This window comes from Micromys minutus (assembly GCF_963924665.1).
Source record: "Micromys minutus genome assembly, chromosome: 8".
Classification (NCBI taxonomy): Eukaryota; Metazoa; Chordata; class Mammalia; order Rodentia; family Muridae; genus Micromys; species Micromys minutus.
The window spans coordinates 64,437,572-64,581,750 of NC_137977.1; the positions used below are offsets into that span (position 1 = coordinate 64,437,572).

A 144,179-nucleotide genomic window follows, 5' to 3' on the forward strand; every position below is an offset into this window, starting at 1 on the left:
TTCAAAATATAGTTAACCTGTGTGCTGAGGGTCCATTCCTCCACACAGGAAAGGTATGGTGGCCAGAGCGGCTCTAGCTGCATTAGGAGGAGTGGGGCATACCGGTCACAGTGCATTAGCAGTGAAGGGCCTGATGCTTTTGGTCAGTTTGCTTTCTCTTTTGTTAAGTCTAAGACCCCAGCCCACATTCAGAGTGGGTTTTCTCTATGTGGTTAAACCTTTCTTAGGAAAAATCCCCCCACAGACACCACCAAAGGAGCATCTCTTAGGTGACTGCAATCAGTATGAGAATGAAGATTCACCGTTATAGCGGCATTCCCTGAAGATGAGCAATTTGGCTTGTCTCAGGAGAAAATGAGGCTCAAACCCTTCGGTTGTGATTCTGAATGCTCCTTAGGGTGTAAAGGTATGATTGGGAATTGGGAATTGTGCGTGTAAGGGGTGGGGTGAGGAGTTCAGTGGCAGAACATCTGCCAATCATGTACAAAGTTCTGGGTTTGGTGCCAGGTTTTCACTGCCATTTGGCCACCACAGGCACCACCAGGACAGAAAGAAACAGAGGAAGCTGATGCTCATCAGCACTGCGCAAAGCCAGGAGAGATGGTTTGGCATGTACCAAGACGATCTTAACGGCCTGTTTTCACCTCCTGCCCCATTACTGTCTCCTAGGAGACACTGACTGGAAGGCTCAAGAGATTTTGGGAGTAAACAAGGGCACCCGGTGGGCACAGCAGGAGGCTCTGAGGCAGGTAGGGCTTGGATTTTGGGTGCCTGCTCAGCGCTCATTCCTGGGCCCGCAGTAGTCTTCCCATCAATTCCTTGTCCACATTTTTCAGGGTAGAGTATGACCATCTTAGCTGGGAAATGGGGAAAGTCTAGCAGAGTGGAAACCTAAACCAAAGCAAGTTCCAGTTTTTGATGCTGCCTGGAGCGTGTGGCTTGCATCATGCTCCACAAGACGTCAAGTCTCTCGCTGCTGCAGTCTGGTTGCCCTGTGAAGTGGGCACTGTCTCGTTGTCCTGCCGATCCCGGGAGCAGCTGCTCACCCTTTGCGGTCTGCTCACCTGTGTCTTGGAGCTAAACGGTCTGATGTCACGGGCACGTGCATCCAGACTTCTTCCACGACCATCGCTCAGCAGAACAAGCTGTGAGGAGAACCACCATGGCTTCTTTTCAGACAGAACACTGTACTCTACAAACTCTGGCGAGCTCAGGCTTGGTCACCGCAACCAACATGGCATTTGGCTGCTGAGCTAGAGCCAGCTGAGAGGGAATCTGAAGAGAGGGGCCGCACACTGCAGTCACACCAGAGAACACAACTTACAAAAAGGATTTTATTAAATGGAAGAAGAATCTGGTGGGTGGAATATGAAATATACAAAACTTTACATCACATCTCTCGGGGCAGCACAGGCCACCTCTCTTTACACTGCCCGCACTGGCAGGCCATGACCCAGGCTGCAGACAGAGACCTGAATCAGGACCCCAGGCCATCTGCAGAGCCGCAGAGAGACTGTATGTATGGTGGCTGAGGATCTCAGGCCTGCCTGTGAGTCTTGGTGTCCTGTACACACATATATACACTGCTATTTTATTTAAAAATCCTTCAAAACTCAAATAGTATCAGCTGTGAAAAGGCCCAGGTGCCAGGTTTTGCTATATTGCTCTCTAAGTCTTACTGGGTCCCCAGTCTTTACACTAAATATGCTATCGCATTCAAAGGGAAGCCGCCGAGGCCCTCACTACATGACAGACATCACATATCCACACTCGCCATGAGAGGCCCTGTTGAGCTCTTTGGCATCGCACACCAACTCCTCAGAACACTGTATCACTTAAAAAAGTAGATTTTCCTATAGTAAAACTTCTTACAAACACTTATTTCTGCAAAATAATGTGTTTCTGTATGTGGAGCTCTGTAAAATATACATTTTTTGGGAAAGAAAGGACCCAAGCCAAGGGCTGGTATGGGGCGGGTCCAAGTCATATGAGGTCATTAAGCTCCGCCTCCAGAGCAGCAGCCATCTCATCTGCCTCCGAACTGCTGCCCTCCTCGTCATCGTTGCTGGACTCCCCGCTGGACTCACTGGCAGCGTCTTCCTCATTGAGTTTTCTCTTGTGGCCTCTGAAGAGGAGAGAAGCAGGAGCACTGTGAGACACTGGCAAGCATGCAGCCCCTTAGTCACCTCAGCACAAAACCACTGGTCACTGCCTCAGGCAGGGCATGTTATGAGGACACACTGTGCACCTGGCTACATCTGGAGGGGTGGGAGTGGACTGTGAAAAAATCTCCATCCTCAGGTATATGCCAGGGAAGCGGGAAGCTATGACAGGGAACTCTGCAGGTGCAGGCGACGGATCTGTAACAGCAGAGACCACATGAGAACAGACCAGACCTACAGACCTCGGTGGAGCTGGTTCTAACCCAACAAGGCAGAAAGGGATGGCACCCATGTTATAAGTGCCAAGAGCATGATGTTTATGAGCGTGGACAACAGGAATGAATGCCACACAGTGACAAGAAATGCCACTGTGGTGCCATGTTCTACAAGGACTCAGTCACAGGAACAGTCAGAGCTGTCAGTCAGGGGCCTTGTGACATGTGTAAGATCCACAGAGGAACAACCAAAGACTCAAAAGTGGGATTCTTTTACAACAACCACTCAAGGCTAAGCTACTGAAAGAAATCTAAAGTCACTTCAGGCAGCCTAGGTTCTTGTTTTAAAACTCACTTCCTCAGGCCAGTCACTCAAGCCAGTGACTTCACTACAGAAACTGAAAAACATCCCTGCACTTTGTAGAACCATCAAATAGCAGCACAGGTTCTAAGCCCCTGCTCCCAGGGAGTCTGCAGACCAGAACTAGTGTTCATCCATGCTGCTCAGCACGTTCCTGGCCTTCGCCCCGAGACTAGAGTGGCCCTGGTCTCTGAAGTGATTCTACATATAACCTATACATAGATCATGTGTGTGTGTGTGTGTGTGTGTGTGTGTGTGTGTGTGTGTAAATATGACCCTAACTGATCTGACCCTGACAAAGGGTAACTGAGCAATATCAGTCCACAGTTCCAACCCTGAGACAAAATGAGGAGAAAATAAATACATTGTAATTGTGGCCATAGAACAAAAGTTTCATTGCCAAACATCCACACACGTCTGTAACATATCTATAATATGTACAGCGTGACAGGGTGATCAGAAGGAAGCAGTAGACAATAGAATCTGACACAAACTCTTGTGTCACAGTGACTTCAACACTAACCACAGCACTTCAGTCAACTGTTAAAGTCTCCATGAGATCCTTGGCTTGTTCACGGTCATCTTCCGGTTCAGCCATACTCTGCACCTCTGGTCTCACACTACAGATGGTTCATGCACATGGAGTCCATGCTGACTGAGTGACAGAGAAGCCTACTACTGTGTGGGCAGGGGTGGGGTGGGGTCTGTGGCGACAAGGGAACACTTGGCCCTGAAGACGCCTACCTGTGTTCCACACATGGGCCCCAGCCCAGGAACACAGTGCACTCAGTCCCAGATAAGCCTTCAGAGTCACACAGCACGCTCTCAGGTGGTTCCATGCAGCAGACACAAGAATACAGACACAGAGTTGCCTGGTTACACCTCCAACTCTGGACACCTATGGAAGCTACCTGATGCTCCCTACAAAATCCACCAAACCATTTCCATTGAGGATGGAGCCCTTTCTGCTGACAGACAGCTCTTCTTACCTTATGGGGCTTTGTCGTACCCAGTGACTACAGTGCACCCCTTCTGCTGTTACTGGGCTGTGTACGCGTTCTCCCTGCTCAGCTCCGGGGCCCATCTTGTTGGGAGACTGCACCCCTGCAACCACTTCATCTGGAGGAAGCTACCTTCTTTTCTTTCATTTTTTTTTTTTAAATAAACAAAAGTTACCCATTGACTTATGGCCAGTACTGTCTATATGGCTGCCAAAAACTCAGTGTGTAACACATGGTTACAAAGACTCTCCTGAAAGCGTCAGTTCTCTTGCGTCTGTGTCTATTCCAGTCACTTTGCGTGTGGGGCGTAAGAAACGAGCTGAGGTCTTTCCTCTGCCCTCACAGCTCACTGCTACAGCATGGCTTGTGGTACTCTGAGGGAACAGAAGGACCCACTACTCAAAAGAAATTGTTTAAATTTTGAAGCAAAAGAAGAAACCTCCCCAAAAGGCTGCAGGAAAGTATTTGTTTAGCCAAACAGATCACAAAGTTGCAAACACTGGATTTACAAGACAGATGGCGCACACTTGGCCATGTACGTAACTCAGTGTTATCAAACACAACAACTAACCCGGAGGAGAAACACTCTGTAAGGGAACAAAGCCACCAAAATTCAAAAGAGCAGCAAGCAAGGGCCTACAACATCCCACTCCTCGTGTGGGAGGCCCTCCTAAAGCTGGAACTCCATGCCAACAGGCCCGACGGCGTGCTGACACACAACATGCCAACAGGCCTGACGGCGTGCTGACACACAACATGCCAACAGGCCCGACGGCGTGCTGACACACAACATGCCAACAGGCCCGACGGCGTGCTGACACAGAACACGTAACTGCTTTCATCCACGTTTGCTCTGTCCCACCTGCAGGAAGGACACCTTGTCATGAGAATGTTGGTCTAGGATGGAAGCCAAGGAGGCTGCAGGAGGAGAGGACAGCTCAGCGAGTAAAGTGCAGGAAGGAGGACCTGAGTTTGGACCCCTAGCACTTGAGTAAAAGCTGGTCATGATGTCACAAATCTATAATCCCAGCTAGGGGTGGGCTGGAGAAGAGAAAAGGGGATCCTGGGGACATGCTTGCGTAGCTCAAAATGGCATGTTCTAGAGCCAGCGAGACTCTATCTGAAAACAATGTGAAGCGTTAGAGCGAGACACCAGTGTTAACTGCCACATGTGCAGACACATGCAAACAAACCAGGGAGGAGGTCACTCAGCCTTGTGCAATGGAAGAGAAGATACGAATCCCATGATACTGAGGGTCAGAGCTGGTACAAGTTGTGACAACTTTCACCAGATTCTGAAATGCATTTTAAACCAGCTCTTCCTATCATGCTCAAAGAGCTTTAAATAATTTTTATTTACCCTCAAAAGTCTCTTCCACTTTTCATGTGTCTTGTTCCAACAGCATCTTCAAATGCAGTGAGACCAAGGACAGCGGCAGCCCCAGCTGTGACTGAGCGGCCAATGGATGAATGGCACAGGATAGCCAGCCTCCCCACTTTGAGGGCCTGGCTGCACTTTTCTTTTAAATGAGTGCCCAGTGGTCAGACAGGAGAAGGAGATACTGAGCAGATGGACAGATGTGGAAGCCATGTAGTTCTGCTCTGGGAAAGGTGGCTGTGTTCTAGAGTACGTGAAAGAAAGCATGCAATTCCAATGTTAAAGATATATGTATCTTTACTGGCTTGCTTCCCCTGGCTTGCTCAGCCTGCTTTCTTATAGAACCCAGGTCTACCAGCCCAGGGATGGCTCCACCCACAATGGGCTGTGTTCTCCCCATTATGTATATAGGTACACACACACACACACACACACACACACACACACACACACACACACACACACACGGCAGTGTACTGGCTGGTTTTGTGTCAACTTGACACAAGCTGGAGTTATCACAGAGAAAGGAGCCTCATGAGATCCAACTTGTGATCAAGGGGGGAGGGCCCAGCCAATTGTGGGTGGTGGGACCTGGGCTGGTAGACCTGGGATCTATAAGAAAGTAGGCTAAGCAAGCCAGGGGAAGCAAGCCAGTAAGTAACATCCCTCCATGGCCTCTGCATCAGCTCCTGCCTCCAAGTTTCTGCCCTGTGGGAGTTCCAGTCCTGACTTCCTCTGGTGATGAACAGCAATGTGGAAGTGTAAGCTGAATAAACCCTTTCCTCCCCAACTTGCTTCTTGGTCATGGTGTTTGTGCAGGAATATAAACCCTGACAAGATAGGCAGTAAAACTCTGACAAGCTCAGCAGCATACTGTCTGCCCTGGACTAACAAAATGCTACAGTGAGGAGACTGCAGGAGGTGGGTACCACAGATGAGAGGAGGGTCTTCTCTCTAAGCGAGAAAGATCACATAGACAGAGCTGGCTACCATCAAATGCTGATGTCACCCGGTGACTTTCCATCCACAAACAGCAACACACACTTCATGACTCCTGGGCTGTGAATTTCAGTCTCCAAGTGTAGCTCTGATATGGGAACTGACTCCAAGTGGGTTCAAGGGTCAGAACTGCTGGGCCTCCCTCCTTTCTCCAGTGCCAAGCCATATTCCCCAGCCCCTACTCCAGAAGGCAGGGAAACTTGGTCTAGACATTGGAAAAAACTCTCACTTCCTCTGGGAGTTTGCCACAGAGCTCAGCCACAGAGCCTGGTTTTGCTGTGGAGAGTTAATTCCCTCAACACAGTTTTTCTACAAACTTCATGGGGAAAGGTCTTGAGATAGGACATCAAGTAGCCAAGGCTACCCTTGGACTCTCAATCCTTTGGCCTTTGCTCCCCTGGAATTACAGCATATGCCACCACACTAAGCTTTAACTCTTTGAAAACAGTAAGCAGAGCATAAATACCACTCTTTTCCGTCCTTCAAAACGTCCTATGAAGGTCAATCTGTTTTTTTTTTTTTTTTTTAATTTTTACTGTTTGAAGTGGTACTTAAAGTTATTATGCATTTCAGTAAAAGGAAAATAAAGGTGGAAAACTGTTTGGATTGAAAGTCAAATGATGAACCACTTTAAATTTCAAATGAGGAAGTACAGACATGGGAGCTGAATTTTAAAACAGGCTTCTCGTTTGCAGGGCACTTTGGCTTGACAGAATCTTTCCATATAGCCTCTGAGCCTCACAGGGCAGCCTAAGCTGTGCCACCCACACTCCACAAGGGTGCAGACAGGGCAGTCACCACGCAGCTCTAGTTGGATGCTATTTCCTTTACTGCTCACAGGAAGCGCATTGGTGGGTGCTGTTTTACTTGTTTGACTCTGAAGGAGTTGACTCTCACAGGCCTTAAGCGCAGCGGCAAGGTCTGACCTATGGGTAATAGATCAGAGGGACTGTATTACCTTTAGAAGTGACTCTTACTGAAACACAGGGATTAGGTGGCACACAAGGACATGTGTCTGACTGAGATGTGACTCTGTGGAAACTAAGAAGCAGAACATATGCCCTCCCCAAAGATGGCAAGACCACAAGAGGACAGATATACTGGAGCAGTAAGACTATGAGAAAAACAGACGGGACAGCAGGCCCATGGAACAAGGGGACAGATGGAGTGCATTCACAGTGAAGAGAACAGAGGCCAGGTCTTCAGTGAAGACTCCTACCATGGACAGCCAGACTAAGCCAGGCCTTTATGGCTACAGCCTGTGAGAGACCAAGGCAGAACTCCGTAGAAAATGATGCACAGACTCCACTCCATTAAAACAATGTTTGCAGCAGCACAGTTTAAAATAAACCACGAGTCAATTTAGGTAATTAAAAATTACCTCGGAAATTAGAACCAGACAGCTGTAGGCCATAGTAATGACTGCCTACGACTGACAGGTTCCATTTCCTCAGTGTAACTTGCAATATTTATATTCTGCTCTTACAACAGCTGCACAACTCCATAGAGAAATATTAGCAGATTTAATTTTGGAACATCTGAAAGCTTGAAAAAAGCATATCAAATCCAATGTGGTAGAAGGACATAAGTATGAATAACAGATGTGAATCTCCTCCCCAATTTCAGCTTTCTGAATCCACTGTTGTCGGCATACACGGAACCCTGCCAAGGTTTATTATCAAAAAGATGCAGAACTATTTTAATAAACACAGTGATGTTTTAAACCACACTCAATCCTCTAAGAGTCATCAGCATGTCGAGTGTGCACTGTTGACCCCGATGAGGCCTTGTGTGGTTCTTTTGGTAGACAGAAGAGCAAAGGGCAGCATTCTATGTGGGGGTAGATGTTGGCTGGCTTTATTCCTCTTCATGGAGTCTGGGTATGCTGCACAAGCACATGCAAGTGTTTCCAACTTCTAACACAAACCAAGACTGGTCTGTGTGGCTTTGCACACACTAAAGTATGTGACTTGACACACAGATAAAACTATGTAGAGAACAAATGTTGTGCCTTCTCTTACACGCACACATGCACACACACTTTGTGAGGTCCATCCTAGCATCTGGAGATCCAGTTCTGAACAGGTAGACTGCAGAAACTGCTGTCAGGAAGCACAGTATGATCACACAGCTCATGTGTTTATAAAACATTATCTTGACAGTTTGAAGACCCTGAGCGCCCACACACAGGCACAGGCCACACAGGGTTCCGGTAGAAGCATTTCTGAGCTGTTCTTGCTCTTCGCCCTGCTAGCCCCAGATCTCCCGATTCAGGCCAGACTTCTCCATATACCAGCAGTCACATCTGAGGCTGCAGCTATGAGCTCCTAACTGCTGGTTCCTGCCTGCCTCCTCTACAGCATGCAGCAAACACTGCTTGCACTTCAGTATGTTGCAGGCCCAGTAAGTAGTACAGCGGTAGGCATCACAGCATAGGCCAGGGAGAGGAAGAACTGCCGTTGGAGAACGATGCTCTCAGTCTAAAGTGCCAGGGCTCTGTGGAAGGAGTCGGCTGGTAGGAAGTCCACTCCTGAGGCACAGTTCTGCCAGACACAGGTGTCTTAGCAGGTAATGCTCTGCAAGTGCCCTCTGCCCTGCTTTGCCTCATAGGAGAGCTTTTGGACATCTTTTGCTGCCTTTTAAGTTTCCTTCTCATCTTCCATGTTCACAATTTTACTATGCTGTGTTTGTGTGGATCCATGGGGCACACTGAACTTTTGGGTCATATAATCAATGCCAGCAAGTTTGAGGAAGTTCTTAGCCATCTTTTTCAGAATATTTTCTTCTGTTTTTTCTCGCTTATGTTAATTTATCATGCCAAACCTAGTTTCTGTGTGAGCATCTCTACAGCAGTGCTTAGTGAAGTCCATCTAGATGTGAAAGTTGGGGAGGCTTGGTCAGAGCTGCCTTGGCCATCCCTGGCAACGACATGCTCTCCACGAGGAAGACAGACCAGGAGAGGGAACTTGCATATGGAATGATTCCTGTATAAGGTAGGGCTATATTCCTTGTTCACTCTGACAGTGTCAGACAAGCAGCAGGGCTGCCTTAGGGCTTTGTGTCCATCTAGCCTATCCCAGGCTGCTCGAGGTCCTCAACGCCAGCATGTGTGGAGAACCAACGGGGCAGAAGCAACATTGAGATAGCATGTTCTAGTGTCATCACAGCCAAGCCAGGACAGACACAACTCTGAGACTTTCTCGCACCCAAGAGTTACAGTGATCAGCAAAATTTGCTTTCACTGCCAGTAACTCTAGGAACAGACTATGATCATGCTGTATTTCAAATCTGATAGCTGTTGGCCATGGGCCCTCCCACACCCTCAAAAAAGCTCTTGCTGGAAGGGAAGATAGCGATGAAGGACCACACTGAGAGGCCATGCTGCACCTGTGTGGTCACCCCTACCTGGGTGGCAGACAACTAGAAAGCTCGTGCTAGATAGACCCTCACCTGAGGGATGTGTACAGAACATTCAAGTGCTCTGTGCTGCTGTGAGAATGAATGAAGCACTTCTTGGTAGGTAAGTACGGAATACAGCCTCCTTTCTGCCAGCTATTTTCAAGTTTAAATGGTGCTGATTCTGAACAGCTTGGCTGTGTGAGTCTGACAGGGTGTGCTGCCAAGCAGAGCACCACATACCAAACCTGCACCTCAGCTACAAGGCTTCATCACACATAGGAACAAAATTATTAAGAGATGTGAGACATCTAAGTGTGAGAGGCACTAAGCTGATGGGAGCTGGACCTGTCCAGAGTGTCACCTTCCTGTCCAGTTTCTAAGGGCTGAGCTGGCTCTGTCGGCCATTATAACTATCAGAGACAGCTCCTGCATGATGCTATCAGAAGCCATGGGAACTTGCAGCTCTCCCTGAGAGATGTGCTGTGGATGACATGGGTCTTGAGAGTGGGGAACAAGCAGGAGGAGGATGAGGAGTGTAATTTGTATTTGCTAACAGGCTCTCCTTCAGCCTGGGGGCTATTTGTTCTTCTGCCCCTAAGTTCCACAGCCTGGGTTCAAGACCAGCTTGATTTCTCATTAAATAATGTTAAAATGGGAATGTGGAGTAGATAAAATACAGGTTGGGATGTGCCCAAGAGCCCAGTGAGCAAGGAACAGAGCAGGGACTAGATCCCTGCCCACTCCACTTCCCCTGGACACATTCAGTGGCCCTCTTCACCTTAAGAGCAGAGTACCCCCTACACCCAAGACTAAGAGTTTAGAGTCTACCCAAATTCCAGTTCCACATATAATTAAGACTAGAGATGCCGCTTGGGTGTGAGCTCTTTAGCCAGAGGTGGCAACCATGGGCAAGACAAGTAGGGAGAGCAAGGCTCCAGCAGGCCTATAGAAACAGCTCCAGTGTCTTTCTGTTTTGACTGATAGTCCAATAGAAACTGTTAGCAGCATGTAACCCACTTACATTCAGGCTCTCAAGGGGGAAAGGGGTCTAATCCTCCGAGATTCCCTCCCCAAGGCTGGCCACAAGCTTGCCGAAAAACCCTACTCTTCCCAGACATGAAGACATCTACTAAAACACACAACCCATGTGCAAAGACTGTAATTCGTCTTCACCTAGTATAGAAGCTGCATGTCTCTCATAACGTTACGTGACTCTGCAGCATTTCACGGAGACTGGAAAGTACTCCTTCCTACCTCATAATGCAAAGCCTGATTCCTGCTCAACTGTGATCCCCTCTGTCTCGAGCCACTAACTATGGGGATAAGGACTATCCCTATAAGCCACACCGTCTCCATTTGCTGCTGGTGTAGACCTCAGTCACAGCATTCCTTGTGAGTGCTGCACTCACTACAGAATGGCCAAGGGTAGGCCAGATGAGAGTGCACCGACTTAAGCACCACCACCACAGAGCCACTGGAAAACAGCACCAGCAACTGAGTTCTGGATGAGACCCTTAGGATGTATCTTGTTTGCATTTCTTTGTAAACGGAGGCTCTGCCAGACTGCTGAGCTCGGTATTTCTCAGATGAGCTGTCTAAGGTTTATTAAGGACAAAGCATGCTTGTTAGGTGGAACAGTCAACAGCACACTCTGAGCTGTGAGGACCACACAAAGAACAACACTAAGGCTAAGACAAGACCCTGAGCCCTAGAAAGAGGGGATAGGGCAAGGCAGCTGGGAGAGGAATTGAAGCCCTACCGTAACGAAATTCTTGGACAAGGACACAGGACAGCACGGTATTCTCTGCCAGAAGCAGCTGTACTCACGTGGGCTTAGTGGATTCACATCCAACGGCTGAGCGCTGAGTGCAGTGGGCCTTAGTCCCTTTGTCCCCTAATATGGTAGCATACATTTTCACTGGGTATTTTATGGCCGTAGGGCTACGTCACTAAGGCTACATGGATGCAATAAGGTTACCATGACATTGAGGCCACAGAAATGCCATACGGCTGTGTAGGTACACACCAACACTGATGAAGCCATTGTTTTTGTTTTTATTTTGTTTGTTCTAAAAGGACCCTTAGCACATTACTACTGAGCTCTGCGTCCTGCCCAAAGCTGTGAGAGGAAAACAGACACATGTGACTTTGTACTCAGCTATTCTCTGCACAGGCAGGCACACACTGAGCAAATAAAAGTGAGAGAAACATCAGGTCGAAAAGAGACCAAAGATGATTATAGAGTGATTTAGGTCAACAATACGTACTGCACAGTCTAATAATTTAACCCTCAAGTGACCACCCTGGCAGAACTGAGCAAGAAAAAGGCTAAACCATAGTCTTCCCTTACCGGTGAGGATGCAACTCGGGAGGCAGAGGACGTAGACAGGGCAATGGCAGGGCTGGGGCGGCACTCTTGGCTTGGTTATCTTTTAGTCTATGCCTTGTAATGTTTTCTGAATAAATTCATGTCAATTTGCTAAAACAAATTTTAAAGGCAAACTAACTTGTTGAGGATGTTCTACCAGTATACAGTAACAGCACAGGGTGCAACAGAGCAAACCAGAAACCTTACCATATATCCAGAGACCAATTTCAAATTAGTGGAGAATCAGGGACCTCCTACTAGTATGTCCCTTATGTGTTTACTGAAGTAGATGAACTTGTACTAAGATGTATGTTAGGAAGACAGAACCTAAAGCGTCTGATAGAATGTCATTGAAGACTATAAGCCAGGAAATCTAGCTCCACAACTATGCATGGAAGCTATTTAGCAACTGTGCAACAGAATAGAGGCACCGACAGATGCCAGGCTAAAGAAACACATAGCAGAGATGAGACCACTTTGTCAGTTACAAAAGCACCAACCAGTCATTAGGAGGGCGAAAGACATGCATGGCTCTCAAACACTTGACAAAGCACCACATGCGACTCCGAGGGCAGCAGACGGAGCTGCATGAGTCTTGCTCCACCACTTGACTGCCCACTAGTGACAGGACACCCACAAGCCAAGCTGGGAACTCAGCATCACAGTGACCCCTCTGTTTAGGAAGAGCTCCCACAACAGGAGCCTCATCTGTGTTTACTCTTGCACAACGGAGAAGGGAGGACAAGGCAGCTTCCCCATTGGCTCAAGGGCAGACTCTTGGAACCTAGGGACCATGCTCCTACAAGCAAGGCCAAGGGTGCACCTCAGCCCACTCCTTCATCCTAAGGTAGGGCAAGCAAGATCTCTTAGAGAAGAACTGAGAACATATAGTCAGAACCTAGTTCCCATGAATGTCGCACAATTCGACAGTGCTGAGGACACCTAAGCAGGCTAAGGTTTCCTTTCTCCCTTCCTACTGTTGTGAAAATACAGTGATCTACACGATGTGATATGTGCAGGCCTGGCACTGCCTGCTGTCTGCCTTCTCTTGAACTCCCCCCCCCTTGTGTGGTTTCTCCACTTCCAGACCCTTGGACACCCTACTTTCCTGCCCACCCTCCTTACCTGGGCCCACGCATGCCAGTAGCGCTCCTCTCAGCAGATGAGGGCAAGCCTACAGGCTGCTCTCTTCGGATCCCTGGGGTCCTGGGCTTCCTGGGCTTTGGTGTTCTCTCTTGTTCATTGTCTTGGTCTTCTGGCTTCTTCTTCTCGCTATCGCTGTCATCACTGCCTTCTCCAAGGATATCATCGACCTGACAAAAGGCAGAGAGTCACTGAGTAAGTTGTCTTGCAAGTTGGCTCTCTGTAGAAGTCACATGACACACCTGCCCAGGAAGGACTGCAACAGGTTCAGACCATTTTCATACAAGAACAGACTCAGTGCCATTATGTAGGGGTCAGATACTCAGTTTTGTTTTCTACTTGAATGCTAGGGACTGATACTAAGTTTAAAAGACAGCAGAAGAGCAGAGGTGTACTGAGACTCATCCAGAACTGCCCACGGGGCATGAGTCCTGAGAAGATGGTAGCTTGCATTCACAGGCCTACGCTCTCACATATCATAGTGATAGAATTTCTGTACATTGCTGGCCATTTCTTAGATCAGTGAGACCCACAGCCCGAACATACGCTTCCCAAGAGGAAGTAGCTCTGAGATGCTGGTGTTCAGAGTGCACTTGTGTCGCAAGGCAACTGACTATTGTTCTGGCTTCTCTCTCTTTACTACCTACCTCAAGCTGGGGACATGACATGAGGGTGATGGAGAAGGAACAGGCCTGCCTGCCTGCGATTCTTGTTACTGATATTTGAGGGCAGGCAGAGGGAAGTGAGGTGTCATGGTCAGAGAATGTGTGTGTGTGTGTGTGTGTGTGTGTGTGTGTGTGTGTGTGTGTGTGTGTGTGTGTGTTGGGGGGGTACAGCAAATAAAAGCCAGATGACAAACAGGCATTTGGGTAACCTCAATTGGGTTCGACAGTACTGTAAACTAGCTTGTACCTCAGCACTGAGAGGAGGGACTGGTGGTACTCTGTTGTGCACACAGGAGCTGATGCTATGCAAAGAAGGCACAGAGCCACCACCTGATTTTGGCGTTCTGGCCCCAGCTCTTAGCTCTTCTGCACTGTAGAGATGGGGCTGCATCCAGCTACACCAATGAAATGTTTACTGAATTTCAGCAATGATAATGTATTAGAATTCTGCCCATCAGTCCTGGTAAGCAGCTCCCTTGGGGGCTTCTACCCACAGCATAGCTTTGCCAGGCCAAGGGGCAATCTGGATGAGAAACATGGCCACCAGTCTTTGTGTGGTTGACTGCATCTATATCCCAATCAGAAAGGCATAGTCAAACATCTATACCAGCATTCCTGTGTGGCAGACAGCCAACCTGGGCATTCATTAACTGCTGGCTGGCCAAAGACCTAGAAATACCCTAAAGCCACACCACGACTGTGGGCACACACCAAGTCTGGCATCACTTCAATCAAGCTTCTGTTTGGGAATGACATCAATTATCTAAAGGTATTCTTTTACAAACACTGCCCTTTGAAAACTATTTGTGATAAAATATGCAACAGGAACATTGTTTTAAATGTGAAAGCAAAACTTAAAAGCAAGCATGTGACATGGAAAAATCAACATACACCCAATGAAGTCCTCAAATCTTCAAAAAATGGCAGTACAGCACATGAAATGTGTTCTCTATCAGCAGACAGCAGCATGTGGCTCCAGCAGCCACTTTCAGAACATAGCTCTCTGTGAATCTGTCTTTTCACAGCTTTACAGCCCAAGGGTGTGGGGGGAGGGCAAGAGTGCAAGGTACACAGTGACTCCCGAGCACAAGGGACAGGAGACAGCAGCTAGCCCACAAGCACAGAGGTCGGTGTGGCCCTTCTTCCTCCTCCTGCAAGAGGTGGACAGAGATACCCTCTTCCTAGCACCATACAAAAACCAGAGGGTGACTATGCAGAGCATCCCAGAGCATGGCTCCACAACAGCTTTACCAGACAAGACCAGGACTACCTTAAAAGTGCCACCACTCACAGGTCTGTGCAGAGGAGGTGACCTCCAAGGAACATGTTTCTATTAACCTGAAACTATACCAATGGATTTGGAACCTACATAAATGTATTTATTTCTTTTCTCCAAAGAACCAACATTCTGATAGTAGAACCTTCTCACAGAAAGACTAGGAGTATTTATACATCCATTAAGTCACTCTTTTCTGGAAGTTTCCTGATGATGTTACAAAGGATAGAAGGGACCCCACACAGTACTTCCTGTTGTTGGACAAGGCCCTGTATTTACACACAGATTGTGCTGGAATTGCTTCAGTGGTGGGCACCTGAAGGTCAGCAGGGAGCCAAGCACTCCACTGAGACACAGGGAATCTGTAACTCACTCCTATCAAGGATATTACCACACAAGGTTGTTTTGGCCACCTAGAAGAGTCTCTCCCACTAGGGTCCAGTGGCCTACTGGTCATGCCAAGGAGAGTGTCAGCCCCTGCCCTCAGAACTGCACTCCTACAGTGAGAATTAACCTGCACTCAGCAGGAGTAGGGAAGACACTGAGCTTGCTGGCTGAAAAATGCTGAGGCCCTTCGGGGTACCCCACTCCCCTGCACTCGACTCCTGACCCTGTGAACACGCAGAGGAAAGATAGTGGCTCCTTTAAGCTTCTACATCTGCATTACTGTTATGCACTACAGAAAACTAATACAGTGGTAGAATGTATTTTAAGAGGAATGATGTCAACTGAGAAGCTATTTTTATGAACAGAAAATACTTTGGAGGCCAAAGAGAAACTTTAATGACATGTGAAAACCCCAAACTTGGAAAACAAACTCGAGGCATTCTGAAACTGCTCAAGAGGATTTAAAACTGTCACACAAATGCTGGCTGCAGACAGCATATATGTTCTGAAAGTGACTTATGCAAATTACACTCTAAACCCAGAAAGCTTTCTACCAGGGCAATGAAACAAATGATAGCCCTTCAGCCCCTCTCACAGGCAACAAACCATCTCACTAAAATCCTAGCGACCAACATCGTCAGAAATACAGTGCCAAAGACACAAAGACACAGGACCATTCTTCCAAACATTTTATCAACTAAGAAAAAAAAAAAACCAAGCACAAACAGCAGATGAAGACCTTTTAAACCACCATGCCATCAAAGAACACTGTGTGTAGGCCATGCTGTTAGCCAAGTGGCTCGATGACCTCTGCTGAATAAATAGCTAATTATCAGATGTGGACACAGTGCATGGTCACGGCTGAGGCTCTTTTCAGTGATCCAGAAAGAGTCTAATTCAGCATGGATTACTACTGTTGTGGATCTTAGCCAAAGGGTGATCGACTATATAAGTCAGATCTAAACACAGACAGTGGTGGGAGCAGACCTGAGCAGATGAGTGCTAAGTTCAGTGGGACACAGGCACTCCCGGTGTGGGTTTTAGATTAGGGTGCAGACACTGGTGATCAGGACGATGTTCTTACACTGTGGATAAGCGACTCACACTCATCCCTCACCTAGGAGGAGCAAATCTTGGGGGTGGGGGTGAGCTGAAGGTGGCCAGTTGGCCAAGGAGAACGGTGACCAATGGGAGAGACAAGCGTGGTGCTTGACTGCTGGTGAGCCTGCTCCTCTCTGCGGCCACCGAAGGCACATGCCCCGCTTCCTTTGGTCACTGGTCTTCCCCAGAAGCAGGCAGTCGCAGAGATGTGATGACGCTTCAGTGTCCTGCAGTATCCCCCTCCCTACCAAGGTCTTATCTCGCCTGCTGGCCTTGTTTCCCATTCATTTATTTACTTTATCATATTAAATAGAGGGAAAGAGGAAGATAGGGAGGAAGAGAGCTGGCTTTTTTTGAAAGTTATAATTTGTTAATAATCTGAAGATAAACAGATTGTCCACAATAGTAAAGCATAAAGATGAAATCACAGAACACACAGAATTCTCTAGATCTAAGTTTTTTCTTAAACAAACAAACAAACAAAAACCAACGACAACAGAAATTCTGGGAAGCCTATAAACTCACATGAGTCAGAGTCTTCTGGTTTCATGGCTGACCAAACACACTCTGTCCAAGAGAGTATACAGCACATGGGGCTATGATACAGAAGATGGGAACCATCCCTGCTCAAATCACAAGATAGAATCACAAACTGCAAAAAGAAAGTTGGGAATAATACAAAAAAGTTTTGGCCACTGTGAAAACAAGCATTTAAATTCCTACAAATAGCTGCACAAAATTGTCCTGGTATATAGGAGTCCATGAATCCTTGGATAATTCGCACCTTCCTCTCTCCGCATAGAGCCTATACAGCAGACTAAGAAGAGAGGTCTACACAAGTCTAGCTAATCTGCACAACAGAGGATCCCCCACTCATGCACACAAGCAAACACGCCTACCCATGGTCTCTCTGACCCCAACCAAAAATACTGGGACAGTCTGAACCTGAAGCAGACACAGGATGCATTTAACCCATCCACCTCCACACCTGGCCACACCAATTTGTACAGAGAGACTGCTGTCTGTCTTCTCCTCAGGTCAGATACTCTCGGCCATCATTTCTTCGAGAACTTTCCCGCTCCAGCCCACTTTCCTCAGTCAGATTCACTGTTAGCACTACTCTGAGGTTCCCATCTCATCTATTCCCTTCCACGGTTCTTAGGTGAGCTTCAGGACAAATCACTCCTGAGATTATTTCTTGGAGGATCTATGTCACTTCCCTGTCACCTGCCCACGATGGTTCTGCTGGGGATTTCAGTGGCTCTGCTACACTTCAAGTGTTATTTCTGAAACTGGTCTGGTCACCATAGGATGGTTTACCTTTCAATGCCACGTAAGCTGCACTGATGGCTCTGTCTGACCATTTCACTGTCACGGTCCTGCCTCACACTGTCTAGGACTGACTGCAGATGAATGTGTTGCCTTCTGCAGACAAGCTCCAAGTGAATTTTAGAGACCTGTAATATTATATACAGCCTCAAGCCCGGGTAGGCTTAGGTGACTCACCTGCCCTCTGATCAGTTCTAATGGCCACTGGTCCCTGTGTGTTTTCAGCTGACTCTGTGACGGGTCTGGGCTTATAACCTGTACAGATGATTCCTTCCCAGGTCTCCTCAGAAGCTTACCCTCCACCTACTCTGTACTGGGCAGTAATAGGGAAGTTTATTGGACCACAGTTATCCTTAACAAAGTGGCAAGAATCAAGAGTAATGGCATCCTACACCCCACGTTACCCCACCAATTTCTCAAACCACAGGGCTGGTTCTGATGAAAGTACTGACACTTCACTGGGGCTATCAGATACCTAATGGCAAATAAAAAGCTTGGCATCTCTGCCTTTACTGCAGCCATTCTCCCTGACTTAGAAGCTGGGTCAGCTCTGCACGTACTCATGTATAATTCCAGGAGTGTAAGGAACTGGTAAGCCCTCCTTGGAGGCTGACAGTCCTCAGATACACACAAAGAGGTATTTTCAAGATCTGTAAAGACATCAAAGCAAATGGACTGTCAATGGCGGTCTGTCTGTCCTACCCACTTTGCCCAGAAAGCTCCACTCTGCCTTTCCTTCAGCTCAGTGCTCCTGTTATGGGGAACGGCATGGCTCCACAGCCAGCACACCTGAGAACAGAGGAAGCTTTTAGCTGCTCCCCACCCTCGCGCACTAGCGACAGGCTCATATAAACTGCCAAGTCAGAGAGCACGACTTAAAAAGCGACAGCACAGTAGAGCAGCTCAGTCACGAGACGATGCCAAGGATGGCGAAGGCACCACTAGCAATGCTGGCTACACAGCATGTAGGTCTACATCTGTGCCCTGTCCCCAAGGTCTGTAACCGCTCCCCAAGCAAACATCTTAACACTTGCAGGGCAGTGGAAAGGCACGGGTCCTACTCAGAAAGCTCCAACTGCAGATAGTTTGCCTCCAGCAAAGAACATGTCCTATGAGCCTGCATGTGAATGGGGCACCCAGCAGGAACAGAAAAGCAGGTATATGCAGCAGCTGCAGCCCCACACTGACAACAGCTGTCAAACACCGAAGGGACAAAGTGCCATGTGACATGGCACCTGCCATGGCTAAGCTCCCGGGAACTGCAGGGTGTATTGGGATTCTGTAAAGCCCACCCCTCAGTTACCAGGCAGTAGCCAGGTATGCTCTACTCCAGTTACCTGACACTGTAAAAGGGGCTGCTTGCTCCCTCCTCTCTCTCTAGTTCTCTAGCTCCCCCCTTCCCCTCCTCTCCCCATTCCCTTCCCCCCTCTCTCCATGTGCTCATGGTCAGCCTCTACTTCTCTACTCTTCTCTCTCTCTGCCTCTACCACGTTCTTAACTCCCCCACCCATGGCCTGAATAAACTCTACTCTGTACTATACCGTCATGTGGCTGGTCCCTCAGGGGGAAGGGATTCCCAACATGGGTCCCCCAGAGGAATCCCTTACCCCCATGCCTCATTGCACCTCTATGGGCCATACCTCCCAACCCCCACTCTCTTCATTTTTCCTAACAGGGTGCCTACATGGAGACTGTACAGAACAGTACAGTTTGCAGGCTCAGGGGTCTCTGTAGAACCCAGTAGTCACTCCCTTAAATAAGCTCACACAAAACAGGCTTTAGACTACCTAGGTAGTAATGGAGATACCTCAGAATTTCCATTTTCTTCAATCACCTTTAATTCACAAGCATGAACCAAGCATACAACCATTAAGCTCACAGCTTGTACACACCCTAAACAAGTATGCAAATGTTCAATAGAAACAAAATCTCCAAGACCAGCACTGTGACTCAGCTGGTAAAGGTGTTTGCTGCCAAACCTGTCAACTTGAGTTCTATCCCCTGGTCCACCCAGTAGAGGAAAACCCACTCCTGCTAATTCTCTTCTGGTTTTCAATATGCATGCTGTGGCATGCTCTCTGCCCCAAATAAAAACCAATAACAAAACAATAGAAAACAAACTGACCTTCAAATTATAAACTTGGGCTTCGGTGGTCCAGTAGTGGAGCATATACCCAGCATGGGTATGGTTGAGTGTGATCCCTGCCGCCTGCCCCCCACTGCAACAAGAAACTCAATCTTTCTTACTTTGAGAGAAGATACTATACATTGGGACGGAGAGTGGCTAAGAGTGCCATCATAATGTCACAAGCTGTGACTCTTGAGGGCAGCCTGACTAAAGCTGCCGGCTCTGGAGAACTGACCTGTATTAACACCCACCTGCACTGATGCTCACCTTCCACCCAACCGCACCAGTGTGCACACACTAGTGCCTGCCTTCCATTTACAGAAGCTCAGCACACACAGGACAAAAGCCAACACATACAATCCTCACTAGATCTGCTTATACTTTATTTCTCTCAACAAAGACAAAGAGCTGAGAATGTTTTTTAGAACTTCTGACTCCGCTGAAGGCACTGGAGTATTCAGGTGCTGCCTATACGGCAGAGTACCAGTCAGGCCCAACAAAGGATCCAGCTAGATGGGCTTCTGAGCCATGTTAACAATGATTCCTCAGCAGTATTAAAGGGGCACTGGGAGGCAAGGGGTAGCAAGTTGATGAGAACCACCTTGAAGAGCATGCTCAGGGCCATAGCCTGCCTGCAGAATGTCCTGTGTGTGCCACAGCACACGCAAGTGACTGACTATCCTGAGTATTCTAGCCCCCAGATATTTCCAGGTAGAAGGCAGAGAGCTGCAGAGAGACAACAGGAGCGAAGTTAGCAGCAGAGCTTCACAGACCTTTAGTTCAAGAAACTACAAACCATGTTTAAAGTAGATGTTACTGGCAAAACAAAACAAAACAAAAAACCCACCTAAGAACTTATGGGGGGGGGGCCTTATCTTTTAATGGAACGAAGAAAACCCGCTGATAAATTAACACAGAATACACATCCTGGCAATGCACTACGTCACCAGCAGAGGAAGAAGGTAAATGAGTCTTGTTTTTGCTATGTACGACAGCTGCTGCATCTGAGCAGGTACTCTGAAAGACTCTGTGTACTATATACCAAGCAACCTTCAGTAGTTAAAAGAACAGGATGTGAGTCACAGGAGGACTCACTGCAGTCAGTATGTAAGAGATTCAGGCAGCTTAGGGTTATGGAAGTGCCTGTTGCACTGCTCCAAGCTTGGCCATCCCCACATAATGTGACAGGGGACTGTGCATCTCCATGCTTAAAAGGACACACAGGCATCTTCCATGTGAAACTCTTCTTTTTAAATAATTAGACAGTTATCTGGGAAGGATAGAGTGGGCCTTCATGAGAAACCTAACATGACTTAGGGAGAGCCTTGCTGCATGTGCTAGGGGAGCCAGAGGAGAAAAGGCAACTGTGTGTTGGGTAGTGGGTCTTCCCTGACTCCCTGTAAGGCCCATCATGTAGAACCTTTGGGACAGAGGAGGGACTAGTGGCCTCCTGTGGCTGGCTCTGTAGGTTCCTCTGAACTACTTGGCTAGGCCTGGGATGCACAGGCACCTGGCCTCAATTGTTAGCCATGGCCATGGGTGGTCAGGATTGTTGGTAGCATGCTAACAATTAATTACATTACAGGAAGGGCACTGCCAGCAACCTCTCAAGGTCAGCTAGAATGGCCATGATCGGTTCTGCTCAAATGACCAGTGTGATTTGCTTCACTGTTACAATGCGCTTCTTTCCAGCAAGGACTCGGGAGGCTGAGGCCACAAACTGGTGCCTAAACTGTTCTTATTTTTCTTTGTGGCTGGCAAACTAAATACATTAGGAGTGTAAATTCTGACCATGAGCCGGGCTGACCAAGGTTGTCTCTGCCTCCAAGAGGTCTGTCAGACTAGCAGAATGTGCAAATCTGGTGGTTCCAATAAACATGTAGATTGTCAAATGCACGTTGTTGTAAGAGAACTGAGAAGTCCCTTTGCCATAACTGTCTTGTATGAGATGTAATAATGTACAGTGGAAATGGGCAACGCAGTTCAGCCACAGGAAGCTCTTCCACAGAGAGAACAATCGGAACTTTGGCCGACAGCTTCAACTTAACCAGCACTGCTGCTGGATGAACCAGTGTGCCTGGTTTCATGATAATCTATGTGCTGTCTGCCTTATGTTCTTTCCCATGGAAGCCTTATCCAAGGGACCCTCTGCTCCGCCTGAAACCTGGATCACTGACTCTACCTTACTGCCCCCATGGGGCTTCCCCAGTTGATTTTTGGGCACGTGTATAAGCTCCTGATTGGTGATTACATTTTGATTGCACTCTCAACTGGGCTACTCCAGTCGTCTCTGCTAGATATTTTGAGTACCTGATTTGATGGTTATCTATGACACTATCTGCTATTTATTTTTCTATATTTGCTTGCTGTGTACTTGATAAATTCACCCATTCAACCAGAAAAATGGCTATCATAGGTCACCATCTGGACTGTACAGAACAAATAACTTTAGAGTAGTTAATTAGTGACAAGGTCTGGGCAGTCTAGTTAACCTGGTGACTTACCCAGTGCTACTAGTGATGCAGCAGCCAGTATCCTCCAAGCTCCCTTCGGGTAGCCCTGCCCCCTCTCCAGGCTGGTATTCTACCTTGGGGACTACTACACTGGATTGTCAAGAACCCTTGGTTTCTCCATGTTTCTAGAAATATACACAGAATTAAAGCAGCCAAGAGAAAGCAGTGCTGGTTTTTATTAGCTTTGCATGTTTCTACTGCACCTGTCTTGGACCATTCCAATCTCTAATTTGCTTTCTAGGGTTCTGTGGCTTCTCTGAGGTTCTGGACAGAGTGCCACCCTCAGTACTGTGCTTAGAAGAGCACCGGCTTTCCCTGTTGCATAGAGGTTACAGTGGAGCCTCCACTAGGTATTTAAACTTGGGGCAATACGTTGTCAAAACCCCCGTAAATCGAGCCAGGATCGAGGAGTGACACAGTGAGGATCCTGCCCACCAGGTCAAGGAGAATGGACACAGTGGGGAGAAGTGAAAGAAACACTCACTCCTGAGTCTCCTTTCCATAAGCAGGTCTCACCACAGGCTGACACTGCCACAAGCACCATGCCTCAGCCACTCTCTATGGCTCCCTCAATCTTGTGCCTTCAAAACCAGTACCATGTGAACAATACTCACACATTGCTAAGTTCTCCTGGAAGCACAAGCCTGGCCCCCTTGGTGCGTCTGTCTGCTGACCCTGAGGAAACATGTCCCTATTGTCCCAGTGAAGCCTGGAATGTTTCACCTCAGTGGTGCTGAGCTCTGACAATCTCGGCTATTTCTCAGCCTCAGGCACACAAATTCGCAGCAAAAAGATCCACAAATTGCTCCAATTCAGTTAAGGGCAAAAATTCTGGTTCCCCTCTGAAACATTTCTCCATTGTTTGCATGATTCTTACCACGACCAAGCTCCTCTGGCATCCACATGCATGGCAACATATGTATTCATGAGCACTCATCAAATAGGCTTATTCATCTTATTAGAGTACAAGTTTGTTTTGATAATAAGTGACAAAGTTATATGTACACCAAAGAATTCTTTTAAAATAAATTTCTTCACGATTCACTACAAGTTAATGTGTGGTTTGTATACCTAGTCTATAAACCAGGTTAAAATTTCTCAGGAAAAAAATCCTGTTCCTGCTTACCCAAGGAAGCACCTGGGTAACAATATGGATGGAGGTGACTGTGATATCCTATCAGGCAGGCTGATGCCTCTCCCCATCCCAAGGCCCTGCTCTGGTCTGTGTGTCTTATGGTTTCATTGAAGACAAGGGTCTTTGTAGATGTGTTAAGTAGATGAAGTCACCTGGATCGGGGTGGTCCTAGAATAACAACTACTGTCTGCTGGAAGAGGCACAGACACTGATACAGAAGACAGTTAAACCTTAGCACCCAAGTGGCTCATCACTACGCAATGGATGTAGATGTGTCATTCAAAGCCTAAGTGGCCAGAGGCTTATATATTGTGAGACTGCCTGCAGCTCTCTCTGTCCCCAAGAACACTAGACAAACAGTCCAAGGTGATCTGGGACCCACAGTACACAGAAAGCATCTCTCTTATGCCAACACATAGGAAGCCTGGCTACTGCTTCTATTGAGGACAGGGATGTTTTATTTTATGGTCCCAGGACCCAGGAATAATCAGAGCCTGTATAGAGATGTGAAGCTTCCAGTCTTCTTCCCCCACCTTAGTAAGACCCATTCACGTGTGTGAGCCAGAGCTCCAGCTCCTCCTCAGGAGCCTCTGTAGAGCTGAGGTTAGTTAGGGGTTAAGGCTGGCTTTTATGGCTGAAAGGATAAGAATTTGGAGTAAGTAAAAGTTGCTGTTTCATAGCATAATTTGAGGCCTTTTGATATGAAGGGAATAAAAACCAACAATAAGGCCAAGGAGCATCAAATGGACTGCAAGGGAATTCCTGTGAAGCTGGAAGGGAAACAGCAACATGGCAGGCCCCAGGGTGGGGAGAGCCAAGTATGCTCTCAGACAGGGGACACTGCTTCCAGATCTAAGTCAGCTGAGTCTGAGCACATGGAAGCAGTGGCCCAGAAAAACCTTCTCATGAAATGACAACAGTTAAAGTTCAAAAACCACAGAAACATGGCAGAGTTCAGAAAATAAGCCATTTTCTGAGCGAGAATCTGAATTACTGATGAGACTTCATCCTGAAAACACTTGTATTTTCTTGTTTTGCTAAAATAAATAAACAAATAAGAGCCATGCTTTCTCCCTTGAGCACTGTACAGCATGATCAATGGAAAGGAAGCATTTCTGTCCTCACAACACAGCAGTGCTAGGTAGATGGGCTCACCCGCAGCTGCAGGAATCGTGCAGAGGGCAGCTTCTGTCCCCATGACCTGAAGCTCATCTCTAACGAGTGGTCCTCTCAAAGCAATCTACAGAGCAATGACTCTGACAGACCACACCACAAAAACCCCTGGAGCAAAAGCTTTTGTCCGAGGGCTAGCCTGGGAGCCCAGAGAAAGACATGTAAGACCAAGGGACACAGGCATACCCAGGGCTAAGCCGGGCTTGTATAAGAACATGGGTCTAGAGTACAGACAATACTGATCCATGACAGTTTTGCTTTTAGCTCTAAGGGATAACGCCCCCTCCACACCTCCAGTATTTGGGCTGTAATTAAAACACATCTGTAGTCAGGTTATTCAGTTCTCCAAATTGAGCATTTGAAAAAAAACTAACTTCACATTATGTACTTAGAACTATTTAGTGATATAAAAATGACAGAAGAAACTGGTCTTAATTTATCTGAATTCATGTATTAAAAAAATTCTGTTTAACTGAATGCAAACTAATTAAGCATTTCTTATCTTGAATCCTATCAGCTTTCTGTCTGGACTGTTCCCTTAGCAGAGTATCCTGAAAAGCTCTTGTGACTTCTGCACCTCAAAATGCCAGAAGCATCCTCTTGTTATGACAATTTGGAACATCTGCAGATACTATGGGGTGGCTGTGTTTTTGTTGCCAAACTCATGGGTACTTCATTTCACATGGTTACACATCCTTTAATAGGAACCAGGTGCTGGCTCACAACACCTGTGCCTATCCTGCAGGGACGCCCAGCTGAGTCCGTGCCGTGCTTGTGCACACCAGCCTCTAGAACTGGGGCTTGCATCCCATTCTCACCTCTTTGTCCATACTCTCTAAGTCCTCCTTACAGAGAGTGTACAGCGGCATTGTCTCTGACATACTGGGTTGTCGCTTTCTTCTAGCAGGGCCAGGCTGCTCTCCATCTTGAGATTCTGGCAGCTCTTCGCCAAACATTTGCTGCTGATGTGGCTGAACAGCTCTGTAAGGAATGTTACAGTCCCGCGTGAGGAAAGCAGTTCCACAGTACCTTTCCAGCTCGGTAGCAGACACCTGACTGTTGGATGAGGTGACACACACACAGAACATCTGTAGGGAAAGTCAGGTACCTTGTCCACACTACCCACTCGCTATCTCTGCTTGTGTAGCAGACCCAGCATCTCCTCCTAGGACATGTCCTGGCCCTTGAGGAGGCTCACACTCACCTCCTTTACAGAGAAACCACCTTGTCTCCAGACAGGACATCACCTCACTTGACCTGAGCACAAAACTTAAAGGGAGACAAACTGTTTGCTTGAAATCAGGGAATGTTATTTACCCTTGAGTAAAGCCAAGAATCATTAAAGAAAAGAAAGCAAAAGTGACATTTACATTCTATTCAGAGCTCAGAACAGAAGCCAAACAGGAATGGTGAGTTGAGAGGTAGATATCAATGGAGTGGAATTAATTTGCTTACAGAGGACACAGAAGAAATATTAGATTATGTGCGCACAGCTTCACTGAGTACTATAGTAACCAATCAGCTGCAAGGACCAAATTCAAGACACTTCCAACCTGGACGCCCACAATGCTAGCTAGCATTCAACTGTTATTCTTATTGGCAAAACTATAGCTCTGTTGAAAAAGTTTCTATCTGCAATGCACATCTACATATGCCAAGCTTCACTAAATATATTTTATGCATGTTTAAGTTTGTGTCAAAGTTTAAGGTACACCAGGCAAAGTAGCTCTTATGCACAATTCTAGGACTTGGAAGGCGGAAGCAGAAACACTGTTGTGAGTTTGAGGCTAGCCTGTGCTAGAGAGTAAGACAGTTGTTTCTAGAACAGGTCCTTCCTGAGGTGATGGAGTGAGATGAGAAGCTGAGCACCACTGGCCACGGGGTCCCAGGCTGGCCATCACAGACACTGTGCGTAAAGTGACAAGACCTCACGATCACAAAGACAAACGTTGGACCTGGCAAGATGGTGCAGCTGACAGAGGTACTTGCAGCCAAGCCGGACCACTTGAATTGGCTCCCCAGGATCCACAAGGTGGAAAGAAAAGAATTGACGCCCACAAGTTCCCTGACCTCCACAAGGATGCAATAGCATATGCATACCCACATACATACATGCATTCAAGTACACACACACACCACACACAAAAATTAAAACGTAGTAACAAAAACTAGTGGGGCATTACTAATTCTAAGTCACAAAATTAAAAAGAAACTTTATTAGGCCAACTGAATATTATCTATGGAGGGCAAAAGATTTTCTACCCAGAAATCTAAAAAGGGAAGTATCTGCTTTTCCAAACATAAGACTCCACGCTCCAACCTCAGTCAGACAGCAGCAGAAAGCATGAGGATGTGTGGCCAAGGCCCAGTACTGCCTTTAGGGGATGGAGGAGGGGGTCTCAGGATTAGTAAAACTCCCGATGTTATTTTCTTGTAAATAAGTAAATAATTTGGGGATGAGGCAAGCACTCTTACTGGTAGCTGTCAGACTCTCTTGCTTGGTTGCCTCCAATAGTCATGTGAACTATCTCTGCACAGCACTGGCCACTCCTGAGCACACCATGGACCCTGTAGGAAAGCTAAACAGTAACCTCAGCTGCTTGACCCAGAGCTGTTCAAATCCTCTGTACTAAGGTTTTGCTATCATGAGACAAGTCTTTGTAAGTTCTAGATAAAACCATTTCCAGGTAGACTCAAGGGACATTTCCTATGGTGGCCTACCACAGACTTTATTGACTCGTCCCAAAGGGCAGTGCTTTGAGTACTGTGAGCCCCCTCCTCCCACTATTACAGAGCAGCTTGACTGATTCTCTTGCTGAGTCTGATGGGCAATGTCCTCCTGAGATGCAATATCAGGCTTCTCTTTAATCTTTATTTGCTTACTTTTAGTAGAGGGGGCTAAGAGACAGCAGAGTCACAGTCATGTTGGAGGCAGCAAGCAGGGTGGCAGTGACTGGTGAGTAGTCGGCATACAGCTGTCAAAGTGGCAAGGCTGCTGTTAGCTCAAGAGTGGCTAGGGCAGAACAGAAGCTGAAGAACAAAGAACTAGAGAAGAGAAACCATGGGCCGTGATGGCTGGAAGACTTCAAGAGTGTTGCTTGGAGTCTAAGCCATCCTAGGCTTGGACACTGTAATACTAGCAATAGTCAAGAGGTGAATCCTCCAATGCCAACTCCTGCCAACATCTGAGGAATTCCAAATCTTGTAGGCTCGCAGGGAGCTGTTCACTTGTAGGACCTTTATAAACACTTAGAGATGGAAGGGCCTGGACATTTGAGGCTTGCAGAAGTGCAACAGTAGGTGGCGCCACCTCCTGCCACACTGCTTCTGTCCAGTGCTGAGTAAGGCCTTGGAAGGAGCCTCTGGTTCCCTCCCATGCTTTCTATCCAGATTCAGCAACAGGACCCAAAACATCTGTCTGACCATGTTTACAGCTGCTCAAACTACCACCCTTTGCTCCCAACACCTACAGCTCCAAGGAAAACCCAGGAAAGACTCATGCAAGCTTTCCTTTTACTAAAACTAATCATATTACGCTTCTCTAAGTTTTACTTACTAAAACTAACCATACTAAGGCTGTCTAACAGTTTCAACCAAAGTGAAGTGTAAGAACAAGACCTCTCTCCCAAAAGCTTAGTGTTAGCCTTTAGAGGTCAGCAAAGGCCATGCCCAGTTCACAGCCACCCTGGTCTGACAGCACCAGTTGAGTCCTGCAAAGAGTGACAGGCTTGAGGTGCATGAGAAATGCAAAACCACCTTCTTTGACCCGTAAGACATTAGGGATCAATCTCTATATGGAAACCCTCCGGTACCTTCTGAAACACCGTGACCTTCTGCTCTTCCAGGGCTGCCCTGGTGCAAGGCCAGTTACTCTAAGAACTACCACCAAAAGAGAAAGTCTGACAGAGTTATAAATGGGAAGCACTCCCATTATATTCCTTCTCAATTTGAAGTAACTTTTTATTTAAAATAAAACATGTATTAACAAACAATGACTTAATATGATAAATGAGTTGGTAAATCAATGTTTAGACAATATCAATTCTACTATAATCAAATAAGGCAGAGACCCAGTGTTGCCAGCTCAAGCCATCTTAATGACAGCAGGGAGGAGACAGGTAGAAAGCCTAGAGTCTACCAGTGCTCTCTTTGCAGCAAGACCATTCCATGATGGGCACCAGAAGCAGCAAGGGGAGAGTGAGACTTGGTATCATTTCCTAGTAATACCGCCGCCCCTCCCCCACATCAGTATCAGTTGTCAGTTAAGAGAGAGGACGCACCAGACCCAGATTCTAGACATGATGGGAAACATTCAGACTTCTGTCTGAACTACTAGTGTAAGAATAGGAAGACCTCTAACTGTTGGAAGGACAATCAGCAGAGGGATGTTAACTACAAGGTGACCCTTTATCTTAAAAGACTTTAAACCATCCATGAGGAAAAGACTTTAACCATCAATTATGAACCGGCAATTATAAAAATGGGCACAGAGGCTGGCAGCAGCAGGTTGCCAGTAAGCTCATGTGTGTATTACGTCACACACAACAGAAACCACTGTGTCTGCAGAGAGAAAACACAACTGGAGAGGAAAAGATAAAGACAACTTTAAGAACTTGGGTAAGAGGGAACAAAAGCTTCAGACTCCAGAGAGAGGCACAGATAAACCCAAATGGCAATGTGTAGATTGTCCTGAAGCTGTTTGTATTTTAATGTTAATTCCACTTCCCCAAGAAGGGCTGCCTAGTCATGTGATTCCAACTGAACCTTCCCATTTTAACTAGTAAAATAAAGGAAAGCCAGTGAGTGACTGACTGAGCTGGACCAGGGAGGTGGAGAGGGCTGAGAGGTCTGAGGAGGTCAGAGGACGGAGGGTGGAGGTCGTGGCAACATGGAGTTTCCCAAGGACCAGCTAGACCCAGGTGGGATTGATTGGTGTTAAAAAGCTATGAACATTAAGGTCTAATATCTCATATAAAAGGGCAGTTTGTATCTTTGTCTATTTGATGTAGTCTTGTTGTGTAGAGGGTTTGTGGATTAAGAGTTGAATATATAAACCTAAATGAAAAGCTATCAGGCTGTAGGGTTGTATTTACGTAGGATTTTAGGGTAGAGAAGCACCCCAGAACAGAGAACAGGCCAGGGAAGGGAGTTTCATGGACAAGTTGGGCCACCGTGGGGGCTTGGACCCGGTGCCAGAGGTGCTTGCAGCTCCGTATCAGGGTCAGGTCTGAGGAGCTAGACCTCAGGGCAGATAGAGATAAATCATTTTATATTTTTTTAATATTTAATGCAACAGCAATAGCTGAAAATGTCCCTAACCTAGCATAAATCATAAACTTCTGATCTTAAAAGGCTGAGCGAATCCTTTACTCTAGTCTCAAAATCCACACCAGCACACACAGTGATGGATCTTGCAATTAAAGACAAAGCAGACAGACAGAAAAGCATCTTGGAAGCAGTGTGTGAAAAGACGCCTCCCTACTCCTGTAGGCGGAAGAAAGCCAACAGTAGAGCCTGCCCATCTAATTCAAGACCAGGAGGGATAGGTGCTTTCAAAGATGCTGAAATGGAGCTATTTTCACTTACAGAAGGAATGGAATCTGAAGCACACATAGGACAGAGGCCTGATGGAACCCTCCCCAAGAAGGGCACAGCAGGTAAGGGCACCGAGGACTGAGGACCGCATGCAAATGCTGGAACAAATAAGCAGGGGGAGGAAGAGGATGAAGAACAGGAGCCATGGAGCTTTAACAAGGAAACAATCACAAGTCAATAAACTAAATACCTAGTTTCTGTTTTGTTCTGGACACAGCATCATGCTGTCTAGCTGGCCTGAGGATGATCTTGAACTTCTGATCCTCTTGTGTCTACTTCCAAGTGTAAATAGATGGATTTTAGAAGAGATCTCCAGCAGAACTGATTTGCAAAAAAGATATTCCTGGCATCAGGGCCGCTCAGAATCAGTGCAATATCCAGCCATTCCAGTGTGACACCAGCTCTAAGGCTCAGTGAAGAAGACACTACGCAAGCCATCCTGTGAAGCAAGTCACACTGGCATGTAAAATGCAGTGGGAAATACAGCACGGACTCATGGCTACTGTGCTTGCCAACATATAAAAGCCAATAAAAATAGCTCCATTCCAAGAGTTCAACGATTGTTTTCGGTTTTGTTTTAAACCAACCAATGGGACAGGGAGACACTTTGAATAAATGTGCTTGCTGCCAAGCTTGCTGGCCTGAGCTCTGAATTTGGATCTACACGGCTGGAGGAAATACTGCTGTAAGTTGTCCCATGACCTTCATAGTCTTTGGCATACCTCACAAGTCCACATACCGCCCCCCCCCCCCCCGGGCAAAGTACATAAATGTAATAAAATCCAAACAACGTAACTACCCATGTAGAAGCAGGTTTAAGAAAAAAAAAATGTTTATAAGAGTTTATAATACACACAACCACTGAAAACACCCAGCCACCAGTAACAAAACTTCACATATGAGGGAGGAGGAAGGGACAGTCTCCAGTGACAAGGAAGATGCCACAAACCCCATAAGCTCTCCAAAGACAATATATCACCTAAGACTGAAAGAAAGGTTCCACACAAGTCCTCTGGTCAGTGGAACAGACAGAGCCAGAAAAAGGTTCAGAAAAATGTACTTGCTTGACTTAGAAACAACTGCAATGAAAGCCAAGGGCATCTGTGGAGCAAGGAGAGCTTCAGGTCTTAGTGGAGCACCCCTGTGACCCAGCAGTGGGGAGGCTGCAGCAGGAGGACTGCAGGCTTCATGCTACACTGGGCTAAATAAAGGGACTGTCTCAAAGAGCTCACCAATTCATCCCTATCCTCACACACCTATGTGGTACGAAAGGGTTGAAAAAGACCTCATAACTTCTACAAAAAGTGACTCAGTAAGATCCGTCATCAAGCATGAATACCAGAACTGGGACCCTCAGACCTTGGCCACACATGCTCCTTTAATTCCAGTGCACGAGAGGCAAACAGGCACATCTTTGGAATTCATTGGGCAGCCTGCTTACTAAATAACTGGTGAGCTCCAACTTTGTCTTAAACTATAAGGTTAAAAGCAAACGAGGCTGCTAGGGGGATGCTAACCTCCAGCCTCCATATGCACTCCTGTGCACATACACCCACATACCCCTTCATACCACCGTCCTTCCAAAGAAATCAAAATAAACCGACAGAAACCAGATTGTATTTAAGTACATGTAAATGTTAAGAATAGAACATGTTTAAGAAACAAATGGTTAAAGAAATCGGAAGGCCAGGCTGTCAGTACCAGACTCAACAAAGAACAATTCACAACAAAAAAGCTACTAAGTAGAAGGTCACAAAACTCATCAAGTAAAACTCTTATTATTCCATCAAAGGCCCAGTTAAAAGGTAAAAGGACAAACTACAGTAGACTGAGGAAAGAACTATTTAAGTGGAAAACATCCTAAGACATATTAACAGTAATAATCACAGGCCTCAATTAGAGAATGGGCAAAACCACAGTTATTTCAACACAGAGTAAGAATATCCAATGAATGCTCATAGCTCAGTGAACCCTTCAGAGAGCCATGTTTGGCCTCTCTCTGGCTCTGCTTTCCAGATGGGACCTCTATCATCTTAACAAGTTTAGTCAGGCCAAGGGGTCAGCCCCCGAATCCACCTGGCCAGGGGGTACTTGTATCTCACCCTGCTTCAGGCACCAAGTTAAGAGTGGGATCAGATGACATCACCCACCAACTGGACACAGTCGGCTCTCAGGCCACACATTTACTGTGCCTGAGTCTCATTATGGAGTGCCTGCAGATGTCCCTGAGTTTACTCAGTGACAAGTCTAGGTGACTCTGCTGTACTCCTAGCCACCAAGTACAAAGCAAAACTTACAACTTCACAGCCAGGACGACAATGCTCATCAAGAATAGAGCTCGGTGCTGTTGCCAAGCGCCCTGTCACAATGGATCTGCAGAGTTCCAGGCCCAGGACTGGCTGGCTGTCACTCTCTAGAGGTACAAGGGTGAATTCCCATTAGTATAGCAGGCACAGGAGCCCTGTGATGAACAAGGCAGGAGTCACACAAGTTGTAGGATGTCTGGAAGAGCTGCCCATGCTACTATGCTGGGGGTCTGGCACAGGCCCTAGGACTCTCTACAGCCAATAATGCAGACTGGCTTCCAAGGCCATGGTAGATGTCTGCACTTGTAGTGGGTATGACTACAGGCGAGGAAGTCACCAGGTGCCAGCACCAGTTTGGAGTGAACTTTCTTGTTCAGTGCCTCAGCGTACGAGACTCAGTGGAAAGGAAGCAAAGTAACAAGGGAAGAAGTCTCTAATTTACATCAAAAGGGAGTATTCCACATGGTGGTCTTAGAAAACACTCTAGTGAAGAAGGGATTCTGCAGAGGTCTGGCCAGAGTGGGATAAAAGCTCTCGGCTACATCCCTTGGTGTACACACACACAGAGTATACTACTCTAGCATTTGGATGCTTCTGGCTCCCCAGACATCCAGTTCTCTGTACTGACACAGTCCACTTTTCCTTATGTAGACTGGTCAGTTTATCAGTTGTGGAATCAGGGTCATGACTAAGTAGTTCTCACGCCTGCTGACCTTGCAGCATTTCTAAGGTTCCTGTGCACTCAAGCAAGGCAGCATTTCCTGACACGTTCCCTGGCAGTCTCCAAAGTGAACTGGGCTAAGGCGACACGCTGGTGCACAGAGATACTTCCCATTATACAGCTTATACAGTGACACAGTTGATGACTACCATCCTCTTATGTACCAAGACAGGCTGGCAACCTGGACATACAAGACACTTGCAGGTTAAAAAAAATATATCACCTCCCCAGAATGCACCGCCCGAGACTGGCTCTTGCAGCTGCTGCATGAGGCAGCTCCTCATTCCAATGGCTTCCTCTGCGTCGTTTGAAAAGCTTTATTGAGCTCAGCCTGCCAGACACAAGTTATTTTCAGACAACACTCACTTTTCACTTGTCTTGAAAATCCCTAGTCTACTGACACACACTTCAAACAAAGTTGAGTAATTAAAAAACAATATTGTACCTAACACTGTACTCACCTCAAGACAAGGTGCCTTTGCTTTTTACTTAAGGGAAAAGAAATGAGAGGCTGAGCTGGTTTCCGCAGCGTGGAAAGCAGACTGCACAGGTGTTGCGCAGGTGCACACCAGCACATACTGACTTTGCGGCTGCTTTAAATTCTGGAAGCACTGCTGTCCAACTGCAATTCAGAAACTGAATTTCAGAAATAGCCTTCAATGCACAGCTTCTTGCCCCTTATCAGGTTATAACAACACTACAAAACAGCCAGCAACAGAAATGTGAACCCCTTGACCACGGGAACCGTGTGCTCAAAGGGGAAATCTTAGGGTGTTGCTGGTTCCTGACACAAGAGTCGAAACTTTGCTGTCTCCATCACATGGTGTGAGATGGCTTCAGAACAGGGCTGCTTCCTACAAAGACCCAGATCTGGAACTTCAAAACCCAACCCCAACCTCTGACCTCCAGAAAGTCAACCACTCAGGACCAGTGATTTAACCTAGTACACCCATGTAAAGGGACCTCCACAAAACCTCCAGAGAGTAGGTGTCCCTACTCCATAGGTGCCGAGGATCCCTTGACAGCTCCACCATCCCTAGGAAAGGCCCACACCTTCCCTGATTTCTGCCTTGAGGTCTCCATTTTGTTCACCCTTTTCCCATACCCATCTATCTGCTTCTCTGGGCTAACCAAAGCACTTTCTCCAGAGCTACTGTTGGCTGAGACAATGTGGAAGGACTCAACATCCAGAATAAAAAGGAAATCTGTAGTCATCAGGCTCCTTGGCTCTCCCTTCTGTTGATTTTGATTCTCAAATCCTGAATGCTGTGGTGGCCTCAACTCTCCCACTGTGTCTCTTGAGATCAGAAGAATGCAGTCCTTATGGCCTCACAGCATACCAGCCCAAAAAACACCACTTGGGTGACTACAAGCCACAGCCCAGCTGGTCACTGGAGCTGTTCCCAACACCATCCATTATCATTTCACATGACAGCTTTATGACTATGTTCAGCAAGAAAAAAATCAAAGAATTCCAAATCTTGCATCTCACTCCACCACCCTCAGACTATTTTGCTTCCAGGTCACTAAAAAAACCTGGGTCAAAGAGCATGCACTCTCAGTAAATATTGCCAGAGCTCAACTAAATGCTGAACCCACTTAGACGTCCCTCAGCAAAACACAAGCACAGGTCACCTCCTGAATGAACAGGCAGCCCTAGAATGAAACCTTTGTACTTAGCAATGTGTGGAGACTAGTGTTCATCATCCCCCCACCCCAATTCCTAAAACCTGAACACTTCATCTCTCTCCACTGCCAGTCTCCTCTTGAGACCACCTAACATCATGTATGACCACGTGGGCCCCAGATATCTAGCTCAGTCCCAGGACATTTGCCCTGACTTTCATATGTGCATCCATATTGCTCATAAAAGATGTGCACACACTTGTCCTGACCTCCAGGTGTGCATCCCTGTCCCACATGAATGATAGGCACAGACTTACTGCCTCACCTAGTTCTGAGCTCTTTGGTACCACGTGGTTTCACTTCTGTTGTGCACTCTCTCCTATGTGGCTTTCCTAGAAGACTTTGCATTCCCACTCCACCTTCCACTGTCCCACACCTGTTCCTTTCACTTTCAGGTGTCAGAGAAGCAGAGAGCAGAGATGGCGGGGGTGACAGAGCAGAGGTCTCAGCACTGCTACCCATCTGAGGCATCAGCATGTTTTTGCTCTTGGTACAATGTATGTAGTATGAACAATGTATGTAGTATGTTATATTCCTGTCAGGCCGGAGGATGACATCATGAGTCTTCTCAATCACCCTCTATTTTATATGTCTAGACAAGGCATCTCCCTGACTCAGGCAGGCTGGCTGGTCACTGAACTTCAGTCATCTGCGTGGCTCCACTTGCCCTGATATCAGTGAGACTGCAGATGCACTCCACTGTGGCTGACATGTGCATCCTAGGCATACAACACACCCTACCCAACCTGTGTCCCTGCATACTCATCCTCTTTATGTGCAAACCAAGACCTCAGAAATGAGGACAGCTTTACAATTTAAAAGATACTTCAGCAAAAAAGTAAATGTTTACCTGAGACATTTTAGGATAGTAAGATATACAGTGCTCTGAACCAAACTCAAGCTTCACATACTGTAACAAATGAGTTACTTGGGATGCTGTCTGTGACTGTTACCTCATACCTGTTCTGACAAGGCTCAAGCATGGCTGTGGCTATGGCAGGAGGTGCCAAAACTTCTGTTCTTGTGTTCTGGGATCAGGTTACACTTGATAAGAGTATATATAGAATTTGCCAAATAGTATTAATCACAACAGAGGCTGAAAGGAGGCTCAATCTGAATTGTGAAACATTTCATAAAAAAAAAAAAAAAAAATGTATAGCAAATCTCTATTGAATGTAGTAACTTCATAGACAATGAATAAATGTCTATCACAGGTACCTGCTATGGAGGAAAACAGCTAGTATTCCATACCACTGGGAACCTGATGATAGACACCCACAGCCAGGGAAAACTCTGGAAGCATGAGACACCAAGGCATCTCTCCTGTAGTCACGCAGGAGGACTCAATTCTACTTTTTACATGACAAACTTTGTAAGACGAGCCAATGAATACCCCCTCCTCAAAGAAGAACGCGGTAGAGAAAGGACCAGAGGACATGAGAAGCAGTTTGCTGCAGTGAGCCACAGCCAGAGAGGCCGCCTTCACAAACCTCTTGCTACCCATTAGCTTCCCAGGACAGCTCTTGCACTATGACCACACACACACCTCACCAGGCAATCCAGGTCTACTCTTCTGGGTATCTGGGCAAACTGCAGCATGGCGTGTCAAGTGGCTGCTATACTGTAGCACAGTTAAAAATATCCACAAACCTTAATTCAGTGACCCCACTGTGGTGATGCAGTGGCCCAGGCTATAAGCAGCAGCATGTGGACATACTCCAGCACTAAGTGATTAACTGGAAGAAACCAAGTCGCAGTAACAGTGACCTCTTCCTTTAAATTGCAAAGCAACAGGTGCATCCAAGGTACATCGAAGAAGCAGAGACTGTTTATACCAGTCCTGAACAAACATCTGGGCTCTCTGTTTGTGCTAATCCTAACACTGAGGCTGGGCACAAGTGTAGACACAGGACTTAAGTTCTTGCTTAGCTCTAAAAATACTCTGCTGAAAACATGCAAACTGCTCAAGCCTGCCAAAGAGTACTTGCAATCAGAGCAGAACTAACAGCTCTACAGCTCAGGGCTCTTGACCCCCAAGATAACCACCATGGATGGTTTGGGCACCTCTGGAGGAGCATGGAAAATGGGCAGGTATCTGTATGCTGACTGCAAGCTGAACATGGATGGAATCTACTGCCCCAAACCTCTAAGCTCATTACAAGCAGGATGTACATCTCCTCTAGAAGGGTGGTCTGAGGGCTCAAAGGAATGGCAGTGACTAAGACTGCAGAGAGAATAGGGATAAATAAGGGCCTGTCACCTGTGGGGCATCACCTGCCAAATGACTCGATTTACTCCAGTGTTTATACCCCTCTGACAAAGCATCTCTTCTCAGTATATGGAAGAATCCAAGTGGCTAAGACTGACTGCCTGCTGAGGACAGACCTAGGTAGGAGGCAGAGAACCCTGTGGGACTCTCCTCTGCTGGGCACCCTAGGACTGAGCATCCTGTAGACACATGAGGTGTTCTATGCACTGGAAATCACCACTGTTGGACAGGCAGCCCAGCACTAAATCAGGACTAAAGAGAATCTCAACTATCACTCAAAGCCATCTTAATAGACTCAGAAAACTAAAGTTTAGCACTTTAGATGCCAATATTCTCAGCAAAGGAGGCTTACATGTGCTACAACGTACCTGAAGGAGGAAGGCTCTCCATGGATAAGTGGGGCATTGGAGGGAGCTGGTGCAGAACCCTGGGTGCCCGTCCGAATGAGCTTGCCTGTGTTAGAGTCATAGATCCGAACCTCGGGACCAGGAGGGGCCTTGGAATGGATGGGTGTTGGGTGGAACAAGGCTGTGGGAAGCACATTGTGTCTGTCTGAGAAGGCTGCAGGGCTGTTATCCCTGTGGGACGAGAGCAAGGGACATGAATGGTGTTATTAGTAACATATGACCCAGGGACACAAGGATCAAAGAGAGGCACAGCAATGTGAATGGCATGGATACAGGAATGGGGCACAATGCACCAGGATAGCAGACACTACTGGCTAGGCACTGAATGAAATGTTCCTTCAAAATTTTAACTGAATGCTTCAGATGGAAGATTTGCAACTCTGAATTCTAGAACACAACGATGCGTAAAAGTAGCACGCTTAACCACCGGCATCACCAGTCGGACCTGCCTGGAGGAACCTCTGCCTTGGCAGGACTTCTTTGTATTTCATGGCTTTCTGTGGTATCTGCTTGAACTAAAAATGACCATAACTACTCTCAGAAACTGGCATTTGTACTGACTGCCACTTGTCCCCAACACCCAAGCCTCTCATCACCAACATACAAAAGATGAAAGAATCTGTTTTCCAATATGCCTCCCTCTTTGAGTAATTTTGTATACCTGCTCCATGGCCTTCTTCTCATACCCTTTCTTTGGTTCTGAGATCTAAACTGGCCTTTATATAATGTGTAAGATAACATCAACCCTGAAGAAATACATGCAGGCTAGAACTTACTACTAAGTACCACACTCAGTCTTACTACAAGAAAGCCCATTCTAATGCTTCTCTCGATGGTAACAGTTGCTCATCTTAGAGCTCATGGGGAGGAACTGCAGCATCACTCTGCAAAAGTCAAGACCAGGGTGGACAGAGCAGACTCCCTCTCAGGAGCACTGTAGCCTTGGGAGTTGGGTAGCATTTGTAATAGTTAATAACAACTCACATAAAAGATCCACCATCATCTAGGAGACAAGCCTCTGACCATGCCTGTGAGAATTATTCTCATTAAATTTATCGAGAGAAGATACCCTAAAAGTAGGTGGAGGTACCATTCTCTAGGCTTGGGGAGCCCTACACTACACAGAAAGGAGAAAGCTGAGCACCAATATTATCATTCCTTCTTCCTAAATCCTGCTACAATGTGACTAGCTACCTCAAGCTCCTGTGACCATAACTTTCCTATCAGGATAAAAATAAACTCCCTCCTCCCTTAAATTGTTGTCAGGGTATTGTGTCACAGCACCAGGACAAGTAACTGATGTATCACAGATCTGGGATGGACACCCCTCAGCACTGTATCCAGCCTGAACTCAGGCTGTCCTCCTGAAAGCACAGCTGGATACAAAGAAGAACTGAGTTTACAGAAGCTCCTGGCCCAGCTTGGAACAATCACAGGGATGAGGGTTGGGTGTGGGGGAATAGAGACATTAGATGCAGGGTTGTGGCTGGGTACCTCAGGGAATTAAAAGGAAGAAAGGCCGCGTGGAATAGGATGGAAGGGAGGGAACCTACCTATGTGTCCGGGAATCGTCATCTATGAGTGGGAAGAGCTGCTCCTCTACCTTGTCCCAGCGCTCCAGGCAGCTCCACAGCCAATCAGGGCTGACCACATGTAGGTGTTTGCACTCCTGTGCCTGGCGCACCTTCTCTGTGCCTGCAGAGACAACATGTCAGCCTGCCTACCATGTGGTACCAGAGTGGGGTCTTATGTTCCTCTTAGGATGGAGTGTACCCCAGGCTTACATACAAGTATCCTCCACACCACTGGAGACAGAACTTCTTGTCAACAAGATTTCTGTTCTTGAACTACTCCCTAATCCTCAAGTTACTGCTGTAGACAGGATGAGGCCCTGCCCTCCATGCTTACCTATTAACCTGGGCTCTGGTACCAGCCATGGCAAGAGATCCATCAGGAGTTAATTCTCCCTGCATGGAGGCACCCTATCTAACTTTTGAACTCCACAGCTTCCTTAATTAGTCCGGCACCTGGCCTGGCCTTGTCCCCTGCCTGACACTCTTATCGTTTTGTCCTAATGTGTCCTAAGGGCCCCTGGAGGGCTCCTGATCACCCACTGAGTGACTCCTCACCCATCCTCAGTTGGTCGTGCCCTGTGCTAGTGTCTCACTGAGGACGGCCAACTGAGTTCTCAAGGAAATCTCTCCAAAGGTAGGATGAGAACAGTCTCACATCTCAGTGTCCCTACGGCTAAAGTATCCACAGAGAAAAAGTTTCAAAACCAGGCAAAATAAAGATGGAGACTAGTTACTATAACAATCTCTACACAAACAGATACACACACAGAGACACAACCCAAGGAAGGACCTGAGGTGTTCCATCAATGCTCTCTGGAAGGAAGACCTTTGTTCCTGAGGAGGGCTGGTGCTACACTCCCTCCTCAGACAAAAGACTGATTCCACTGATCTGTACAAACTGCTCTACAGAGCAAATAACATCACAGTCTGGAGCCAGAATAAAACAAGACTGCAGCCTTTAGGGAGACTATGGGAATGGACCACCTCAACAGCCATGCAGAGCCTCAAGGTGAAGCCTTAGGAGTCCTAAGTCACTGACTACTGTCGAGTAGAAATGGCAAGGTGACAAGCAATACCTAGCCAGCTTGGGTGATCTTTATTAAGGAAAAGTCTAATTGCGTATGAAGATCATTTAAGACAGTAATCAGCTCTGTTTTAAGTTTTTCTTAAAGAACACTCATTATCGTGTTATATATAACATGAAAATGACTATCCCAGAGACCCAAGATAGGTGAAATGTATATAGGGAAACAACTTCACCCAAAGTCGATTATCAATCTGTGTGTGTATGTGTGTGTGTGTCATACACACATGTGGAGGTCAGAGGACAACCTTGGATGCTGGTTTTCATCTTCCCAAGACTGGGTCCTTGCTAACTGCTGTTGCTCACTCCAGGCTATCCAGCTCCCAAGCTTCTGGGATCCTCCTGCCTTTGTCACCATATCACGCTGTAGGAGCACTAGGACTATGACAGGCATCTCTGTGCTTGGACTTACATGGGTTCTGGAGATGCCAACTCAGGTCCTAAGGCCTGTATGACAAATCATCCACTGATTATTTCCCTAGCAAGGCAACCTGCGTTTAAACCACCCTGACTATAAAGAGGCAGTGTTAGGACCTAGTCTGGAAGAGGGACCAAGCTGAAACACAGGTGTGTGCCACCCACCCGAGAGCACTACTGGTTGCATGTCCCTACCCACAGGAGCAGGGATGGCGGCACGTACCGGCCCGCGCTGCAATGAGGTGAGTGGCCCTGTCTGGTGCATCAGGGTTCAGCACCAACTGGGTGAGGACCTTGGCTCCCAGGGCCGTGGCATGATAGTGCTCACGAGTCTTCTCCACAGGGAAGTTCGTTGGGTGCAGTCCACTGAATATTACAGCCACATCTGCTAGCACCTTGCTCTTGAGCTCTGGCACAATTTTCCGTATATCTGGAGCCTCCTCGAGCTCCTTGTTGAGGTATCTGTCATATTTTGCATAATAGTCAGTGTGTACTCGGACTAGGATCTCCTCAAGGTGTATCAAGTGGTCATCGTCATCTGTGTCCTCTTCCTCTTCCTCCCCAACGCTCTGGTCTAGGGACTCCCCTGCAGTGACACCTGATAGTTCACTGTTCTGAGATTCTGTTTCAGCCTCCTTCCGGTCCACACTGCCATTGCCCAGGCCACAGAGGCTATCTCGTTCACCCTCCTCCTGAGTATCTAGGTCTGATGCTTTGTCAGGTGGATGGACGCAAGGCCCAGACTCTCCCAAGGAGCTTGCTGTAGATCTCCCCCCACTCGTGTCATGGGGCCCACTGTGCTGTGGAACTTTTGTTCTATCCTGGGTGGCTGGAGACTTCTTTCTCCGTCTCCTCTCATCATTGTCCCCGTCGGAGGCCGAGGACTTCTGACCCTCTGACCTGCTGCTCTCGCTGCCCTCACTGTCACTAGATAGGTCAAAGTCCAAATCTTGGCTGGGGTCTCCCTGAGGAGGCTGCACTCCTGCTGTTGTCCGATTATCCCACTCAGAAGACACAGGGAGCTCTGGAGCTTCTGTCAGCTCATGGCCACTGGAGCTGCTGGCAGGAGAGGCCCGGGTGAGGGACCAGGCTTCCTTGTCATCTGTTTTACTGGGAAAAACTGCTGGCATAGCCTCACCACCATTGAGCTCCCGGGAGGCCTTCCCAAGGCCATTGCTCTGCTCTGCCCCAGGAGCAGGTTTGCCTTCCTCAGGATCCTTTACTGGCAGAGCTTGTTCCAAGATGTCCGTTCCTTTAGAAGAATGATTTACTAAATATACACACAAAAGGAAAAGTTACTGTTATATAATGGTAAGTAACTTTCAAAACTAAAGCTCACCCCTCTCCAGGACAATGTGAACTGTGTCCTCTCTGGCTCAGGCCTAGGGAACTTTCAGACCTGAGAGCTAGGCAATAAGCAGCTTATGTCGGTGGCCATGCACAGACCTTCTGCCTTTACATGTGGGCATGGTGTTCTGGGGCAATGTCTCATCTACAAGACCCTACAACTACAAAAAGGAGTTTACCTTCATTGTTTCCTTCAGTGCCTACAGAAGCAATAACATGCCTCTAAACGTTGTTTCAAAACGAAAATTCACCACAAAAACTCAAAACCAAAACATTTAAACTAAATTTGGTGATGCACACCAGTATCCCCATAGTTGGGAGGCTGAAGGAGAGGGTCTGTGCTACATAGACTATGTCTCAAACAAACAAACAAACAAACAAACAAAAACAAAACCCTATAGAAAGAAATGTGAATTTCCTTCAGACAGACTCTGGTTCCCATGTGCAGTTTCCATGCAGATGACAGACTGAGTCCCTGCTCTGCTCTGGTTGATTATACAAGGGGAACAACTGTATCTCATACTGTACTCCCTCTATCGATGTATAATCCAAACTCCAAAGATGGAATGCAGTGGCATCACACTTAGACCAGTGTGACACCTCCACCACTCCCCACCCTTCTCCTCCAGTAACAGGGGCTGAACGAGGTCGACCACCAGCCCCTAATATGATTCCTGAATATTCTACTTTTCATGATATAAACCCAATTGCTTTAAGAAAGCTGAACTACAAAATAAGAAGCAAAATGGGATAAAGTGAATATTCAATTTATAACCATCACTGCAGAGATTAAAAATAAGATATAGACATTTATCAAAATGCTATTTTCACTCTGAGAAGATCACTCACCTTTTTTCCTTGTCTGAGACTCCCGGGCCCCAGGGGGTGCATTCACATCACCTGTGCCTGGGAAGTAGACATACTTCTTCACAGTTATAAGGTTAGGGGCAAACTTCCACACATCTTCTCGGTCATCAATGATGCAAACCATTGAGTCTCCACAGGGAAAGAGATTTCTATAAGCAAACACAGTTTACACAATGATTTGCCAGTTGCAATTATCTTTTATTCTGTTAAAAAGAACAGTCTAGGACTTTCAACTATCTATAAATAGCCAAGAGCAGACTCCTTAAGAAGCAAGCTATAACAGGGGGCTTTCACTTAGTTCATAATTTATATTTTCTCCAGAGAAAGTAAATTAAAATATTTTTCATCATTGCTTGGTTCTCCTTAGGAAAACTTAAAAAAAAAAAAAAGGGTATATACTTCAGTCACAGGTCAGAACACAACCCTGAAAATTCAGTTCTTGTAAACAAACAGATCAGACCACATTCATAAATGCTACTCAGCTCAAAGGCCGAGTGTTCATCAGGCACTCTGAGAGTGGACCCTCAGCTGTCCCTGAGCACATCACGGGGCAGCCTACACCTGTCCAGAGTGCTTCCCTTAGAGTCTAACAGCCACCTCTTCAGACAGCTTTGTTCTGAATGTCACCAATGTCACCTCATGCTTTTTTTTGCCCTCAGTTTGCTCCTTCTATACTATCTAGCAAAAGCAAGGTCTTGCTTCAAATAAAGACCTCACATTCTCTTCTAGTTGGTAATAACTTGCACAATTTTCAAGTCTCCTTGGATCTCTTTATCTAAAAACGAAACTTCAAAAGAGGATGCCTATATAGCCACACCCCCTTCACCTGCCATACAGAACTGCTATGGTCCAGGGCTTAAGAGATAGAAACAAATGCCACTTGACACATGAGAATGGTAGACACAGCTCTCTCTTGGTAGGAATGGGAAACATCTTATGCAAAATGACAAATTTCAGATAGAACACTGCTTTCCAGTGAGGACTAAAGAAGAGCTAGCCCTGTCACAGAGCTTAGAGAGGACAGCAAACAGACAGATGACAAAAAAGAAAGATGCAGAAACAGGAAAGACAAAACACTGCCGGTTTATTGGGTGTCTATACATTAGTGGAATGAACACCAGGCAAATTCCTAAGAAACTAACTCCGAGGCTGGTCCTGGTGCCCTCACCCGTCACCTCAGAAAGCTGTGTGAAACAAAGCATGACCTTCTGGCAGCTACTGTGCTCATCTTATAGGCCCTATGCCTTCTCTAGGTTACGATGCCTTAGGAGCCCTAAACCTTCACCTTCATATAGCCTCATGCTTCTATATGCACCCTACAATGATGATGTGCTCACCCTCTGAAACTGTGAGCAAGCCCCCAATTAAATGCTTCTTATAAGTTGTTTTAGCTATAGTATCTTATCACAGCAATAAAACATTAGCAAAGACAGGGCCCAAGCATCCAGAGCAGCAGCAGGACCCATGTGGGAGGAATGCAGGGTCTAATACAGAAACAACCTTTCTGAGTACTCTATGGGTTATGCTGAAAGTTAGAGAAGGAAGATTAACTTCTTAGAAAATGTTAAACACAGAATTATTACTCAATATTCAATTTTTAAAGAGGAAACTGAATAGTAAGTTGTCCCCATGGTGATTCAGCCAGGTACATACCTAAGGTTTCCTGTTTTAGAAAATGGGTCAATACATTCATCTCTAGACAATATTCGATGAGAAAAAAGCTTCTTCTCAGGGTCCAAAAAGCCTGTAGGAAGAAGGGACAAAAGTCATGCTGTGCACACAGCACTCCACACTGTGTCCTGTGCAGCTGAGACCTGCTCGCTTGGGTCTGATCTTTTAACACATCAGAATTTCTACAGCAAATTCAGGTTTGCTGCCTACAGTAACATCCATGAAACAATTTGTAAGACACAACTGGGATGTGTAAGCGGCACCATTTTGTATAAAGCAAGTACATTATCACTGCACTTCACAAAACAATGGTTGTGGGTCTGCCCACACTTGGTTTGTACTCAGAGCAGCACAGCACTCTGATGTGTACTCCAGGCCGTTTAATAATGGAGAAAACACCCTCCGGATTTTCTAACTGCACCAGCAGGGCCACACAGCCATCCCCTCCATGTCCAGGGACATATTACAAAGACAAGAGAAGCCTGACACTTTGGATAGCACCTAACTCGTGTCAGTGACATGGCGGGATATGCAACTCTTCCACAGTGGTCACCACATTTGGGGCATTAAGTTTTCTGTCATTGTGTGGTGAATACTTAAAAAAAGCAGCAGGCAAGGAAGAAAGATTCTTGACCTGTAACAGATCTAGAAGTTTCCTTCAATGGTTACCAGACCCTTTGAGGCCTGTAACAGAGTACATCAAAGCAGAAACATGAACTTTGGGGAAACTGCCCACTCCACAGCAAGAAGGAAGTAAACAGGAGGAGGGGCATGGCCCCAGTGTTCCCTTTAAGGACACTGCCCTGACAATTTCATTTCTTCCCACCAAACCACACTTCCTAAAGGCTGAACTAATCCCCACCCCCACTAGTGTCCAAAGTCACTGTGATGTGTCCTGTGTAGCACACTGAGGACTTAGTTCTGTAGGTGTAACTACCACTGGATTTCACACGCTGTCCACTGCTGTCCTGGGAGAATTTACATTTATGTCTTAAAGAGAAGTCTAGAGTTCTATTGGATATTGCTGTCTCATTCTGTCCAACATGCTTTGGCTGAACTAGATACTAGAATTCTTCTATAAAGTCACAGCTAGAAATGAAATGGGTGCCTAAGGCCTCAAGTGCTTGACTAGCCCAGGAAGACACAAAGCAGCAGGACTTGCTTTTGGCAGCCCCACAAAGCCAGGGCTGCTAGCAGACACTGTCGATGACATCATCAGTAGACACCATGAAAGCAGCAGGCAACAACATGCTCTCTCCTGCTTCAGGTCTGAAAGCAGACTGCCATCTTCCTTTTCCTCTTATTTTACCCTCATCACTGGGGCCTCTCTGACATAAGCCCAATGCAGTAAGTATCTCAATGACTGTCAAAAGGACTAATGAGGGTACGGCCTACATGAAACTCAGGGATAAGGCTCTGCTTAAGCCAGTGACTTCTTACTCAGTACTGACGCAGTCCCTAAGCCTCCTTCATTCTGGTCCTTGCTGTCTATGTGGTCAGATGAACAAAACATAGTTTCTACAAGGAAGAGTGAGTGACTCTAGATCAGTGGTTCTCAACCTTAATGCTGCAACCCTTTAATACCGTTAGTTCCTCATGTTGTGGTGACCCCAACCATAAAATTATTTTTGTGACTACTTCCTAACTGTAATTTTGCTTCCTTTATGAATCATAATGTAAACATTTGATATGTATAGTGTCTGATATGCAACCCCTGCAAAGGGTTCTTCAACCCACAGGCTGAGAGCTACTGCCTTAGGATGTGTCCAGCAACTGTCTCAAGTACCTATGGTTAAGATCTGAAAGACCCAAATAAGAAGTATTGGCATTGCCACTGGGTGGACAGGATGCTCGCCCAGAAGCCAATCCAAATCAAAAGAGTCTCTTCATGCTGGATCTCAGCCGGTGCTCGTCTTAGGATGAAGAGGAAAATGAGTACAACTGTTCAAAGAGGAATAAGTACTTTGTAGCTCTGTGACACAGGCTTATTAACAACCACAGTGATATACAAATCCCATGTGACAAGAACACTGCACGGACGTGCAAGGACACTTAGACAAGCTATGTAGACTATGCAAACAAACACACTGAGCAAGAGGAGAGGGACTACACATGCACACGAGTGTATTTAACAATTTTTAATTTTTCTGATACCTTTAACTTCAAAAGTACCAAAGTACTCATTTAACTGGGATGTTGTCTTCATTAGACTCTGCTGGTGCCTCTCCCCATCACCCCGCCTATAAAGCTCGCCCCATTATCACTATTAGTCCATGCGTCACTAATTAGCACCTAGAGAAGCAAGGTTTCAATGGGAAAACCACAAGCTTGGGTGTGGATCTGCTTTTATATAGGGATGCCTCAGCTGTCGGGACTGGGTAATTTCCAACCCACATGGAGCCACACATCATAGCTCTTCAGGCTGTAAGCCCAAGATGAAGGCATCAGCAGCTTCCCTGACAGGTGGTGGTAGTTCTGCTGATGGTACCTCCCAAGGTCACCTCCTAATAATCACCTTACTGATTAAAGGTTAGAATCTTAAATCGGTGCACAGGGTTCTTCTTTATTGGTCTGAGATGCCTTACCCTCTTATTACACAATTACACACCTTCAAATCCCACGTCCCACCCAGAAACACAGGAGTGACAATCTTAAAACACTGAACCTCAGACAAAGTGAATCAGCTGTAACATGTGGCTTCAATGTTCATGACACACAGCATCAGTATAGGTTGACAAATCATAAAAAAGACATATTCTGGTGGGAGCCACAGTGGAGGGGTGGGGAGTGTTGTGTGGGGAGTGTGTAGCAGGATAGAGTGTATGGAGGGAAACCTCTGTAATTCTGCTGTGAAACTAAAGCTAACCTAAAAAAAAAAAAGTCTACTTTTAAAAAATAGGCTACAGAGATTTTAAACTACCAACTCCATCAACAAAGACAGAGACCAGTGTACATCTTTGAAGTGTGTGTGGTGTTGTGCACACACTCACTCATGTGTGCATATGAAAAGGCCAAAGGTTGGCACCAGGTTTCTTCCTCTACCACTTTTTGCATTGTTTCTTTTGTTATTTTCTGTGTGCGCGTGCGTGTGTGTGCATTTGAAGCAGGGTATCTGTTCTCACTGATTCAGGAATCGGCTGGCCATTTTGATTTTTAGTGGGTACTGGGGATCTGAACTCGTCCTCACGCTAGCACAGGAAGAGCTGTCTGTACTCACCAAACCATCTCCCCAGCCGCAGGACCTTTGAGTTTTAAACTGCTCAGATGAACAAGTTCTGCAGCTGCTACTCAGGTACCACAGCCTGCTGGGATGGAATGTGTCCTCCTTTCTGCAGGCAGCGACTGCGATGCACTCAAAGGTAATTTCCCATGGGAATGGGAATGGGCCAGCACTCACTCATTCCCCAGTCACTGCTGCCACCAGGTGGCCACTGCACACAAAGAGCACACGGAAGGGACTGCCAGCGCAGCAGCTCATGTCCAACCAAGACAAGCAAGGAAAGGTCACTCGGTCTTAAGGGACTCACTTTGGCTGTTAAATCGTTTGGCACAAACACTCGTGGATAACAGAGCACCAAAGCCATCTTTAGTCAGCTAAAGGAACTATCGTTGAAAACACAGCCACACAAGTTTTCTCTTTCCATATATCGATGGTCCCAGATAACTTTCCCTCTGCACCATTCCTTCTGCCTCCTGTGGACTGACCTGCAATGGTGTGGGCATACAGACGGCTGCCAAAGGTGAAAACATGCAGCTCATACAGCTTGGCAATTTTCTCCAAGAAGTCCTTGCAGTGAGGCCTCAGGCGGGTGTGCAGCATGGGCTCCCCTCGGCCCAGCTGGAAGTGAAAGATGCCCTGTAAACAACAGTCAAGCGTGAGAAGAGGATGCAGAGAGAACCGTCCAGGCAGCACCTCAGCTGTGGGCCAAGCAAGGGTCTGCAGACACACAAGTCAGATGTGGAACTGCACAGGGCACATGAGATCCACATACTGCATGAAGCACAGGAAGGCCACTAACTACCATGCCAACTATGCCAACCAGCCACTGTAATAACAGGCTGCAATAACTACCTCTCATAATTATAACTGTCCATGACACTACTTCCTATAAACTTCCTGGTAACTATCAATCACATAACTACCTGTAACTACTTAGGATCAACCCCTTCAATAACTGTCTCTGATAACCACAACCAAGACGGGCTGATAATGGCTGTAGTGACCATCAGTCACGTAACACCTCAGGACAGTGGACAGTGTCATGGGATCAGTGCTCAGTCTTGCATCCCTTCTGTGCGGTTATCTTGGTGGTATCACTGTTCTGAGCATACCCACAGTGACTGCACAGTGAGACAGCTTCATTCGGCATACTTGAGTGCAGAAACAGTGTTCTAGGTCACCTTGCAGGCAGGTGAAACCGTTTTGACTTCCGTTGTTACTTTTCAGATATGCTTGTTTTCCATAGGAAACTAAGCTGTGATCCCTTTACTTCTGTTTCTCATTATTTTCTCAGCAAATAAGCTGATTTCTTTAGCTATTAAAAAGGTTAACAACCTCTTAGGCCAGATATTGATTAGCTCTGAAAACAAAACAAAACACCCAAAAAAACAACCAAATCAGGATGGTGAGACTAATCCATTAGAGACAGAACAGGAAATTCTAGTGTCGGCTTTCCTCTTCCCAGCTGTCATGTCCCCTTCCACATGGTACAGGCATGGATGGGGTGCTCAGGCAACAATTAAATACCCCTCCCCTAGGCATCCAGACGTCAGGAACTCAACTCAAAGGCTGAGCCCCAAGGCCTGCAATTATGTTTCAGTGATGGCCCAAGCTCAGGCCAAAGGTATCCTTAGACATAGACTAGAAGCTTCCTGGGATGGTGCTATGAGGAGAGGACTGTCCTACCTAGATCACCCTGTACCAGTGCTTCTCAGCCTTCCTAATGCTGTGACCCTTTAATAACAGTTCTTCACGGTGTGCTGACCCCAACCATAAAATTATTCTTGTTGCTACTTGGTTATGAGTCATAATGTAAACACGTGTTTTCCTACGGCCTTAGGTGGCCTGTGAAGAGGTCGAGAACCACACGTTGAGAAGCACTGCCTTACATTGATGGGTAGACACTAGCTCCTTGGATCCTTTACAAGTGAGAACTGGTCCCACTGTCTTACTGAACTAATTTAAAATGTGCAATTCCAAAGGCACAATAAAAGAAACCCCAGCTCACACACGTCGAGTGCAGAGGTTCAGAGCCTTTTCCATCTATGTGCCCTCCAAAATGCTCACCCTACAGGCAGGCGGTGTGACTCAAATAACTGTGTAGAAGGAACTCCTGACACCAAATGCAGTAGAGACTGTTCTGTCAGATCCCCCAATACACGGAAATACCTAATATAACTGTAAGTTTCAGCAGCACTATAGAGGCAGAATTCTAGCCATATTTGGTTAATCTTCACAAAGTTCTGCCAACACCAACATATATCCACAGCAGTTCACTCAAAGCAAAGGAATGTCATTCTATGGCAAACCATTCCCTAGGCTATGATCAGCTTCTAGTACCTTTCCATCCCTAGACCTGTGCATAGCTGGACACATGTAGACCTGTAGTGGTACCCAAAGTCTAAAATAATATCTATGTGTCATGTGTTCAACAGCTAATATTGAAAACATGGCAGTGTGACACTCCCCAGGCCTCCCTTGTTAATGGTCTGCATACAGGCTTTAGACCATCTTTCTCTAACAGACACTAAAACCTCAACTTCCCAGCATGTGGCTCATTTCCCATTCAGGTTTAACTTGCTTGGGATTCTACACCTGGCCACTACCCATGTCAGCCTGGAGAATTCAGTTCCTTCATGGTGACTCCCAGGCTCTCTTTAACACAGACCCAGATATCTTGTTCTACACATCGAAATAAAAGGCACTACCTTGTACCCAGACCATGTCCCCAGCAGCATTCCTTGTGTTCCCAGTTGCTGTCTTTACAGGTCTCTGAACTCTTCTATCTTATATGACCCTAAGCTCAATGCTAACAGTAAGAGAGCATGCCCAGTGCCACCAGGACCAACCCAGACAGATGTGTGCGATCATACCCCCAACAGCTGACTGACCTCTTTCCCACGTCTAGGCAACCACGGGAACTCACTTAAGACAAGATAATGTACTTTCGAATGGAATCATGGGGTCTAACACTGCTGTGAGAGCTACCAAGGGAAAAGCTGCAGTCACTCACTTTGTTGGACATCTGCGGACAGTGTTGCTCAGTCGTATGAATTAGGGTCTGGTCCAAGTCAACCATGAGAACCAGTTTTCTGTTTCGATGTAGTCGCTGCTGATCTTCTCTTCCTAGTTTTTCAGCTTGCTAAAGTCAAAAAGTAAAAGAGAACAATGACTATGTACATTTGGATTCAAAATTAAATTCCATTTTAGGAGCACAGACAAGTTCCTAGCCGTACCACTGCTTCCACATTAGGAGCCTAGTGCAGCATTTCTAAGAGAGGTCTGGCTCAAGGGGAGTGCAGGCGACCCCTGCTGCCGGGTTGGCAGTACCAAAGAGGTAGCTGATATACAAAACTAAGAGCTGTGGGGCTTCAAAGAATCCATGTAGAGACTGTTGTAACGAATGGAAGAAGGGAAAATGGCAGCCAGTGGAGCCACAGCTTAGAAAGTGGGATTCCAGATGAGGACTGCCTGTGCCAATCCGTGCTCCAGAGTCCCCACAGAGCCCCGGAGCCGCATTCTTCTCACCTCAGAGCTCACCATCAGCTCCGGCACACTGTGCACCATAGAGACAGTCGCTGTAGAAAGTGGTACCTGCTGCTTTCCATTTTTATTCTGCAACCTGTAAGTGTGGAAAGTGTTTGGTTAACTGTGTGGAAAGCCACATCTGTCTAACTGTGAATGTAGTAGTGAGATTTCAGCAAGTGGTTACCAATGTGCTATCCTAGCACACAGCTCTCATGTGCAGATAGTTACGTGAATGCTGTCTTTCTTTAAAGAAAACATGAGAAACTGGGCTCTAGATCTCACATGCCATGAGATACAGCAGTCACATACTTAGTGCAGGAGTCAATTCTCCATGTAAACCAACTGCAGTTACATGGAAACAAATAAAAAACAGCAACAGCCACCCACCACCTACACTGTGGAATAAACAGAGATCACTTAAGCATCAGTGGTCATCTACATAGAGCATTAGAAAAACAGGTTCACTGTCAACACGGCAGGGGATTTACTGTCTTTACACTAAAGACAAAAAGCATTATGTCCTCCAGAAATACTGGAGAACACTCAGCATCACCTGGGGTGCAAGGAAATGAAAGCCTGAAAACAAGGGTCTTTCCATGGGACACTGTTCAAGGTCCTGCCAAGGCAGAGGCAGCAAGACTCTGTATCACACCTCAGTACCCACAGGCTCAACTACCTGCGAGCCAAAGACACAGCCACACGCCCATGTACTCACTGGGTCAGGTCCTGGCCACACTCGGCACACAGGCCCTTCATGACAACAGGATGGCTGCACCCTTCCAACCTCACCAGAAGTGCTCTGCAAAAACAAAAGCAAACATTAACAAACGAACTGCATGTAAAATCTCTCGCTGGGCCATATGGTATGAGAAAGGGCACCCAAATGGAAACAGAGTCCCAAAAGAATCTTCAGGCTGGCTCTGACTCTCAAATACTCAGCCAGGACAACCATGCACTGCCTAAGATAAAGAAAGAACTGCAGATGTCTACACAGATGGTCGCAATGAATATGTGCATATGATTCTCTCACACTTCTGATAAGGAACACATCAAAGCCAAAGTTTTACCTACAAATACTGTAAGCACATGTTGGTATAATTCCAAAATACATTTTTGTTCCCTCCCACAGATAATTCCCAGTCCAGACTGGTTCATATTCATCCAACATTTCTTTCTGACAGAACTATCATAATATCCCTAGTTGTTTGTTTTTTTCCCCTTTAAAACAATATTGTCCATGTCGCCCACTCTGACCTTGAACTCACCATCCACTGACCTTAGCCTCTCAAGTACTGAGATCACAGGTGTATGCCATCATGCCCACTTTCTAATTTTTAAACAAACAGAAACTATTTTTTGTTAGTCCACAAAAAGCACTGCCTCAAGGAAGATTTATTATATATCAATCAAAATCATAAAATCAGAGGCTGCACCTGATGACCCAGCAGATTCACATTTCTCTACTATGGCTCAGGAGGGTTCTACTTTTCAGGCCCATGTCTGCTGCTGGGACCTAGTGACATAAATTTAGCAGTCCCCAGAAGCAGGGTCATCATCTAGAAAGCAGAGCCAGTCCTGTCCTGCTGTACACTCAAGAACACTCTGCTTCTCTATCTAGCCTGCCCCCAGCAAAGCTCCCTCCCCAGGCCTCTCCCATCATACTGTAATCTAGAGCACTCGGCTCTCCTAAGGACCTGGCTAGAGACATCCGACGGTTCCCTTCGAAGCACTGGGAAAGATGAAGGAAAGCAGAAAAGGGATGGGACCAAAGCACAAAGCATGGCCTTACAGGAACAACAAAGGGCTGAGACACATGCACACAGAGCGGTGTCCAGCCTCAGCTGACCAGGTCTTGAGTTCAGGGTGCTCTGCTCTGTACACATCTCCTCCTATGTTGTGCATGAAGTTTCAAAGAGGGACTCACCTGACCTGGGCATGTGCCCAAGGGTCTACACTACAATCCAGTAAAGCCAGGAGAGACTTCTACTGATGCTGTGAGATACCACAGCCAAGAAGAAGCAACACAATAGGCTCACACCTTATACAAAACCTGACTTAAAACAGAGAACAATTAAACATAAAGGTCAGTGCTAAGTGCCTAGCAGGATATCTCTCTCTCTGAATTTTTAGCCAGAGAGGCCCCACACGGTAGCCACAGCCCTAACAAAGATATTCCTAGCATGAAGAGTTCTTATAACTCAACAGTAAAACTGGATGAGATTTTGGTTGTTGTAGCTCTAAAATAAGTCTAAACCAGTTAATGAAAGCTCAACTCTATTCTTTTTTCCCAAGTGGCTGTTCTAGGCTCCATGTATTTTTGTATAAACATCAAGGACCAGTTCAGCAATCTCCACAAGCACAGCTGCTAAGCTCTGCTTGAGTAGTAAGTTAGCATCCTCCCTACGCCCAGTAACCACACTAGCCACACAGGCTGCACAAGGAAGCATGTAGTGTGTAATCTCCTCCCTACCCACCAGCAGTGGATCATCCAAGTCCCACTAAGGTTAAGTCAGACATAGGACAATTTCTTTAAGTACTCCCGCCCAGCAGCCTGTGTGGAGTCAGCCTGGCTTTCTACCTCCTGTCTCTGTCTAGACACTATGTGCCACTTTACATGGTAGCACGGAGCTGCCATCAAGGACGGGGTGAAGTTATCAAGGAAGTCTGCTGTGAGAGCAGGGTTAGTAACTAATTCCAACTGCCCAGTTTGGTCTTCCCTGGAGCATGGGCAAAAATTCCTCTCAGAATAGGCTCAGCTTCATACACAGAAGAAACATGGCCATAATGTAAGCAGTGGGCTAGGCAACCTTGTTCCCAAAGACTTGATGAAAAGGAAAGTTCACAGCCAAACGCCTATGAATTAAAGACAAGGAGCATTGGGGGCAAGAATTCCTCCAACACAGAAGGTGAATCCTGAATTCTCCCAGGTACAGTAGAAGGCAAGGGGGAAACAAAGTGTCCAAAGCAGGGCTGTGAGACTGGAGTGAGGACAGTATATGCAGCAGGCCGACTCTGCATCCTCAACATCCTCACTGTATGAACAAATCATGTTTTTTGTACTAGAATAAAAGGCCTATTTTGCACATCTTATTCTACAAGGCAGATCTTGCCCTAGAACACATGATCACGTTTACAGACACTCCAGATACTGCTCACTTACCCCAACACAGAACAACTGTAGCACAGTCACACAACCCAGAATGTCCATGTGCTCAGATTGGAAACCAAGGAATACACATGAGACCAACGGCACATGAGTATTTACTGTCTGGCTTCATCCAGTCTACTGGTGCTCTGTGTTCTAGAGACATCATCCCTGACAAACAGTTGCCAGCCAATAAGCTAATCTACACGGAGAGCTAGTACTTCTGACAGCTTACGTCACTTAACAGCCTGGGACCATACACAGGTGACACTTATCTTTACATCCCTCATAGTGGGCAAGGGATGGAGCTCACTGGGAGAACACTTGGCTGCCATATATACTGCCTGCCACGTGATCCATCTCCAGAACTGCAAAATACCCAAAGCTAAACCTCACCTCTTAGGTTCTGACATATGACTTTCCTTCTATCCATAAAGTTAAGAATACACAAATTATATTCATTAAAATATTTTAAAAGTTACCAAATTCCAATTTGATTTCTCTAACTCTAAGTGACCTTAAGTTGTTCTATGCCATCTGATGTCTTGAGGATTTATGACAAAAGTCACACTTAGACACTAAGACAGTTACACATACCTCAGAAAGTAGAATACCAGATACCAAGCACAAGTACCATGACCCAGCAAAGTGACCCACTGGCTCTGAAGTCCACCACAGGTGCCTTCTGGGGTGAGGGGAGTGAGCACCTACTCATCTTTTGCAAGCTGCTGTGATCTAGACAGATGTCAGCTGAAGCTAAGCAAAACACACATGGTGTCTGCTTCCATACTCTTGCTGCCTGTGTCCACTTGATGAACCCCAATCCCACTTCTGTGTCTGGAACCTGGAAGATACAGGTGTTTGGGGCTGGGCCTGGGCTCCATAAACACAGACAGGGAAAACATATACATGACGGCCCAGAGAGAGCACCCCTGCACACACTTTGCTGTAGCTCCAGAGTTACAGGAAGCACCTATAGCCTGAAGGCACAAGACTTACATTCCCACCAGTTCACAGCCAACACACACAGCACACACACTCTCACAGTGCAGAAGTGTATGAGTTAACATTATCCACAATTTCATGTGCCACATGGAAGCCGAGACTTTTAAAAAACTACTATGAAACACAAAATATTTAATAAAATTTAAAATATAAGTCTTTAAAATTAAATGGAACCATGTGTATATATAAAACAATGTTTAAAAACTGGTTAACTTTAAGATGTAATCTTTAATGTATTTTCTAAACATTTTGAAATTGACTTGTTCTATTTTCTCTTCTCCAATATATAATACTCCTTTCCTGAGACAGTGAACATTTATCACTTGTCATATGTGGCAATAACAGCAGGATTTATGCATGATTTAAGAAATACATATGAAATTAACTTATCTATTCCTCCACATCAATATGAGTATTTCTTTTAATTTTTTAAAGATCTATTTAATGTGTTTGGGTGTTTTGCCTGCATGTATGTCTGTGTTCCACATATTCCTGCTGCTGGCAGAGGCTAGAGAGGGAGCTGGACCTCTGGCATTGGAGTTACAGATGGCTGTGAGCCACCATGTTGGTGCTGAGATTTAAATTTAGATCCCCTGAAGAGCAGCCAGTGCTCTTAACCTCTGAACCCTCGCTGCAGCCCCCCTCATATAATTTCTTTTAAGATAATAAAGGAAACATGAAGCAAGAGAAACATTTTATAACACACAATTCTTATGGCCTATATGCTGTTCCTAAGCAGACACACTTCAATGCCCACCTACCTCAGAGGTCTCTTAAAAGCTACTTAAAAGTCTACACACACATACATAACATAAATAAATCATTAGGGAAAAAACCTCAACACAAAAAACCCAGGAAGGAGCCAAAAAGGCCTGATGAGTTCCTTCCAAACTAGGAGCACAACACAGTGGCAACACCATCTGAAGACAGATCGACTGTTAAAGTTACAATTCTTAGCTTCAGGAAAGACTGTCTTCTAAACCAAGTAATGATTTGATAGAGCAGATGCCAACAATGAGTATTCATTCATAAAAATTCTGGGCACCAGAGTGTAAAAGAAATCTAATTCTAAAGACAAACTGTGTAGGTAACAGCTTCTGTGGCACCTGTAATGGGCTATGACTGAGGCTCTCTCCCCATCTAACCTTCCAACAGAGAGGAGGTGGGCGTGGGAGCAACTCTGAGTTACTTTGTTACAGACTTTCTAAGATGTTCTTCACTCTCTGGGGCCTTGTTTATTAGCTGGGCATTCCTGCCAGACCTGGTTAGGCAAAATGCTCTTTTCCCAGTAAGCTGCAGGAGCTGAACGTCTTCCAAATGCAGGTCTGCCTCTACTGGCTCGTGGTTTTTGTTTTAATTTGTTTAAGATTGTAATGCATCATTTCTCCCTTCCAAACCTTCCTAGGTATCCTTCCTGCTCAAAAATTGTTGTTATATACATACATATATTTGCCTAATATGTAAGTACAACCTAATCAGTCTGCATGATGTTATTCGTATGTTTCCAGGGCTGATCATTTGGTACTGGATAATCCCTGGGGAAGACGATTTCTGCCACTGTCCACATTCCTTAGTTGTCTGTAGTTTTAAGAACTCCCTTATCTACTAGTGTTATTTTATAAATGTTTCAGTTTTCCTCTTAATCCAGCAGTTTGCATCTGGACTATTAAACTTATCTGACAAGCTTTAAGGGCATAATGACTGAGCAGTACTATTCTATTTTAATCCTCCAAACTAATCTGGCAACCTCCTGGCCAAAATCCCAGTGAAACTTGCATTTCAGTACTGATGTGGCTCTCATGGTGTCTCCTGGATTCCCTCTTCCAGTGGATTCTCACTTCCTCCCTCCGTCCCTTTCCCCTCTCCTGGCTGAGAGGAAGTCCAGTCCTATTCTCTCTCCCATTTAGTCACTGGCTGATCAGCTACTTTATTAACCAGTTACAGAATAATTGAGGAGCAATGTTTATACAACACCGAGACAGGAGAGTCTCAGAGTAAGGATTGTAACCAGATATGGGGGCACAGAAATCAGCATCTGAATTATGTACAAGGCTAATCTTTACACAGGGTACAAGAACACTCATCCATGTTAGTGTGCTTACTGTTCTTGTCTATTGTCCTTGGAGGCTCAACCTTACAGCAAATTCCTGCTCTTACAACCATCCGACCCCTCTTCCACAATGACCCTGAGCCTTAGGTACTGGAGATGTACTGTAAATGTATCCACTGGGACTGTGCTCCACAACTCTGCATCTTGACTGGTTGGAGTTTTCTGTAAAGGTCTCTGCTGCAAAGGGAAGTCTGGATGTTCCACCAGTTCTTCTCACCTCCTTCTACCTCACTCTCCCCTAATTACATGTTCAAACCCCTATGGGAACTTAAAGCCCTTAAAGAGGATCAAGGTCATATGACAAAGCAATTCAGGAGTTTGTTTCTTAGAGACGGTGAATGATCAGTGTTTTTAACCTCAGGAACTGTAAACTAGGTAAACATTACAAAAAGGCAAACTCGGCATCGATCTCCTTATAATAAGCCCATACAGAGCAGCATTCTCCTGGTTTGCTACGGAGCTCTAGCTCCATGATAAGGTTTAAAGAGCAGACGAAGTGGCATTTCACTGGCACTAGCTTATATACCACAGCCAACAAGCAGTGTACCACACTATGCACCTTCCGTTCCCCCGGCAGAGTTCCTTCTTTCGTCCAACAGGATGCAGTGCCGTGGAAAGAGTCCTAGCACAGTTCAAAATCACTCATTATTTCAGCTTCAACATGACACAGTTCTTTGGGAACAAACACAGATGTGGCAAGACTGGATGCTGCTAACGACCAAGACAACAGCGACAACCACAACCACAGGCTCTCATTTTTGCTAGCACACAAGCCCCAGAAGCAAGTTTTAGGTTTTGGAAGACTAGCTAAGCTGAGCATTGTTTAGACAGTTGTAAGGATTGCCACTCCAACACAGGCCTCTCAGCAGTGTGACAAGAAATACCTCCTTTGCCCACAGGCAAGCTGAAGGTGGGCAAGAGCCTCCTCAGAACAGTTCTGAATCCACCACTCCTAAGTCTATATATAAGTGGATGAGACAAAAGTGTGTGGTGTTGGTGGAGGTTAAGAATCACTCTGCAAATGCAAATGCCAGTCAATGTTGGCTCTCCCACGTGATCTTAAGAATATGAATCTGCAATCCAGGACCGAGAAACACAGAGTGGTGTTGCTAGACAAACAGAACTTGGATCATGAGCAAACTTCCAGGACTGCTCGGGTAAGTTCATTATAAAGTAGTCTTACGTTGATTCTGAGACATTCGGAAAGAAGTAAACTTCTAGGGCTATCAGGCATGGTTGCTCCTTCCTGACACCCTCCCTTCCAGCCCCAACCTGGGAAGAAGCAGTTCTGTGATGAAACAGATACTGCACCAAAACCTGACACAGAAATCATTTTAAGAACAGAAGGCTTTGGTTCAGCGTACCTGGTGAGCCAGACCTAGGTCTAACAGTCATGGCAGGTACCATTTAATACCAGGACCCAATGAAACCTACTACTTTCTGTTTTCTCAAGTAGGAAAATGCACATGCCTTTTAGAAAGATTTCCTAATATTCAAATTCCTCATTCAAAATGCCAGAGACCAGAAGTGCTGCTGTCTGGGGGCCATTTGGAGTTTGGCATGTTTGCACAGGCTGGAAAACACAAAAGCATCTATGCCCTAGTTTTGGACTTTGGAATATTTTAGATTTTGATTTTAAAACTAAGGATACTTGGCCTGTATAACTGAATTGTGGGGGCAAGACCTACTTAGGCAATTTGTGTGCTACGAAAAGCGTGCAGATTATAAATGAGGAACTCTGCTGACCACTCCCTGCAGCATCCTCTGCACAGACCTGCTCAGTGGGACACTGCTTCTTCCGGTTGATGCCTCATGAAAACATTTCTCTGTGGAGTGGTCTTTGTACAAAGTGACTTAATCCAGTGATTTCTTTTTAAACTTTGTTCCACAAAAGTATGACAGGCATTTTGGGTGAGGCCTAATTGGTGTCCATAAGAGCCAGTAGTTGGGGGCAGTACTGCCCTTCTTATGAGCCCTGTGTCCATTCCCAAACACCCATGAACGAATCTGACTGGGAAAGGCAACCCCATTCTCTTGACATCTATTCCAGAGAAACTATTAGGTATGATACAGGAATACAAACGAGGCTTTAAACCAAGGTCTTGTCACCACATACCTGCAGGCACACAGGAGTACTTTGGGAAACATACATGTTATCTCACTACACTCCTCCCCAGAATGCCGACAAGATGCTGTCCACAAATGCACATAATAGGGAAAGGGAAGGAAGTGCTTTAAATCAAAGCAATGTTGCTAGTGATTTTCTCAGAAGCAGGAACTCACTTGCTATCACTGGACTGGCAGCCACTTCGAATGGTCCAGGATTCCAAGAATCATTTCCAGAGGAAGCCAAACAGACAGCTCCTTCAGAGTCAGCCCCAAAGAAGCAAGTTTTCCTCGTGGTTGTGCAACCCAGCATACAGTGGGCAGGAGTAGGGATAAGGTCCACAAACCAAGAACCCAGGCAGTATCTCCAAAGAAGCACCAGGGGAGAATGACCAAGAAGACAGCCAGGTAGAGTTCTCTGTCTAAGACAAGACCAGTGGAAAATAGAAATTTCCCTTGTAAAGAATGGTGGGCAGGAAATACTCAACAAAGGAAAGATTTGACCTGTCCAAGAAGTGAGCAAAGGACATCAGAAAAGGAGCAGAAAGAATGTTTTCAAAGGGAAGCTCTCAGTCCAACCCACAGCAGGCAGGAGCTTCTGTTCTTTACAACCAAAACAAACACAGCCATGTGACCCACATGCCCACGTGTTAACTTAGGTTCAAAACACAACACCGGCAAAATTCAGACGTAAGACTGGACAGTGGCAGACCAAACCAAGTCAAGATCCTACAGTGTGAGGAGACAAGTTTGACAGGTAAAGAATCCTCACAGGACTTCAAGGACCAAGTACATCACCAGATACAGTCTGGGTTCTGCCCTCTCCGTGGCTATGATGCAGAACTACCGGGTTTTTACAACAGCGTTTCACAAAGTTTTATAAGCGTTTGAAGAAACACACACACCCCACAGCTTCTATTTCAGTAACGAGCCTGGAACCTGCCTGAGTAGTCCTGCGGCCACAGCCACCCAAGTTGCCTTCACTTACAAAGGTGGAGTCCACCAATTATAGAAGAGGGACGAATGCAAAAGATATTCCAAAGGGGTAACCTTGGGTCACCGAGAAGTTTTCAAACTCAAAATATCTCAGGGCTGGCATAATCACAAATGATGACAATTCTTTCTATAGTCTCACCCCGCAGCCCCTTAGCGCGGCCTGCTCGCCCCGACTGTGACTGTAGCCAGAGACACCCCCCCCCCACACACACGCCCTGAGAGCCCGGGAGTCCTAGTCTCCGAACACTCACCCTGGGGCCACCACCTGGCCTGGCTGTGCACACAGTTCACGGACCACGCCGGCGCGCTCCGACCTGAGCCTGCGCTCGGTCCGCGAGGCGCGCACGCAGCCCCCAGAGGCCGCGCGAGCTGGGGCTGGCCCTGCGGGCGGCGCGGAAACTGCGGGTTCGCACACAGCTAGCACCGAGCCGATGCGCACGGTCGCGCCCGCCGCCACCTTCCACTCCAGCAGACGCAGCGGCGTGGGGCCGGGGCAGCGCACCTCTGCCCCGGCCACCGCCGGAGTGCACTCGGTGAGAACGCCGGCCACGGACGGCGCTTCCATCGTGACAGCGAGCGGCACGGACGGTCACAACAGAGGCGAGAAACGAAAACACAAGGCGCTCAGGGCGCGGCGCCCACCGCGGGCGGCGGCGACACTGCTGTTCCCGCTCCGACACCGGCTTCACCCGCCGCTCGCTGCGCACTCACTTCCGGGGGGCGTGCTGCGTCATGGAGGGCGGGGCGACCGACGTGCAGCCGCGTGACTGCGTGCTCTCAAGCCGCGGGTCTCGGCCCTCTCGAGGCCAAGAGACGCTGGTCCACACCCTTGGCGCACCGGTCCGTAGTATTGAGACTACAGCCATGTCACGCGGATCGCTGTCACAAGACTTCTGTCACACACTACTAGTCCTGACGCATCAAGACTACCGGTTCCGGCATACAGTGCGAGTCTGTGTCAACTCCCGTCGTACACTGCGAGTTTCGATTAGGGGCGACTTCTGATGCCCGCATTCGGCGCGGACCGCTGTATTGGATGGTACGTTGTAGTCCTGATGTCAAGAGAGACTACCAGTCCCAGCATGCATCGCGAACCTCGGCCCCACCATTTCCCGTCGTACATTTCGAGGTTTAGGAAGAAACTAAGGGTCTCTGCAGTGCAGTCCGTACGCCTCGAGACTGTACGTCCATCTCTACCCTACTCCTCCCATCAAGCACCGCGAATGCTGGACTCAAGAGACTGAGTTCCAGCGCACTTAGTGACTGCGGGCCTAGACTCGGTCCGTCTCTAATGAGCTTCGAGGCGGAGAAGCGTGCGTCGTGGCCGCTCGCAACTGCGGCTCTTTTCAGAGCGGAGTTTATAGCATCGACTGCGGATTAAGGATGTCCTCCTCACCTGCTCGCTCCTCCTGGGGCTGCTGTGCGCTTATTTCTCATCAGGTCTTGCTTTACTTGAGAAAATGCCTCCATAAGATGGGTCTGTAGGCAAGCTTGTAGGGCATTTTTTTAAGTGACTGATGGGAGAGGGCCCGGTCCATTATGGGGATGCTACCCCTGGGCTAGTGGTCCTGAGTTCTATAAGATAGCTAGCTCACTGGGCTAGCCAGGAGGAACAAGTCAGTAAGCCTTCTATGACCTCTGCATGAGCTCCTGCCTCCAGGTTCTGCCCGTTTCCTGTCCTGGCTTCCTTAAATGTGGAAGTGTCAGCCAAATAAACCCTTTCCTTCCCAAGCTTTCTGTTTCATCATAGCAATACTTACCCTAAGACAGGCAGTGATGTAGAAATGTAAGCAAAATAGACCTTTTCCCTCCCAAGTTGCCCTTGGGCTTAGCGTTTTATCCCTAACCACCCCTAAGACACCACCAGGTAAGGATTGCAGTGTGCAGAAGCAAAGAGTTACTTATTACTAATCTACCAGTAAATATATGAGGAACTGAATTGTGCAACCAGATCATGAGGATGTGACTGGTCTCCTAAGGCCCAAATCTACCAGGCAGTTATTTTGTTTGTAGGCCATGTGAAGAGAGTGGAGGGAAGGGGAAAAGGGAGGGGGGGCGGGGCCAGGAGCAGCAACCCAGAGGCCAAAAAAGGACCTGTGTAGCCAAAATGGCTGGGCTGTATAGAGGAGAGCAGCTGGGCTGCTGGGTCAAGGGTGGGATGTGCTAGTCAGGAGGACCTTAGACCAGGGACTCAGAGATACTGGGAGAGCATGGCAGCTACTGTTAGCTTTGCTATGCTGATAGGCACCTGAGTTTGAGACTTAACATACCACATACGTGATGCAGTAATCTTTCTGACCAAGGGGAAGAAGGCCCATCTCTCTTGAATTCCAGCCTGATTTACTCTAGACTGTTTTTCAAAAGCTGGAACATTACCTCATCCATTTTCCTGGCCAAGATCTGTATGCTTCTTTCAGATACAACTTTGTTGTCTGATGAGCAGACTCTGGTCAGTGCTAGTTAGGCCAAAACTAAGAGGCAGTTAAGAGGAGAGATAAGAGGACTTCCAGGAGTAACTCCTGCAGGAAGGCCAGACCTTCATCTGCAGGTTTGTGTGCTGTGGCCTGTTCTGTACACCAACTTGTGGCTTTAATAAAACCAAATACACTATGTACTAAAAATGACTTAGTCGTTTTTATGTGCATGAGCGTTTCACCTACAGGTATGTGTGCACCACATGTCTGGTACCTATGAAGGCCAGAAGGTGTTGTTAGATACCTTGGAACTGGAGTTTATGGATAGCTCTGACTATTGTTAAAAGATAACATCCTGGGTTTTGGCACCAATGTTAGGAAAAGGATGAAGAGAGTGGGGGACAGGGGTGCGACAAGGCCTGAAGGCTCTAGGGGGTCTATGTTGGGAATCCCCCCTGAGGGACCAGCCACATGATGGTATAGTACAGAATAGAGTTTATTTAGGTCACAGGGGAGTTAAGAGGCAGAGAGAGAGAAGAGGAATAGAGGAGTAGAGGCCGGCCATGAGCACGTGGAGTGAGAAGGGGGAAGGGAAGGGAAAGAGGAGGGGTAAGGGCAGGAGAGCAAGAGAAAGGAGGGGGCAAGCGGCCACTTTTATAGTCTCAGGTCACTGGGGCAGAGCATACCTGGCTATTGCCAGGTAATTGAGGGGCGGGGTATACCTGGCTGTTGCTAGGTAACTAAGGGGTGAGGCTTACAGAATCCCAACACTGACCTTCCATGTGGGTGCTGGAAACCCAACATGGGCCCTTTGCCACAGCAGTGTAAGAAACAGATTGTTATGGTCCATTTTCAGTATAGATGCTGTACTGGCTGTTTTTGTGTGTCAACCTGACACAAGCTGGGGTTATCACAGAGGAAGGAGCCTCAGTTGAGGAAATGCCTCCATGAGATCCAGCTGGAAGGAATTTTCTCAATTAGTGATCATTGTGGAAGGGCCCATTGTAGGTGGTGCCATCCCTGAGCTGGTAGGCCTGGGTCTTTAAGAAAGCCAGTAGTAAGCAACATTCCTCCATAGCTTCTGCATCAGCTCCTGCCTCCAGGTTCCTGCCCTGTGTGAGTTCCTGTCCTGACTTCCTTTGGTGATGAACAGCGATGTGGAAGTGTGAGCTGATAACCCTCCCCAAAAGAAGTGCTGTAAGCACCCATGTTTACAAGGTAAGTGAACACATATGTTCACATATGTTGTGATAGATGCAGAACTACAACATCTCTAATCAGGAAACGCTTCATGGCATTGGGCTCAGCACTGATTTCTTAATATGACACAGATCCACAGGCAACAACGGCAAAGACCGATAAAATTACATCCAGCCTTAAAAATGTCTGCTACCGGAGACACAACACTGAAAATACAGCCTGCAAAATATGAAAGCATTTGCAGAATGATTAGGGGCTAATATCCAGAACAGGAAAAGGATTTCTACAACTCAAAGGAAATCAAAGCAAAAATCAAACAACCTAATTTTAAGATGGGCAGGGGCCTTTGATCCCCAGAACTGAGTGCAAAAGAGGCAAAGTAGGCATTTTCTCAAAGGTCGTATATATTTTAAAATGATCAAAAATCACATGGACTGGGGATGTAGCTGAGTTGTAGACTTTTTACCTAGGATGTTTAAAAGCCCTGCCTTTGCCTCCTCGAACCATAGAGGGAAGAGAGAAAAGGATTCATTATAAAAGGCATAAAAGGCACATCTGTGACCCAAGCACTCCGGAGGATGTAGGATGATTACAAGTTCAAGGCTAGAGTGACACATGTAACCTGTCTCAAAAACCCAAGATGATGATAAGCGGAAACGGTGCTTACAATTACAAATCGTGTCACCACGGAGTTGCCTTGACTGGTTGTAACCAGGTTCTTGGAATCTATTCAAAAGCACACACAAAGAGGAAAGCAAGGGGTTTTATTCAAAAGCTAAACAAAAGAACTGAGCAGATAATCTGGGAGGGAGCAATGAGCTACTTGAACTGGAGTGCTGCTGTTTGAACCTTTCTGTTACAGAGTCTAAAAGGAGGAGGAGTTGGTTGCTAGGCATAGAATATAGGTGATTTTCTGTTTGATTGACAGACTGGAATTGCAAGAGCCTCTGTTCCCTGTGCATGGCCTTTGCTTTGATATAGCTAATTCTAATCAAATTCATGCCTAGGCATAAGATAGAAGTAAGGGATGTTTCTCCCAAAAGTTAATTTTGAAGACACAGGTTGCCCTACCCTAACCGAAAACCACCCTAAACTGTATTAGCCAGTATCCTTAGATTCAAGAGGAGGGGTTATGGCTGTTCTGGCTTTAGAGTTATGAAGGATGAAGGAGAGGAGAGGTTCTGGAATCTTCCTTCCCAGTTAAGGAAAGCTGCTGAGGCCAGGCATAGGGCAAGGGAGGTTGCAGTTGGAGACCCCGAGGCCATGAATGAAACTGTGAAACTGATGTGTGAATTATGTTGTAGACCCTGAGGTGTGTGATCCCTGCCAAAGAGAGCTGCTTGTGGGAAGTGGAACCAGCTCAAGACAAGTGTGTTGCACTCATCAAAGCCGGAAGACAAGGCCATCTGAGTACTTTGACATGAGACATGGGGTTACAGGAATTTGTCCTGCTGGGGTTTCAGTCTTTTTTCCTCAGTGTGCCCCAATCCCTTCTTTTTGGAATGGTAATGTATATTCCATGTCTCCAGTGTTAGAAGGATGCCATTCACTTCTTGATTTGCAAGGGGTTACAGCTAAGAATTACTTTGAGTCTCAGAAGAGACATCAGACTTCTAGATAGTCTTGAGACCGAAAGACTATAGACACTTTTGACGTTGGACTCAGTGAATTCTGCATTATGATATGGCCATAAGCCCATGGAGACCAGGGAGTAGAATAGAGTAGTTTGAATGAAAATGGCCCCCATAGGCTCATGGATTTGAATACTTGGTCCAAAGTTGGTAGAACTGTTTGAGAAGGATTAGGAGGTGTAGCCTTGTTAGGAAAGTATGTTACTGGAGATAGGCTTTGAGATTTCTCTCTGCCCCACATTTTTTAGTCTGGACATTTAGTCTCAGCTTCTGTTTGCCATCTATGCTTCCATCACAGTGGCCACAGCCTCGCCATCTGAAACTGTAAGCCTAACAAACCCCTTCTTCCATAAGCCGCCTTGCTTGTGGTGTCTCTTCACAGCAATGGAAAAGCAGCTAAGACAGGGTCAGGGAGCTATGCATCAGAATGTGGATTAATTTTTCGTTGTTTCTGTGATAAAACACCATAACCCAAAGCGTTTTATGGAAGAAAGAGTTTATTTGTCTTTAGGTATAGAAAGAGACTCTGTAATGGTGGGAACAGGATGGCAGCTGGTACCAGGCAGGAGATATAGAACACCTCTCTGACTTCAAGTGGAAACAGAGAGTCCACTGGAAATGACTAGGTGTTAAACTTTCAAAGCCTGCCTGCAGGGGCATACATCCTTCAGCAAGGCTCCACATGCTAAGGGTTTCATAACCTCTCCAAATAGCACCAACAGCCAAGAACCACGTGCAAACGTGAGCCTAAGGTGCACATTTCTTGTTCAAAACACAATGGACACTGTAACACAATTTTTTTTTTTTTTTGGAGAGGGGTGTCCATGCAGTTAAATGAAGAAGTCTTTGGTTTCTAAGTGTATTGTTGTATTGTTAAGAAAGGTAGGTGTGTGTGTGTGTGTGTGTGTGTGTGTGTGTGTGTGTGTGTTTAGCTCAAGCCGAACAGGGCCACAAGTTGCTAACTTTTCTCTTTGCCTTCCAGTCCCAATTAGGAAGTAGAAATGAGAGTTTTATTGGAATACCACTCCATACCCATTAGGATAACCATTATCATAACAAAATCAGCTTTGGAAAAGGTATGAGGAATTGAAAGCCTGCTTGCCATTAGCAGATATATAAAATGTCACCACCATGGAGGCCCCTTGGGATTCCTATGCACCCCCAAAATCCTAAAAATGGTCAAGGAGTGTACTCATCCAGGGGAACTAGAAGCAGTGTTTAGAAGAGAATCTGTAATACCCAGATTCATAGAATCATTATTCATAGCAGCCAAAGAGCCTGTGTTGCAGGGATGATAAACAAACGTATACGCATGCTGAGGAGGACTATCCAGCTTACAGGTAGCAAAGGCCTGGCACATATTATATTGTGAGTGCAGAAGATAGATTGGATGAAATAAGCTCACAAAAGGGCACATGCTGCATAAATCCACCTATGATGTGCCCAACATAATCAGTTCCTAAAGAAAAGGTTGACTAGTTAGTTAAGGGTTGCAAGAAGGGATGTAGGCATGGTCTAGCAGATACGGAGTTCTGAAAATCACAGCTTTGTTTCATGTGTGATGCGCAGATGTACAGAAGCATGTACCACAGCATCCGTGTGGTGGCCAGAAGACAACATGAAGGGAGCTGTTTCCCTTCTCTACCCTTGGGGTCTTGGGGGATGGACTGGAAGCATCAGGCTTGGCAGCAAGCATCTTTACGTGCTGCGCCATCTTGCTGGCCCTCAATGCTCCTTAAAGGTTACTTCTTGTCTACTTCTAAGAAATCAGTATTTTCTAAGCAAGAAAGTAAGACCACGAGTGTCACTTCCCACTTTACTAGATTGCTTTTTCTTCTTTCTTAAGAATCTTTTTTTTTTCTTCTATCAGGTAATAAATAGCCTTATCAAGATTTTAGTTACATGATGTGAAGACTAATCTTAATTGCCAACATGTTGGGACCTGGTGCCAACTAAGAAGCCACCTCTGGGAATGATTGGCAGAAGGAAAATACCCTCCTCCAGAGTGGGTGGCACCTTCCTGTAGACGGCCTAAGTATAAAGAGGCCTGGGCAAAAGAAGCAGTCTTCCTGCCTAGCTGACTTTGCTTCCTGATGAGTTTGTCTGTTCTGTAGCACTTGTGGCCACACTTCACCTTCCAGTGTGAACTGAGCACCAGAGGCTCTCCAGGAATCTTCTAGGCCATCAGCACTAGCTCGGGGCTGCCGAGGCACCCAGCCTCACAAACTGAGCAGCTACTGGGCTCTCAGGCTCTCTAGCATGGGGGCAGCCATTGCTACACAGCCTTTCTGCTATGGCGGACCATATCCCTCACTAAATTCTGAGCCAAAATAAATCCTTAAATTGCTTCTGTCAGATACTTTCTTACGGTGACAAGAAAAGTAAGTGATAGAGGAAATTGGTGTTGAGGAGTAGAGCTGTTGCCATGACCACAGGAGTGCATGGTTTGTAAGACTTTGGAGCTGGTTTGTGGGAGAAATTTGGGACAGTTTGGTCTTGTGGGGTAGAAGCTCCCAGGATGTTTGGTGGGTCATTGTGATGAGAGTGTAAAGATACAAAAAGGCAAGTAAAGACTGCTGCTGAGTTTCATAGGACGAAGGCTATGCTAGGAATGGAATGAGAGGGCCATCCACATACAGTGTGTGTGCGTGTGCGTGTGCGTGTGTGTGTGTGTGTGTGTGTGTGTTTGGGGGGGATCTGGTTGCTTTCTGCCTGTGTCCTAACATTTGAATGAGGCTGAACTCAAAAGGAACAAGCTGAGTTATTTTGGCAGAGGAACACTGGAGTCTGAGCAGCATTAAGACTGTGCAGTGGTTACCATTCATTGCACTGGAGACCCACAGTGAGAATTTAAAGCGTATAAAAACCGTATTAAAGCGTATTGCAGTTTGACAAGGAAAGACACATGAGAGAGTTCAAAGTTGCAAACAAGGTAGGGGAGGGAGAAACAGCTGTGGTTGTTACGGACATCCGTGTTATTAAAGCAGAAACCCTGGGCTCTGCACTTAGCAGAGCAAACAAATGCTGTTGAAGGAAGAGAGACACAGCTGAGAGCACCTCTAGGAGGCTGTTTGGTTCCCAAATGCTGCACAGGGAAGTGTTCTCTCAGGTTCAGAAACAAAAGCATGCAGAAGGCATTGTAGTGGTGGGAGGAAGGTGCCCACTACACTGTGAGCCAGCAACAGAATGTACCGGTATCAGCCACATGGGACAGAATGGCTTTGCAGGCATTCAGAATGCAAGCGTGGACTAGTGAGATGGCTCGGAGGTCAAGAGCACAGGTGGCTGCTCTTCTAGAAGACCAGGGTTTAGTTCTCAGTAAGCACATGCATGGTTCCTTAACAACTGTCTGTAACTCCAGTTCCAGAGGATCTGACACCCTCTTCTGGCCTGCATGCATGTGATACTGAGACACATGTGCAGGCAAAACATTCATGCATATAACATTAAAATAAAACTCAAAATGCAAAATTAAGAGGGCTGTGGAGGCTCACACCAAGGTTTCCCAGTGGCACTGATGGCACGCAATGTTGGTGAGGTCAGAGTCCCCACAGGGAGGCATTGTGAGATACACACAAGGAAAAGCTTAAATTGCAGTGGAGACCCCAGAATGTTGGAGATGCCTGAAGCATGAGACATCACAAGGGAAGCTACAGGTAGGGATGAGGCTGCTCAAGAGAGAGGGCACACATGCTATATAGGTGGTAAGGTATAGATAGGGTGGGCTACCCAGAGGTCACTGGAAAATCAATGATTTTATTACGAATTCCACATGGTGGCAATGGAGATGTTGGGTGTTTTCCTGGCAGGGTTTCAGCTTGTCCTGGCTCTGGTTTCTTTGCTACCCCTCCAGTTCTCCCTTTGGGAATAACTGTGTATTGGAATGTATATAATTTTTAAAACTTAAATGGGTTCATACTTAAGAGATTGCCTGAGTCTCAGAAGAGACATTGAACTTTTGAAAGGTTTTGAAATTGTTAAGACTCTGGGGACTTTTGAAGATAAAACTCAACGCCTTTTGTAACTTGAGATAGCCATGAACATTTTGAAGGATCTAGGGTAGAAGGCTCAAGTGATGTGCTTGGGTGTCGAGTTGACAAGGGGTGGACCTGGGGCAATTAACCTTTAATGTTAACCTGACAGGATTAGGAATCACCTCATGGACATATCTCTAGGAATTTTCAGAGAGGGTCGAATCAGGGTGGATGAGCTCCCGGGGCTGTGGGCTGCACTGTCCCATGGGCTAGGGAAAAAGGAATAATTCAGGATGTTATCTGTCTCCGTTTACTGACTGTGTGCCAGTGTTCATACTGGGGAGCAGCCAGCCAGGAATCCTTAGCCTTGCTGGCGGCAATGAAAGGTTTCTTGGGGATCAGGCATTACCGCTTACCGAGAGGAAGCCAGTCAAGGCAGGCCAGGAGCCAGAAACAGACACAAAGCAGGAAGTGGCCGCAGTCAAGCATGTGCACCTGGTCTGTTGGGTGGGGTCGAGGTCCAGCGAAGAATGTTTCTGGAGAGAAAAGTTTTCCCTGGAAGTGTTACAGCTCAAATAAGACAGGCACCTCAGACACTCTTTGGTGAAATAGCTCATGTGCTTTATTCCTTGTGGACAGGGACCTTATAGACATTTTGGGAATGAGATTTATGGGTAAATAGAAGGTAGAGACCCCCCCATTTTCATGGGGAAACACTTCAGGTGTTGTTCCTATGTGACTGACTGTTATGGTTCTCTTAGTGGGGTGGTCACTTGCTCCAGGACAGGAATCCGGTCGGGAGCTAGTCTGGACTCCTGCCGTTTTCAATTATGAGTTTTATTGTGGTTCTGAGCTTTGCTACTGCTATCTTACCATTTCCTGTGTCTGGCGACACAGTCCACTGCCCCACAACTGTGAATGACTATGTGACCAGCCACTTCACATACCTGCCCGTGGCTTCCCAACACGATGGGTTATATCCCATCTTAAACTATGATGCTGAATAAATTCTCTTTTCCTTAACTTGCTTCTGTGGTAACTGGAAAAGGAACCAATGCAGAGACAGAATTGCATCTGCTTTGAAACTGCTTAGACTCTGGGAACTTTTGAAGTCTCTCCTGGCGCCCTCACTAGTCCTGTTTTCTAGCTTCTTAACTATAGACTATGGCTGACCACTTGGCAACATTGTATTTGAGCTTCCTGTGTGTGACCTTTCTGAATGCCTCCAGTGTGTTACTTTTCTTGCTGATGTCACCACATACCTAAGAAGAAGCGGTGTCAGGGAGGAAAGGTTTATTTTGGCTTACTGGATGAAGGAATAAATCTATAATGGTCAGATTATATAATTATTTATAATTATAGATTATAAATCTATAATTTATAATCTATAAATTATAGGATAAATCTATAATTTATATATAATAAATCTATAAGGCTCTTATGGCTCCAGTCACATTGCAGCTCCAGGCGGGAAACAGGGCAGGAAGTAATATGCTTTATTAAAACTCAAGACCCACTCACTGCCAGTGACCCGCTTTCTCTAGTGAGGCTCCACTTTCTGAAAGCTCCATAGCCATGGAAAACAGCCCCACCACCCAGGAACCAAGTGTGTAAATCCATGAGCCTGTGGATAATATTTCATCCTCAATACACATTCCACCCCTGCTCTCCCTACCCCACATGCCGCGTCATAAAGCAAACTGCACTTACTCCAACTTCAGAAGTTCCCAGACTTTCACAGCCCCAACATGATGAAAAGTCTGACGCTAAGTTTCCCAGTGCAGACCCAGCTTGATTGATATCATGGCTTCAAGCATTGCACTCACTGGATCACAGGATCTACTCCGGTCCTGATGCACAGTGCCTGGCGTCTCAGCCTTTCCTTTGAAGTTTGGATGGAAACCTCGATGACTGTAAATTTTACCTACCGTATGCCTGAAAAACTAACATGACATTATAGTTTAAATATTTTTTGTTGTTATTGTGACAAACACTCATCAGAAAAAACCCTTAGGAACCAGAGCTTATTTTGGTTTGTAATTTCAGGGTTATTGGGTGTCCTTGGTGGGAAAAGCATGGTTAGCTAGCGTGGGTTAGACCAGGGCAGCTGGTCACATCTTGGCAGCTGGAAAGCAAAGGTCTTGGGTTGGAATAATGGTCAAGATATAACCTCAATGATCCACTTGGTGACACACTTTTGTCAGCCATTCACAACCACCCCGGGACTGTTCTACTGGTGGGGACCAAGACTTTAAAAGGTAAGTTACTGGGAGATGTTTTACACTCAAACCACAAAACTCTACCCAACTCCCATATGCTCATGACCAACCTCCCTGTAACATAAAATGTATTCAGCTTGACTTTAAAAGTCCTCATGTTCTTTTGTTTGTTTTGTTTTTTCAAGACAGGGTTTCTCTGTGTTGCCCTGGCTGTCCTGGAACTTCCTTTGTATACCAGACTGGGCTCGAACTCACAGAGATCCATCTGGCCCTGCTTCGCAACTAATGGGATTAAAGGCACGTGCCACCATGTCTATAAAAGGTCCCCACATTCTTAACAGTTTCAACATTGCTCAAAAGTCTAAAGTTCTTTCTGAGACTTAACTATGAGCTCCTGTAAAACCAAAACCAAGCTACATACTCCCAATATACAGTGGCATAGAAGAAACCTTCAGTATTAGTTAATTTGCCCACCATGGGCAGTGACAGAATACCTACAAAAGCAGTTTAAGCAGGAAAGGTTCTATTCTGGGTCACATGTAGGCACTAAAGTTCACTGTGACAGGAGAGGAATGGTGGTGGAAATGTAGGACAGCTCTTTTCTGGTGTTGTCTAGAGTCTAGAGGCAGAGACGAGGTGGGAGTGGGGGTGGAGGCAGGGATGCTGGTCTCACTTTCCCCTGTCCAGAACCCCAGTCCATCTGGGGTTTCATACTTAGTTCAGCATTGTGCAAACACCCTCATAGGAACACCCAGAGCTGGGTTTCCATAACCATTCTAAATCCAGTTTAGTTGACAATGAAAATCAACCATTAGTTACTCTTACTTTTAAAAAAGAAGGAGGAAAAGAAGAAGAGGAGGAGAGGAAGGAAAACCAAGACCAAACCATGACAAAATCTTATTGAGCAAACATTTAAACCCTGAAGCTCTAGGTGTGACATCTGGGACATGTGGTGGCACCACGTAGGCTTTGATGATCTCAGATCATTAGTTGTATGTGTGTTGGGGACCAGCTGTGGTTCTGTGTCTGCCATTTTCTCCCTCAGATGTCCAGGTGCTGCTGCACACAAAGTTGCAAGGGTGAAGTGGAGTTCAGATCAGGTAGGGTCTGTGGTCCGGCTGGGAGTGAGTGCAGGGTAGGGAGAGGTCTTCCCTGAGGATTTTAAGTGTTAGAGCTGCTCAGCGGTTAAGAGTACTGACTGCTCTTTACATGACCCACCTGTTCTGTGTCTTCCATCAGCTCTGACCCCAGGAGTGTCCTGTGTGTCCTGTGTGCCTGTGCTCTTTATGAGTGCATTTTGTTTGATGTTATTTTGTGGAAACTTGGTAGCATTTGCTTCTGACAAGGGCCACGGGCCAAATGGGAACATTCTTGCATCCTTTCAGGGCAGGCTGTACCCTGTGGCCCTCTGGATGTTTCCAGGAGAGCATGTTCTCTTGGGCAGCTTCTTCTTCCATGTTATATGTCTTGCAATTTCTTCCTTGACAGTCAGATGACAAGGGTTTGGTTTTTTTTTTTTTTTTCTTGGTTGGGAGTTTTTGAAGATATCCCTTTTCTTCTTCAAGCCCAATGTCAACACGAAAAGCTGAATCCTAAGTTGGGGTTTAGATATTTTGCTGCATGAGGCTGTCAGAGTGTCTAGGATGCTTTCTTGTCTGAAGTGGACATTCCCTTTCATCTTCTAGCTCTGTTTGAAACAGGCTTGCAGAGATTCAAAGGGACACTGACTCCCCCCACCCATGTCCCTGTCTTCTGATTTTTCTCTTCCCTTTGGCCTGATTTCTTTTTCTTTGTTTCTTTCTTTGGTCCTTCCTTCCTTCTTTCCTTTCTTCCTTTCTTTCATACCTTGATTTTGTGTCTTTTTTTGAAAAAGAAAGAGGGAGATTTATTTATTTTTATGTATGAGTATTCTATTTACATGCCAGAAGATGACATCAGATCACATTATACATGGTAGTGAGTCACCACGTGGTTGTTGGAAATTGATTGCAGGACCTCTGGAAGAGCAGCCAGTACACTTAACCACCGAGCTATCTTTTCATCCCCCTGACCTGATTTCTAAGTCACAGCCCTAGCCTCAAAGGCAGTGAGTACTCACAGCCCTGTTGCTTTGAGGAATGGGCTGGAAGATGAAGGAGGACCTGGAGAAGGTTCCTGCTAGAAAAGAGGTCTGGAGGGAGAGATACTTTTGATGTGGGCTGCAGAGAGAAGTGAGAACGAGGTGTCTACAAACACAGCAGGCTTCATCTCAGGTGTGGCCACCTAATGGATTAATCTCAGGATGGCTGTGCTCTAAGACATGATGACACAGGCGTTTTAGACCTTCCCATTTGCCCATGGCCCACTGTGTCCTGACACTTTCCTGTAGGTTGGGCCACACAACACTGAACTTTCAAGGAAAGTGTCTCTTGCGGAACAGAAGAATCTTGCAAAGATTCTGTTTTGCTTTTGTTTTTAAAGGAGGCAGAGGTACATGCTGCGTGAGACTCTGGAAGCTGGGATAGCTCCCTTCTGCTTCGTGCAGAAGGTGGAGACATGAAGGGACGTAACAGGATTTTGTCACTATGAGAGTAGCTGCTGTGCTGTGTGGGGCAGATGTGAGTGGTGGGGAGAGCACGAGGCTTTCTGTCACTTCTGCCGTGCACGGAAGTCATCCGAGCAGACAGAAGGCGGGGAGGCCGTGAGCAGCTTCAAACTGCTCCAGCACTCTCTGTCTCCTCAGCACAGGAGGCGAGGCGAGGCACGAGTGGTCAGGTCCTAGCATTGTTTATTCCGGCAGCTGCCACAGGTTGCCAACCCCTGCTGTGCTAAGGTGTGCCTTCCAGCTGTGTACAGTGTTGGGCAGTAGTCTAAAGCTTGCTTGGTCTGTTCCTGTGTGTCTGAGAGGCCCTGCTGGAGACCTCTGGCTTCCTAGGCTGAATGCAGGTAATCCATGCAGCCCTGGGAAGGTGTCTGTTTATATGAAGAAACCAACAGGAGCTTAATGATGGCTTAAACCTTGATTTAAGAGCCCATATAGCTAAGAGGTGTGTGCCAGAATTCTTAGACAGAAAGAGCTGCTGTCTGGGGTTTGCCTCAGGAGAGCTGTCAGGTAACTGGAACCAGGTGGTTTGCGCTTGTGACTGCTGGAAGACTGTCACCACTTTGGCATGTGTTTGAAATTTTTCATAGTGAACAACTTTAAAGGTCAGAGGAAATAGCCTCACTGAATAAGTTTGCTTATGACTTACATACAAATTACCATTCAATTTGCTTCTCATCTTATTTTTTTTCTCAATTCACAGGACAGTTTGTAAAAAGTATGTCTCAAGATGGACCGTTGCAGTGTAATTCAAAACAGAACAGGCTAGCATCCTAGACAAATGCTGCAGGGCAGATACAAGGATCAACTTTGAATGGAGAGGTCCTCTCCCATCGTGACCTCCACCCAGTGGCTCCGCGTCACCGTATCAGTGACACCAGCACCCACTGCTTGGCATTCTGTCCTAAGATGCTTAGGTCCGTTCCACAGTGATGTCACATGACCACGACACTATAGTTTCCTAACAAGTTTGAAATTTAGTACTGTGGTCTCTGAATTCTTTCTTCTTCATAACGTTCTGATTGTCCCAGATTCTCTTCATATCCACATAAATGGACAGCCTGACTTTACCTGTTCCCATAAAAGCATATAGACATTTTTAACAGGGACTTCGCTGAATCTTACATGTAAACATGATTAAATCTTTTAATCTGTGTGTGTAGGTTGTCTGTTTATTTAGGGTTCTGTTTGGCATGTGAAGCAGCTATAGGCCCAGCTCTCAGGTTTGTGCAGTTTTCAGAGAATAAATGTTACATGTTTTTGTTACATTTAATAAGAATCATTTCCTTTTAAAATTACTTTCTAGACTGGATCTCCCTCTGTATTCCTGCTTCAGAGTCCTGAGTGCTGAAATCGAAGGCGTTTGCTCACTGTTTCAGGCATCCTGTTCTTCTTGGAGCTGTTTTAAGTGGAATTGATTTCTTAGTAGGATGCTAAGGTTGCTTGCTGATAGAATACAAAATGCTTTAGACTTTGTGTCCCATAATCCTGATAAGTTATCACACTGAGCAGGCCTTTTCTTTTGTAGTTTCCCTATCTATCTGTCTATCATGTTGTCTGTCTGTCTGTCTGTCTGTCTATCTATCTATCTATCTATTTATCTATCTATCTATCTATCTATCAAATGTAAATGGGTTGATTGTTAATAGCCTATCTTCTTTCAACATCTGTGGCTCTGATCCGATTTTCCCCCTTCCTTTCTTTCTCCCTCCCTCCCTTCCTCCCTCCTTTCTTCTTTCCTTCCTTCTTTCCTTCTTTCCTTCCTTCCTTCCTTCCTTCCTTCCTTTTTTCCTTCCTTCCATAAGTCTAAAACTTGGAGCACAGTGTGGAGCTGAAGGATTAAAACAGACTTCTTGCTTTATATCTACAGGGGAGGGGCTCAGCCGTTCACTGTTGTTTCTGATGCTGGCTGTGGGCTTTGTACGTTGCCGTTAACAGACTGAGAAAAATCTCTTCTTCCCAGTCTTTGTTGAAAGACTTGTTTTTTTTTTTTTTTTTTTAATCACAAACAGATGTTGAACTTTATTATTCTTTCCCCACGTTTCCTGCACATTGGTGGACTTTTGGGCGTAAAAGCAGACCTGTGTTTTCTTGCAGTTGGCCATGGCTCATGATACTACTTCATGCCAATGGAACTTTGGTATCAAGGTGACACTTGCTTCATAGAATGAGCTCAGAAGTGTCATCTACCCAATCCCTTTCCTGAAAGAGTTGTGTAGGACTGGTGTGACACTGTTTTAGCGTCTTGAGAGACAGGAGCTGGGTCTGGACTTCCCTCTGTGGCAATGTTTTTAGTTGCAGCTAAATTTGCTTGCTATAGGCTGTCCAGGTGTTTTATTTCTTCTTCAGACATGTCTGGTTATTTGCGTCCTTCTGCTTTTTCCACGTTAACTCGTGTGCAGGGGTTGGTGTGCTCACCACAGCAATGTCATTGCTGGTACAGGCAGCAGTGAGGTCCCCTTTCCTCATGACGCTTCTTTGCTTCCGGTCCCTTTCCCTGGTCAGTCTGTCCCAGCTCATGAGTCCTGCAATGCTGACGCTGGGTGATTCTCTGCCTCCTAGGCTGCCCCCTTGCACCATCGATTACGTCTGGCTTGCAGGTGGACTTCTGGGTGGGATCCATTTAGAGGTTCACAGCTCTGAAGGGTAAGGCAGGCAAGCAGGGCCAGATGGGGAGGAGGGGAGTTAAAGGGAAGGCAGACAGAGCATCCCAGAGTCTGGGCTAACGCCCCACGTGGATGCAGCTCCCCAGTTCACTCCCGGTGGCTGCACACACTTGGCATTCCAGCCCCGCTCAGCGCTGGAGCTGGAACCCTGGAGGCAGTACCATAGGCTTCTTGTTTCGGGCAGTGCTTCAGGTTTGCTGGTGAAGAGACTTTCTGGTGTGACAGAGGAGGACCCTTTAGGGTAAGGGTAACATGTACTTGCCAAGCCTGAGTGAGGGTCACCCTGGGTCCCCAGAGACTCCTGTAGCAGCAGGTTCGTCGTTTGCTCAGGCAGCTTGTTCTGTGCACGGAGAGCTGCAAGGAGCCGTTCTCAGGGTTCCTTCTGAAGACACGAACAAAGCTATGCTTCGTGCAGACAACTTTGTTCGCCTTCCGATCCACACCTGTAGCTGCGTGTGGCTGAAGCTGCATCTCAGCTGGAAAATTAACACTTGAATCCTAAATAATAATAATTACTGTTTCTGGTTATTTTGAATTCGCTGACAAAGACCTTTACAGAATAATTGCACTGATCAATCCCACGGAGGTGCAGGGGAAGATGCTCGAGTTGGTGTGTGATGAGAACATTAGTGGGAATTCTGCGCTGGGATTCTGTGTGGCGAGCTTAATTGCGAGGACTATATCGTGTTAAAGTGCCTGACGTCGGGTCTTGTAATAACACACGGCTCCCATCAAGAAGCAGATGTTTCTTACTCCCCTAGAATAAAACATCATAATTTAACCACACCCACCAGCTCAGTGGAGCAGGACTGAAGGCCTGTGTGCACAGCTCAGATCTGTAATTGCAGCCCTGGAGTCTCAGTGGGGGAAGGTGGCCTTAAAAAGAAACAACTTAGTCAATCTCAGAGAAGGGGTCCTGGGCTAGCGCCTTCCCGGAAACTGAGACACCGTTTCCAAACAAACATGAGACAGCTCTTTCTGTCTTTCAGACCTGTGGTCCCTGGGTGTCCGACTTCATGTTCCCACTAATTTGTGAGGATAACAGCCTCGCTGGGCTTCAGGTCATGGAAGTCTAACATAGATATGGACCATTCCTTTCTACTCAGAAGACACTTTTCACACTATTCCTTTTAAAAGTCTAAAAAAAAAACTTTCCACATTATAGTCTCCTTAAAATGTTCACGTAAATGAGTTTCATCATATTCAGAAGGCTATGAAACCATCACCCTTATTTAATTTCATTAAAGATCCAAGGAAAACCCAGCTCCCTAACCCATGGGGACAGAAGGAACGTGCCTCTCGGATGTAATGAGAGAAGTGACCACTAGATGGAGACCGCTCTCCATAGCCTTATGGGTGTGTGGCGTGGGCTGTGGTCCCACAGTGAGGAGGCAAGCTTTGTCTTCTCCCGTGCCCAGAACACACCACACCTGCAGCGGCAGGCCTGGAATGGTGTTTTAGGAAGTGCATGACCCATGGTGTTTATTTTATTACAAATAGTTATGCTTGTTGATTATGTATATTTTTGAACGTTCTTGAGGATGAGACTAAATTCCTTTGAAGAAGAGACCGTTAAGCGCTAATGTAATGAGGGATGGGTCTGGTGGTGGACACCTTTAATCCTGGCATTCAGGAGGCAGAGGCTGGGGAAATCTCTGTGAGTTTAAAGCCAGCCTGGTCAACATACTTAGTTCCAGGCCAGCCACAGTTACACTGTAAGACATTGTTTCAAGACAACAACAAACTAATTAAGTGGCAGGAGAAACCATGAATGGTATTCTGGTTGTATGAGGGGCAAGGTTGTGAGGGGGAGGTGCAGGTGTCAGTGGTGGACATTGGGGGGTTAGGGAGGCACAGTAGCCTCTTAACTCAGTGGGTGGACATTCTGTTTCTGGAAACAAGTAGCAGCTAGTATCTAACGTGGTGTTTGGGAACCTTTTACCACGGAGGGAGGGATAATTTGCTGCTCTCAGGCCTCTGAAGCAGGCGGCCTTTGATTTACTTCATGACATCAGATAAGCAAAGGGAAGGTCCGCCCAAGGATGAGATGGAACTTCCATCATGCGGATAATGCAATCGGGAAGCAGCTTTTTATGGAATTAGGGACCCGTCCATGTGAACTAGGAGTTATGGGTGTCACTGGGTGCTCAGTGGGAGTAGAGGGGGAGAGATTCAGGATCTCTGGGCCACACAGCCGTTCAAGAGGCTTAGCTAGCTTCCCCGAAACTTGACAATCAGGTTAGTGAACCCCTTGGCCTTTCTGACTTCATTCTGCTGAGATATATCTCAGGGCCAGGAAGAGAGGGGAGGTCTATCTTTCCCCCAAGGGCCATAGAAGTGGTCCCACACAGTGTTGCAAAGATATGTGAGTGCACACCCCTACGTGCTTGTTGAGTCTGCATGTGTGGGCTCCCAAGGCTTCTTGGACTATTTGATTTTAATGACCAAAGGTCCAACTATCCTATTCTCCCCATTTTCTGAGGATATCCAACATCCTCAATAGTCGACAGAACTGGTTAGAAAAGAGGTTGCCAAAAGTATTCAGCTTTGGGTCATCTATACATTTTCTTTGGGTCCGTTACCAAAATCATTCTGCCCTTGCTTACACACATCTGTGTGTGGCTGCCTTGTGGCAGGCCAGCCACCGCTTTCTCCTAGAGAAACACAGACAGAAGGAATGTGAGCTTGCTAGGGATCCTCCTCAGCATAGCTGCAGGCTCTGGGGTAGGAGTGCCCACACTTCCTCTCCATTGGACAAGCACAGCATTATACAAAGCTGCTTCACTGAAGGAGTTTGTCCTATTATTAAGCATCTGCTCACAGTGCTTGGGGGCGAACAGAAAAGACAGTTTAGAAACATTTACCGAGGGACCGAGTCGATGGCTGAATAAGCATAGCATCTGGTCCTGGGGCATCTCCTCTTAGGCACCCCACAAACCACAGCCTGCAGGGAGCTGGAGGGGGGGACATCTCTGTCACTCACTTATCAAACGAGGCATGATACACAGGGCTCTGTGCAAGTTTGTCACACCCACACTGGCGGCCGGGTGCTCTCGGGTCTGCATTCTTATCTGTCACCACACCGGGGCACAATAGCTTCTTCAGACACTATGGGTACAAAGTCAAGCTTATTTTTTCTGCACTTACCACATCCTCCAACCAAACCTGTGCCTCCCTGCCTAGTGAATGTTGTGAGGCTTGGCCTTGGAAGAGATGGCATCATGTCCCAGTAACAGTGGACGGTTTCAGAGCTGTAAAGTAGCCCAAAGTTAACTGGAAGGCAGAAAGACTTGGTGTGTCCTAAAAGAGACACAGGAAAGCAGGAAGAAAGAGGGTTATAGGGGGTGGAGGAAGAGAAGAGGCCACAGCAGGAGAAACCCCCAACACAGCTCAGCTCCAGGGTGTGGGTCATGGCTTCAGAGCCCCCCTCCTCTCTTACCTGCCCTGCCCCTTCTTTCCCTGTGTCTCTCCTCCCTCCCTCCCTTTCCATACCTCTTTTAACTCCTGAAGTATTCATTAGCAACAATCTTATTTAGCGGCAGCTGTGGTTACAGATGTAAAAATATTTATTACAAATACATCTCACCTAAAAGAAATGTAAGATTTGTACAAGTGTGTATGGAAACAGCTGAAGGAAAGACAAAACTACTTCTCAAGATAGAGTAAAGTCTGAGTATAGAGCCAAAGCTGAAGCCTGGGTTGTACAGGCTGTCCTCTGTTCACAGCAGCCAAGAGGGAAACGACCCGTGTCCACTGGCTGATTGCTGAGTGGACAAACGCCCAACACGGAATAGCATTCCATTCTATAAAGGAAGACACCCTGTATAGGCAACACACAGTTAAGCCTTGAGAATTCTGGGACGAGCCTGCCGATAGAAGGGGCACACATATGTAACTCCTCCAAACTCCAGAGATGGAGTGGAGTGGTGGGCACTGGCTGGGCAGGCTGGAGCTGGAGTTCAGTGAGGACTGTTTCATCTGCTTACAATGAAAGAGTTCCGTGGGGGCTGGTGATTGCTGAAGCCACGTGGATGCAGGCCTAGAACCATATGCCTAGAGCTGCTTAGGATGGTAAACTAGACAGTCTGTTTTTACCATGGTTTCCAAAGCTCAATGAAGGTGCGTCTTTTCATTTCAGGAATGATTCCTCCTATGTGGCTCGGCTTTGGAATTCTGGGTATTTACTCTACCTAATTGTTTTTAGTCACTAAGAACCTTTCTTCCTTTTTAAAATCTCCCGTGCTTTCTTGTTAGATAGGTTTGGAACATGTGCTTTCTGGGCTGGAATATTCTGACCCTCCTGAGCTTTTTGGAAGAGGTACTGCCTTCTGGCTTGGGGCCTTCTTGCCTGGCCCCATTGTCCTTACTGGTCTGTAGTTTATCAGCAGTGGCAGCAGGAGCTGTTGCTACAGCCGTAATGGCAGCTTTAGTAACTGACACCTTCGGGGGTGGTGTGTGGAGAGAGGCTTCCAGCCTGGCCTCTTTTTGATGTTTCTTAGCTTCAGTCTTTATTAATCTGTTCACGGTTTTCTCTTCATGACTTTGAAACAATCGCAATCCATCATCTTGGTTCTTCTGTCCCCTTGACTCTTCCTGTGGCTGTCCTCTTTGCATTGACACCTGCCTTCTCCTAAGCCTTTCCTACATGCTTCTGGGAGGAGGTGGGCACTTAGTGTGGGAACTTGGAGATAAAGTCAGTGAGCAGCTTGCATTTGGAGGGTGTGGCCTGTTTCCTCAGCCCACCAAAGCTATGTTCTGACAACGTCTACAGTCATGACCAGCTTTCCAGCATGAAGCTCAAAGGAGAAGCTCACAGGCCAATGAGCCAAAGTCTACAAAGTACCTGAATATCGTGCTAGCTTGAAACTTGCTCTATAGCTCAATAATCCTCTTGCCTTAGCCTCACAAGGGCTGGCACCAGCTGCTGTACCTATCTTCGGTTATTTTTCAAATGACAAAATCCTGGTGGGCAGAGAATGAAGCAGTGAGATTGTCCATAAGCTCTGTCTGTTCCCTAGACTGTCAGCTGAGCAGAAGTTCAGAGAATCTCCTGAGCATTGATTCAGCTTCCACCACACCGAGCATCCTGCAGGAGGGAGCAGAGTCTTGAACATAGAGAGCAATCAACTCATTTTCCTTAAACTAAAATAAATGCTTAAAAAAAAAAACACTGTATAGCAAACATCTCAAAAATAATACTTTAAAAGTATGTTAAGTGAGATGTTAAAGGTTTTATTTTAAAAAAATGAAGCTGGGCTTGGTGGCTCTGCCTGTAAACTCAGAGACATGGAGATGGTCAGGAAGATTGCTTTGGGTTCTAGGCCAGCCAGGGGTACATTTGCATTTCTCAAACAATCAAATCCCAGACTTTAAAGCCAAAGCCCCCTTGACAGTGACAGGGTTTTTTCCTGGACGCCAGACAAGGACAGAAGTCAGCAGAACCTTCTCAGTTCATAACGAAGACTCAAATGTGGCATTGTTCACACCTCGGGGAGACACTTGGCTGCCCTTCCTGAACAGCGTTTTGTTGTGGTTGTTTTTCTCCTAGACCTCATGAGAGACCCCCCCCCCACTCCCAAGAATTCTAGAGCCTTTAAAGCAGTGGTTCTCAACTTGTGAGTCAAGACCCTTTTGGGGTTGCATCCGATATCCTGCACGTAATACCTATGACACTGCAGTTCATAAAGGCAGAAAAATTACAGCTATGAAGTAGCAATGAAATGATGTTATGTTTGGGGAACTGTACTAAAGGGTTGCAGCCATAGGGAAGTTTAGAATCTCTGCTTTAAAAACCTGGGTCACTGGTGAGCAGCTGCCCGAGAGCCTGGCTGTGTCTCACTGCTTCTGCAGGTCTGACATAGACCCGGTCCACTTGGACTCTGCAGGGTCATTTAGGAAGCCCTCTCCTGGGGTTCTGCAGGACATCAATCTGAGACCACCACTATCTTGTGAGACCGTCTTGCCCCTGATTCTAGGAGAGGTAGCCCCATTGCCTGGACCCAACCCAAAGGGCTCAGGAGGACGGCAGCTCTTCCCATGGGTGCTGAGATCCTTTCCAGAACATGAGCCTCCTCCAGCAGTGGAAACTCGCTCTCGGCTCCTGTTCCGCTGTCGCCCACAGGATGGCAGCCCGAGCGCTGGAGGAGAGCGTCGGTTAATTTCACAGAAAATTAGAGCCAGTAATGCTGTTTCCAATTTGAAAACAGAAGTCTGAGGTTTTTCTCTAGAGACGACTTGTCTTCACTATCCTGACTGCCACAGGAAAAGAAAGTGTGGCTGGCAGTGGACGGCTCCAGGGCTGGTGTGGACTGGAGCTTTTGCTGGCCTGTCAACGTTCTTTCTGTAGGGCCCTGCCTTGGGAGTCTGGACCCACGCGGTTCCAATTCATATCCAGGAGGCAGTGCCCTTCCTAAAGATGTCTCTGGGATTCTGCTTCAGCTACTGAGAACTGCCCCTGGACCTGATGCCGTCTCACTGTCTCGGCTCCTGCTGGCTGGAGGTTGTGGGCTGGGGGCTCTCTCTTATGGGTAGCACAAGTTTGGAACACGCCTCCAACAGCTGCTTGCTATTCCATTCCTGAAGAGGAGCAATAGACCCCCGTCATGGTCACCCTTGTCCCCAACAGCACCCTGAGTAGTGCTTTAACCTCAGCCTTCTGCATTTCAGAACACCAAGAATGGTACCCACATCCCAGCCCATAGAAAACAGGGCCCCCAGGATTGAGTGGGCATGTTTGATTCTCTACCTGTACCTAGGGACAGGGGATTCAGCTTCCTTAAGAGCACAGGCTGCTATTGCTTTTGTAGGTCACAAGTGCCTGGGAGCACAGCCCAGTGGCCAGTCCCTAACAGGGACTAAAACTGTTGAAACTCAGCTGATCACAGAAATCACAGCATCAGGGTGATTGCTGTGGGGATAAAGGGCTGTGATGGCTGCCTTTAACCATACACAGCTGGGGACTCCACATGTAGCAGAACTAATAGCCCTGGCCTTTGGGGCTGTGGGCTTGCCCCTTAGAACTACCAGGGTCTGTGTTGGCGCATGTAAGCTTCGGGCTGTGAATCTGATTGCTGCATGTCTAATAGGGTGAGCCCAGTGACATCTCTAGCTTCAAAAGCCACAGGCAGTGGAGCATTCCAAACCTGCTCCAAACAGAACGAGATGCTTGGCTACCCGCATGCGAGTCTACTGGGCAGTGAGGACATTCCCCAGCTATGGGAGGGGATGGTAAACAGAGCCCTGTGTGTGTGGCTCTGTCTTCTGACCCTGACACCACAGGAGACTCTGTCCTTTCTGGGAGAGGAAGTGGTCACACGGGCAATGGCTTTAGGGCACAGTGGTTTCTCTAGCTGCTCTCTTCCGTCCATGGGGCTGCCTTCTAACTTTGCAGAGGAGAGACCATTTCTGAAGGCTCCGAGAGTGCACAGAGAAAGAGATAAAGGCCCACCCTCTCATTCTCTCTGGGCCCAGCCTCTGAGTAGGATTTGGCCTGGGACTAGAGACAAGAGACTGTTACCTTTTGAAGGCTGCAGTCTGTTTGTTTTTTGGGGTGGTAAGGGCACTTGTACCCCTACTGAAAGGGACAATATAGCAACATGGTATACTCTGGGTACCCGGAAAGGCGTGTGTCAGATAATCTAGGTTCCTGAAGAATACTAGAATGGGGCAGCCTGTGAGGTGGGGGTGAGTAAGAGTAAGGGGGACCCTGGGGATGTGGTGAGGCTTGATTGAGGTGTTGGGGACTCTGGGGATGCTGGCAAGCTTGGGATGGTCTCCAGGATGGCTGAAGAGAGGGTTAGTAGGCACCCTTCTCACCACGACCGACCTCTGTCATCCGGCAGTGGGAGGTCTTAGGGCAAAGGGGGTACTGGGTGGAGGAATACACAGTCCTGGTTTGTGTCTGTGAGCTGGCATGGGCATGTGCTAAGGAACAGCAGGATGGACCAGGCAGGACTTCCGAGCACCACAGGTCAGGAAGGAACCCCAGCTCTGCAGCTGGGTCCAACCCTACCAGGACTCAGTATAGAGATGAAACCTTGGAAGCAGTTTCTGCTTCGGCCTGGGAGTTTATGCGGCCACACGAATGTCTCAGTTGCATATATTTTTGAATTAAAAAGAATTAGCTACTCTATGTGGGGGTAATTACAACAGATATTTTTATTTTCCTTAAATAACTTTTCAGTAAAAGTCAGGCTCTTAGTCCAGCTACTCACCTATTGATTACAATGTTTATTTTGGCCAATAATATTTTTAAGTGGGGTAGCAGAAAAAAAAGCAACTTAGTCTACTCACAGAATGGTAGGTCTATTGATTACAGGCTTATACTACATTGGAAATGCTAATCCTGACACTACACAATAGGTAAATGCTCTTTCTCCTCAACATTGGTAGACAAGAAAGCTGAGAACTTGGTGTGGTTGTGGTGTGTGTGTGTGTGCATGTGTAGTATTTATGTGTGTGTATGTATGTGGTATGTGTATGTGTGTGTGTATGTATGTGTGTAGTGTATGTTTGTGTGTGTGTAGTGTATGCATGTATGTGTGTATATGTTTTTGTGTGGTGTGTGTGTGTGTGTGTGTGTGGTGTGTGTATGTATATGTGGGGGGAGGAGATGGAGGAAGGCAGAGAGGGAGAGATGAGAGCACTATAGTGGTCACTACTTGTCTGTGGAACACAGGCTACAGGGCATCTTCCTATCCTTTGGTGACTCTCCAGTTCCCAGGAGCTCATAACTTTCTCAAGAATCCACTTATTTCCTTGGGATCTGTCCATTCTCTTGAGATCCCCTAGGGACCCTACCAATGCCCTAGGGATCCCCCTTTCAAAGGCTGAGAATCCCAACATGCTAAACCTGAAACACAAGCTGCTGAGGGGCTTAGTGCCCCTATTCCCTGGGATCCACCATTCCCCCAGGGGATAATCAGTGACTGTTCCTCCCTCCAGTGTCTCCTTCCTGCCACCTGTCTTCCCTGGAGTGGCATAAAGCAAATGCCGAGTTCACAGTCACCCTTTTCCTGGATAGAGCGGTAACTTCTCTACCAGGACACTGAGAAGTGGCGGTTAGTCTCCCCGGCCTGTGGTCCAGATGGCCAGCTAGCCTGTTCTGCAGATTGATGGTCTCTTGTAGCTTCCTTGCAAGAGAGAGATTCCGTAGATTAGCGTAGTTGGGATGGGAAGACTCCCTTTCACTACGGGAGGCACCAGACTGTGGGCTGGCAGCCTGAACTGAACACAAAACAGGAAATGAGTTCAGTCGCTCTGTGCTTAGATGTAATGTGACCAGTTGCCTCATAAACCCACCACCAAACTGTCCCTGTACCATCATGACAGACTCTATCCTTCAACTCCTGACCCCAGATAACCCCAGATAAGAGGCTCTTACCAGGTATTGGTCTCTGCAACAAGACAAATCACTAACACTGTCCACACGGGAGATGCTGGGGTGCCTAGTTCCATCACAGCCGGTGTTAACAACTGTCAGGGTTACAAGTGCCAAGGTTAAGAGTATTCCGATTCTCAGACCTTGACAAGTGTCACAGCTCTTGGCCACTCATAGTGACCGAGGCCTGAAGTTTCTTTGCTGTAGCTCCTCACAGCTCTGTGGCTCTGTTGCCCTGCTCTTATTTCTGCCCCAGACACTTCCTAGAGCTCCTCATCTTGTTACTGCCTGTTGCTACTGCTGCTGACCCCGGGGCGGAGGTCACTGTCACCTCAGTTCTGCTTCTGCTAGGCTGCTGCTGTGTAGTCCTCTCTATGTGTTCCTGGTTCAGCTTTTTATAAACGATAAAGGCCAAAGGCAGTGGAGGAAAGACCACTCTACACAGATCTTTTAATGAGCCTAAAGTTGCTACATCAGGGTAAGCACAAGGGCGTGTTTCCTGGCTGGCTGGAAGAGAGTCCAGAATGGCCTGGGATAGAGCCGGAAGGGGGCGTGGCAAGGCATCTGGCCAATCATGGCACAGCCCCTCATGCAAATGAGGGACTGTTTGCACCAGTCTCAGGCCTTTGCTGGGTCAGTAGAGAGGGCACCCCTCCTCTGGCCAGGGTGAAATCACCATTTAGAGTTTTCTGAGGCTCACAGTGCTTTGAGTGCTGTTTCCAAGGCTAGTATGTCTGAAAGGCATATTCAGCAGAGGAAACGGTGGTCCTCTGCAGCTGCAGAAGTGACCACAAAGTGACTACAGAGTGGCCGCAGCAGCCTGTCCGTCACAGGGCAATCTGACTGGTAGTCAATATAGGGTGCGCTTGGCTGATGGCTTACCGCTGGTAGATGGCAGGTATACGGGAAGGGCCTGTCAAAGAATCAGCTCTTGCCAGCTATCTTAGTCAAGGTTTCTATTGCTGTAATGACACACCACGACCAAAAAGAAAGTCGGGGAGGAAAGGGTTTATTTGGCTTACATGTCCATATCCTAACCCATCACTGGAGGAAGTCAAAACAGGAACTCAAGCAGGGCAGGAAGCAGGAGGCAGGAGCTGATGCAGAGCCCATGGAGGGATGTCACTTACTGGCTTGCTTCTCCTCGCTTGCTCAGCCTGCTTTCCTATAGAACCCAGGTCTACCAGCCCAGGGATGGCTCCACCCACAATGGGCTGGGCCAGGGATGGCTCCACCCACAATGGGCTGGGCCAGGGATGGCTCCACCCACAATGGGCTGGGCCTTCCCCCTTGATCACTAGTTGAGAAAATGCCTTACAGCTGGATCTCATGAAGGCATTTCCTCAAGGGAGGCTCCTTTCTCTTTGATGATTCCAGCTTGTGTCAAGTTGACACAAAACCAGCCAGCACAGTTTCATCGATCACAAAAAGCATCAAGAAGGTGTTTACAAATAAAGACTCAGCGTTGACTTGAGCAGTGCTCCAACCATATTTAACAGTGCTCTGATAATGCTCACAGTAACCCAGAAAGAGGGATGTCCTTCTACTCTGCCTCCTAACACTTTGTCTACCTGCTAGATAACAGTCTGAGGACAAGTGACTTTTTAAAAAAATTTTTAATGCTGCATTTTGCATTTGCCATGTCCAGGTTAAATGATGTGTGGTCTTCTGTAGCTGTTGAGTGACTGGTTGGTTGAAGGGTGAGTGGAGAAAGAAGGAACACATGCATGAAATCGCACATACTACCTGCATGTAATTGAGTTTTTATAGAAAGAGAATCCACTTTAAACATAGGGAGAGGCGATGTTCCATGTCAGCATTTGAAGAGACCTAATGTTTTATCAAGGCTCTTGCTCTGTAGGTGTGATTTGTGGGGGGAGTGCTTACTCTATTGGGTTCTTATACCTACCACCCATCCAAACCTTATCCCACCCTCATCTCTTCCAAATTCCCAACACTAGTTAGGAAAGAAAGAAGGGTAGAGGGGAAAGGTGGTGTCTACCTCCTTAGACTAATTCCTGCTGATTTAGGGTGTTGAGTTGGGGACAAGTACAACTTTTGTCATCAGGGTATATAATTTCTTCTTCTTATCTCTTTGCTTACATCCCCTTGACGAACTCCAGTCACAAGAACCAGTAGCAACAGGGGGAGTCTCAGCCTCCTTGGAGGGTATGTATGGCCCCTCTCATGGCTCAGGCGTTTATAAACTCTGAAAGGTTCCCAGAATTCCAAATTTCACATACTCACACCCTTGAAGAAACTATGTACAGCTGGTAAGACCACGTCCATGCTAGAGCACAAGGCAAATCACAGTCATCTGATCTGAAGCAGCCTCTTATCCTACACCTAGCATCAAAACAAAAATCACACACATAACTGGGTTTCAAAAGAAACCAAAATTCTCACTACCTGCTCCTCATGCGTTATTGGAATGTAGTATGAAATTCCTTCCCCTGTAGTAGGCCTTATGTCCTTGGTGAACTGAGCTATGTTCTTGGGCAGAGGCATGAAGAACTTTTGTCTCCTGATCCTGTGGTGTCCAATTGTGTGACAGTCACATTGGCAGAGAGCAGGTCACTTAGAGAGGGGCTGTGGTCAACCAGACCATATTAGCTTCCACTTTTAGAACTGGGTTTCTTGTGATGAATTCTTATGCAACTTATCATATTTTTTATCTTAGTTTATGCTTTATGAAATTTATAATTTGCTTTAGATTTTATTATAATGTTTACCTTAAAAAGATTTAAGTCTAAGTAGACACTTGGAACATAGTACCTTTAGCTCCCTACCAAGTTCCAATATAATATAATATAATATAATAATAATATTATATAATATAAAGTGTCAACCTCTGGTGTCCCCTTGAGCCCTATGAAGGTGACAGTCCATGGTTCAACAGCTCTTATGATGTAACTGTGCCATGGGAAAAGGAATAAAGCCTAGTGATGTCCCATGTCCCATCTTCTAGGACCTCAGTGTATTCATGAAATAGTCATCAAATTCCCAGCCCAACCCCTCTTGGCTGTCCTTGGACCTGCAGGTTTCTCCTGATACAGCTCGGTGGGGGCCACTACATGTCACTGCCTTTGTCCTTTTGCATTAGGATTTATACCTTTCCTGAGTCCAAAAAGGACAAAGAACTTACAAGCTAAGTCAGATGTGAGACAGCATAGGCAAACCCTCAGGTAGCAATAAGAATGAGGAAAAACTGAGAGACAGAGGTTTGCACAGTGGTCTCACTTGGGTCCATGTGCAGCCTTTGAGTTCCCAAGGCACAAGGAATGATGTACTCAGCGCAACAGGGCTACAGCTGTTGTCTGAGATTCGAGGGCTCCCGGAAGACGCACGGAAAGGAGGCTGAAGCTCTAGAATAGGAGGAGTGCAGACACAGAGGCGCCCCCCAGGAGAATGGGCAACATTCGCCCTCCGTTCTCTCCTTGGTCTCCAACTTGCTACCTCACCTTGCCTCTGTTTTTGAACGTGGAGCTCTGTTAACCTCAGGAGCTGGCAGGTGACAAGAATGATACTTCTGTATTCATCCTAAGGCGGTGCGTGCAGATGGTCACCTGGCCTCATACTCCGAGGATTTCCCCATGGTATCATTATAATCAGAGGCAGCATAGACTTTCAACAATAAACAACACCTTGGATGGAAATCATGTTTTCAGGTTGGGGAGATGGTTACAACAGTAAAGCACTTGCTGTCAAAGCAGGATAACTTGGGTTCACATGCCCAGCACATACTTGTAAAGCAAGGTGTGGTGTATCTATGTAACTAGCACTGAAGGATGGAGTCAGATAGAACCCCCAAGCTTGCTGACCACACCCAGTCTAGCTCTGGACTCCATGGGGGACACTGTCTAAAAATCAAGGTGGAGATTGACTGACAAAAGATGCCTGATGTTGACCTCTGGCCTCCATATGGCACACAGACACACATTTATGTGCACTCACATACACATTAGAATATGCACACATCCATACACTGTTATGGGATTGTGATGGGAGCAGGCCCGGTGTCCATATGGTGTGTACAGAAGGTCCACAATCAACTGTTAAACACTTTCCAGGTGCTGAGCCCTGTTGCAGGCACTCATGTGTAGGATCTACATGGACCTCACACAGGCTCCCTTTTTCCTTTGTATGATGCTCAGGGGACCAGCATTTTGAGAGAAGTCATCTCACCTAAGTCTCTCTCTCTCTCTCTCTCTCTCTCTCTCTCTCTCTCTCTCTCTCACACACACACACACACACACACACACATACACACACACACACACACACACACACACACACCTTCATGATCACACAATTGGAAGGGCATATATAAAGTGTCAACATCAGCTACATTTCCATGGATAATACCTAGTTCTCCTTTCTTCTATTTGTGTATTTCTTGTATATTGCGCGATTCCCCACGTTTGGATAGTGTACCTGCCCTAATTTTTCTGAGGAAAGGAAAACAGTGATTTAGTGGGAATGCGCGTGAGATGATTATGGATATGCAGTCTTCAGCTGGGTGCCTTGCCACCACCAAAGCCACAATGGTACATGTTTTAAGTGGCCTCGATTTTCTATGGGTCAGCTCTTAGGTAAAAATAGTCACTGGTCACTGCAGGGTTTCCTGAGAGTAAAGGAGAAGGCCACAGCCACCAGACCAGACCAGTGGTAAGTGTGCCACATTTGACACACTGAAGACACCAGTCCCTTCAAGAACATGGCTTCCTGTAGCATGTAGGACACCCATGAGGGGATGTGGTTTGTACTTAACTCATTCCAAGCCTGTGACAGGTCATCCTATTGAGAAAATGACTTCTTGATTTTGTATTCAGTCTTTAAGGTCATGGGCACTTAAGGAAACCCTCTCTTCTTTTCCAACGATCTTCACTTAGTGTTCTCTGATGTGAGAGGCCACAGACAGAGGCTTTACCTGTGGTGTTGACTAGTATAAGGTGTTCTGATGTTCCTGAGCTTGCTGCTCATAGGATGCATGCACAATGGTTCACATGCCTGTGCAGGCATGTTCATACACACACACACACACACACACACACACACACACACACACACTGTACCCCTCTACTGCATGTGACTGATTGTTCTCAGACCCGGTGATTCTACCCTCAAAGCGTCACAAACAGCAAGCAAACACCAACTGCATCTTGACTCAGTTCCTAGTTTTCCTGAGTGAAGGGTGAGTTGCAGCTAGAACAGGGAGTCAGATTCTCAGACTCAGCTCCACAGGGTTAAAAACACAAAGTCTCTGGTTCCACAACTCCTTTGATTTCCCATTGGCCTAAAGCCCCCACTCTCATACCTTATGCTGGGGCATCGAGGCACTGCTCAGTGGATGTCCTATGATTTGGTGGCTCTAGATGTGTGCCAGACCTGAGCTTCGGTTTGGCTGGTGCTCAAATGGCTGACACCATGGGTTCAATGGAGACAAGGAATCCCTTTTGCTTTTTCCACGTTGAAGAGTCTCAAGAAAGGATTTTCCCGCCCACAAATGCCATAGGTGGATGGCCATCTGGTTTTAGGTGTAAACCTCTCGGGATCCCTCCCTAAAACCCTTTGATGATCAGGAGGTGGCTCTAGGAGAAGGTTTGCAGAGCTCACAAAATCCACTTGGTGCTTTTTCTAAACCAAGCCGGTGGCCGAGAAGGAACTTGAAACCAAGGTTAAATTCCCACAAGTGAGGCAGCACCTCCCATTGCTATATGTGGCCGTGTGAGAAAACAGCAGGACAAGCACCATTTCCACGAAGGCCCTGCAACTCGCCTGAGAAACTGCAGCTGCCTGTACTGGTCACTGCCAGTGCCTATGACGCTCTAGGGACACACCTTATCTTGGGCCCACACCTTCTGCTGGGACAGGCCCTCATAAGGGCCGTGTTGGATGTTGTGATTAGTTTTTATTATGGAACATTCTTCAAACTGCAGCCTAGACTCTCACTCTATAGGACATTCTCCGCGAGTCTCTACGCTGTTTTGTGTTTTAGCATCTGGGGTCTCTAATCATTGGACACAAAGCCAAGTGCTGTGTTCTCAGCTACTTGGGAGGCTGAGATAGGTGGGTTTTAAGTTCAAGACCAGCTTGGGCAGTACAGAGAGACTCAGAATAAAATGTAAACAAAAATAACCCAACCACTGATGTTAATGAACCCCAGGGTCCAAAACCTTCCAAGTATTTTTATATATGTCCTGCCAGTTTTCTATCCTTAAGGATCTCCCCACCCCCTCAAATCCCAATGCTCCAACTCCTCAGTGCTTTGACTCAGAAACTCACCTCACACTTTGGCTTCTGTTGTGTTAGCTTTGTAATACTCCTACCTCATGTCTGCAATGCAGTGTCTTGGGCTCACTGGGTGTGGCCCAGGCCTCTTCTCCCATGGTTTTCTCCATGATATATGACCATATGAACTGTCCTATCCTGCAGAGAGCCAGATAGATGGTTTGGATAGGTGGATGTGTCTTGGACGTGAGGTCATACCATCTTCTAGCTTCCTGGGATGATCTGGAGATGTCATAAGCCATTGTGTGTCCCTGGAGACCTGAGGGTTTCTTCTATCTTTCTAATGAGGCATGGAACTAAGAAGAATGTGTGTGTGTGTGTGTGGTCTTTATTTGCTGTGGGCCCCAGGAGGTCTTCTTGCCAAGAGAAGGGTCAGTGGGCACCAGAAGGAGTCCTTCTGTTCCATATTTCTCTTAGCTTCTTAGTTGGTGGTATCCTTTTCCATCTTTGGCCTTTTCTGGGATGTCCATCTGAACCATCCCTGGCCCCTCCCTCATGACTTCTCTCCTGTTGATCATGCTGTCTTTTACCTGTACTTTCTTTTACCTGTATTACCTGTGTGTGCCAGCTCTTAGGACTTCCCCCAGCACCAGGGAAGTCTTGTGTTTGTTTTGTGAGTTCTGAAGTCTTTCCTCCATATCTTGTGGCCGTGGCGCCTATCTGGTGCCAACAAAGTTAAGGCTTCTCTCCACACAACTCCTGCTTCCGTCAGTCACTTCAGGTTCGTGCCTTCCACATCTGGCTGTGCTTGCATTTCCTCTGCTCAGGGGCTGTCTGCATCTTAGGACTCTGTTCATACTGACCAGCTTCCTTGACAAAGCTGGCTTTCTTGACTATCTATCCTAGCTACTGGATAGACAGACAACAGGCCGGGGCTGTCGTCTGGGCTTAGGCTGCTCCAACTTGGCTGGACTGCCTGGGCCAGTCTCAGAGGTTACATCATGGTGTTTGCAGAGACACAAGCTTCTTGGGGTCACAGATTACAGGCTACAGGACTAGGGAGCAGCCTGGTCCTGACCATTATTTCTCAATTAAAATGCATCTCACTCCTGTCAAGGGTTTCAGGGATCTGGGTTTCTGGGTTCATAGTGAGGCATCTCCTGATTCTCCTGTCTCTCAGTTACTTTCTCAGCTCTGGGGACATGAACTTTCTGGGTTTCCCTCTTTATTCATTAATTGTACTGTTTTTGTTTAAGAAAATTCCTGGTTGAGTTTTAGGAGAAAACAAAATAGATTTCTCTCTCTCTCTCTCTCTCTCTCTCTCTCTCTCTCTCTCTCTCTCTCTCTCTCCTGTCTGTCTGTCTCTTTCTCTGCTATTTTTATATAGCTCTTAGGTCCAACAACATTAAAAAATACAATATTAGGCCTGAAAGATATCACAGTGTATAAAGTCACTTGGTGACAAACCAGATGACAAACCTGAATTCAATCCCAGGAATAACATGGCAGAAGGAGAGAACCACGTCCTGAAAATTGCCTTTGGGAGCCTCCCATGCTACACCCAACCTCTCCACCCAGCCAGATAAATCCCCACACTCTAGACTTGGACAAGACTTACATCCTGCATGCCAGCATGACCTGTCTGTCCACCAGACCTCATTCTACCTAAGCCATTTCCAAAGTTTAGGCCTAACCTGCCCACACACACTCTCTTCATCTCAACCTGCTTTGTCCATATCAGACACTGAACTAACCAAAGAAAAGTATATGCCCAGGTCATATCACAAAAACACAAACAACATAGAAATAAAGTGTGATCGCATGCACACATGCATGTGCATACACAATATATAAATAATGAGGTAAGAATATATAATATTTGTATTGATTTTTTTGAGAAATTCATATTTTTAATTGGATATATTTTATTTACATTTCAAATGTTATCCCCCTTTCAGGTTTCCCCTCCCTAAACCCACTATCCCATCTCTCCTCCCCCTGCTTCTATGAGGGTGCTCCCTCACCCACCCACTCCCTCCTACCTCCCCACCCTGACATTCCCCTACACTGGGGCATTGAGCCTTGGCAGGACCAAGGGCTTCTCCTCTCACTGGTGCCCAACAAGGCCATCCTCTGCTACATGTTTAGCTGGAGCCAAGGGTCCATCCATGTGTACTCTTTGGATAGTGGTTTAGTCCCTGGGAGCCCTGGTTGTCTGGTATTGTTTTTCTTGTGGGGTTGCAAACCCTTTCAACTTCCTCAATTCTTTCTCCAACTCCTTTATTAAGGGCCCTGTTCTCATTTCTGTGGTTGGCTGTGATCATCCACCTCTGTATTTGTCAGGCTCTGGCAGAGCCTCTCAGGAGGCAGCTATCTCAGGCTCCTGTCAGCAAGCACTTTTTGGCATCAGCAATATTGTCTGGGTTTGATGGCTGTATATGGGCTGAATCCCCAGGTGGGGCAGTCTCTGGATGGCCTATACTTCAGTCTCTGTCTCAAACTTTGTCTCCATCCTCCCTCCTGTGAATATTTTTGTTCCCTCTTCTAAGGACTGAAACATCAGAGTTTCTTTTCATCTTACTCATCCTCCACTCCCCCCCCCCCAACCATTCTTGGGTTTACTCCCATCCTCTCCCTTCATATCCTCTTTAAAATATGAATCCTCCAGAGTCCAATTTGTCCTGCCCATATACTAAAGGACACGGGACCAACTGGATCACAGTTGACCTACCTGGGGCTACACCCTTGGAGAAAACTGGCTCTCCCTCCCCTAGAACCCACCCATTGTTGATAACTTCTCAGTTAGAGGTAGGGGCTCATGAATCCTGTTCTGCTTTACGTCAGGCTTTATGCTGACAACCACAGCTACTGTGGTTGGTGACAGCAGTGGCCCTGTCTAGTCCGGAAGTCATAGCTTTGCTCTGGTCCAATTCAACCTCTGACTCTTACAGTCCTCTCATCTGGTCATCCGTGATGACCCGTGAGTGTTGTGAGAGGAGGTGTAGTACAGAGACTATCCTGTGGGTCGTCTCTATAGAGTTTGAGAATTTGCTGATGGCTTACGGTCTGTAGTCTAACTCCCCAACAATGGTCGGCAGCAGCTGTGAATGGAAGTCCGAGGATCTAGCAGTTGCTCAGTCCCACAAGGCAAGCAGGCAAAGAGAAGTCTTCCTTCTTCCAATGTCCTTATGAAGGTCTCCAGCAGATGTCCTAAGATTCGCAGCCTCTGTGCCTCAAGGTCTCCATGCCAAGATCCAGGTCAGACACTTGTATCTCCCAACCTAAAGATCAGGATCACAGGTGAACCTTCCAATTCTGGATTGAGGTTCATTCCAGATATAGTTAAGTTGACAACCAAAAATAGCCACTACATCCATCAAGGCTCTGCCTAAGAAGCCTCTCTTCTCCAGCCCTTGCCTACATCCTCTCTCAGCTATATTTACTTTACCCCGCTTGTCTGGCCATCTGCCAGTCTCCATTCATGGTGATACACTTACACCAGGCTGGCTGTAGTTTGGTCTCCACAGCAGGCGGTCAGTTAACACTTTTAAATGAACTCATTATAAAGAACTTTAGGCATGAAGATAAGCTAAGGACAGCCTTGCCCAGGAGCTTCAGGGGAGCAACCACAGATGCTAATGCCCACAGGAATGTTCCTCAGGTGTGGAAACCCTTGGTTAGTTTCAGATAAGGACACTGAGACTTGCATGGGTCCTTACATTTGGAGCCCAAAGTAGGTGAGGAAGCAGCAGATTTTTTTTTTCTGGATTCAGGCACTCTGCGTCTTCATCCAGTTTCCCCCTTCAAGGACAACTGGGTAGCAGCCTGTGCCTCTCATGTGACCACCCTCCCTCAACGACACAGAGAAGGAAGCTGCACCCGGGCCTCTTGCTTATCTGAACTGACAGCTGTTCTCAAGGTCTGAGGCTCCCCTGTGGTAACAGTCCTGTGCCAGGTGTCCCTGATGTAACATCAGATGTTCGTTAGGAGGTTGGGTTGTCACCCTCTTGGTGGCCCCACAGGCACCGTGTTAGCTTCTAGGGCTGGTTCCTGATGTCACTGGCTTTTCACTCGTGCCCCAATCTCCTAAGCTGTTCTCCGAACGTTCCTTCTGCCTTCTGTGAGCTGGCCCTCCTTCTCCTGTGGATGGCATAACCTCACAGAGACTCGACTGGTCCATTCTGCTGTCACGGACCAGGCAGGAGTGAGATGTAACGAAAGACTGTGATTTAGGGTTCCACTGGAAAGAGTGACACCTGCTTATTTGGACGTGACAAATGAGCGTCCCCTCTGCATGGTCACTGCACTTGCTACCTTGTAAATCAAGCGTCTCTTAGCTCCCTCTGTTGCCTCCACATGACTAGCTGAGCAAGCGGCCATGGCAAGAGGCTGGTGGTTTCCATAGGAGCGGGCCTGGGAACCTCAGGGACAGCCAGCTGCTGCCTGTTAGGGTCTCTAAACACAGGCCTTCTCTCAGCCTTGGACCCGGAAGTGGGTGGGAAGCTGTAGACTCTCTGACAGCCGTGGCCATGGGATGTGATAGGTTATACTTAGCTTTCAGATGGAAGCTCCCAACATGGGGTACATGGTGTGGACACCGCTGAGGATCCGCAGTAGCTGCCTCTGCTGCAGCTGTGGAGAGAGGTGTCAGCGCTGGAGGCTACCCTGCATCTCTGTGACCTCCCGTGAGGAGGAACACAAACCACGAAGCCACTGCTCCTGAAGTACGTGGCTGTATCGGTCCCCAGACCCATACACAGGACCAGGAAGCCTGAAATGACTACAGCGAGGTGGGAATGACCAGAAAGGATGAGAGATTGGGTCACTTGGGATGAAATACACAGAGCAAACAAAACCCAATAAAACGATGAACGGAAGACACAGAGTGAAATGAGGTTCAAACCCAGAGGAAATGCAGACCAGGAGAGCACACTACCGTGTGACTGCCCGCAGGCGAATCAGACTATTTGGTCTGAAATCTGAGTGGTGAGGGCATGGTCCAGGCATGGTGTGTTCAGGAGAAGGACCCTGGTCCATTGCTAGAGTAATGATTGTTTGGGACTCCAGGCGTTGAAGGTTTGTCCCTAAAGCACTGGAAGATGTGTGTGGGCTGCCTGCCAAGCTGAGGAAACAGTGGAGCTGCGGCACCTCCATGCCATTGCTTTGGCTGCAGATTTCCTAGAACCCAATGTGCTGGGTGGCACACAAGCTCATGGAGCAGGGCTCAAGACTCTTTTGGTGAAGCCTAAGAGTTACCAAAAGACCTAGTGTGGACTCTTCCTCTGTTCTGTGCCTTGGCTGCTGCACAGATCTGCCTGAAGACAGTGACAATTACCTGTGTAATTGTGTAGCCTATGGGTATTGCTAAGAACAGTGCAATGGAACTACCTTGGGAATGAGCCTCCAAATACCCACTGACCTTTGCAGATCCTGAAGTGAGCTGTCAGGAAGCCCCGTTACTCCAAATCTTAGCTTCTTGGCATGCGTGTGATCTCACGAGCTTCTAAACAAACTTTCAAATGGCCCCTGTATTACTTTCTGGAGAACTTTACCTACCCCAACACACAGTGTGTTTGCATATATGTGAGTGGATGTACATTGTATGGAGGTCAGAGGTCGACATCAAATGTCTTTAGTGTCTCTTGACCTTGAGACAAAGCCTTGCACTGAACTTGGTACTCACCTGATTCCGTTGGACTGCTGGCCAGCAAGCCCTAGGGATACTCCAGTCTCTGCTTCCTCAGTGATGGGGTTATGGACATATTCTCCTTTGCTCCCTTTGGAGCATCTCTTCAGCCCCAGAATCCTTAAAAATGTTACTTCCTACCTGCTGTAGATGTTCGATTTGGGGCTCACAGACCCCCTTCTTCCTGTTTTTATTTTGTTTTTCTGGCTATTTGTTGAAGAGAAAAATTGCCCTCCTCACCCCCGATTCCAATGGGAAGGAAGAGCTCACTGCAGTGTTAATCACTGTCTCCCTGTTCTGGACAGTCAGGGCTGACACTGAGACTCTGGGGATTGATTATTCATCAGCAGACTGGCTGTCCCTGTCACCTCTGGGAGGGCTCCCCTTTGGACACTGGTCCATCCCTGCACCTGCATTAGTTCCCACAAGAACATGGAGAGAAAAGTTCTGTTCCCTCTTTGAAAGGGGAAGCATGGATGGACGCTGGGTGCTTTTAGAGAATTGATCGTTTCTGCTTTCTCAGAAATAGCTCTCTGCGGGCAAGACAGTCAGCATTGCTCAGGGACATTCACAACAGGAAAGTCCCAGCTCAGCCCTCAGAATAGGCCTAGGGTCTCAGCTCCCTCACATGTAGGAATAAGTCATTGCCTGCCACATGTATTAGGGAGGAACAGAGAATGATGCTTTTATTACTGTATAAATAGTCTTATTAAAGCGAAGCAAGCTATGAGAAGAACCCGGTCTTATAAACCTGTTTTTCTGGTGAAGGATCTATTACTCCAAAGCTAGTCAGCTCCATCCACAGAAAAACGAAAATGGCAGTCATAAAGAACCAACAGTAAGATTCCATAAACTAGGAAACCTATACCACAGGCAGAGCTGGTGTCTCAAGACTACATGAGATGGAACTGTAATTCCAACATGTACCTAGAAAGGGCTTTGCAAATTCAAACTTAGATGGAGAGTCACCTAATTATTGGGTTGACTAAGCACACAGACTCATGGGGTCAGGACTCAGGGACGAATTTACCCAGCAGAAACCACTTGATCTCATTTTTTAACCTTATAGTCTCACCCATCCCAGGACTAGTTAGTTCTACTAGTCACTAACTTGTGGTTTCCGATGTAGCAAGAGTCATGAGCATGAAGGTGCTGGACCAGAGGCTAGAGCTGAGGGGTGGTCTTGCTGAACTAATTTGTGACAGATGTCCATCAGCATGGCCAAAGAAGGCAAGCAGACACCATGTTGCTGGCTAGTTCCTTAGAGTCAGGGCTTGGGTTAGCTACTGAATAACACCAAGGCTACAGTGAAGAGGAAACTGGGTATTTGTGGGGAAAAGGAAAAGGGCTGCTGAGGGTTGTTGGGATGGTACAACCAGTCTTACATGCATGGACATCTATGAAAAAAAAGTCACACACGCAGAAAGATTGAGCTAGTCTTTTGGTATGTCCATACTGAACACCCGTGTGCTGACCAACAGGATCTTGTAGTCAGCTCTTCTGTTTCTATGCATTGGCCCCTCCCATCCTTCTCACCCTGTATCCACCTTGTCCTCTGATTTCCGGGTCAGGTTCACGTCATGGAAGTCTATATGTGTTTTAATTTTTTAAAATAAAGGCATGTATACAGCGAGATGCATACATCCTAAGAATGCCATTCAATAAGTTCTCTGTGTCTGTGGGGTGTGTAAGTGTGTGTGTGTGTGTGTGTGTGTGTGTGTGAGTGATGTATCTGTGTGTGTGGGCACATCACTCCTGGGGGCCCTATCTCTACAACCCTGGATACCCGCCTTCCTCATAGCATGGCCTCCCTGAGATTCTCCACGTCTTTGTGAATGCCATGGTGTTTCTGAGTCATTTTATGCTTAGCCCACATGTAGCTTTTTATTTGGAAAACAGCCAGGACAGCAGACAAAAGAGGTTAAATTCTTTGGAGGAACTTTTGTGTTCAACCATTGCTTTTGGGTCCATGACAGCACCAAGTGGCAGTGGCCCCACTCTAGCCAAATCAACTGAGCTCCAAGTTAATGAAGGTGTATCCTCATGTCTGTTTTCTGGGGCTCACAGGGGTGAGCCAGACATCTGAGACCTTTCAGATAGAGCCTATGGAATTCGAACCATGATATTTCCACAAGAAACTGGCTCAGTCCAGTTCAGACAGAAGGTATTGATCAGCGAGCAGCACATTATTTGCTAGACTCAGCCGAAAGCCCTGCCACATGGCTCTGCCTCGTGGAGACAGTGGTTAGTTCTGCATACCAAACCATGCTTAAGACTTAACACTCTTCACATGTACAGACATACCCCGGCAGACACCCAGAGACAGTCCCCACCCCTTAGCACCACACAAGTCCTTATGTGACATTTGCATACACAGCGCAATTAATACAGTGTGCACACAAACACAGATATGAACATAGTCATGTATACATATATACATACATTTCACATGCCTGTTGATGTGATACACACAGAAATGCTAACACACAATGCACGCACACACACATGTAATCGTAGGCATGCACAAACTTATATATCTACTTTCACATACTCTCACTGAGGTACACATGTCAGTCTGAGCCATAAAACCGCATTTCTATCACACACAAACATACACATATGGGATCATACATGTACAGTTCATAATCCATGAGGTGTGCCTGGAACCAAGACCTGGACAGGTAATTCCATGAAGTGACTTGGCAAAGTCCTCCTGATTTGCCTTCCCTACCTCATGCAGTTACTAGAGGTCAGCAAGATGGGGCTGCATCCTCTGGGGCCAATGGATGTGACACCAGGTCAGACCTCGGCACACACTTCCCAACAACAGGTAGCGGAGGCCAGGCATCCCAGGGGCAGAAAGAGTGTTGCACCTTGGTCTCACCACTGATGAGCTGGGGTTCCCAATCCTCTTTTTGATTTTGTTTTCTGCAGCTGTTGACTGGAATTCAGAGGCTGCCGAGGTCTGCCCACTTTGATTAACATAATCAATTTAGAGACACCCCCCCACCTCGAAGACATGCTCAAAAGTTTGTTTCTGTGGTGATCCTAACCATTCCTAATCAATATTAACCATCACACATTGTTCAAGACCTGGCCTGGAGTCAGGCCGTTGCATAGTGCTTTTTTGGAGTTCACCTGGGGGTGCGGGACTACCTAGAGAGGTACTTAGAGTTGCACTAGGCTCCCCAAAACCCCTCTTATACACCATTAGGTCTTTGATAGGAGTCCTTCAGAAACAGCCATCTGTACTGCTACCTGCCTGACAGTCCAGGTCCTGTCTTAGAACAGACAGGACAAAGGGCTAGGCCCTACACATGATAACATGGCTTGTCAAATGGCTACTGGTGATGGAAATACGTGCAGATGACCAAGGCAAGGCACCTCTAGATTACTGAACTCAGAGATGGCCTGTGACATTGCCCATAGGGTGGTGCCAGACCCTGGCATCTGTACTGAGCCAGCTTTCCTGGCTGCTTTGCCCTTGTCCCCCCAGGCTCTAGCTCCTCCACTGACCTCAGCACTACTGGATTTTGCCTCTTGCTTTTCTTGTTAACTAATTTGAGGGTGCTGGAGCAGCTCCCTAAGAGAACAACTTTCAGCCTGACTGTGGTGGACCAGCACTCCAGAGACACAGTAGGCAGGTCTCTGAGTTCAAGGCCAGCCAGTTCTACAGGGCTACACAGAGAGACCCTGTCTCAGGAAAAGAAAGGATGAATGAACCAAAGAAAGGACGAAAAGGAGAGAGAGGGAGGGAGGGAGAGAGAGAGAGAGAGAGAGAGAGAGAGAGAGAGAGAGAGAGAGAGAGAGAGAAGTTCTTATTAAGTCCTGGTGAAAAGGTGGGTCTGATTCTCCAGCGTCTTCAGACTCACCATTACAGATGGTTGTGAGCCACCATGTGGTTGCTGGGAATTGAACTCAGAACCTCTGGAAGAGCAGTCAGTGCTCTTAACCTCTGAGCCATCTCTCCAGCCCATTAAACTAAGGTTTTAAACAAAGTGGGAACCATTGTGCAGGGCTGCACGTCATTAGGTCCCCTGTGTAGACCGTGGCAAAGTATGATAAGAATCTACAGACTATATACACACCTATGCTAGAAGTCCATGAAATCCTAGAGATAAGGACGTGCACATGCACTCGTGCACGAGCTTGTGGGCTCGCGTGCACACACACACACACACACACACACACACACACACACACACTTTAGTCTGAAAGTTCTCTGTGGTTTCTTGACTGAAGAGCACCAAAGAAATAATTATAAAATTTAAAATATTTGTTATCTAAATAAAAATTTTTGGTTACTAATTTTTGCTTAAAAAGGGTTTTTTAATTTAAGCTGTGGAGATGTCCTCGTTAGAGACTAAAAGGCAATTTTGCGAGCTGTCATTTGCCGATGGCTTCCAGTTTACATTGGCTTGAATAGGGAAGTTTTCACTTCACAATGCTGTAGGGCAATAGAGCAATAGAGACGTCCCGTGACACCCTTTTCTGTGTCTGTAACATCAGAGTGAACACCGTGGAGATTTGCTGAGCCATGTTTTGTTCAAACTTAAGACACGGAAGGACCAGGTCTAGCGATTGCAGACTATGTTGTGGGTAATGAGGCAAGGAACCAATGTGGGAGGATCGGGAAAGAGTTCTACCTTCCTGTGTGGGAGAAGGTTGGCAGGAGTGCATAAGAAGATGCTGCCAAGGGCTAAGGGCTTGGTGGTCATCACATGAACCAAAGGACCACACAGTACTGGGACTGGGGGCTCAGACCTTCAAGTCTGCTCCTGTATACGCCAGAGCACGTGGGCCAGAGGCGGAACCCAGCTGGTTTTGGTGGAAAACTGATTTGTCCTTAGCCACTGTCCCAAGCAGGTCTCCATCTGTCTGGTGTCAAGGTGTCTGTGCTCTTTAAAGCTGTCAAAGGTCCCAAGCATTGTCCTTACCTGGCGGGGTATGACATGTTAGGATGAAGACCAAGAAACATAGGCTGACTGAGTCACTTGAAAACCACTCCAAGTGTTAGCATGAACACAATTTTCAGACAATACAGCCAACACTAGCAGCAACAGCAGCATGGGTCCCTCATCCAGGTTAGGGCCCACTGGATTCTCTGCAGACTGTGCACCCTGCTTCTTTGGCTGGGGCAGGGAAGCACATGAACAGTTTCACAAAATGAGCTGAAAGAAAGGGATGATGGGCCCAGTGCCATCTTTCTTGCTATCACACGGCACTAACAAGGGTGGCTTCCTCAGGGCTAGCTGCCTGTGGACTCAGAAGCCACATGGAATCCCTGTGCTGTCTGTATTGGTTAGCACTACTTGTCCTGACTCATGTACTGAAGGGCTCTTCATCCACCGCTGGCTGTGACACAGTGGCCCTTCTCTGGAGTTTCCACACTTCTTCATGAAGTGTCAGTCACATTTAGAATCACCTCCAGCTTCCTCGGGAAGTATTGAATTTCTGGGAAGTGAGCAGTCGCAGATACAGATACACAATTTCCAAAACTTCATGTTTTACTTGAAAGCTCTTGTCTTTAAATTTTTAAATTAAATTTCTTTTGTTGTCAATTTCATATAGATATAAGAGCACTTTGATCGTTTTACTTCTCTGTCTGTCTGTCTGTCTGTCTGTCTCTCTCTCTCTCTCTCTCTCTCTCTCTCTCTCTCTCTCATTCCTCCCCCAGTCTTTACAGAACCCTTACTTCTTAACGAATCTACTTCCTACATTTATTGATAAATTGATTGATTGATTGATTGATTGATTGTGCTGGTCTTGTGCAGGATCCACAACTGCCGTGTGTTTCTGATCACAGCAGCATGTCCTGTCTGGAGGCCCGTGCTTTGCAGCAGGCTTCTCCACCAGCCAGCTTTCACAGGCGGTTTGTCCCTCTTCTGTTACATTCCCTGGGCCTTGGAAGTGTGCTACAGGTGTCCTAAGCTAAGGACTCAACGGTCACTTCTTATCACGCTGACCAGTTATGAGTCTCTGCCTTAGCTGTTGCTCTCTGTACCAAGGAGTATCTCTGAGACCGAGAGCAGCGCCAGTCTATGGAAGCCCCAGAGGTTTTACAGATAGATGGTCACTATAGTTTACCTGTTTTCACTGAGGACACAGAAGACACATCTGTCCAGGATGCGTGCCTGCATGGCCAACGCATTGTTTGTTGGACAGGACCACACCATGCCATACTCAAGTGTGACTACTTCCTAATCATAGCATCTCTGGCCCTCTTATCCATTTTCTTCATCTGAAGAGGCAGCATCTTCTTTGATAGCCCATTAGAGGTGCCAGGAGAGGTCTTAGATGGAAACTTGCAAGATCACCATCCTTGGGCTGTGGGCCATCAACATTGTTGCTTCCCCAGTCAGTGATAGTGGAGTAGGCAGAACACCACGACATCAGGACAGCACCGGTCTTTATGGCTCTACTCTGTGGAATCACTTATGACTCTAATCTGGGCCCTGTCTCCAGACCAGGAGAGGGCCTGAGTAACAGTCAGGGGGACCTCATGGACAGTCATGTGAAGGTGTAGCTCACAGCTGCTTATTTATAGCACAATTATAAGACAACACACTCATGAGAAAACAAGCTGGGTCCTCAGCCCACACCTTTGTCTGTGGCCTGCTGAATATGCCTATCAAAGTGCTGGCGTTACTCAAATAGTTCCGACTATTCAGAGCTGTCCCAGAAATGAATGTTATGTTTTGCAAAATCACGTAGCCACATCATTCTGCCCTCTGTGGGTTCTTAGTACCCCAGGTAACCATGGTGTCCAGGGAGGAGAGACAATGAGAGTTGAAGCTCCCTGGACTGGGGGTAGGGGTGAGGGTGGGGGGGCAAAAGCATTTCAGATCCAAGGCGTAGTAACCTGTATTCAATGGGAGGCCTCAGTTGCTGTGCCCAGGCCTCCTGTGGGGCTTCTTTTATGACTCTGTGGTACACTCAGATGGCCAGGCCTAGCTTCAAGGTGGAGTGCTGTCTGTCCAGGTGGGCATGTTAGTCAAACACATCATGAACCATGGGTAGGGACATGACTAGCTCTCTGAAACAGGCCCTGCTAAATCACTTGTAAACAGAGCCCATATCCCCTCTTTGAAATTTCTTTGGGGATGGAGAGGTGGCTTAGAGGTTAAGATCACTTGCTGCTTTTGCAGAGGACCTGCATTCTCAGCACTCATGTGGCAACTTAGGACCATCTGAATCTCCAATGGAAGGGGTGTGGTCCATCCTGGTTCCCTCTCCTGGCCCTTTGTGAGCACTGCACTTATAAGCCACAGTGCACTTTCCATGGGTGAAGGTAAATGCCCATACTCATAAAACAAACAAAAGACATAAAATAAAATTATTAAAAAAGAAAATTCTATTCTTTGAAAACAAAACGTACTTCCTCCCACCCTTTCAACCGAAAGCACTCATTTCAGACAGGCTTCTTGTATTGCTTCACCAAATCCAAATGTATAGTCAGCCTTGACATTGCTCTGGAACATAGGATGGGACGTTCTAGAAAATAGAATTTTAGACATGCTTGGGTGGGAAGCCCAGCTTTCTAGCTGGCTTCTAGGAAGGAACTCGGGATGCCCAGATCTCTCATCTCAGCCTCCTGAATGCTGTGTAGTGGATGGGGTGGTAGCTATGAAATGCCCAGGCAGAGTTAGACGCTTGCTCTAGCTTTAATAAATGTTGGCTCCCTTTGAAGCAAATAAGAACCTGGCAAATTTGTTGTACAGCTGACTGTAAGTTAATTAATACCACCCTTGCTCTCTTATCATTCTTAAATACAAGGCTAATTTGGAAAGATGCATGTCTCTTTGAACGTTGCGTGGTTAAAAGCATTTGGAGCTGAGCTTAATTAAGAGAGAGTGGCTCTTAGCGTGCGATCACTGTAGCCAGAGACGGGAAACTTCATTAGATTATGGACTTTGCTCCCTCCCAAGGCTCGGCTGCTCCTGGACCAACGTGGTGGATTGACCCTGTGTGAACTTCTTACAGCTCCCTGTGGGGCCTGAGGTCGAGAGGTGAACTTCCACCGGGCACAGGAGGGGGTAGGCAGCAATATGGCTCAGTTCCTCCATGGGACAGTCTAGTGGAGGTGACTCAAGGCCCTGTAGGACATAGTAATTATACAGTGGTCACCTTCTACCCCCTGCCCCTAGCCTGAGTCTTCTGGCATCCTTGGCTACAGGCTACATGGTGAATATACAGAGTTTCAAACCCTCAGTGAGAGAAATCTGTGAATGTTTATTCTGACTCCTAAGGCCAGGGTGGGGACACGTAATCCCTAGATGTGGGCTGGATGGCCCCCCTCTAGAGGCCACTGTGTGTGGGAGGGGGCAGGCTTCCAATTTGGGTGCAGGGATTCTGCCCCGAAGCACCAAACTCTCCTCTGGTCTGGACTTGTCATGCGGTATGGCCTGCTGTGGGGTCTGAGGACCTGGGTAGGAGGTTATATGAACACCTTGCTTGTGGATTTGTCAGCCTAGGGCAGAGTTCCCTGGACCTCAGGTCCCTGATGGAGTTGCTCCTGGGAGACTCAAGCGGGCTGGAGTGAGGACAGTCAGGTCTGTACCTGCCATGGATCTAGGAAAGGGAAGCTGGGGTTCCTGCCTCCTCACCCACTACCTCATACGGTGACTGACATGTCCTGACATGTGGCAAATACTGTGGCACAGGTGAAGGAGGAGGGCCAGCATGTGGGCATGGGACCCAACGCTTCGTAAACCTAAGACATGGCCTGCGTCTGGACCATTTCCTGGTTCACTTGCAAGATGGAACTTGTAGAATGTGCCTTGGTCTTCCTGGGTTGGCAGCTCCTAGTGTGTGCTAGGAAGGCTGCTAGGGAATCGAGAGATCTCTCAGTAGAATGACCTTGGACAAATGAGCCATCCTTGGATGGACCTGCTATCTCTGTACACACCATCCGAGACACAGAGCTACCATCTGCCCCTCCTGCACAGCCCAGTCCTGATGAAGGAAGGAGTAAGGAGCAAAATATGGAGATGCAGGGATGGGAAAGCTGGGTTCATGCGGGCTGTGCTTGGTCTGATGGAGTGGCATATACCCCAACAGCCTCAACCTCCGAAAGTATATTATGTAGATCACACGGGGAAGGAGTTAGCAGGTCTCTGTAGAGGTCCGTGTAGGGGAGCATCCTCAGAACATAGCATCAGGAGGAAAGAGCTACAGTTGCATGCACTTGGCCCATCATTTGTAAACACCTATACTTAGGTTAGAGGAAGGCTTTGTGGTGCCTCTGAGCCTCATTCTGAGGAAGGCTTTGCCAGTTCCCATGGCTCTGAGGCGTTGGGTCCATCATACACAACCACTCGGGGCTTCCTGTGCTCTCCACAGCCATTCATAGCAGACTGTCCTTGTGAGACTGTTTATCCCTGTGGAGACTGACTATCCACAGACAGACTTCAGTAGGCTGTGGGTGGGCTGCCCCCAAGGCTAGTCTCATCCACTTGGTGACACTTGGCTCCTGTGGGGTAATCCTCTAGTCACACTAGGGGATCTAGCGATGCTATGAACCTCCTGCTGACAAGCTGCCTCCTGGCATTCTGTTTTGTTCTACTTAGAGCGGCTTCACAGCACTTTGAGGTGAGGAATTCGAGCATGTTGCTGTGCGTTTAGCGGAAGATTAATAGGTGATTTGTAACCCCTGTAACGAAAACATCGCGCAGGCCCAGGGATGGGCTCCTTGCTGCTAATTTTCCGGCTGCTAATTGCTGGGGCACACAGGTTCTGTTGTGAAATGAAGCGCCATCTGTAATCATAGCTGCATTTATTAAAATATAATTAATCACAGCCACATTTATTAAAATATAATTGCTTTTCAAAAAAAATTTTTTTTTCAGAATAAGGCACAGCTCAAACAAAGCATAGCCTTTGTGTACATGTGAATTTTCCCGGCCAATTTCAGAAGTGCCAGCAGAGCCCTTCAAAACAGCTGGACCTTGCTGTGAATTCACGGCGGTGGTGTGAGGGTGGGGCGGGGCGGGGTGTGGGATTCTGAGCTCTTCTACCTCCTCCTGGACTGTTGTAGATGTAGAGTCCCTCCAATGGTTTTAATAAGCACAGAGAGCAAGCCCCAGACTTGGCGGCTGCCCTAGAGACTTGTCTGCTTGGTGATGGTGGGAGGCATCAGAGAGCGGACTGTCCTTAGACAATTCTTTGGCCAACAGACACCTTCCTAGGCCACATCCAGGAAAGCCAGCAGCAGTTGGCTTAGCTCATGACATGGTGTCCAGGTTGTGGGGACACTGGGAGGCAAGGGAGCCGCTGCCTTCTCTCTGAAGGCAGATTTAATGGCTGATTAACAAAGAAACAGACAAGATGGCAGGGCGATCCTCCAAGACTCAGTTTCTTCCAGAGAGACCTCTAATGGCCAAACTCTAATGGTATGTTTCTGGTGTTGGCTGTTCTTAAAATGGTGTTTATTTCAACTCTCTTCTCCCTTCCCTATTTAGAAAAAAAAAAAGTATGAGTCACAACTTTGTAGGATTCTTAGAAATTCTGGTTGGAACATTAAATTGGGTGAAAGAGTATCTTCGAGAATGAATTTTCAACACACACACACACACACACACACACACACGCATAGTGCACACACAACCATACGCAACCCATTGGGACGTTTTCATGAGGACTCAGTGCTATCTCCCAGGCTACAGACAAGGGTTGAGATTCAGCAAAATGAGGACAGGTTGTGGTGAGGACAGTCTTAGGTCAGGGAAGTCCATTGTCCAGGCTAGTCACTGACTGACCTGCTTCTCTCTGTATCAACAGAGAAGGAAGTGGGCTGTCCCACTCAGTCAAGGGGCTCTGTAAGTGAGGCCATGCAGCCAGGAGCAGGAGAAGGCTAAGGCGATCATGGCCTTGGCAGGAGAGATAGCAGGGGATTGGGCAATGTAGTGTTTTGTGTTACATGCATTTTGGTAAACTTAGCTAAGCTAAGCTGAGAGAGAGGGACATGTAGGTTTTCTTTCTCCTCAAAGTTTTTCATACAACATGGCTTCTTGCTCTGCAGAGCTCTGGCCATCTTATGCGCTAGCCCAGATACTTCCTATGTGCTCACTTTGCCCCTACACTGTGCACCGTGAGCTCTTCCCAGTACTATGAGACTCACCTCTTAGCAGGTCACTTGTTGGGGTATCCCAGGCTGTATGGCTGACTTGTACCATGTGATAATCACACAGCACAGAGGGACTCCCCTTTTTCATGGGCTTCATACATGAACTTGCCTCCTGACATTGGAGCCAAAGGGAAGGCATTAGCTAGATTAAAAACAACATAACAGTTATATCAGTTGGGGATGGGGACCCCGTGGTTGCCCTTTCTCTGCATTCTGACTAGTGTGTGCCTCTGTGGTTGTCCCCACCTGATGTAAAAAGAGGCTTGTTTGGTGAGGGAAGAGAGCTACAGTTATCTGTGGAGATTAGGGTAAGTATTCAGAATGCAATTAGAAAGTCTGTTATTTCAGGACAATGGCTGTAGTGGATTCTCCTTTAAGGTTTCTGACCTCACCAGCTACAGGGAGTTGGCTAGGCTTACAGTTCCAGGTATGGATTCCCTCCTACTGATAGCTGCTGATTATCCCCAAGATAAAAGCACCACCACTGACACCACTGGGGATACCTCACAGGGGAAGGCCATTGTGGTCTGTAAGCTTCACAGCAGGGTAGGACTGTTATTGCTTTACTCCCTGTGCAGCTTATAGACCTCCCAATACTCTGAGAGCTAGTCCTCATGTAGGAGAGGCTTCCAGATCTCCCTCTCCCTCCTTCCAAGTCTGGTGTCCAAAGTTGTGGTTTTTCAGCAGCAGTGTAATCTCATCCTCCAGTTCTGGAGGGCAACCAAGGGCCGTGGCAATTGCCTGTGTTGCTTTGGGAATCTCTTGAACCCTCCTGACCAAGACATGGAATGGAGAGACCTCCTCATTTCACCTTCTTCAGTACCTGTATTTTACTTTTCAATTTCTGTGTATGGGTGTGCATACATGAGTGCCTGTGCCTATGGTGGCCAGAAGAGGGCGTCTGATCTCCTGGAGCTGGACCAACAGACAGTTATGGACCATCTGATTGTGGGAGCTGGGTTCTGAACCCAGGTCTTCTGCAAGAGCAACATACTCTCTTCACTACAAAGCAAGCTCTCCGGTTCCTGTATGATGGTCTTTCCCTTCGACCTTCTGCAGTTTGGCAGCGTTACTCTGATGTAGGTTTTAGACATGGGTTTTTTGTTTGTATTTATCTTGTGTTGGGCTCTGTCTGACATCTGATTTGAGGGATTTCTCAGGTTTTTTCCCCCCAACATTTTGTATATTCCGTCTTTCTTTTCCTTCTGGGATTCCCATCAAACATATCCTTTCACAGTTCTTGGGTCTTCCCTTCTGTGCCTTTCAGGATTTTATTCTCTTTGCTTCTTGATTGGAAGGTTCCTGCTACTCTGTGCCCAAGCTCAGAGCTTTCCTGCCTCGTCCTGTAGCGAGCCTATGAGAGGCATCCGTCATTTCTGTTATAGTGTTTTTGTGTCTAACATTTACTTTTGGTTCTTCCTAGAATTTCCACCTCATAGCTGACCCTGCTCACCCCTGCGTACACACGCGGTCCGGCTGCTTAGGCTCTCTGTCCCGCCTCCCCCAGCACTCCTGCGGTAGATCTGACTTGCTCAGCCTCTGCAAACTGTGCTCCTTCCCTTCAGTATGCTTCCTGGCTCTCGAATCTCCTTTGAGATAGTCTATTTGTAGCCTCTGCCGGCCTTTAGTTCAAGGCCATGGTCTTGGAGTCTCACTCCTCCCAACTCTGAGTGCTGGGCTTATAGGCGAGAACCACACACTCAGCCTCTGTGGTGCAGGGGATTGAACCCAGAGCTCTGCTCATGTTAGGCCATACTATACTCCCAGCCCCACTTGGGGCTTTTTTTTTTTTTTTTTTTTTTTTTTTTAAACGGAGGGACTTTATACACAGGAGAAAGAAGCTGCTGTGAAGAGACCTTCCACAGTTCTAAGCCCTGTGATGGACCAGTACGCTTCACAATTGTGTGGTGGAAAGGAATGGCTGAAGGGAACTCCAGCTGTGCGCTTCCTTTCCCCCTGGTGGGTTGGCTCTCTCTGAGCCCAGCAGCCTGGGCTCTGGTCAGTTTCCTCTGAAGGCTGTCTTGTTAGAGTAGAGGGGGTGGCTTCCCCCACCCCCTGCCAGAAAGAACATCAGGGGATTTTCCACTGATGCTCCCTCCCCACAGGACCTGGTGATGTCCCGGCAGGGAGTTCACACGTGTTCACACGTGTGGCCCCAGCACTAGGAGTGCTAGAGTTTTCTCCCTGAGGCTGCGCTTCCACGGAGGCGCCAATCACAGCCCAGGCTCCTAGCTTGGCAGCTGGCTTGCTGCAGAGTTTAACTTGGGGGAGCTGTGACTTCCTGCCTGTCTCTTCATTACCAGCACAGCCGTTTCTCTGTGACCTCATCTGTTTCTTGGTTCTAAGAAGAGATGTTGACTTTTTAGCTTGTTCAACTTTTTTTTTTTCTCTGTGTTGGACTAGTGTGGCAACTTCCAAATGCCCGGCACACAGAGCAGGGTCAAGCCAGGCTTTTTTTTTTTTCTCTTTCATTTTGTATTTACTATTTTAGTTTGAACTCAGTGTGCCCCGTTTCTTGCATCATATTTTGAGCACTCGGTTCCAGCCAGTAATGCTAATTGTGTGTAGGGGGGGCAGTCTGACCTTTTAAAGGCAAAACCTACTTAGAAGAAGTGCATCACGAGTGGTAGGCATTTGAAAGTTACAGCGTTGCTCCTCCTTCTAGGGTCCCCTCTGCTCCCTGGTCATGTGATCCGTGAAGTCCCCGTGACAATCGCTGCCATGAACATTGCCATCAGCCCTTTCCTCACCCCGACAGACCTAAAATGTCCGAAACCATGAGCCAAAATAAATCTTCCCTCCCTTAGGTTGTTTCTGTCAGGAGTTTTGGTTAAAATCGTGGAAAAACAACTAATATAAAAACTTGGTCCCAGAAAGGTGGGGTTGTGGCTACGTCTAAAGCTGATACCACGTGGTTCTCAGGCCTCTCGAGCTGGTTTGCAGGAGTGTGTGGAGGAGTCCTGAGATGTGGATTTGAGTACCGCTCTGTTCCCATCTCTCCTCTCCAAACTCCCCTTTCCTTCTCTCTGAGGTGGGATGTGTTCTTGACATTCTGACTTAGCAGGAACTCACAGATAAGATTCTGCCCCACATCTCAAGAGACTTTGGAATTCCCAACAATATGGGAGCTGTTAAGGCTGAGGGGACTCCTTAAAATAATTTTTTTTTTTCTCAACTAGAATAAGATCACATTGTAAACATGTATGGTGATCTATTAGCTACATACAGAACGGTAACACAGTCGTCTTTAAAAGCTATGACAAAACGCTAGTGCCAAGCATAGTACTGACAAAGACGCCAGGGCCAAGGTCTGGAACACCATTGCCCAGAGGAGGCAGAAGTAGCTTTAAACCAGCACAGAAGCAGAGCGAGAGATGACCACTCCACGGAGGCTGGAGAGTGGGCAGGCCAGCAGAGCCAGCAGCCTGGGACGGAGCCTGACAGACAAATGGGGGTGCACTTCTGAGAGCATCAGAGAACACGTCACAACCTGAGGGGTGGGGGTGTTGGGGCGTTTTAAGTGGGGAAACAGTACTAGACGCTCGTGCTGTGTAGGGAATCAGGAGAGCACCCCCTGTGTGTGCAGACACACCTCTTCTGAAGTAAGCAACAGGGAAATGATGGTGTTTTCTGTCACGACATAGACTTTCTCTTTTCTGAAGAGTATGTAAGAGCCCTTGACAAAGCACAGCAGCCTGGTGGGAAAGGGTTCTTTGTCAGCCCTCCTTGGATTCTTGAGAGAAGGCTATGGTGAAATGGCTGGGCCCCTGGGGGCTTTGGGTTTGTCTGCTGAAGCCATCACTTTAGGCCCTTGTACCCAGTCCCCCCCCATGGAGGCTTCCACATTCATGGGAAGGTGAGATGAGTTTCCTCCCAGGGTGTGTGGTATTGACGGAGGACTTAGGTTCAGAAAATTTGTTTCTTTATCTGCTATAGTGACTCTCAGTGGGCAGACCCACTCAGAGGACTGGCAGGGCTTTAAAGGCCTAAGCTCTAACTCCGCCCCACCTGAGATACATGCACAGTGAAAAACGGTTTTCATCTGGAGTTTGTGGCACAAGAGGGCTGAGGTAGAGGCAGAGAGGACGCTGCACCCCCACCTCCAGCTGGTGTATATCAGAAAAAGGACTGCTGCATATTTTCAGAGAGATTTTTTTTTCCGATTAAGTTACATTTAAAAAAGCGGAGTAGAAGTTTGGTGATCCAGTCCACTGGTAAAGCACTTGCCTGGTGTGCAGCCCCGGGTTCAATCCTTCCTACTGAAAAAGGAGAAAGTTACAAAGAAGCCATTTTCCCTACAGCTCAACTTCATGGCTAGTAGGTGCCTAGTCTCATGGCCCAAACCAGTTCAGTTCAACGTACTTGTGGTATTCGTGATATAGTAGAGAAATATAATTCTATTCTCCTAAACTGAACTTGTAAAAAAAAAAAATGCCTGTCCTTCTGAGGGGCTTGATCCAGATTCCCACATCTGGCTACTTACTGTATGGCTCCCCAGAGGACTGGTGCTTCTACAGGCCCGCCTCCCTGACTTGGTACTTGTTATGGACAAGCGCCAGACATCAACATGCCAGAGAATCTTCACTGTTGGTGCCAACCTACCATCTCCATCACAGACACGCATGGAAGCTGGAAAGTAGGTGTGGTCTACGAGGTTTATTCCCTCCTCAATGATCTTGTACAGAGTAGAGGCCTGGGAGAGCCTGTGCTGAGGATCCTCATCTCTCTGGTATCCGTGACAGTGCCCACACCCACTATCAGTATCACGGTGGGCACCTTGGTAAGACTGACACTCTAGAATGCAGGGTAGCAAAGACGGTGTCCATGGCTAGAACCTTCACACAGCTCCCAGATCACAGACGGAGCCTGGCTTACAGTCTCGGCAATGAGTACATCAGGATCACTGCCCCCAGCGAATAGTTCAGTCCTACACTTGCAGCCTGGATCTTCTCTTCAGAGATGTCACATTAGGCTTGCACATCAACTGTATCTCCATCCAGAGCATATTTTCCAGGTAGATGCCAATGTGCTTGAGGAAGTTACTCCATGTGAAGGATTGGTATGGTTGTTCTCCAGTAGTCACGAGGAAGACACACACCCATCCACATCAAAGGTTCTCACATATTTAAAGGACAGACCCTCTTTCTTATGATACCATACTTCTGATAGCAGCTAATTATAGCACTCTCAGGGGGGAGGCAAGGGGCAGTGCTGGATTACTTGTCGTGCCTGGATTAAACCAGATAATGTGGTTCCCAGTGCACCTGCTAACAGTGTTTCAGGGTTGGCTTCATCTCCTTGTGGACACTCTCTGTGACTGCAGTCACGAACTTGCTAAAGGCCCAGCCAAGACCATGGGTCCTCTTGACTTTAGCATTATCATGTGACCATAAGACAAGACTGGAATCAATGGGATATGAAATGACCCCTCTAGCGTGGGTGTCTGGCTCTGTCGGCCTGTCTAGCTGCCCATGTGTGGTGATGTCAGCTCCCACAGCTAAGTTGACTAGATGCCCATTAAATGACCCACGGTTGAGGAGCAGGAAGCCATGGAGTCTTTACTAGATGAACCCATCCAATGGAAGTGGGTCACTAGAAGTGAGTCTTTGAAGATCAGAGCTTGACTCTTCGTTCTGATACTATACTTGTTGCTTTTTATTGTTGTGATAAAATATCCTGGTCAAAAGCAACTTAGCTAGGAAAGGGTTTATTTTAACTTATAGTTCAGGAGGGAGAGTCCATGTTGACAGAGAAGATATGGCTTGGTGGCAAAAGGAAGAAACTGACAGAGCAGATTTTGTCTGTACACAGGAATGAGAGAGAGAGGAAGCAGGAAGTGAGATGCAGCTATAAGCCCTCAAAGCCCACCTCCAGTGACATGCTTCCTTCGTTAAGAACAGTTCTTAAATGTTTCATAACTTCCTCACACAGTATCAGCAACTAGTGACCAAGTAGACAAATCTGTGAGCCTATGGGGGGCATTTCTCATTAAGACCACCCAGGTACACTCTTTGCCTTCTGGTCCACCGTGATGTGAGCATCTCTGCCTTCTGGTCCACCGTGATGTGAGCAATCTCTTACAGCTTCCTTCCACCGAACCCTTCCTTACACCATGGACTGAGGCCTCTAAATACATGGAGTCAATCTTTCCTCACTTCAGTTCTTCCTTTTGGGCATTTTGGTCACAGGAGTGCTGTGACTAACATTTTTAACCCAAAGACAACATGGTATCAGGAGCACTTGTACCACTAAGGGACTGAAAATTCCATCCTGAGTTGACAGGCTGTCTGTAGGGGCAGGCTGTCCTTGGCTGGGGGAGGACAGACTTGCTTCCCCACAGGAGCTCTATTTCCTGGGCATTCTTCATGAAGATTGCTCCACTCTATCCTGATTCCGCACATGTTCACCTTCCCATCATCTATCCAGAGACTGTTTATGAAATTCCTCAGTCGCCACTGATAGTTGGTATGCAGACATACCTGTGAACAGGTCCTGTTCTCACGGGGTCTGAGTCTGCTCAGCTCTGTGATTTATTTCTTCATTCTTCACAGGTCTTGCAAGGTCTCTGGGAGGAGGCACGTGCTGGTACAGAAGAAATACAGACAGGGATGCAGAGGATGTCTAAGCCTTTGTTCTGACCTGAGTTAGTGGTGGTTACTTTTCCAGGAGAGCAATAGGGTTGGACAGGGTAATCTATAGCATTCACCTTAGACACTTATTGATTCTATGTGAAGAGGACAGTGAGTTCATAGCATCTAAACACAGTTATTAAATGTACCAAGGCATGCATGTAGCAGCTTGCAGGACATTTTCCATTTTAACAAGCAAGGCTTTCTAATTTCTCACTGAGTCCACAGTGCTCCGAGAACCAGAGGATAAAGGCTGCAGAAACGGGGGTTTTGGGGGGATAACTCTGGATTCTCCAACCAGCTTCTGAGGACAGGACACAATCCATGAATGGCTCTGGACTAGGGAGATGCATATTAGCTTTTCATTAGTTTCTCCTTGCAGACAGTGACACCCTTCCACCCTCCTGGAGAGCCAGCGTGTCTGGGAGTCAGCTTATTGGGACTCCATAGAGAGGGCATTGTGCTAAGGACATTACATCATCATGGTGCTTCCTCTGATGTCATGCACAAAGGTGTTACCCATGGGGGTTGGGAAAAGGGAGCCTATAGGACACAGGACTAGGCATGTAGAGCTCAGCTGTGATCAGAGGTGGTCACTGAAGGTGACCTCTGAGCTCAGGGGTGGACAGAGGTGAGCTCTGAGCTCAGGGGTGGACATTGCTGGTAAACCCTGAGCTCAGGGTTGGACAGAGGTGAGCTCTGAGTGTTTAAAGACATTTTCTCATCACACATGTATTTATGGCTTTGTTATGGTTATGAACAAAAGGTGGATTTCCGTGACCACACGGGTACTAAGAGCTCTGGGTCTGGCAGATGGTGACTGAGGATGAATGTCCCGAACCTCTCACTTTCCTGCTTTAGTAGGGTTGCATTCTGCTCCCTTCTATCCCTTGGAGGAACTGACTCTATTTTGGATGCAGCCAGCAACTCAGAGTAGTACCATCTCGAGATGGTAGCTGTTATGGGGTGTGAGGTCTGTCAGACCGCCTTGATCCCAAGAACCTGTATGTATCAAAGGAGCCTGTGTTCTTCAACAGTGCCAGGTGGGGGCTGCCTTGGGAATGTGCAGCCCTGTGAATACCCCACCTCCCTCTTTGCTTTGTTCTTCGGTCATTTGATAAGTCAGATCCCCCCACCCATCTCCTTGGCATCTCTATTAATCATTCCTTCTCTCTATGGACAAGGAAATCAAGGTTCAGGGGAGTTGCCTAAGGTCACCTGCTAATTAGTGGCAGAGACACGGGGTAGGTTCCATTACGACACTGCGCCCACACAGCAAGAGAAGTGAGCACAGAACCATGGCCGTAATTGGGATGTACATGCCAAGGGCCTGTGCCTGCTGCTGTAGCAGATCAAATATCTCTCAGATGTTTACAGTCTCACCCACCAGCGTCTCCTAACCAGCAAGGCTCAGGTTCCCTTGTTTATTTTATAGGGGCCCAGCTCTGCCCCCTTGACTTCTGAACCCGTGCCGCTGTTGTTGCTGAAGCTGGTGGTGGTGGTGGTGTGTGTGTGTGTGTGTGTGTGTGTGTGTGTGTGTGTGTGTGTATTTCAGGCCTTTCAGCAAATCATGGCCCCCCCCTCCTTGGCTGCTAGGCCATGGGGTTTTCAGAGAATCTCAGTTCCTGACTGAGGCTGCTCGCGCCCTCACTGCTCCCTCTGGTACCTGAGGCTGCCAGTGATTTCCTGCCAATGCTGGTCTGGGCCAGACCCCTCTGGAGCCAGCTGGGGCCTCCACCCTAGGCTCCACCAACAGAGCTCCTTTGTGCCCTGAGCCAGCTCTGGGCTTGTACATGGAGGCCTCTGGCAGCTTGCCAAGGCATGGGAAATCCAAACCACCAGGTTCTGATGAAGGAAGGGCCTGTGGCTGTCGAGAGGAAGAGAGGAGCCCAGCTCATGGCGAGCTCAAGTGTGCCTCCTCATACTGGTGCTATGCCCTTGAAGCACCCTCCTCCCCGTTCCTTCATGCCATGCTGTGAAACGTGAGTCCTTATTGCTCTCCTGCCCAGCTAGGCATAGCCTTCGTGGTGCTTGACGGAAACACTCCGGCTACCCAAGATGCCTCGTGAGTGAACGGATGAAGGCATGTGGGGGCCAGGTGCTGGGGGCAGAGGTGAAAGGAATGCCAGCAAGCTACCGGTCCTCCAGCTGACCAAAACCAAAACCAGGAGCTCGTCTGCTTCCCAGGGAGTGGCTGTGTCACTCGCCACACCTTCAGTCCCCTGTATTTGCCCGGATTCACTATGATTGATAAAGCTGGCAGCTGTGCTGCTGTTGCCCAGGACCTCAAGAGGAGTGCGTTAGACAAACAGACCCCTTTCTCTCTGTCAGTAAATGTAATTTTCCCTGTCTGGCTGATCCTTCCCAGAGAAAGATTAAACATGCAGATTTATTAGGGAAACACCTGTGAGACAGACAAGGACCAATTCTACAAAGAGGAAGCATAAGTGGCCGTGGAGACAACTGTGTCCTGAAGGATTCGATCAGACCCCAGTCACCTGCTCTGTTCATAAATAGGTGGACCACAGGGTCTGCTGAGCCCTGGGCCTGGGACCTCCTGCTCATGTTTACTGGATCATACATCACCTGGGTGGATTATTCTGCTTTCTCCCAACAGGACTGAAACAAGGTCCCGGTGGTCTCTTTCCTGCTTTCTGTTGGTTTTAGAGACAGTACATCCATGCTATACCGCAGGCTAACCTAGAATCCTTGGAGCTTCTCCTGCTCCACACCTTCTGGGATTATAGGTGTGAGACATTACTTGTGGCGTTTTAGAACCAACAACTTAACTTGATTCACCAATCAGCAGGTCACCGTGCATTCTAGAAGCAAGTGAAAAATGACGGGGGGGGGGGGGAATGACGTCTTGCAACAGCTGTAAAAAGAAACAAGTCAGCATTGAGATTGAGCACCACCTCCCTAGACTCCAGTCAGGTAGGAATGCCCTCTTTGAGGCCTCGGGAACAGGTCACTGTGGAGAGCTGAGAGGATGCAGTTCCTTCAGGCACGTTGTATGTTGGCTGACCATATGATGCAGGCAGAGATGTGTGCACTCATGATTAGGTCGTGCTTAGATGGCCACAGGCATTGTATCCCAGTCTCTGTGGTTCCGGAGACTACGGAAGCCCAAGGCCTTGAGAGCATGGACGGCGGGCCAGACTAGAGCTCCTTGGGAAGAAAGGATGTCAAATGGCATGTGGCAGAAAAAGGCTAATTGGCCTAGGGATGTGCTTACAGGAAGGAGTAAGGCAGGGCTCTGAGGGTGAGTCACTCGAGAGGCCAAAATGGTGCCAACTGAGCTTGGCACAAATGCAGGGTACATCAGCATACAATAACCACTACCTGCCCGCCAGTCACTATGTCACAACGATGGCTCCTGCTGTGTGGTAAGAGAAGGGAGGCAGGACAAGAGGAACACAAGACTCATTAGGATCAGGCCACAGTGGGAAACAAGAGTGTCAACCAGATGTCCTCGTTTTCCTGGGGCTTGGGGGCTTCCCTGGCAGGTTCTGGGGATAGTCGGTAACAAATGTTACAGATGCTCAGGTTCTCTGGATAGTCGGTAACAAATGTTACAGATGCTCACCCTAATGGGTGGCAAGGCCCTAGGCTGCTACATAGGAGAAGCTGTGGACCGCCTGAAGAACTTGGAGCTACCAGCTCAGAATGACCAAGCGGGAGCTCCCAGGGCAGATGGAAGAGCTGAGATTGCACACCTGCTGGAGGGTCTCAGGACTCAGAAAGGACTCATCACCTCAGGCCGGATGCTACCCCGCTACCCCGTGGCTGCTGTTCTTGTGTTACAGTCTGCTTTGATGCTCTGTTGATAGCAGAAGCTTCCACATCTTGGGGAGGCTAAACAGTGGTATCCCCCAGGGCAATATTACACCCAGACCCATCTTATCCCACCTAGGGGCACAAGGACAGCTCTAACTAGCAGATGTCTCCTTCCATCCACGGAGCAGGGCGTGTCCTCGGATTGCTGGCCAGGTATGAGTCACACAGAAGAACTGATCCACACATGCCCAAGGGACACTAACAGATACCTCCCCCCCCCCCAAATGCCGGGAGCTCCTGGGCCAAAATTGCTCCTCCAGACAGAACTCACATGCTGCTTAGCCAGCTGAGGAACAGGACCCAGGCTGGCATAAGTATTCTAAAACCAAACCCTAAAGGTCCTTTGTCCTCTTACACATTCAACAGCTCTGAGCTGAGACTGACATTCCAGCTCCAGACAGGCCCTTCAGTCTTCCGGGAAAGCCCGGAGATCATCTCAGATGCATCTTCTACTGGGTCACCTCCTACATGCAAGAGAAAAGACATGAAATGGTCTCAGAAACAGCAAACTCCCAGCTGTTCTGGGAAAAAGCATTTGTAAAAGCCTATACCATCTGTCTCTTCCTCCCTCCCTCCCTCCCTCCCTTCCTCCCTCCCTTCAGACTCCTTAGTCTTCCCCAAACACAATGCCAAACCTCCTGCCCTTAGCCTCCTGCTTTTCTGGCTTCTTGTTTCTAGACCATGTTCCCAGCCCCCAGCTTCCAGTGCCCTGTCCTTGGTTTTCCATCCCCAGTTGCTTTATCTCCTTTTCTGCCTGTGACCAGCTGCCTGTGTGCACTATGGCAGGTGGATTTCCCCCGGCACCTCACTCACACAGTGTTCTTCTGCCTGTGTCTTTGCAGAGACCAGACACCAGCTTCTTTCTGTTGCCTCTGTCCCCACCTTTACCCTTGACACACCTCTGGGCCTTAAGGTCTGGAGTGTCTTAGGTAGCCAGGCAGTGGTGGCATACACCTTTAATCCCACCTGGGAGGCAGAGGCAGGCTAATCTCTGTGAGTTCAAGGCCAGCCTGGTCTACAGGGTGAGTTTCAGGACAGCCAGGGCTACACCGAGAAAGACTGTCTTTGGGTGGTTGGGGGATCATGTGGTGAGCTGTGGTGAGCAGGGTTTGGCCTGACCCTTGAGCTACACTGGACCCTCATCCAATGCCTCTGGTTCCTTGACTGTTGCCTTTGTACTTTAGCCTTCACATGCTTGTCCAAGTATTTTCCTTGCACGTCTTTAGGTGTCCAAAGTGAAGTCTATGTCTCATTATCCTCCTTTGAGAAGTCTGCAGAGGAAGGCTCAGAACCTCAGCCTAGATATAAACCCCAGTGATGGATAGGGTAAGCAGAGCTAGGATGCTGGACCAGACTTGAATTGATTTGTCCAGAATTTTTTGTTAGGTCTAATGGGGTTAGGGAAGCTGGTCCACTTGGCTTATACTCCTCAACTAAACAAATGTCATCTAGATTTGGCTATGAAGAATCTGTTCTCAACCCAAAGGTCTGCATTTGTGTTTTGCATAATTAGACACGGTAGCTTTCAAGTTTGCTGTCGGGGAGTTACCACTGGCTGACTGGATCCCGAATGTAGAGGGTTCATATCTGTAGTTGTTGGTGACTGTTGGTTCTTTTATACTGTGAGTTTTGGGCCTATGATGGGTTGAGTTCAGGGTTCCTTGGAGCCATCTGCAGTGTCATATGTTAATGAGCACCACGGGGAAGAGGTTGCTTTGTCTCACAAGTGGAGGTCAGGGATGCCGAGAGAGTGATAGGGTTTTCCTATAGATGTTATTAGTGGTTCTATAAAATCGGTCTGGGCTGGCACAGGGACACCCAGGTGACACTTCAGCAGGTGATTATGCCAGCTTCCTGGTTCAGTGCCAGCAGCACTAGTCAAAGACACTCAGGCTTGAGGTTGTGATCTCAGGCAGGCTACCATCCAGTCATAAGTTAGCTTCAACCCCTGGAGAGGGGGTGTAGCAGAATGCCTTGGCTTTGTGGAAATGCACTCATACATATGAACACATACTCATGCACATATGCACACACACATGCACACTTGCATAGAAGTGCACGTATGCGATCGTTCTGATCATTTCTTCTTTTCTTTGTTTCTTTCAATTACTCCTCTTTGTTTCTCTCTTTCCCTGGACAATACACAGCTTCACGTAATTGTCCCAGCATTCTTTTCTGACACGCAGGACCCCCGTTCCCACGCCTCTCCTCTCATTTAAGGCAAGGCCTTGCAGTATATCCTGGATGGTCTGAAACTTGCAGGGACCTTGCTGCATGTTCAGCACTGGGCTCCCAAGCATGGGTTGCTGCACGGAGATGGAACCTGTTTGTCCACTGCAACCCCATCTCCGCCCCCTTCTTCCTCCTCCTTTCAAAAATTTGTTTTTCAAAACACGTGAGTGTTTCGCCTGCATGTACATCTGTGCCCCTGTGTGCCTGGTACCGGGTACTGAGGAGGTCAGACGAGGTGTCAGATCCCACGGATCTGTCTCTGAACTTACAGACGGCTGTGAGCTGCCATGCAGGTACTGAGAACCGAACCCTGGTCCTCTGGAAGGGCAGCCAGTTCTCTTAACTGCTGAGCCATCTCTCCAGCCCTGGAGCACCTTCTTGAACGAAGCCTCTATTTTGCTGTGTTTCTTCCAAGTTCTGCTGGGGTGTGTGTGTGTGTGTGTGTGTGTGTGTGTGTGTGTGTGTGTGTGTGATTTCTGTTAACCTTTCTGGCTACTGCTGCCCATTACAGACCTGCACCCATGTGTAGGGTTTGGCAGGAGTAGATGGCTCACTGGAGCTTGGACTACAACAACTCCCTTGTGGGTGGCCCAGAGCTGATGGGGTATGAACTCAGCCAGAGTAGGTGAGGAGAGAACAGTAGCAATCCAGAAGTAAAACCTTGCTTCGGGATTTTTGCTGGTCAAGCCTCTCCCTCCGTTTATCTGGTTGCCTCTCTGGGCCAGGTCTTCTCACCCTCAGCATACTCCCCATCAGAAAACTCTCCGTGGGGCCGACTGGGGTGCTGTAGGATCAGGATCACTTCTTGCATTCTACACAGTGCCCAGCCATGACAGCCACCTATGTCCCCCACATCACCGCATGACCCCCCGACTCAGAACCCTGGTGACGAGTCCTGTGAAAGCCGGTGTTCTCAAGCAGAAGGCCGCTCTCCAGTTCTCACACATCTCTCTCCTCCCTGGGGTCCTTTCAGTGTAGAAAGGACTTGGACATCCGAGTCACTAGGGTGGTTGTCAAGGATGCTCCCCCTCGGCCAGCAGAAAACCTTCTGTGGAACTCGTGAGGAATGAGAAGGACTATGACAAACCAGGCTTACCTTCCAGTCCCGAGGGAATACAGTCACTTCTACTTTTTGACACTGTGGCCACAGACCCAGAGCTTCCTGATGCCTGGCTTACCCTGAAGAGCCTTTGCCTCTCCAGGAGCCTGGCCCTGGCAGGGCCCAGAAGGACTAACTTTTGGGTCCCTGTTGTCACTAAATAGAGGAACTTGGGGACACTGCAGAAAAGCATAAACTGGAAGTGGTGCCCGTCACTCGGAGTGGTCTCTCTGTAGAAGTGAACAAAGCTCTTTATGACACTGCTAAAAAATCAGAGTTTGCAAAGGTTGCTAAAGAAACACAAGGGGTGTCGAATCTGAAATAGCCCGTCTAGACTCACTCCCACTGTCTGACCTTTGATGTATTTCCTAATCCACCAGCCTCGCCAGCAAGTTGGTGAGTAAGCAGCGACTCACTTTACACGCTGTCATGAGGCTGACGAGGCCCAGGTCACTGTTATAAATTTCATTCTGGCTGCTTCGAGGCGCGGCGGCCTTCGCAGCACAGCTCCCGTGTGGTTTCTGAGCCATGATGTGTGTGTCTGGGTCGCTATGAACTAATTTCAAGTCTGTTGAGTCCAAAAGCCACAGGGCTGCCGAAAAAAACAGAGCCCATTCTCAGCCAGCAGGGCCCCCAGAGTTTACATAAACCCGAGGCGAGGAAGGCTGGAGACCGCTCTGGCGAAAACAAAACTCAGAGATGCTCATGTCTGGGCTGAACCTCACGCTGGAGAAGAGGCCAAGGGCGCTTGCGCAGGTTTGCTCAGCAAATAAAACCCTGGCTGTGCTTGTGTGGGGCCCTGGAGCCCAGTCGCGGTGCCTCCTCCTGCTTTCCTCTCGCACCTCTTTGGGAGGCTGTCTGAGAGTCTCTGCTGCAGCCTATATGCAGTGGGGCTCAGGGGCAGGAGACCAGCTTGGCTCCAAACAAGTTCAATAAACATTGACTTCATTGGACTGGAGACAGGTTTACTGTGTTCTGGGCCTTGCGCTCAGGGTTTTTGGGAACTTGGGGGTTGGGCTTCTTCCTTGCTGGAGAGCCTGAACCGAGCGGTTCATCAGGTACCCTGTGACCACATCACATGCAGGCAGCGAGGGAGGATCATGGTAGCGGGAGGCTGTATTACGCAGAAAGGGTGGAGGTGACAGTTTGGAGGGAACAGGATCCATGGGAGGCCAGAGACTTCTGGCATGATTGGAAAGAGAAACAGCGACCAACGGAACCTCCTGTGGTCAGGTTCCACGGGGCAAACTCTGGCTTTGCAGTGGAAGCCAAATATGAGGCCAGCCACCTACTGGAAAGGACGCAGCTTTGCTAAAGGGTGCTGGGAGGCGCGGACCTTCCTCCTGGATCAGCGGCAAAGGCTTCAAGCCATGTGTCCACTAGAGAGAAAGCCCATTGCCAATAGCGTCCGTAGCTCTGGAAACAAATGGGGAAGTTAAAGCCACACTACAGATCTGCTGTAGACGGAGCTGGCATCCAATGTCCCAAAGCCAGTGTGTCATACTGTTCTAGGTTTCTCGGAGGACCCTCTTCCTAGCATGTAGAGTTTTGTAAAATATCAGAAGTGAAAATTTTCTTTATTTTGTCAACTGGGGCGGGGGCTGGGGGGAGGTGGAGCTCCAAGGACCAATATCAAGAGTTCTTTAGCAAGTACCGTGCCGCCGAGTAACAGGAAATCTGGAGTATGACACTTGAGTTTCTCATCAACTGTTCTTGCTAGACTATGAAACTCTGGATGGCCACCGTCTTTCACACATGCCAGTCCCTTGGGATTTGGGCTACGTTGTACCTCTATCCTTTACATCATGGTCATAGAACCCTTCAGATGGGTACATCCAGCAGCTCTGTTTCTGAGGTCCTCACAGAGGAGCTTGTGCCATTGGAATAACAAGAAAACTCTTCTAAACATTGCCTCCTGCATTTCTAACCACTTTTTCTAGAGTGTTCTGAAACGCTGCAGGGTAGGGGGTCTGCTTACTTGGAGTGGGATACTCTGAAGCAGTTCATGGCTCATAATCCCCATAAAGTTGTTCTGAATGTGACGGCTCCTAAGGAGTATGGTACATTTCTTCAGGAAAGAGAGACGGTCCCATAGTGTCTCACACCTGTGATGCTCTCTTCCCCAAGGGCAGAAGCGTCTGAAGCAGCCCTTCGTTTGCCTGCCATAGGACCTGATATCTGCTACACCTAAGAAGGTCTTACCCATCTATTATTGGGCTTCTAGTGCCTCACTATGTCCAAGCCTGTCTGAGGAGTTACACAGAGTGTAGGGGACACCGGAGCACCCCAGGAACAGCTTTCCTGACCCTTGGAGGATGACTTGTGTGGAGTCTTAGCCACAGGAGCTGCTGAAGAGAGATTTCATCTGTTATTAGCTTTTTTCTCTCCTATCCCAATGAGCTCTTAGTGAAGCTGATATTCAGAGCTCTGACCCCAGGCCAAATCATCATAAGGCCCCATCTTAGCCACGGCGGAGGCAGGAGATGTGGCAAAGAATCTTGGTGGCATTATATATGTGGTACCTCATTGCTTCATTTCCTGGCAGAGAGCAGGGAAGGAAAGTAGATTTGGGAAAGCCTGAGAACCAATCAAAACACCCTGAAACCCCAGACTCACTTGAATAAGTGTTAAGGGGTGAATGGGTGTGAAACAAGCAGGCCCTGTGAGTTTTATGCTTTTTGAAGTTTAGTTAATAATTTTCCGGCATTCTCCCTCAGAACTGAAGGGCATTCTTCCATCCCCCACAAGTGGTCTCCCCATCCCCCAGGTGTGGCTCCCCTAACCCCAAAACTTGTCTGTGATTCCCCTATCCCTCAGAAGTGAGCTCTCTAACCCCAGATGTGGGTCTCCCATCCTCCAGATGTGGGTCCCCCATACTCCAGGGACAACCCCCCCCATTCTTTAGACATAGCGCTCCTACCTCCCTGCCATGGTGATTCCATTCCCAAAATGTGTTGTCTTCATCTCTAGACATGAATCCTAGCCCCAGGGGACACCTCTCCTTTAAAAGATTACATCTATTTGTGTGTGTATGTGTGTGTGTGTGTGCTGGGGAAAGGGAACCATTAATACCACACCATACATATGGGGAGATCACAGGATAGCTTGTATCTGGATTTTAGGGCTTGAACTCAGGTATCAGGTTTAGTAACAAGTACCTTTACCCACTGAGCCATCTTACTGGTCTGGAACAACAAAGGTAAACAGATGCTTTTCATGAGCCCTGGATAGTGGCTTTTTTTCCTGGTTGCCTAGAGCAACCCCCAGTACCAAAGCAAAAGCTCATGAACTGAAAAAGTAGGAAGCTATGGGCAATGCATCTGTGTGCTGAGATGGGCCAGTGACATCTGAACCCTGTAGTCGTGGTTCATCAGCAGACATAGGATCTGTGGCTTTGGACTTGTCTCCATAGACTGCCCTCAGTTCAGCTAGGATTCCAATCAGTCTAGAGGAGAGGCAGATCTCCAGGGAGCCGGAATGAAACTGGTTGTCTAGAGTTGAGCCCTTGGAGAACAGGGTCTGAGAACCCTGGGCTTCAAGTCAGAGGAGATTGATTAAACACCAGAGAAACATAGTCCCTTCCTCCCTAAGCCAGGAAAACACAAGAAAGCCATTGGGAGATCATGTCTTTGTGCTCCCCAAAGGCATCTGCTTCCTTACTTGAGGAACTGAGGCGGACAATTTGAGGGGATACTCATCAACCTCGAACCCCTCACATACATCGAGCCACGCAAGCAAAGCAACTGGTCACTTGGCCCCAGTGGCTCCTAGTAACACCTTAGTAACCGCTAATAACATCTCCTCTGTAGCTAAACATATCCTGGAATATAACCTGGGACTGAATTCAGCATGCTGATTCAGTCTGGACTAGTGTTAACGGCATGCCCCATAAGATGACCCTTGTCCTCTGAGTAAACTTTTAGGGACCTCCCCACCCCACTTAGCATTGCATGGCACTATGGGAAAGGACTTGTGTGGTGAGTGACTGAAGGCTTATATAACACAAGTCTGCCCCTCATGAGTGTATCAGAGCAAAAAATTGCCCAAGCCCTGCCCCTAGCAACAAACTCCTCCCCCAGAAAGGAAACATCTTGAGAGGTGATGGAGAGTCCGTGCTCCCTAACGTCTTCTCTACTCTGTATTTTCACTTTGCTTCTGAATAAAAATCTCTTGCTTCCTGGCTTTTTTAAGTGTGTTTTTTCAGTTCTTTGAACACGATGCCAAGAACCTGGGAACGCCCAGTCCAGACAGACTACTAGCAGTAGCCTTCACAGATGTGTCAGAATTAGCTCACTATGGGAGAACCCAATCCAGTGACAGTGTCTAATTAGGAAGAGGGACACAGGTTCAAAGGGCTACCACGTGAAAACAGGGACGGCACTCTGATGACGTGACCGAGGCTGAGAGGTCCTGGTAGCCACCTGACTGAGGCAGGAAGGGAAGATTTCCCTAGGGCATCCAAGGAGTGCAGCCTTGCCCAAATCTTAATTTAGACTTCTGCGTAAGACGGTGAACGTCAATCTGAGGTTTGGTGAAGTAAGCCTGTGGTCCCAGGCGGCAGGTGTAAAACTGAGGCAGGGGGTTGAGCAGCATAGTGCGATCTAAAATAATGATGATGGTGATGGTGATGATGATAATGATGATGATGAGGATGAGGAGGAGGAGGACAACAACAAATAAACCACAAAAAAAATCTTATTAGTATGTTGTTTTAAGTCATGCAGTTTGTAGTAATTTGGAGTCTCTGTAGCTCTCAGGAACTGCATGACATGAAATAAGCATTTCTGAGTCCTGGACTGAGGCAGCTATGTTGGTATCTCTCCTGGGACTGGGTGTGCCTGCAGGGCCCCAAGCAGCATCCTTTATGTAGACTCAGTCTTGTGCAGTTTCCCTAACCAACGCCCCCTGTGGGTACGATGCACTCAGTCCCCTCTCTGCTTCTTTACTTCTGAAACGCTCCAGGATAGACCTGGGTCCTTCTTAGGGTCTCTTAGCACCTTTCTGATGTCCGTCTTTGCTTCCTGAAAGAGATGGAAGATTCCTAGGGACACAGTGGGGGACCCGGCCTGAGAATTCCAAGTGTACACTGAAGTTCTCAGAGGAAAAAAAAGAGCCATATCGACGCAGAGTCCAGGAGGCACAGAGACTGATTAGAGACTTCTGTGGTCATGGAGAACTGGATTGTGAATGGTTTGGAACCAAATCATTTTTAGCTCTCTCAGACATTCATTGCATGTCTCTGGGTTTGCCCTCACTAAGGTCATGAGGTGAATCCTTTTGGAATGTACTAACCACCAGGTTCCATCAACTCAACAAGAGAATATCGTCATATTAACCTATTGGCCTACGCCAGAGATTTCCCTGCCTTCCTGATGTTCTCATTGGCACATTAGAAGTGTGTCCTGATTTATGACCGTCCTTTGTTTTGTACCTATAAAGACTTTTAAAACCTGTTACCACATTGGAACTCAGTACTTGGAATAATCAGAACCCATGTTCCTGGGCTATGGTGGGTGGTAGTTTTGGTAGGAACTGTGTTTTTGTGTCAACAGGAAGATGGAGAACTGTGGGGTGGAGGAGCAGAGGTGGGGTTTGTGAGCACACCAGAGCTCAGGGATGGAGCCAGCGCCATTGTGCTGTACAAGGACCCACTGCCCACTCAGACTGCAGGCCTTTTCCACTGTAGCAGCCCGTCCGCCCCACTCTCCGTACTGAGGACGGGATTCAGGGTCTCACACATGCCTGGAAAGCCCACCATCACCAAATTATGTTTGCTTAGGGAAAGGAAACAGTCTAACGGCTAAAGAAAGATCTGGTTATTGCCTTCTCTGCAGATTCATGTAAGTAGTTCCACTATGATGAAGAAGGAGGAAGTTGGGGCAGGAGGGTCTGGAAGAACCAAATATGTGTGTGTGTGTGTGTGTGTGTGTGTGTGTGTTTTTCAGATGTGTTGCGTGCATTGTGTAAGTGTATCTGCTGCCCTAATTATTCTCTCTCTCTTTCTCTCTCCCTCCCTTTTTCTCTCCCTCACCCCTCCCCTCCTCTTCCTCTCCCCTTTTCCCCCTCTCTCAATCTCTCTCTCCTGTCCCCGATTTTTAAAGATAAAGCTTATGTGACCCAGGCTAGCCTTGAACTTACTATAATTCAGGTTGGTCTTAAATTACTGATCACTGTGCCTCTGGGTACACAACCTTAGCTGACTGTGTCTCAGTCCCTCTGTGGTGCTGACATGAAGTTCCATAGGGTGGGTGATTTATAAGCAACAGACATGGTTTCTTCAGGCTCTGGAGGCTGCAAGTTCAGAACCACTGTGCAGTGGCCCCAGTGTCTGGGAAAGGCTACTTTATTCATGGATGGAGACTTCTCATTTGAGTCCTCACATGGTGACTGGCAGGCAGCTCTCTGGGACTCCTCTTCCTCTTTATCAGAACTCTCCCTATATATTGAATGTCTCCAACAACAGACCACAGCCTCTCATAGTACTGGGCCCAGACACTGGAACCCAAGTATTGTCAGGGCTAGCTTTGTATGGGGCTATGAAAGAGGCTCTGTGCATCTGTGGCTCCACCCTCTCTAGAAGGTCATATCAGGAGGTGGGCGGTGCAGCTCCAGCTACAATCCATGTCCCTCCTACTAAGGGAGGAACTATAGGTGGCTGCCCAGCCTGATGGACATTTAAAATAAGAAATTGGGTCACTATCTGTGAAACAGGTTGACTTTCAATAAGACCCTGAAGGATAAAGGGAGATGGATCTAAGTATACCGAACCTGGGATGTGTTTAGGACCAGGACATTCTGTGTCTAGGTCATATACCTTCTCTATTAAGCCCAGCACAAAGACACCATCAGTATGCAGATTTGGTGAAAAAGAGAAGCTATGGGAACAGAGTACTCTCTGCTCAAGGCTTTGCCGTACGGTGCAGGGGCCTCCAGTCTGAGATTTGGTGATGGAGTGCAGTGTCTATAAACATGCACCCCTCCGTGGCCATCATGAGAATGCTCTCCTACAGTGGCAAGCCTACCAAGTTCACAGCAGAAGTAGGAAGATGCCAGTGGTGATGGGAGCCGCTGGGAGCAGCTCCTGAGCATGCACCCCTGGACCAGAACCATGGCTGACTTCGCAATAGCTTTGACTGCACTTGGTGGATGCTGGTCCTCCACAGCAAGGGATGTAACTCCTGACCACCTCGGGGGCTCTCTCCAGTCCTGACACTTAGTGATTTCTGCCTCTTCTGGTCTCCCCATTAAAAAAAAAAAAAACATTTCTTCGATCACAGCACTCGTGTCAAATGCAAAGAATCATCAAGTTTCGATGTAACATGCTCCGGGTCCAGACTTTGAAAGGGTGAGGGAGCAGAACCAACAGCTGATTCGCCATTGTGATTTCCTAACACCAATGAACAATAGCCATCTTGGAACACTGCCAGAAACACCTCAGTTGTTCACAATGGACAGATGCAAGACGCCCCAAGTAGACTCAGGAGCAGGTACAGGATATTTGGTCCTGAATCTTTATAAAGAGTCATTTCTTGACCATTATGTTGCCTTTTGAGGAACTGAAAATCACTGACAGTTTATTAAAAAACAGGAAAACACAAAGTCAAGTCTACTACCCCAGTCATCCAGTATTGCACTGTGCAGATCTCCCTGTGACCTCGGTTCACATTTGTGGGGGTTAGACAAAACTCTAATGAAATCAGGAGGAGTTTTTGTAGCAATTTCTAGAATTTCACAGAGCCTTTGGAAATCTAATGGGAAGCGCACATATCATGGTAAGGCTGCAGGTTGCCACGTTACAAAAGCAAAAATAAGTAAGACAGTGTTTTTAAAATTTCATTTTATTTAGCTCAGCCCAAGAAGACATTGTCACTTCAATCTGTAACCAAAGAGAAAATAACTAGACATTTTATATTACTTTTTATGTGACTCAAAGTCTCCGACATGGAGTTTGTAGTCATGGCTAACCCTGGGCAGATGCACACATTACGTTCTAGGTGCTCGTGTATGGACAATAATTTTATTTGCTCTCAAATCGAGGGTTGAGATGTATCAGGACGCTGGTTTTGGGAACTCCATCAGTGTGGGAGGGTACAATGGCAGGTGGTACTTGTCTTATCCACATCAAGCCAATAGAAGAAGCCACAGCCATCAGCAGCACGTTCACCACCTCTCTGTGCTACCCCCACAACTGTCACCATGACTCTAACCACTATCACTGTCATAATCACTACAAGAACCTCTCTATCACTGAGCATCACTACCACCACTGCCATCATCACCACTGATGCCAGCTTCAGCACCACTATGAGGCCTCTCTCACCATCACCTCCATCAGCACCACCATTACCATAACTACCACCATCACCACTAATACCATTACAGTAAACACTTGCACCATGACCATCATTATCGTCACCACCACCACCACCGTCATCACTATGACCACCATTGGCTGCCTCGCTGTTTCTGTTACCATCACAACCATCTCCATGACTGCCGCAATCACTAGCTCCTTCATCACCAGCATCATTATCATCATCAGCATCCTCCTCACACATCATTGTGTCCTGGTGGTCCAGTTCCAACAGTAGCATTGGCCTTTGAAGTAGGAAATCTGGGTATTCTGCATCAGTGGAGAGAAGGGATGGGGGTAGGGTGGAAGTTCTGGGTGTGTGTGGAGGCTGAGAGCTAGCTTCTCCATGTGTATACCCTCTTGTTCCATCAGGTGGTCATCTGATCTGAACTTGTAGGTATAGACTCCTGCCCAGGCTCTCTGTTGCTCCCTCAGCAATTGTTTTAGGAGAGCAGAGGACCTACAGAGGAAATTTCGTGCTGGCCCATGTAGGAGCTAGGTTCTTACACTGCTCCTACTGGGCAGTTGGCAAGTCGTTGGCCCATGGAAACCCCATGCTCTATGGGTACCCTTCTGAAGACTGCTGCCAAGCACACTCGCCAGCTGGAGGTGTTCCTGGCGCCCAAGTCCACCCCAGCCAGCCTTCAGCTCACCAAAATACCTGGAGCTTAAAGCAATCTCCGCTCTTTCCCCTTGTCTGCCAGCCAACACCAGGGAGGTGGCTTTGCTTGGGCAGCCGTCTCACTGAGCTGTAAGTACAGCTGTGGAATGGGGCAGACGGGCAGGCTTGGATTTTTCTCTGTCTTCTCACTTCGATTTATAAGGCTGAATGGCTTCCAGCTGCTTCAGAGGGACGTGTCTGTTAATAACGGTATCATAGTGGGAAGGGGAGAAGCTAGCAAGTCCAGCACATTAAAACTGCACATACTGGGGCCTGGCTTCTTGCTGTTCAAGGCACACCCACAGTATACATTGATTCACAGTTGAGTGAAAATAGCTTTTCTTGGGCCATAGCAGAAAGAGATCATGGCCAGTCCAGAGCCTGTGCTCAGACCATGCCCAAACCCCAAACGGAATGGGGACTGTCACCATCCAGGGAAAACCAAGGCCATGCAGAGTCTCATCTCCTCTTGTCTGGGAAAGGTCCTCTCCAGTCTTTGCCATTCATGCTTTCCCACAGAGATTCATTTGAAACCGTCTCCCAGTTCGTTCCTGTACAGAAAATGGTCACGTTGAGCCTTCCACCACGCTCACACGCCTATTTTCCTTCCACACTCAGGAACAAAAGTGCTCTGAGAAACACAGCTTGAGTCTGCAGTACCAGAGAGCACCCGGCACCTGGCACCCAACATCCAGACCCCCACCCTTGACAGCCAAGTAAGAGGTCGGCATCTGAAGTCAGACTGGAGGACTTAAAGCAAAGCATTTAATTCAGAGGCAGTGAAGAGTCTTGGCTGACTCACAACTGACCAGTATTTGTTTTCCTGAACGAAAAAAGAGCCTTTCCCCCTCCTTTCATTTCTCATCCCATCTCTGCCACTGCTCAGGTGCCCAGAACACATAAAACACAGATTTTTCCAAACTGGAAATGTGAAATAGAAGGACCAATAAAACAGCTCCCAGATTCACGAGCCTTCTCATATTTTTCTTTCTTCCAGCCAGCATGGGACCTCTGAAGAGAGCTCTTGGCTGCACCATAGGTCGGAGCCCTGGGGCTGTGAGAGGTTTGCCAGGAGTGGGGCTCCTGCCTGCTCCCCGGGGCTATCCCTCCTACAGCACACCTGGGCGTGGCCAAGACCCTGTACAGGGGCCTGCTGCCTGCCTCACTGTAGGCGGGCTAGGAAGGGCTAGGCCCTAGGGCCTCATCTGCACTGTGTGAACAGCTGTTTTGGCAACTGTGAATAAAATTTGACTTGGGAGTGAACGTAGAAATTGCAAAATGTGCTGGAAGATGGTTGAGCACAGAACCCCCAGTCCCTTTGCCTTTCTGTATCGTTTCCCCGGCTCCTTTCAGGGCCTGTCTGGCCCCTACAAGTCCTACAGGATCACCACAGCCTTTGTGTGCTACAAAGCTGCGGTGTAGGAACATTTCCTGAGTAAATCCTACCTCCACCGTGGCCAGCCCTTCCCCACCCGTGGACAGCTGCTGTGTGCTCGCCATTAGCTCCAACTGAAAATATTGCTTTGGATTTCAGTTCCTAGGTTTTCGGCGTGAGCCGTCTGCAGGGCTCGGCCTCCCTTGTGAGGAACCAGTGTTGGGCTACGCTGCCAATGGCGCCGTTCCTCCAAGTTAAACACAATATCACATTATTGCCTTAATATTGTTTTAAGTGAAAGCAATTAGGCCTGCAATTTAGTTTAATCACTTGCCAGATTTCATTTTTAAACTCCAACCACGCAAGAGTTAAACTCTTAACCTGCGTTTCCACTCCAGGCGAGGAACCAGAAGGGGTGGTGCAGATGGGATCCCGGAACCCAGCTGCCAGCCGGGCAATCTGGGAAAAGTACGGGGGCTCACAACAGGTCCTCCCGGAGCCTGCGCGGGATAAGTGATACCATATGCTGGCAACCTAACCTCTGTGAGCCGCAGAGGCACAGGTTGCCCTGCCCGAGCGCACCCCGCTCCGGGCACTGGCCTTCAGCCTGTGGAGTCTTGGATCTCAAGTGCTTGGCCACTGGGTTTGGTGTCAGGGTGTGAAGCCTTTTGTGTCCTTCACAAATCCTGGCTGGATGAGCTGGTGGCGGTAGGACCTTGGGATGGCAGTGACTGCCACTCCTTGGTTTGAAAATCTGGTGTCCCCTCCCCCCCTCCCCCGTTACGCATGCGCGTTCTCTGTTGCTTCAGCTAGACTTTCTACTTCATTACTTTCTTTCGTTTTTATTTTCATCAAATTAATAGTTTTCAAAAATTCACGTATACTTTTAGATGTATATCAACCAGAGCCTCAAAGCAGCCTCGGTTGCCACCTGCAGATCTCAGCACTTGTTTGAAATTCTTTAGTAATTTTTTTTCTCCCAAGTTTACAAGCTGCCCTTCAGTGATTTCTGAGACTCACCCGTTGCCTACTGCTATCCCACCTGGATGTAGGAAGGCCCAGTGCTCAGATGTACATGTCTGCCTTCTCAGACGCCTGCCTACCCCCACCCCAGTCATCTGTCTGGCTGAATCTAGGCAGGGAGTCTGGAGGTCTTGTCTGCACAGATGCTGTTCCTGCCTGGCTTATAGGGGCTCCAGCAGCGAGAAAACAGACCTAGCGTCTTCTTCTAGACGGGAGGAGACAAATCCTGCGACCTGCTAAAAGACTTACTGCTTAACCCTGCGAGTAATGCCTCATGCATTTGATAGTGTGAGTAGATCTCGGGCGTCACGTCATTTCTCCCATGAAAACTTGGGTTTGCGTTTCTGACAGGCAAGCTCTTGTTTGACTGCATGCCTGTATGAGGTCATTCTCCTGCCCCGCTAAGCTGGTGGTCACCCTCTCATAGCACCTTGTCCCTTCCAGATGCCAACATGTCTTCCTAAGACATTTAAATGCTTCCTAATAAGAGTGAGTTTTAAGCTCTTCATCTAGAGGGCCACAGGGTGAGGCCTTGACAGACCAGGCTCATCTGAGTGGCACTTTCAGTGAGAAGTCCCTCCCCTTCTTCTGTCCAGGACACATATGTTTGGTGGCAGGATTAGAGTATTACATCAGGCTGCCACACAGCCACTGAAGCCATCTAGGAAAGAGGGGGCAAGGAGCTGCTCGGCTGGAGTGAAAACGGGCTCGCTCTTCTGCGTATTTTACGCCAGGTTGGTCCTTTGCCAATTCGAGGACACCTGAAACCTAACCACACACTGTCACACCACTGATTGTTCTTTCTGTCGAGTTAGGCTTTGCCTGAACTTAATAGCTGCCTCGGTGCCTAGCCCGTGGCCTCTCTCCTTTGTCACGCCACCTTCCCTGAGAGCCAGACTTCCTGATACAGTGAGGCCGTTTCCGTTTGCTCCTGGAGAGATGCCAGCATCATCCTTCCTGCGGCTTGACCGCCTCCACCCCTCTTGCCTGGTGCCCACACAGATCACTCTCACTGTGGCAGTTGCACATGGCTCCCAGGGCCTTCTGCACGTTGCTCATGTGTTTTCTTTCCTGGCTGCCCTGGGATTTGAGGTGGGGGCTTTTGTTTGTAAGACTTCATTCTAAAGCCTAGGCTGGTCTTGAACTTGTGGTTTTTCTGCCTCAGCCTCCCAAGGGCTTGTGTGTGACACCCCACACCTCCACACTTTCCAAAGAAGCACCCGAGGCTCTCTCCTGGTTCCTGTGTCTCCTTCACTCCCAGCTGTGGCTGTTGCTTCTTCCCTGGAAAGTGCTGGGCTCCCTTTGGTCTCTGGCTCTGAGCATCCTGTCTGGGTAAGGTGGCAGTCCGGTCTGTAGCCCTTCCTCCATTTGCCCTTTCTATCTCTGCAGTATCTTTTGGTTAGAAGTTGGAGTCTTGGATGGACAATTTTTACCATTGTCCGCCACTGTCTCCTTCTGTTTTGTTCTCCCTTTCTATAGATCTCAGGATTTTTAAAAAGATGTATTTACTAATTATATATAAGTAGCTGTCTTGAGACACACCAGAAGAGATCTTATTACAGATGGTTGTGAGCCACCATATGGTTGCTAAAATTTGAACTCGGAACCTCTGGAAGAGCAGTCAGTGCTCTAACCACTGAGCAATCTCTCCAGCCCAGATTTCCCTTTGATATTTTCCATTTTTTTTTTTTTTTTTTTTTTTTTTTTTTTTTTTGGAACCAAGGGTCTTCTTTTGTCTGTGTGACTACACATTTTGGAACTATCTTAATAAATGTAAACTATGGTGTTTTTTTGCTTCATCCATCGCCTGTGTCTCCCCCCCCCTTTCTATTTTTCTATTGTTTTAGAGATCGTAAAGTACTAATAAACATTTAACAATTGACTCGTGTCTTAGTCAGGGTTTCTATTGCTGTGAGGAAATGTCATGGTGAAAAAGCCAGTTGGGGAGGAAAGAGTTTATTTGACTAACACTTCCACATCCCAGTTCCTCACTGAAGAAAGTCAGGACGGAATACACACAGGGCAGGAACCTGATGCAGGAATTGAGGCAGAGGCCATAGCAGGGTGCTGCTTACTGCCTGCTTCACATGGTTTGCTCAGTCTGTTTTCTTATAGAACCAAGAAACACCGGCCCGGGGATGGCACCAGGCACAATGGGCGGGGCCCTCCCCATTGACCACTAAGAAAGTGCCTTACAGCTGGATCTCATGGAGGCATTTTTTCGGTTGAGGATGCTTCCTTTCAGATAGCTCTATCTTGTGTTAAGTTGGCATAAGACTAGTCAGTACAACTGACCCCTTGTCAACCTGACACACAAACACATCATTATTAAGCCGGTTTTGTTATTCATCCCCAAGATTTCACATTAAAAACACAAATAACTTTTCAGGTCCCACAGTCATTACAAGTTCAAACACATTAAAATCTCAGTTCCTTTAAGACAGTCAGTCTCTTTGAAAGTCTTTTAAAGTTCAGTCTCTCAACTGTGGGCTCTAGTAAAATCAGAAATAAATTACTTTTTTAACTTCAAGAAGGAAGAACCAGGCCACATCACAATCAAATCGAAGCGAAACCAAACTCCCCAAAGTGTGAATAACTCAATATTTAATATTTGGATTCACTCACAATCTTTTGGACTCCTTCCAGGGGCTTGGCTCACTTCTGCTCCATCTTCTGCAGCACACAGTGTGTCTTCTAGGCTTTGGCTGGCTCCACTCCACTGCTGCTGCTGTTCTTGGTGGTCATCTCATGGTACTGGCATCTCCGAAACTCTTCTGCTGAAACTGGGCTTCACTTTCACCAACAGCTGCTCACAGGTTTTCTTCACAGTGCCAAGCCTCAGCTGTTCTTTCTGACCCCTTTCATGCCTTCGAGACCAGTGCCACCTGGGTGGCTTTTACACTACCAAGTTTGGCTGCCAGCACAAGATACAGCATTGGCCACCTCTGGGACACAGCTTCTGTGTGCTGATTCTGAGGAAACACTCCCCAGAAGATTTTACCTCAGTGATGCTGGTCTCTTCCTAATCACTGCCAATTCCTTCGGTCCAGCTGGGTAGCGTAAAGTTTCTCGGCAAAGCAAAGGTTTCATATTTGTAGTTCTGGTATCGTGTTAACCACAGCCGATTCTTCAGCACCAGCCAAGCAGAATCACAGAATCTTAATTCTAGATAACAAAAGGAGACCTGTTGCTCTGGACACGCAGCTCCAACCCAGGACTCTGCCCAGCCCAACCTCCCTCGGCAAGAAGGGGAGATCTGCTCCACTGCCCCTTACAGTTGGGGCCACCTGACCCCAAGCACTCCCACTGTACTGGATTGAGGCAGGCCAGACTACTGCCAGCTTCTGCAGAAGTTCACAGAGGGAAAGTGTGAGCAGAGCTGGGTTTAAGGGCAGGGATGGGATCTGCTGATCCTCATACACTGAATGTACCATCAGTGAGTCTCATACATCAGATGCAGGCTGGGGATTCCCACATATGGACTGTGTTGGTAGCAGTGACCTTACCACAAGGAGCCTAGTACAGTGTGGGTGGGATCAGCACATTTGGGCCCCGTTGGTGCAGTGGACATTAGGCACCACAACAATTCCCTTCTGAAAGGCCACATGTAGCAGGCCATCCTCGCAAAGGGGACAAACAGGGGGACAGACTGCAAGAATTGTATTTTATTTCACTCTCAACTTAACTGTGACTTTGTTTGTAGTTCTACGCACAGCACAATCTATTGAAAACAACTTGAAGAACATGGTACAGATTGAAAGAGAATTCTGGACCTGCCACAGCTTCGGTATAAGCTTTGCTGTCCCCTCTGTGGTAATTACCTTACCTCCCAGTCTCTGGCCACAGAAAAGGATGAGTCTGGGGTACATTGGTGGCTTTGTAGAAGGAAAATATGGGTTCTGCATCCCAGGCCAAAGAGTGGGGAGGGATAAGGTCAGGTAGGTGCCATCTGCTTGCTGATTGATGGGCACAGAGAGGCGGGGCTGACACCAAGCCCAGTGGGAAAAGATGGCATAGACACCCCACACACATAGTGGGGTCATTAGAACAGGGAAGATGCAGACTCCTGTGAGAAAGGAAACAGGAGAAGCAGAGACAAGCCAGAGGCTGGTGTCAGCACAGCCCACCGGCCTCCAGGTTGCAGACGACAGAGAATTTCGCAAACTGCAGGTCGCAACCCATTAGCTGGTTGTGAAATCAAATTAATGAGTGGTAACTAGGAGTTTAAAGTCACGGGGTGGAACGGAATGGAGCCATCTCTTTCTGTCATAACAGGACTGCCGATTTCCATCAGGATCGCTCATCAGAGGGTGTTGTTTACGAAGTTTACTTCACCTCTGCATGTATGTGCTGGTCGGGCTGCACTTGGTTAAAAAATTGTTTGGAAAGACACAATGTCGGGGAAGGGGGATCTCAAAGGTGTGTGGCAGAAGCTTGTAGTACCTTGGGTGAAAAGATGAGAAAGTGGGGAGGGGGAGACCAAGAGTATGGCTGGGCTCTGGAAGCACCCAGGGTCTTGTCAACCCTAGTGGTGGATTGTAGTCATCATGAGGGGTGCTCAAATGTCACTGCTGTCCTTCCATAGCTCTTGACACAGCCATCCTTTGAGTCCCAGATGACAGTGTCAAAAAACAATGACACAGTAAGTCTCAAAAACAGTGAGGCAGGTTAGAGAGGTAAGAAGAGCTGCCCAGCCTGCTGCTAGGCCATCTGAGGTAGCTCTGAACCTGGTGCCCGCCTAGCTGGTGTGCCCATGAGAGGCTGTGCACACAGTGCAGGTGACGCCAGTGAATTACTTCCATGAGAACCGGGAAGACTTCCCTTCCTTCTGTCTCCAGCGGACAAAGCACTGCAAACTCAGAGACAGGCCGAATGCTTCTGCATCTGTCCCCAGCCAAGCAGCCACTGTCCAGAGTTCACGTCGACTGTTGTGTAACTCGAGCACGAGGGGGCTCTCCCACCGCACACAGTGGGACAAGTAAACGGGAGTCACGGACTCTTGCTTCCTGGATATTCTCAGGGGGAGAGCAGAGGCACAGGGCAGGGACATTACTGTAGGTCTGAGTTTCCTAGGGCTGAGTTAAAACTGTCTTCGTATGTGCGTGAATTTTGTAAATAAAGCTGGTTGGATATAAACTTCTTTTAGGAAGTAATCATCTATTTTTAATGGAAGGGCTGCATTTTCACAAACATTCTTAGGTAGATTAAAATAAAACCCAGGGGGCTTGCTTTGAGACCTTTTTTCTCTAACAGTTCCTGGAAGAAGGCCTGAGAGGGTGTGTGTGGCATCAGGGACCATCCTAAGAGTTGGCTCTACATGGTGGGGCTCACTGTTGGGGGTGGGTCTCTGTTGGGGGCGGGGCTCGCTGTTGGGGGCGGGGCTCGCTGTTAGGGTAGAGTAGGTGTTATGAGCGCAGGTGTAGCAGTGGGGTTATAACAGATATCAGGGCACAGTGAGGGACGCTGATGTTTGTGATTGAGCGAACCTTTTCCAAGTTTTGGTGTGAGTCTCTGAACTCTCGCCTTACTGATTTTCAGCTCCCAGAGTGACAGGAAGGACACACAAGTAGTGTGTCTTCCAGGCCTGATTATTTGGCTTTACAGGGGGGATGCTCACCTACCTTCCTGATTGTTCTTTTCAGGCCCGTCCTGTTTATTTCTCTTCCACTGTTACTTATTGTTACTTGGAAATAAATCCTACACGTATTTTATTCACAAATGTGACAAATATGTTGGCATTTGTCTTTGGAAAAAAAATGAGTGTATTTAAAGTAAACATGAAAATTGTATCTTCATGTGCAAATCTAATAATTATTTATTGTGTGTATGTGTTCATGTGTGTTTACATGTATGTGAGCATGTGTGTGTATATCTGTGTATGTGTTCATGCATGTATACATGTATGTGAGCATGTGTGTCTGTCTGTCTGTGTGTGTGTCTGTGTGTGTGTATATCCCTGTGTGTATATATGTGTCTGTATCTGTGTGTCTCTGTGTTTGTATGTGTGTGTGGTCAGAGGATGACATCAGGTATCTTTTTCAACTGTTTGTCACCTTAGTTTTTAAATTAAATAAGCCTTGTTACATTAAGTAATAATTATATGCAAAAAATTTTTTCTTCCAGATGTTTTGCTCATGTACAGTAAGCACAGAACTGAAATATACACACAGTCCCCAGAGGGATACTTTCAGCTCAGTGGGTTGGATGTATTGCTCTTTCTTTTGTATTTATAATTTGTGCATTTTAAAGACCGACTTCAAAGCACTCAGAATCATGCAAAGCAGAAGCAAAGGAGCTCCACTCTACAGCAGGTGAGCCAGCTACTAAGCAAATCATGCTGTCTGTACCAACTCAAGTCCTCAGAGTCAGATGTGTCTGTGGAACATCATACAAACATCAGATGAATCCAAAAGAAGATTAGAGGGAGACACTGGTCTTTGAAAACAACAATGTATTGTGAAGTTATCTCATGTGAATCTCTTAAACCAGTGCTTGAAAAAGAAAGAAAAAGACCCACGTCTCTCCTAACCACTTAAATGGCACATCTTAGTTAACTGAAAAATGTTTTCCAAATCCTTGAAAATGTAAGTTAGTGAACTATGGTAGAAACAAACCTAAACTGTCGCCATTTTGATTAAAAAAAAAATCATCCAAACAGGTATAACGTCCCATGTGGTAGAAAGATGGCGTCTTCATTGCTAACCAGGAAGTTGGGGTCAGGCATTGTGTCCTGTTTCAGCCAAGTGCTCCTCAATCAGGTCTTGGGTAGTAACGATACCTCAGCTTAGTTTCTCTATGGTGTTCCTTCCTTCAGAGGTGGGTCAGATCTTTTCCCCCAACTCCTCAATAATGGTCAGCAGATGCACACTTCTGCTTTGAGACATTTGGCTGACTCCACCTCCCTGGGTGCAGTCTAAGATGGTGACCACAATCACTCAGTAGCTGGCTGTGCTGGGAAGAGCCATGCTAGAGGAAGGAGCAGAGTCATGCTTCCTGGTGTTAAGGGCACGAGGGGCTGAGATGGTAACAGGCATGCTCACAGTTTAGTTCAGCTTGTAAGAGAGCTCCACAGGTGGCTAGCATACAAGGCACAGCTGAGCTGCAACGGGGCCCAGTCCAAGGCTGCAGCTGGCCCCTGCGTCCCTGCAACTGTCTTCCACCTTATTTTTTGAGATAGGGCCTCACCGATCCTGGGGATTTCTGGTTGAGCGTGAGGAGCTGGGCTGTAAGCCCCCGGGATTCTATTGTGACCCATTCCCTCTTAGTTCTTTCTTGTATTGCAGAATACACTGTCACACCTTGGCTTTTTATGGGGATGGCAGGACCCGAACTTAGGGTCTCGTGTTTGAGTAAGCACTTTATTGATTGAGCCATGTCCCCATCTCTAACAATGATTTCGTGGTCTGAAATCTCATCTCTCATTCTCGGAGCACAGCCCGAGCAGGCTACCACGATAGCAGGGTAACAGAACTCAGGTGTGAGCCCCGAGATACTCTGGGAGGAAAAGAGACCTCAGGGAACGTGAGTGAGAGAGGTAGTCACTGTGAGCTACATGGTCCAAAGGACAGCTTTGGGACAATCAGGAAGATGGGGTAGTGGTTCAGATACTTTGGGGTGAACGGGGAGAGACTGGGCAGTGACTTAAATGCAACTGAAGAACTTCCTTCCTATGCTGGCTCATTTAATGTTAACCTGACACATGTGATTATCATTGGGTGGATGGAGCCTCGACTGATTAAGAAAATGTCTCTGTAAGCCTGGGCTCTCGGCAAGCGCATAGAATAGTGGCCCTCAACTTTTCTAATGTTTCAGCTCTTTGACACAGTTCCTCATGTTGTGGTGACTCCTAGTCATTAAATTGTCTTCATTGCAACTTCATAACTGTAACTTTTTGCTACTGTTAAAAGTCATAATGTAAATATCTGTGCTTTCTGATGGTCTTAGGTGACCCCTGTGAAAGGGTCATTTGACTCCCAAGGGGTTGTGAACCACAGGCTGAAGGCCACTGCTGTACAGCATTTTCTTAATTCATAATTATGTGGCAGGGTTCAGGTCATTGCAGATAGGCCCACCCCAGGGCTGGTGGTCCTGCATTCTATAAGAAAGAAAGCTGAGCAAGCCATGACGTCTATACCAGTAAACAGCCTGTATCATGGTCTTTGTATCAGCTCCTGTGAGCATGACCTTGGTATCAACTATCTTCAGGTTCCTGCCCTTTTGAATTTCTGTCTCAGCTTCCATCAATGATGAACAGTGTTGGGGAAGTGTGAACCAAATAGTCCCTGTAATGGTTGTTCCTGGTTGTCCACTTGACTACATCTGGAATGAACTACAATCCAGAATTGGAGGACTCACCTGTGATCCAGATCTTGAGGCTGGAAGACACAAGATTCTGACCTGGATCTCAGCGTAGAGATCTTGAGGAATACTGGCTATGAAAAGCTTAGGACTAGAGAAGGTAGTACAGACCTTTAATCCCAGAAGACTGAGGCAGAGATCTCTGAGTTGAAAGTTAGCCTGGGACAAAACAAGTCCCAGACTCAGGTGTGATGGTGCACCTTCTGCTGGAGGCCTAGATAAGGACGTTGGAAGAAGGAAGATTTGTTCTTTGCTGCTTGCATTTACTTGCCAGCGAATCTGTTAGAAACTACTTTTACAGAAGACCAGCTGAAACAACTAGCTTCATGGGACTGAGCAACTACTAGATTCTTGGACTTCCCATTCACAGCTGACCATTGTTGGATAATTGTACTACAGATTGTATGTCACTACAATAAATATCCTCAATATAGAAGGACATTCCATATGTTCTGTGACTCTAGAGAACCCTGACTAATACAATCCCTTTCCCCTCCAGGTTGAGTTGGTCATGGTGTTTTATCATAGCAAGGACAACCTTAACTAAGACACTTGCTTATGACAGTCAGAACTGTTCTAAGCATAAAGAGACTATGTGGTAAGCTGAGATGTGTTGTTCTTGAGTGCAGGCTATGAACAGCCATTGTGTAACCTGAGCATAGTTGCCTGGTGCCTTCTCAGTGGGTCTAAGACCCCAAAGCCCCACCTTCCATTTGCCT

At 47.3% G+C, this 144,179-nt stretch overlaps 1 protein-coding gene across 2 annotated transcripts; it reads right to left on the reverse strand.

Annotated features, from left to right (window-relative positions):
• Positions 1-1,320: 1,320 nt before the first annotated feature.
• Positions 1,321-61,481, reverse strand: CTDP1 (CTD phosphatase subunit 1). 2 transcript variants are annotated; one of them, XM_080920444.1, is made up of 13 exons: positions 61,039-61,481; positions 52,141-52,224; positions 51,426-51,519; positions 50,911-51,039; positions 48,383-48,533; positions 44,660-44,750; positions 42,989-43,155; positions 41,016-42,062; positions 39,271-39,412; positions 37,679-37,888; positions 25,552-25,714; positions 13,009-13,196; positions 1,321-2,125 (listed from the first exon to the last, which is right to left on the reverse strand). In XM_080920444.1, exons 1-13 carry the CDS (start codon positions 61,350-61,352, stop codon positions 1,984-1,986), a joined length of 2,922 nt encoding a protein of 973 aa, XP_080776570.1. In that variant the 5' UTR covers positions 61,353-61,481; the 3' UTR covers positions 1,321-1,983. The 2 variants fall into 2 exon arrangements, with proteins under 2 accessions (XP_080776570.1, XP_080776571.1); XM_080920445.1 differs by lacking the exon at positions 25,552-25,714 and having other exon boundaries at positions 1,992-2,125.
• Positions 61,482-144,179: the final 82,698 nt, after the last annotated feature.

Coding starts and splice junctions, on each gene's coding strand:
- CTDP1 (XM_080920444.1), bottom strand. CDS start 61,352: ATGGAAGCGCCGTCCGTGGCCGGCGTTCTCACCGAGTGCACTCCGGCG. Junction 51,520..52,140: donor TGTGGCCAGGACCTGACCCA/GTGAGTACATGG, acceptor CCACACTTACAG/GTTGCAGAATAAAAATGGAA. Junction 2,126..13,008: donor ACTGGCATGCGTGGGCCCAG/GTAAGGAGGGTG, acceptor TCTCCTCTTCAG/AGGCCACAAGAGAAAACTCA.